General features: G+C 32.9%; 2 protein-coding genes across 4 annotated transcripts; one reads left to right on the top strand and one right to left on the bottom strand.

Annotated features, from left to right (window-relative positions):
- The first annotated feature begins 1,421 nt into the window (after positions 1 to 1,421).
- LOC126890634 (transcriptional repressor CTCF-like) lies at positions 1,422 to 99,324 on the top strand. Of its 3 annotated transcripts, none has more exons than XM_050659720.1 (12): positions 1,422 to 1,576; positions 16,493 to 16,647; positions 31,130 to 31,326; positions 49,524 to 49,701; positions 55,591 to 55,908; positions 58,727 to 59,014; positions 65,891 to 65,929; positions 76,547 to 76,701; positions 82,977 to 83,357; positions 85,133 to 85,319; positions 90,529 to 90,653; positions 98,759 to 99,324. In XM_050659720.1, the coding sequence occupies exons 2-12, from the start codon at positions 16,515 to 16,517 to the stop codon at positions 98,834 to 98,836; spliced, it is 2,079 nt and encodes a 692-aa protein (XP_050515677.1). In that variant the 5' UTR covers positions 1,422 to 1,576; positions 16,493 to 16,514; the 3' UTR covers positions 98,837 to 99,324. The 3 variants fall into 3 exon arrangements, with proteins under 3 accessions (XP_050515677.1, XP_050515679.1, XP_050515678.1); XM_050659721.1 differs by lacking the exon at positions 1,422 to 1,576 and adding an exon at positions 1,853 to 2,406; XM_050659722.1 differs by lacking the exon at positions 65,891 to 65,929.
- A 19,248-nt stretch (positions 99,325 to 118,572) lies between these two features.
- On the bottom strand, positions 118,573 to 120,827 carry LOC126889710 (protein asteroid-like). The gene is made up of 2 exons (XM_050658247.1): positions 120,733 to 120,827; positions 118,573 to 120,678 (listed from the first exon to the last, which is right to left on the bottom strand). The coding sequence occupies exon 2, from the start codon at positions 120,622 to 120,624 to the stop codon at positions 118,642 to 118,644; it is 1,983 nt and encodes a 660-aa protein (XP_050514204.1). The 5' UTR covers positions 120,625 to 120,678; positions 120,733 to 120,827; the 3' UTR covers positions 118,573 to 118,641.
- Between the last annotated feature and the right edge of the window lie 1,069 nt (positions 120,828 to 121,896).

Below are 121,896 nucleotides of genomic sequence, written 5' to 3'. Positions count from 1 at the left end.
CTTGTCAAGATGCAGTTGTATAAAGAACAACCAAGTGAACAAGCATCAGTGGAGAAGAATGAAATAGGGACGCAGGCCAGTTAAAGGGATATCGAAAAAGATATAGACTTAACCCTTTCAGCTTCGGTGATACATACGCGCGTCCACATATGACTACAGATCAGTGTCATGGACGCGTAATGGTCATTGGGGGCGCCTTCAGTGGCGGATCTAGACATTTGCCTTGGGAGGGGAAATTTGCCTTAGGGGGGACTTCCAACGAAACATAAACCAAACGACATAAAAAAGATAAACCAAAACTACATAAAATACATAAATAATAACCTATAGGTATACAGTCGGAAAAATGAAAGAATACACGTGAACGGTCACATCAATCACTTATTTTGTATTTGCTGTCTTTTTCTATAAATAACAAACGTTTGTTATAGAAAAAGACAGCAAATGCAAAATAAGTGATTGACGATCATCGGTATTCTTTCATTTTTCCGACTGTATTATGCATTTACTTCCCTTAATTTTCCTAACTAGCGTGTTTATTTGGTTGAATTTGTCTCTCTGTGGTTTGTTTCATGTTAGCTAATATATATTTTTTATGTTTCAACAATACTTCTCTCAGGAGCGTCATTTGAAATTTTGCTAGGGGGGGAAAACATTATATTTATATACAATACATTATATATGCAAACATAATACAAAATTGATCTATTTTTTGTAAATTTCAGTCATTTTCAGGGTTCCCTATCAAATGACGCCCCTGATTTCTCTTTATTTTTGAATCTTGTTACGGGAGAAATTTATCCATTTTCCCTCCCCGTAGATCCGCCACTGGGCGCCTCGATTATCTCGGTAACGGCTTGCACGATTTTTATTGTATACTGATAAAATTATCAGTATTTCTTAAGGACTTCATAGTGCAAAAAATATACATAGTGTTCCATTTGAAATAAGAAAGTCCATTAGATTTCCAGAAAAACAGAGGATCTGACAACAATGTAAATACCTCCATAAATCGGCCTTCACGATACACTCAACCAGATCGGCCTTATTACAAGACCATTTTTCACTCTTCAAAACCAAAACCAAAAATAGTGCAAGCCGTTTCCGAGATAATTGAGGCGTTCAGTATATAAAACATTCTGTATATTATTAAAAAAAAATGTATTAGTTAACACTCCTTTTATATTAAATTTTCAGTAAAATTGAAAGAAACGTTTTAGGGAACATTTTACGCAAACTGATATCGATGTATTTACCATCTCAAATTAATTTCATATTAATTTTAAATTCTTTTATATATATGTTTCACTCTGTTACGAAGGGTACGTTCGTCGAATAGTTTTTTGCTTAGAAGACAGTCAAACGAACGCAGCTCAGAATACTCTCCTAACATAACTGTAACGACAGACACTTTTTGCTGATTGGGTAAGTTCTATGTTGTTGACGTTGTATGCATATGCGCGCAAGGATCGTTTTTGACAACCATTTACGTTTACGCCAGCCTCGCCATCTCTGATTCGAGAAAAAAGACGCAGCCATTACAACACGCCCTCACAGGACATTCTTGGAGTTAAGGGTAAGAACTTTGGTAATTTTCCGATAATGCATGTTTAAAGCATTTTATTCACATGTAGGATGTATATTATGATAGATTTTGGTAAATAGTTGTGGTAATGGGGCGAAAGTCCTTTAAATCAATGTATTTCCTTCAAAAACTCAGTTTTGTTAGACCACCATTTTTCGTCCGTTAGCCCAATTGATGGCAGCGCCAGCGTGCTAAATTGTAGAAATTTTTGTCGAAATGCCCCCTACATCCAGCGCGCTTAACTTGCCGATTTGATAAGTTTTCAAATAATCACCAATTAACTAAAAATTGATATGCGATTATTGGAAAAAATTAAATTGCAAACTTGAAAATGGCGTCTGTCCAAATTGTTCTGCTTTCATTTAAAGAAGGTGACCTGGTGATGGTGAATTGAGGGTTAAGTTAATCCTTTATTTCTGTGTTTTCAAAATTCCCTTATTGTAAACTAAAAGTATTGTTAAAAATCTATTGTCCAGATTATGAATATTCGAAAATTAGGTTGGCAAATATATACTTCTTGTAAAAATAGAACAAGTTCTTCAATGCATATTCAAGGAGCTCCATAATGCAGTTTAATCTGTGCAGAATTACTAGCAAATATTTTATTTTATCTTTAATCACTTACCACTCAAAATTTCTATTCATCAGCACATCAGCTTGAGAATCATTAATTATTAGTGAACTGTGGATGAGATCAAATAAATTTGCCTATCTGAAGAATCGGGCTACTAAACAATTTTCAAATGATATTAATGGTTAACAACTATAAAGCCAAAATACAGTCACCAGCGAGAAATGTATGTTGAATAAATCAAGAAAAGGTATGCTTAAGTTTTTGCTCATTTATAATATAGGATAATATGTGGTAATTACAAACTACTTAGAACTAGAAAGTTATTCAAAAATCAATAAATTAAAAATTCCAGATTGTCACTTGAATAAAAATGTTTATTTAAAAATTTTCTATTCAACTAATGTGAGTACGGTTTTGTTATTTTTGTAAAATTTGAATATTTGCTAATTATTAAGCAATATATTATAGTCCCTATTAGGATACATCCGCTGACATAAATGTTCCACTATTATTTCAGAATATTCCGTACTCCAGCAGATGGGCGAAATAAAATTACGTTTTTATTCTCATGAGTGAGGCCTAATAGGCCTCACCCGCAGTTCCGGTGCTAGGGTATAAGGTGCCTGCCTGCAAAACTTGTATAGGCTCCCTTAGGTTTTTTAAATCAGCAGAAAAAAACCGGATTTTGGCACCCCTAAACAGGGGCGCATACCTATAATACATCCCTTGCAGTTCTGTTATCACGGCTCTGTTCACCTGTCTGCTGGAGGGTTAAATCTAATTGTAAATAAGTATACAGTAGAACCTTAATTATCCGTCTCTCCAATAACCATCACCTCTGTTAACCATCAGGGTACATACAGAAGTTGTATTGACTACATAAGCAAAAATTTTAATGTAAACAAAAAAAAAAAAAGTTAATTTGATTTGTGATGAGGACACAAACAGTTATTTATTACTGACAGATAAAAAAATCGTTGAAATGGCAACAAAGGCGGACCAAATAGATTCAGAAGCTGATACAGACTTGGAATTTGACTGTAGCTATGTTGATGAACCTATTGTAACTGACAAAGATTTGCGTAAATAATCTAGAGAAGCTGCATCGCGTATGCCATGCAATAATTCATCGAGTGGTATTCTCAATAAACAGTAAAACAAACACAGATTTCAGAATATTTTAAATTGATTCAATTGTACGAACACAAATTCCTCTTATATTGTCAAACAAACCATACAAAAAACATACTACCTGGACCCAAAAGAAAACTTTCTAGAAACCATTAATGGAAGATGGCCTGAACACCAATACATATATACTGACGGATCCAAGTTGAATGAAAAAGTAGGCTGTGCTTTTTATGACGCAAACTCACCGCTTTCAAGCTACCAGATGAGTGTTCCATATATACCGCTGAAACAATTGCCATAGCAAAAGCATTTAGATACGTCCAGTCCAGAAACACACAGAATCATGCTATATTCACTGACAGTAAAAGTGCAGTTGACTGAATAACAAACCTGAAATCATCGAAAAACCTTACTAACATAGAGGCAGAAATGTTAAAACTGCCCTTTGAAGCAACAAAACAAAAGAAAACAATAACTGTAGTGTGGATTAAAGGACACTCAGAAATAAAAGGTAATGATGTAGTCGATACACTAGCCAAATCAGCCACTGACACAGGATACGATCTAACCACTAATATTGTTCCATCTACAGATCTTACCTCCAGGTTTACTTCACATTTAAAACAATTGTGTCAGCAAGAATATAATTCATCAGTCACAGGGCTTAACTATGTCGGCCACCAAAATAACATACCGTCGAAAAGCTGGTTTCATGGATTAACAAAACGAAACTTCATTGTTACAATAACCAGAATAAGATCTAATCATGCTATGACTCCTTTGTACAAATATAAAATAGGACCGGATGAAAACCCATATTGTCTATGCGGAGAAGTTGGTGGTATAAACCATGTAATCCTAGAATGTTCAAGAAATAAGAAGAGCATTGAATCATTTTTCAAAGATATTGTAAATCTCAAATTCTGTTTGCCAACCAGTCTAAATTGTATAATTTTTAGTAATAATACATATTAACTTATATCAATGTTTGTATAATCATTTAATTCGTTGCAAAATGAAATTGTAAAAAACTAACACCATTGTAAGCAATTCTGCGATACAAAATATTATTGTAAGTGTGTTCACGAAAAAATCATAAAAAAAATAAAAAAAAAAGTAAAAATAAAAAGTAAAATAATGATAAATAAAAAAACAAAAAAAAAATGGAAAAAAGGAATTAAAGCTAAACAAAAGACTACATAAATAAAGCATTAAAAAAAAACAAAAAATATAATTAAAAAGAAATAAAAAATATACATATAAAAAAATGCACTAAACAGAAAAACACACATTTTACTAACATAATAACATTTATCCTAGGGCGTGAGAATTTGAACAATTAATTTATTTATATTGGATAAAAAAATGATCCTTTTATATGTCATAAATAAAAAATAAGTCTGGCTAATTGGTTTATGCCAAAGCCAATTATAAATTAAAAAAACCATACAAATGAAATTTGAGAGCTGTACTATGAATTTTTAATTTTTTTTAATGTTTTGTTAACTGTCTTTTCGATTATCCGTCATACCCTTGATCCAGTGCCCTGACGGATAATCGAGGTTCTACTGTAAAAGTAAATAAAAAAGTACTTATACATAAAAGTAAATATTCATATTTATTGGTTTCTGCCAAAACAAGCTAGGTCTAATTTTTAAATGCTTAAAATGACTGTCTTAACCCGGTAGTGGTCGCTATATGAGATTTTCTCTCACAGTTTCAGAAAATTGCGCACAACTTTTTTTCTAGGAAATTCTACGAGCTGAGGTTCCTTCTAGTCTCCTATCTATCCTTTCTCAATCTAATAGACTCGTCCGCTCAGATAGTGACTCAGTTGACGTAGTATCACCAGATTGCTGAGTCAATGCGCTTCATGTGAGAGATTCTCTCATCGAGTGACCACCGGCGCCACCAACTGTGTATAAAAATTAATTTTATTTTCTCACTTAAAACCTGAAATAATGTAAAAAAAATTATAAATGTAATTATTGTCATCAACCTATTTGTCCAGAGGATTCTTGTTATAGAGTCCTTTTCATGAGCATTTTTCAGTGCGTCACAAATGATAGAAAAAAAGGTAAGTCTGTGATAATACACACTTATGACATTTATTCTAACATGACATTTTAGTTAAATCTGACAGTTGTCACATTTTATTTGCAATTTGGCATAAAAACAAATCAATTGTGTTTATCGCATTTATAAAATGGTATTTTCTTTGATTTGCATAGTCTTATAAATTGTACAGATTATATTCGTAGATATATTAAATAATTCGTTAATAGTTTTTTCTTCGATTATAGCCCCATCTATCGACAACTAGAATAAATGTTATAAATGTCTGTAATCACAGACGTGCCTTTTTTTCTGTCACATACAATTTAATGCGTTAGAAAGAAATCGAAAAACTGTGACGCACTGAAAAATGCTCATGAAAAGGACTTTACTTGTGTGCTGTGCCGTAAATTGTGAAGATATGGAGATTGATTAATATTGGTTTAATTCCGATTATTTTTTGTATTTTATCATATTATTATTTATATTATGTTATATTATTATATTCTTATTATTAGTTAATAAAAAAAAGTTTAAAACCTGTTTCAAAAATTTTATTTTGTAAAAAAAGGCAAAATTTGGATATGAGAGAAAATCTCACGCGCGACCATTCGCGTAATAATCTACCTAGCGACCAATGCCGGGTTAAAGTACAATTTAAAATGAAAAATCATGTAAATTTAAAAATTATTTATTGACTGAAAAATATAAAATAAATATTACAAACGTAAATTTCGTATGAATAAACACTGTCAAACTTAAATAGTAAACGAAAAACAAAAATGTTTCTGATACTTCTGATAGTTTTGGCAGTACATTAGATATGTTCTAATCCACTTTGAACATCATTGTGCTCAATACCAGGCTCAGGTATAATAACACCAATGATATTCAAGGTTAGCAATAACCAGTGCTGTTTTTGTAACAATATAGGTTCCGGTATGTAATGCTCTTGGGGGTCTGGGAAGTGTTCATAAGGGGGGTCCGCCCTCGGGAAACTTTTTAAATTTAGGCCCAATAAGGGCGTTTTGGGAGCAAGGAAAAAATTCAGGAAGTTGTCTATAATTGTGTTTTTTTTTTATTTTTGTCCCAAGAGGTACCGGTACAGCGTACCGGCACGTACCGTCACAAAAACAGCACTGGCAATTACTTACTATATGTTTTTTCCAACGCGCCACTTTTGTATGGTTTTAAAACAGTCATGAAACTGGAATCGGTTTTATGTGCAAGTTTTGACTTGGCACCATTCACTTACAATGCGAAGAGGAGACTTGTTGACACTGTCCTTCGAACTGGGTATGTGTTTGAATTCTGGCCATTTGTTTGTTTGCCACTTGTCTCTTTTTCTGTATTTTAACCAGAGATAAATATGATTTATTTTTCTTGAATTATTCGAAAATGTATTTTTGTTAGTTGAAACAATATTGTGCATCTGAAATTACAGTTTTATAACAATACATAATTTTTTATACATCCATGCCAGAACCATCTTCACAAAACACAAATATCAATTCATATGATTATTCATGCGATTATAAATGAAATGAAAACAATTCCAAATTATTATTAGATTTGTCTATAAAATACAAATGCAAACTTGGTACCTACTTTAGAAATCAAAAACACCAAAGTACTGATTCTAAAAATAGCCCAATATTTAAATGATAGGTAATGAAACAGAACAAAAGAAATTCCATGTACATTAACACCAAAATTAATACACCTATCAAAAGACATCTGAAAAAAAATATCTGAACTGAATTAGAAAAAATTAGAATATTGTGAATTATTTTAATGGACAATTGATCAAGAAAGAGAAAAACAAATTAAAAGAAGAAATTATCTAAATGAAAGAAGAAAAAAAAACAAATTTTAAATCAGGCAACAAAACTTTCATTTTCACTGCTGTAATTCTTTTTCTTCTTTTTTAGCCTTTGGGAACTGCGCCAATTTAGCCAGCAACTCTTCTTAAAATCAAATCCAATCGAACAATCAAGGGTAGGGAAGGGGAAAAAAAAACTTTTCGCATCCATGTCGTTCAGGGTGACTAACTACAGACTAAGTAGGGATACGGGGTATTATTAATTTACACGACTAATTTTATGATCTAAAGTTTCAATTTACACGACTTATAAATAATCATTATTTATAATTTATAATAAGACATTAACATAATCTAGAAGAATCCTAATGCTGTAAATTTAATGTGTGTAATGTTATAGCATAAGAGCTGTGAGACATTTTTGAGTAGGTATTTTAGGCAACCTGAAATTTTTTCAGGTGACTCCTCCATGATAGCCTAATACAAAAATGCCGGTCTGGATGGAGGGTAGCGGTTATTTTCCCCAAAAATCCCCCAAAGTTAAAAGAAGGGTAAACATTGTTATTACAAAAAATATCATTGACGTGACTTTAAAGTAAATTTAAATATTCAAATATAAAGAAAATAAACAGGCCAGGCGATTTGAGGGCGATTTTAACTCTGCAAGATACTTGCATGGGCGCCCCAGGATTATTTTCAGGGGGTGCATCTGGACTTTTCATCTGAATCTGTACATACTATTAACGAGTATAAAATGTACATTCCTTCCGGACAGGGAGGTGCAATTGTTATTTTGACAGGGTATTTTTAATATTAAAAATAAATATTCTAAAAAAGACAGGTTTTTTTTGGTGAAATTTTCCAACTGCCAGGTGATTAAAGAAATTACGCATGCATGTAAATGAAAAGCGCTATAGGTAAGCAGCAGTGTGAGAAAGAGCGTATACCGATAGCTGTTTGCGACCTATATTGTAGCTGAGCGAGTCCGTTCGCTCGAGAAAAATCACGTGACCTGGCGATACCCCTGTTGTGCATCGAAACGTTAGAGTAATTATTATATATTATAGTTTCTTAAGTAACTTTTTATTAATTAAAGGAACATAATACGTACTATACAATAGATTTTGCAAATATGATAGAAAAAGACAAATTTATTATTATAAATAATATATAGGTGGAAAAATATAAAACTATAAACTAAATTAATTATGTGTCCGAATCTTGTACTTCTTCTTCAAACTCCTCTTCTACATGATCTTAGTTGTAATATATATTTAGAATTAATTAAAAATTAATTAGTGATTAATTAATTGAGTTGCTACGTATTCTCTGTCCTTTTATACGGAGTCGAAATCTGGACAATCACGAACGCATCTCAAAAAAGACCCATTGTTGAGATGTGGTGTTATCGAATAATGTAAAAAATATCATGGACACAACACGTAACAAACACGGAAACATTAAGAAAGATGAAAAAGGAAAAAGAAATATTCAACACTACGAAGGAAAGAAAAATGAGCTACTTTGGTCATATACTAAGAAATAGAAAAATGTGATGTGATTGGTTATATAAGGAAAAGTGCAAGTAAAAAGAGAACCGGGAAGACGATGCATATCCTGGTTGAAAAATTTAAAGTAGTGGAGTGATAAAAACAACAATAGAACTCTTCAGAATCGCTGCAGCCAGAATAAAATGGGCCGTGATGATCGCCATTGTCATGAAAGGATGAGGTACACGAAGAAGCAGGAAATTGAGTTAACTAAAAAAAGATTTCAGTTATAAAAAGAACATGTATGTAAGGTTACCTTCAGTAATATATCTGAAATTCTCTTGGGTTCGCTGATGAACTATAACATCATAAACTGATTGAGGCAAACAATCTCCCTCAAACCAATTAAAATCTAATTTATCCATATTTAGTATCCATCCATTTCCGTTAGTTGTTAAAGAAGTGGGGACTAAAGACTGCAAATATGCGATTCGCCAAATTCTCGTGATATACTGAGTTCTTAGCAGATGTTGTCTCAATTCGGCTTTTCACGGAGGCAAAGTAGATGGATCACACTTTTTCAATATTTTCTTAAAAGGCTCGTTTTTCTTATTAGACTTATAATTTCGGCAGAATGTTTGAAATCGTGCTGTGTTGATATTTGATAAATTTTTTGTATCATAAATTTCGCACACAAATTCTTCCAAACTTTCGAAAATTTCATCGCGCGTACCGGCAACGTGGGCAACTCCAAGATCCGTTAATGCTTTCTAATAAATTAATTTTTTTTTAATATTATAAACGATCTTATCTTGCCCTTTTGGAAAAAAAGACAAATTATAATCACATCTTGTTAATGCGTGGAAAGCAGGCAAACTCGTACATAAAGATGGCCATATGTAGCTTCGTTATATTTATGTACCCTTAGAATTTCCAGTACCATACTCCATAAAAATCTCCAGATCGTCACTTTGGAGATGATCCATGTTTTCAAGCATAATTATTAAAACATCTGTATCAGAAGTTTTAATAAGAACATTGGTCTTTGCTAATGTATTAAATTAAGCTTACATACGTGATGAACTATCCTCGTGTCGGCTTTTTCGTGATTTTCGCAGGTCATGTTATCGTCGATCGACATTTCTATACCATTATTATTTACAACATACGAATAACATAAATCATAATTTAAATTTATTAATAAATTACCAATAAAAGGTACCATCTCATCTGTAGACCAAAAAAATCATTCTAATACCAACTGTTTGCTGACGATTTCTGACTAGTTTGACTGTTGGTTGGAACAGAGCTTATATAGGAAGTACCAAAAAAAACACACCACAAAGAAACTAAAACAATTAAGTACAGAAATTGTTATTTTCATAGTAGGAGTTGTTAGAAATAAGTTCTATATTACTAAAATCAAGATTACTATGGAGGTATGTTTCACAAATTCACAATTCAATTTTGAATTAAATTGTTTTGAAATTGTCTTGAATTTTAATCGTTTTACAACAATTAACAATGAATTTTGAAAGATAACTGGTATGGATAAAAAGTGTATATAATAAGAACTGTTTATTAGCTGCACAAATCTATCAGCAACCAAATAAGAAAGCATTTTAAAATACATTGAATAAATTCAATCACAAGGGTTCAGTGTTATTTGAGAATAAAGAAAAACCAAAATTAGTTACAACGGAAGAGACTGAATTAAATGTTTTACTGGTCATTACTGAGCATCCTCATACAAGTATCCTAAATACTTCAAAAGAGCAAGACTTCTATGAATCTATTTAGAAAATTCTTTCGAGACGCCACATGCATCCATAATATATCTAGAGACACCAAGAATGTACAGCGATTGATTTTGAAAGTAGAGTAGCTTATGTGAATGAGCACAACAAAAAATAATTGTACAAAGAAATTTTTCCATTTTGTTTTATTCAGAGAAATGACGTTTTACAAAAACGGATGTGTCAGTCAGTATAACTTCTACTCTTACTCCAAAACAAATCTGTATCACATAATTGCAAAGAGGCAAACTAGAACTACACTTGTGAGCAGAGGTGTAACCAGGATGATCCTAAGGGGAGGGCGGTTACAACTACTTGATCGTCTCAGGGGAGTATGGAATAGTAATGGTGTTAAGCGTATAGAGCTCAAAGTACATCTAAATGGGGAGGGGGTTATAAACCCCAAACCCCCCTGGTTACGCCTGTGCTTGCGAGCAAAAAAAAAACAGAATGTGTGTGTACTTTGTACGCACGTAAGAAGTTATACTTCTATTATATGATTTAAACGAAATTAATATACTTTTTATTTATATTTTATTTAAATATTAAACTAATTTATACTTACTACTTCTCAAACATTTTTATTAAAACAGTGCCAAAAATTAAAATAATAAAAGAATAAAACACACACAAACACATTAAAAATGCCACAAATGATTTCTGAACATTAATTGTCGGAAATTTTTTTAACTAAATACGTATTTTCTGAAAACAAAATTATATAATAAATATACTTACAATCATAAAATGTATAAAAAAATAAAACTTTTTATTGGGATTCGAACCAGCTATCAGCGCGGTTGGTATATTGGGGTTCATTCGCCTTAAACGCTTCGCCACGGAGGCAATGTGTCATTATGTGCGAAGATCGACTAACTAAACGGATTAAGCTTTTGACATTTTTGAATTAAATTAAATTATTTTGATTTTGAATTGAAATGATTTAGAATTGAAAAAATACAACAAAACATAGAGTAAGAAAACAATATATTAGGTGAACATTGATAGAAATCTTGATGGTAATCAAATTATGTAAATAAAAGTATTACATACTATGTATGTTGGTAGGTTCAAATAGGTTGGTACCTATGATACATTTACAATTATTACGTACCTGTTGCTTTTAAAAACTATTTAAATGTCACTACAATTATAAACTTTTTTGTTTCTGTCCTCACAACAATAAAACTAATATATTATACATTTGTTTACCTTCATATTGAACAATTATTTATTATTGACAGATCATTTCAACACCCAATCAGAGCCCGTATAACGACTAATACCATACTGTCGGAGTGCGCATGCGCGCAGATCAAAATAAATTCACCCTCAATCTCAATCGCGCCTAAAGAAGAATAACTTCAAAAATCGACTCACTCAATGAATTGTAGTTAATGTTTAGTACTTTCATGTTGCGTTCTTTGAATTAAAACAACTAATACAAAAAATATTGTCTATTATAGAGCTTTTAAAAAATAATTGTTTTGTGCAAATTAGCAATGTGTTGTAAAATTTGCCTACTTCTGTATGGCTAAGACCCTAAGCCTTAGAGAATGCAGCAAACATTGTAACGGGCATGTTCTGCACGCAATGCAGACCTCTATGAATTTGCCAGTGGTCGTCTCAGTCACTTTTCAAACGTTGATCCGTATGTGCACTTCGAAGTGGAGTGAGTGAATATTTTACAAATGGATACTTCACCAGTGACGGCGGCCCAGGTAATTACATAATTACGAGAGGGTGATAGCCAGAGAGCTGCCCTTCACTTCCTCATGGCGCAGTCTGCAGTCTCAAGGGCTTACCGTCGATACCAGGAGACCGGCAGCTACAGTCGACAACCAGGTTCGGGTCGGCGACGTCTAATGACAGATAGATGATAGATTCATTGTCCTTGAATGTCTTGCGGAATCGGCACGCGACAGGAGTTGAGCTTCAACAATCCTTGAGGAATGTTCGAGGTGTCACCGTAGCTCAGTGAATAGTTAGAAGACTTTAGGCTGCCACTTTGACTCCCAAAGCTAACACAGGGCCCAAATTGAACGCACCTCAGAAACAAGCTCGACTTCAGTTTGCCCGAGAACACGTCAAATGGGACCTTGTGACAGATGGGTAGGAAGATAAGGACCAATTCCTTGGCCAGTTAGATCACCAGAAATTCATGATTCATTAAATACCTACCCCTTTTCCCACCACAATTTAAAATATCTGTAAAACTATTAAGTACAAGCCTAAGAAATACTTGGGACAGATACATTGACTTAGTGTATGATAGTGATATAAACTACAGAGTTCGACAAACTGGGGGTAAAATTCCCAATTTGTTATTAATTAAAATAAGGTCCCAATAACCTTTGTGCACTGTATTTATTTACCAACGCTTTCGTTCAAAATCACACCTCATAAAGAGGTGGTAAAAAGTTTTATCTAATCCTTTAAGTAAGACTAAAATAATAAGTAGAGTTGATACAGGTTTTGTTATTATCCCAAAGCAAAAACGTAACACAATTAAAACAATTAAATTAAAAAGAAGAACCTATTTAAAAGTATTGATTATGGAATAAATTAACTATCTATGGATGTAAATTTCTTTGAAAACGTTTATTAAAAAGTTCTTTATAGCTACCAGTCCTATTGTACTCCACGGTGGCTGGTTTCAACGATTATTCCTCGAACTTCTCTATAACTCGAACTCGAAGCAATCTGCTGGCCTCGAACTAAGCTCGAACTTAAGTTCCACGGCTCACTAGCAAAAACCTCACAAATCTGTTAATTACGCACTGATATTAGCGGTGAAATCACTACATAAATATGAGTAGACCCCAATGATCTATGGCGTGGCCAAACTGTGGCTCGCGAGCCACATGTGGCTCTTTGAAGGATTATTTGAGGCTCTCAATAAATGTACCCGAATTTCTTTTGATTTTTGTGGTTCAAAATGTCTTAAATTACTGACAACAAATATAAAAGACTGGGTAACATCAGGACTTAGACAAGGAGACCTCTTATCACCGTTGCTATTCAATTTGGCCTTAGAATATGTAAGAAGTAAAATATCATTTGAGCCGACAGGGGGATTTGCAAATTTGCAAATCGCGGATCAAAACTATTTTTGGCCTTTGCTGATGATCTAGGTACAGTCACTCATTTTACAAGAGACGTGAGAGAGGTGTTCTCACAGGTAGTCTAAGCCTTCGAATAAATGAAGAGAAGCCGAAATGCATGCTAGTAACCAAAAATCCAAGACCAAGAGTTAGGCAGAACATAGCTATGTACGACCACAACTTCGAAGTAGTAAAAGAGTTTAAATTTAAAGGGGCGGTAATCATAGGTGACAGCCACATATAAAAGGGTCTCCGCAAGAATAGCTGCGTGGAATAGGGAATAATACTCCCTATCATCATTATTAAGATCTAAGCTGCTAAAAAGACTATCTAAATTAAGACTATGTCAATTATTCGCCCAATTGTTACATATGGAAGTTAAACATTGACTCTACATCAGCGGGAAATAAATAGGCTGCAGGTGTTTGAAAGGAAAGTTCTCAGAATGATATTTGGCCTTCAAAGAGATGAATTTGATAGAACAGTGGAGAAGGCGCCGCAAAGCTGAATTGGCGACTGTGTATGATAATGCAAACAAACATGTGTAAGAGATATAAAAGCTAAGATAAGATGGGCATGTCATATGATAAGATGAGAGTAAGACATAGTGTTAAAGACAGTGTTTTTGAGAGACGGTAGAAGATCAGTAGACCGTCCCAGAAAAAGATGGAACGATGATGAAGAATTGAAGTATCCTGAATTAGTAAAGAGTGGTTGTAGAATTATTTGCATATTTGAAACAACGACGTAAATCATTTTATTTCACTTTAAAATTCGTGTAGTTCAAACAGTGAGAGAAAAATTTAGTACCTTTTTTACACTTTTTAAATAATTATTTAATTGCGGCTCGCGACAGATTTCAAATTTTGAAAAATGGAAAAAAACTAAGTTTTCATTCCATTGAAAATGGTTATTCATTTTTGAAAAATGGCTCGATTATCAAGGAGCTTGGCCACCCCTGAATCTATGATAAACTAAACATTTGGGAGACAATCTTCTACTTATTCCTGTATAAAACTAAAGGAGTAACGCTTTGGCCACACGGGCGATTTTTTACGGCGCTCATTGGTTTGACTACCTCCTCCACCAATTTTAGATGAAATCATTTCATCTAAAATTGGTGGAGGAGGTAGTCAAACCAATGGGCGCCGTAAAAAATCGCCGGTGTGGCCAAAGCCTTAAGATACAATTATTCCAACACTTATTCAAAACAAAATACAATTTTTACATGTCGTTGACAAATTTTCAAAACACACGTGTGTACAATCTAATTGAGCCAGGGTACTGCCTTTTTTAACGAGGCGACGAGACGAAGACAATTTCTCGCGCGTCATGCTAATAAAAATGGACATAATGAATCGGCAATTTCTTTATCTGGAGCGCTAATATTTGATTTCAATTTTAATTTTCTGAGGACCATTTCCGGAGTGGAAATCGAAAAGTCTACAATAGTTTCATTTAAGAAATGTAAATTTCTTTACACCAACAATTGAGGCGGTCTACGTGAGAAGGGCACATACGACAAAAGTGGGTTTTGAGAAAAACCACTTTGAACTTGTTGCTATAGATACTAATTTGTAGTTTAAAAATTTAGAATGCTTACTATACATTAAAAATATTATTCTAAAAAGCCATTTTCTAAGTATGAAATCAATAAAAATGACGCTTATGTTTAAAAATAAGGAAATACAAAAAGCTGTTATAAGCCATTTTTAGATAGAACAGGGGATTTTTGATTGAAATTAATTTGCATGTGAAGAACAAGAAGCATTATAGAATTAAATACTTTTTTAATATATTACATAATACAATTTTTATACATTATTAAACTATTCATTCAAAATTTGTTGTTTAATGAAGTTTACATCATCTTCATTTAAGAATCTGAAGAGGTTTGTAACATCCTTAACTCTCTTTTGGTTCACCTCTGGTCTGGGACATTTAAATAGTTGCAGTGATGAAACTGTTGTACTCCTTATTTCCAAAATCTGTACAGTTCAACGTGTTCTGTATAATTTTGGGAACATTTAACGTCACCGCTACGATCATACTTTATAACAACGTACTTTTGTGGCAATTTTCGTCTTGGTAAGGCGCGTAGAACAATATATTGCTTGTACTATTTCAGTGACTTTAAAACATTACTTCCGGTTGCAACTCTACAACCGAAAGTCCGAGCTCAAATGTCTCATCTTTAATACCATCCTTGGGTTATAAGCTTTCATTCGACACCTCACTTGTCATTCTATCTGTTTTAACAACGAAGGAGTTATATTCCGGGTTAGATGTACAGACAGGCATGAAACCGGAATTATATATTTGTTCTCGTCTTGCTGATGCGCGTCAAATAATATATCGCTTGTACTATTTCGGCCACTTAAAACAGTACTTCCAGTTACAACTCTAAAACTGGAAGTCCGAGGTCAAATTTCTCACTTTCAATATCATCCTTGGGTTATAAGCTTTTATTCGACACCTCTTTTGTCATTCTACCTGGTATAATGACGGAGGCGTTGTGTTTACATACGGACGGACAGACGGACGTGGATAATTAAACGTTTTCATATTTTTTCAAAATGGGTGAAAACAATAAAATCCGAAGATAATAACAACACCGGTGCGTTAACCTCACTCAAATACAAAACACCTGCAGAAGCCATATCTATAAACAATCACATGGGTGAAAAAACAGCCTCTGCACACTAATATTTAAACAGTTCTACCAACCTCATTTTTAAAGATAAATACATAAAAGTTACACCATTGTAAAGGGGAAAACATGGCGGACCTAAATAGCCATTCTGCCTAAAAAGGGCACGTGAGCCGATGTGCCCTTCTCACTTCGACCGCCTCAATTGTGGCTCAATCGTTCAAAAATACTATACTAATGTATGAGTGTAGAAAAATATTATTCAATATATCATTATTTTTACAGCATGTATAATAGTTAAGTCACCATGAGCGCAACATTTTCGGAACCTCCAACCATAAAATTGGAGGAGACAAGCGAAAACGTTACAGAAATTCAGTCCTATTTAGAAGGGTTCCAGAAGGAGATCGTTGGAGATTCTGTTGTTCAACCTAGTTCAGGTAGGTTCATTACTTTTCAGTATTGAAGTAATCGAATACGAGGGCTATCCAGAAATTTCGTTACGTTTCCATCTGTAGCCGATAGGGGCGGGGCTAGCGCGGCCACCTTAGCATCGTGGTTTTCCTTTTTACTCCGTTCAACGTTCAATAGCTGCCCAGCCGTGCAAGCGCGAAGTCACTGTCTCTTTTCGTTATTTTACAACAGCTGTTGTAACAGCAGTAAGGTGCGTTAATACATTTGTTGTTTGCTAAAAACAACAAACCAATCGAAATTTATCGCGAAATTTGTGCTGTTTATGGGAACAATGAGATCACTGAAGGTGGAGTGCGTCATAGGGGAGTGCATATAGATTTTCACTTCGGAAAAAACCAAACAAGATAGGAGTTTTTGTAATTTCATTAAGAAATGTTTAATAAACATAAACATAAATATCAAAAAGTTCTACTCGGGAAGTGGGTGCTTCATTTTTTATTAAACAAATGAACTACGAAATTAGATGTTTTTTTAAATAACTCCGAAAATATAAATTTTAGAGAAAAACTGTCTTGACCATTGAAAAATTCAGAAAATTTTACAAAAAGAACCTTATATATAGTATTTTTACTACAAAAGCGATATTACGTAGGTCAAAATTTTTGACGTAAGAGAACTGTCAAAACATTAGAATGTGACTTTTGATTATTGCCATGTTTATAATAAACATGGCAATAATGAAAAGTCACATTCTCATGTTTTGACAGTTCTCTTACGTCAAAAATTTTGACCTACGTAATATCGCTTTTGTAGTAAAAATACTATAAACAATTTTCTAAAATTAAATCTGTATCTTCTATAATTTTTTATTTATAACGCTAAGGTCACCCTTCTCACAAACATTGGCGCACTGTAAACTAGCGTACGGCGAAGTGCACGGTTGAGTTATTTTAATGTAATTCTTTAACTAATGGATCAAATGAAATTTTACAAATCGACCATGAAAGAAGAATAATTAAGCTATCTTATGGTTATAATAAAAATAAATAAAATGTATGGGCATAAGTACGGTGTGGGCGGAAAGTGAGCCTTACATGAATTTTGTTTAAAAATGATTTAAACATGTGTAACTAATACAATTTTTCTTGTAAAACTCAATTTTGCACAACTTACCTTTCAAGCATCTTGCTAAATGATGTTTTATTCAAAAAAAATCTCAAAAATTTAATTCAAATGATATGACGTCGCAAAAAATGTAATTTTTGAAATCTTCGTAGTTTTATAGAATTACCACCATTTTAAGACGGTATTACTCAAGTTTGAACAGATCTATTAAAGTTTTATAAGTACTTTTTTAAAGCTTAGGATTTTACTTTAGAAATGAAATAAACTATTTCTTTTTGAGAAAATTAAGAAGGATAACAAAAATGTAATACAAAAACCGAAAATTTCCAGCTAAAAAAATGTTTATACAAAGTGATCAACACTTTTTTCTGTAAAACTTACCTAAAATACATTTAATAATAAGCTTCAACAATAATAAATGTTCAGCAAAAAAAAATTTTTTTAGCTCTTATACAGTATGTCTGCGTAACTTGGAACCTATTGATAACTTTTTTATTAGCAGTTTTACGAAAAAAAGTTATCCTTTATAAAATAATCTGCATCGTATATAATCTAAGATGCAGTCATCAAATTAATATCAATTTTAATTAATTTTATACGAGGTATGTCAAAAAATATGAATTTCACTCAAGAGTAAAGTACCTTTACATTTCACAATATCGAAAATTGTTATTAAGAAAAGTTGTTTGGAATTAAAAAATTTTTTTTAGTGTTCAATTACATCCTTCTAATTAAAATATTGTGAATAATAAAGGCACTTAACTCTTAAGAAAAATTCATATTTTTTACATACCTCGTATAAAATTAAAAAAGTTTGATATCTGATGGTTGTATCTTAGATTTTAAACCAGGGAGATTATTTTATGAAGAATAACTTTTTTTCGTAAAAGTGATAATAAAATAGTTATCATAATTGTAATAAAATGATGATTAGTATCCGTAATCAATTACTTTTAATGGGAAATAAGCCACAATTTTACTAAAAAAATGATTTTATTAACGTTTCGAAATTTTATTATCCGTAATTTGAGAAAAAATTGATTTTTTTTTTTCGATTAGAACAGTCATGTCAAAGATACGGCCCGCGGGCCGCATCCGGCCCCCGGGCCATACCAATACGGCCCGCGATCGCAATGTGTCACAGAAAGAAGAATCATGTTTTTTAGAGCTTTTAGACTTCACTCGATTGCTCTACGGAAGTTTTAAAATGCGTACACTACACTACATTTATAAGTCATTTCAAAGGCAGCGCGTGCCTAGACAAGCGAGAGAGATAGACAGTAACACCATCTCTTAGCGGAAACACCCTATTATTTTTGTTGAGAACAATAGAATCTTCCATGCGCTTCGAGTCTAGACTAGAACCTTCCTTATCGATATAAAAGAAGTGCGTCGACGTGTCACGTGACACGTCAAAAACTATCTCAACCATCCCATCTGTTGGTCAACAATCACATAGTCAATTCCCCAGAAGGGAAAGCCGAAGCATTCAGAAATTCGCTTCAAAACAATTTTCAAACTCCAGATAACCCGAACTTTGATCGCATATTTAAATTCAACACAGAATACATTGTAAATGTTACTCTCAACCACTACATTCCAGTCTATGATCCTATCATGGACCCCCTCACAGACAGGGAAACGGAGAGCTTTTGCCAAATCGGCAAAAACAGCGCTCCCGGACCTGATGGCATCAACCGAAGGTGCCTCAAAAAACTTCCAGAGAGTATCATTCCTCTTCTAACTAAAATATTCAATGCATGTCTCAAAAACAGCCACTTTCCTACTCCTTGGAAGGTGGCCAACACCATCATGCTTTTGAAAAAAGGCAAACCCCCAACCGACGTGGAATCCTATAGACCAATTTCATTAATCAATACTCTGGGTAAAGTTCTTGAGCTAATCCTAAAAGAGAGGCTCAATGACTTTCTCGAAAACCACAATATCATACCAAAATTCCAATACGGATTCCAGTCAGGTAAATCTACTAAACATGCATTATTAGATTTCACTACCAAAGTTACTCAAACCATCAACGATGGTTCATTCGCCATAGCCACATTTCTGGATGTGCAGAAGGCTTTCGACCAGGTCTGGCACGACGGGCTTGTTCGGAAACTTCTGGACATCGGGCTACCATTGCAATTTACCAAAATTGTACACTCCTACCTCCACAACCGTACTGTCAGAGTTAAAATAGGCGATCAAAGGTCCACCCCCTTCACTCCACAAGCTGGAGTTCCCCAGGGTTCAGTCCTAGCACCGCTGTTGTACATCATCTACAACAGCGACATCACTAACCAAAATATTCCAGGTACTCGGCTGTTTCTCTATGCAGACGACACGACTCTGCTCTCAACAACCTCTCGATATAACCCAAGACTCCTCTTCAGAAGAGCCCAGGCTCTGTTGGACGGCGTCGGCGAATGGTGTTGTAAGTGGAGAGTCACGCTGAACGCGAACAAAACAACAACAATTGTGTTTCGCGCCCCTTCTGTGTCAAATAGAATCATACGCAATGAAGACGACCAATATCCACTGAGACTGTTGGGAGAAAGGCTTGTTGTTAGCCCGACTGCGAACTATTTGGGAGTACTGTTTACCAGGACTCTCAACTGGGACGCAGATCTAAAGCCAACTTTAGATAGGGTAAGGAACAGGGCCAGACTTCTCAACGCTCTCTCGGGAAAAATTGGCAAGACACACAAGAAGACTCTCATCCACACTTACAAGACCTTTATTCGACCCGTCATGGAGTACAAATCATGTATCTACTCTCTTTGCTCAAGACAAAAACAAGAGAGGTTGTTGAGGACAGAACGAAGAATCTTGCGTAGATGCAACTATGAGCACTGGCGATATCCCTCAAACGAAATCCATAACATCTCGAACACCCCCAAAATCACCGAGAGAATAAACTCTCTGAACAGGAACTTCACAATCAAAGTAATCAACGGCCCCCCTTCCGACACACAAGAATCTCTCAAATGTTCCTGTTCATCTCCCGGCCACGTACTCCACCGAAAGCCCAAACGCAAAAAGATTCATGTACCGTCCGCTCTAATGCAAACATGCATTGACGAACTCCCGGTGGAGTACGAAAACATCCTTGAGGCTACCCCGTTAGCCTACCGTACCCACCTCTAACACTTCCTCTTCCCTACCCCGAACAGGGAGAAGTTGGTTTTTTGCGGTTTCCCAACTTCATTGCACAATTATACCTGTTCGTCCCAAGAAAATAGCCGCAACTATTTTCTCCACTCGAACGCACACTGTCCACGCTGCACTCAAAGCCACCTCCTGACCGCCGACGAGGGACGCAGGCTCGCCTGTCGTTGTACAATGGTTTCTAGGGAGATTGGTCGAGAGCAAAGCACGGACAGTACACGTAAATGTCTATGGAACCAACAACAATCCATCAAACTTTCTTCTCTGTTGACTTCTTAGCCTTCTGGACACCACCGTCCGGCATAACCCAGGATCCAAGAACACCAGGATACGGCGCTCACCCCAGTGTGTTTTTCGGACTGTTTGCTTTTGCTGCCAACACAATACATTCACCTCAAACCCTGAAGAGGACAAAATCCTAAACGGGGAAGCACATTGTACGCATTTCTTCTTAACATTATCAAGACAAGCAAATCAAACAATGTAGTAGTAGTGTCACGTGAGTCAGTTGCGAAGTAGTGGTTGAGAAGATATTGTACATTTGTTTGTGTCGTGCGTGTGCGATATCCATAATTGTGTCGAGTTCCATATTTGTTACGATTTCGGCATAATGTCACAAAAACGTAAAGTTGATAGTGAACGTAGAGTTTTTCAGTCTAAATGGGAAAATGCATATTTTTTCATAGAATGGAAAGGTAAACCACTGTTATTGATTTGCAATCAAACAGTTGCTGTTTGTAAGGAGTTTAACTTGAAGAGACACTATGATACGAATCATAAATCAAAATTCGATTGTTACACTGAAAAAATAAGAATGGACAGATTGTCATCTTTAAAATCTAAACTTCAAGGTCAACAATCGATGTTTACTAAAGCTAATACTGAGAGCGAAGATGCCCTGAAATCAAGTTTTATTATTGCATTAGAAATCGCGAAGAGATCAAAACCTTTCACTGATGGTGATTTTATTAAAGACTGTATGTTGAAAGTTGCCGATGTTTCATTTCCATTTCAAAAGTCAATAATTCAAAATATTTCGCTGTCAAGAAACACTGTTGCTTCAAGAATAAATGATTTATCTCAAAATTTGGTTCTTCAACTGAAGGAGAAAATTAAGGAATTTACAAACTTTTCACTGGCTGTTGATGAGAGCACTGATACTGTTGATACAGCTCAACTTGCTGTTTTTATACGAGGTATTAACAGTAACTTTCAAATAACTGAAGAACTATTAAAGTGCGTTCCATTGACAGGTACTACAACAGCAAATGATATTTATTCTGCATTGGAGCATTTGATGGCAGAATATGGACTCGATTGGAATATACTTAGCAGCACAACTACGGATGGCGCTCCTGCCATGGTTGGCCAACATTCGGGCGTTGTAACTAAATTAAAACAGAAAACATCAGGAAATTTTGTGGGATTTCACTGTATAATTCACCAGGAATCATTGGCATCCAAACATTTAAAAATGGACCATGTCATGCAACCTATAATTAAAATAGTAAATTTTATAAGGAGCAGAGGACTAAATCACCGACAGTTCAGGCAGTTTTTACAAGATTTGGACGAAAAGTTTTCTGATGTCCCTTATTTCACCGAAGTTCGTTGGCTCAGTCGAGGAGTAGTTTTAGAAAGATTTTTTGCATTACGTGACCCTATTCAAGCTTTCATGTTAGAAAAAGGCAACCCAATTGATTATGACAATGACTGGTGGGTTGATTGTGCCTTTTTGGTAGATATGAATAAACACTTGACTGATCTGAATGTAAAGTTACAGGGTAAAAATCTGATTGTCACTCAAATGTACTCATGTATTCAAGCCTTTGAAACAAAGTAGAGGCTGTGGGAAAATCAGGTAAAAAATCAAACTTTGGATCATTTCCCTCATTTAAAATCATTTGGCACAGTGGATCAAAAAAAATTGGATCAATATTCTCAACTTCTGCAAAATCTTATCACGGAATTCAACAATCGTTTTGAAGACTTCCACAAAATGAATGAAATGGAATTCCCAATTTTCAACAATCCATTCAATTTTGAAGCTTCACAGGCACCAGTTCATTTGCAAATGGAGTTGATAGATCTTCAATCGGACAGTATTTTGAAAGAAAAATTTAAAGAGGTTAACGCACTTACATTTTATACACAATATTTCAAGAGTTTGGATAACTACCCGGAATTAAAAAAGCATGCAGCACGCATTCTGTGCATGTTTGGTAGCACCTATTTATGTGAGCAGATGTTTTCCGTCATGAAAATGAATAAGAACAAACATCGCACAAGACTTACAAATGAACATCTCCAATCAATTCTTAAAATAAATACAACGAATATGATACCTGACATCAATGAGCTTGTCAAAAACAAGAGAAGTCAGGTATCTGGATCCTCGAGCTCAAAATAATTACCCTCTTTTATAACTTTGATATGATTTTTAACAACCGTATATTATAAGTATACTATTAAATAAAATGTTATAATAATTCAGTACATTTTTTTTTATTTGAATCTGGCCCGCCGACACATTCTGAATTTAATATATGGCCCTCTGCAAAATCGAGTTTGACACCCCTGGATTAGAATGATGTATTTGTATATTTAAACATAGTTTTTAATTTCAAACAACTTTTCATAATATCATTTTTTGATATTCTGGAATATAAAGGTACTTTACTCTTTAACGAAATTCATATTTTTGACATAACTCGTATAAAATTGATAAAATTTGATATCTGATGGTTGAGTTTTAGATTTTTGACTATCCTGAGCATTTTATGAAGAATAACTTTTTTTCGGAAAATTGATAATAAGAAAGTTGTTATGTGGTTCCTAACTACGCAGACATATTGTATAAGAGCTTCTGTATAAGAATTTTCAAATTGCAATGCCATATTCGGATTCAGCAATATCAAAAACAAAATAGAAACATATTTGATCAAAGTTAAATGATGAATTTAACGATATTTTTAAAATTATTTATACAAAACAATTGTTATTGTTTAAACAATTAATAAACAATTAGCGGCCAAATCTGCGAGTAGAACTTTTTACTTTAACATGTATATAAACTAACAAAAAAAGTTTTAGAAAATAATAAGCTTGTTTGAATTTTTCCGAAACAATGCATGTTTTCGTTCTAATTGCACTCCCCTATCAATGATGCATTAAATTCAAAAATGACCGAACCAATATGCACGATGAAGAACGAAGTGGACGGCCAAGCATTGTGACTGATGAACTTGTCTATTCAATTCAAGTGGGAGGTGTTTCCTCATCCGCCGTATAGTCCGGATCTTGCACCTAGCGACTACCACCTGTTTCGAGCAATGAAGACCTTGCTTGCAACGCAGCGCTGTGACGCCGATTCGGAGCTACGAGACGGCGTTGAACACCTGATTGAAGTCTCAGACGACAGAATTTTATGACAATGGTATTTCAAAGCTAGTTCACCGCTGTGATAAGTGCCTGAATTTGTTGGGAGATTATATAGAATGTAGAGAAATAATGTGTCTTTTAAATGTAGGTATATGTATAATAGAATCTTTTTCTTGTACTTGTTTTTTTTTTATTCCAAAACGTAACGTACTTTCTGGATAGCCTGCGTATATCGATGGCTAAAAGGACAAATATTGTATGTCCAAAATTGATGTTTTCGGTAAAATCACTTTAAAAGTTTGCGTTATCCGTGACAAACCGTACATACTTTAAAAGTAACTAAATTACAGTTAAGTTCGTGTTACACCTTTCTTTTATATCTTATTCACTTCTATTTCTGTTAGGGTTAAATGTTAACCACAGTTAACAAGCTAAAAGTAACCCCCTGTATGGACATACAATAAATGTGAAGTAAAACATGGACATACAATATATTATTTCCATACTGCAATTGTGAAAATATCATAAAATCAGGTTTAAAATAGTATTAGTAGTACAAGTAGTATGTACATACGCAGATGCGTGCAACACATACTATAGGTTGACCACCTCCAATAATATGGACAAAATATTGTATCTTTGGACATACAATAAAAGAGTCGTTTGGTTTGAATTTTGTGAACAGCATTTTGTGTGACAAGTATTGTATTATTGGACATGCAACATTTGTGCTCTAAGTTTATGGTGTTGGTTATGGACATGTCTTTAATGCTACTTTAGTAACTAGCAAACCGTTCTAAGAGGATATACAATATTTGAGCACAATAAAGATTTCATCTCGACTGGTGTAGACCAGGGACTATCTCATTTTAAACAAAAATTGACATACAATATTTGTCCTCTTAGCCATCGATATGTAGAAATACTATTACTACTTTATTACTTCTCAAGAATGTTAAAATCAAAAATACGAGGAAAAAAAAGAAAATGGCTGAATATACACTGACCGGCACAAAAAACGGCCACCCCACAAAATGGGGTAATTTTTGATGTCTTGAATTTCTTAAAGATGTTGTCCGATTTAAGTGATTTTTTTAATATTTTATAGCCTTATCTTTTAACAATATTGCTGTAATAAAATTGTTGCTAGACAGGTAAATTATATCATTGTATACCGGGTGTACCAATCAAACTGTGTTTTATTCTCAAAGTTCACCACACCCTGTGGAATATTCTAGCATTTATAAAATATTGGAATTAAAACCCAACTATAGCCTCAGGTTTTCTTGACATTCTGTTTTTTGATTCATTCGCTTATGTTGAATAATAAAAAAGTTAGGTACTTTAACAACTAGCCATGTTCTTCATTAATACAGGGTGTTTCTAAATAAGTGCGACAAATTTTAAGGAATAATTCTGCATAAAAAAATATTTACCGTTTGCTTATAAACATATTCCCGCAAATGCTTCGTTTCCGATATACGGGATGTTGAATTTTTTCTTACAAACTGACGATTTATTAATTGCTCTAAAAACCAGTTGAGATATGCAAATAAAATTTGGCAGGTTATAAGAGGTTGTTATTGCGCATTTTTTGACATACAATTAAGAATTTTATATTCACCATTGGCGTGCATGCGGGTAATATTACCCGTCATATTACCCGTATGCGCGCTAATGGAGAATATAAAATTCTTAATTGCATGTAAAAAAATATGCAATAACTGTATCTTAAATCCTACCAAATTTCATTTTCATATCTCAACCGGTTTTAGAGCAATAAATAAATCGTCAGTTTGTAAGAAAATAATTCAACATCCAGTATCTCGGAAACGAAGCATTTGCGGACATGTGTTTATAAAGCAAACGGCCATTATTTTTTCATGCAGATTTACCCCTTAAAGTTTGCCGCACTTATTTAGAAACACCCTGTATTAATTAAGAACATGGCTAGTTGTTAAAGTACCTAAATTTTTTATTATCCAACATAAACGAATGAATCAAAAAACAAAATGTTATTAAAACCTGAGGCTATAGTTCAGTTTTAATTTCAGTATTTTATAAATGCTAGAATATTCCATAAAGTGTGGTGAACTTTGAGAATAAAACACAGTTTGATTGGTACACCCGGTATACAATGATAGTTTACCTGTCCAGCAAGAATATTATTACAGAAATTTTGTTCAAGAATCAGGCTATAACATATTAAAAAAATCACTTAAATCGGACAACATGTTTAGGAAATTCAAGACATCAAATATTACCCATTTTTTGGGGTGGCCGTTTTTTGTGCCGGTCAGTGTATATTACTGCTCAAAGTATTTAAGGATATGTAAAATAAAGACACATCAATGCACAATCAAGCAAACTAAAGATTTTTAAAGATATGTAGAACTTATTCAAGATATTCAAAGAGATATGTATAGCTTCAATTAACAGGATTATTTGAATCACTATAAAAAGCAAAAAAATATAGTTACTGAAGAGAAAGATTGAGAAACAACACACATACACAGGATGAGTCATAACTATTTTGACATAAATTAGGGTTAGGTTATTTGGACCAAAATATATGTACCCATTCGACCAAAAACGCCCTAATATAATGTTGCGCTGGAAAAAGATACAGTGAATTAATGTTTCAGGTTTTCATTTAAAATTATACTACTTATCAACAGTGGGCCCTGGAAATAATTCATAGGTCCTATCGTCTTCGATTATCCCATCCCATCCAATGGCACTACAGCTCAAATCGAGCCTTGGCCTCCTTCAACAAGCTTCTCCAATCATTTCGATTTACCGCTGTTCTTTTCCATGAACGCGTTCCTGGCATCCTCATCGACTTCGTTTTCTTATCTCTTTTTAGGTCTTCCAACAGGTCTTTTTCCCTGCATTCTTGCATTTAGCAATTTTCTGGGGATTCTATTCTCATGCATGCGGACCACGTGCCCTGCCCACCGTAATCTCTGCAGTTTAGTGTATTGTGCTAGAGTTGGTTCGCTATATTGCTCGTATATTTCTCTATTATACCTAATTCGCCAGTTGTTATTTTCACTTACTGGGCCCAGTATCCTACGTAATATTTTTCTTTCAAACACATCTAATGCATTGGCAGATTTCTGTGTCACCACCCATGTTTCACAGCCATAACTTACTATGGACCTGATTATTGTTTTATAGACCCGGAGTTTTGTTTTCCGGTGTACATCTCGCGATTTGAATATGTGGCCCATCGCGAAATAGGCTTTATTTGCCAGCACAAGCCTTCTATTTATTTCCGGTTCTTCTTCATTGCTTGCGACCAGATCCATTCCTAGATACGTGAATCTATTCACATGTTCTATATCGTCAATAAAGTGTTGTTGCGCCGGTCTATTTGATCTGGTTTGTATGAGTAGTTTTGTTTTATTTGTATTTATTGCTAGCCCTACTGCTTCTGCACTCTGTTTCAACTCAACGTAGGTTTCTTCCGCTGCATTCATTGTTCTGCTCATTATGTTTATATCATCTGCGTATGCTGCTAATTGGGTAGATTTGTTTGTAAATATGATATTTCCGATCACCGTCAACCGTCTAACTACATATTCAAGAACAAGATTAAAAAGCGTTGGAGCCAGTCCGTCGCCTTGTTTCAGTCCTTGCGTTATCGTAAACGCATCGTCTTCGATTATGAGAGTATAATATACAGCTCTATGTATATTCGCAAATTTAATTTACCATGACTTCTTAAATTATTCCATAATTCTCCCCCTAAAAAATTCCCCAACCATTTCTGCTTAGAAAAATTCCCCTAGACGCTTTCAAATTACTCCAAAATTGTGGGAAAATACCCCAATCTGGCAACCCTGACTATAGACAGTAAGGATCTGTGAAAAAACTTCTATTTTTGGATGTGAAAGGTGGCATTCGGATTTTTGCAGATAAAGTTAGGTGACACCTTCAGTAATAATAATTGACTTATGCTCCTTCTCAAATATGCCCGGAACATTAATAAAAAAATTAAAATATTTAAAAATTTCGACAAACGTCGATTTTTTTCTGATTTCTTTGCTTATAACTTTAAAACTATTCGTTTTGGAACAAAGTCCTACAGAAATAAAATAAAGATAATTGAATTTTGTATGCTATACGACTGGTCAAAAATGTCTTAACATATTACCTTTTCTGCAATATAGCAATAAATACAAAATAAGGGGTCAAAATACCCCTGTTTTTATTCAATGTTTTTAACCACTTTGGTGACACTTAGAACCTTAGTAATTCGCTTAGTAAATTCTTTGTAACATACTTAAACCGTGTACCAAATTTCATTAAAATCGACCTAATAGATTTTGCATAATAAATTTGCAATCTAAATGTTTTTAAAAAAGTTCACATTTTTAAAAATCTTTCTGAACAAAAAGTAGACCATTTAGAAGTTGTCTAATTTTTTTACATACAGTGCTAGTCAAAAGTCCGTACCCCCCCTCTTATCTTTTGAACGGTTATACCTATAATAGTGAAATTTGGAGGGAGGAAATAAACGGACATAATTATGACAGGTGACGTAATAGTGACAGATGACGTTACAGAGCCACTCTGACCGATAATTGTAAATGGGACCTTATGGCAAGTGATACCTCGTTTGAAAGGTATTCAAAATACCTATTCAGTCATATTAATTTTTTTTGAGTTTCAGTTGATTTTAATTTTGGTGAAAAAATAAATAAATATAATATTGTAGTTTCGCATTTAATTGATAAAAATTCAAATGTCCGCCTATGGTTTTTTTGTCAAAAAAGTTGACGTCTTTCAATTCTCTAATAGTTTTTACGTCAACGTCAAACTTTTTGACAAGTAATCATACGCGGAATTTTGAATTTTTATTAATTAAATGCGAAACTACAATTTTATATTTATTTCATTTATTCGTCAAAATTAGCTTAAACCCAAACAAAATTAGTATGACTGAATAGGTATTTTCAATACCTTTCAAACGAGGTATCACTTGCCATAAGGTCCCATTTAAAATTATCGGTCACAGTGGCTCTGTAATGTCATCTGTCACTATTACGTCACCTGTCATGACTAGTTAAGAAGCTTACATCCGTTTATTTCCTCCCTCCAAATTTCACTATCATTGTTATAACCGTTCAAAAGATAAAAGGGGGGGTACGGACTTTTGACTAGCACTGTATAAAGAGGTGCTCTACCTATCTAATACACTTTACAGAATTAAAATCGGATTATTTAAGAGGCCTCAGCAATGTTTTAAACTTATAAACAATTTTTTGGCTTATAAAAAAATAGCTTTGTTTAATAATAAACAAATTAATTTTTAGCAATGCAAATAATTAAAACCGGTATAATTTGACTTAAACTTTCAAATGCTGTCAGCAGAATTGCTATTTTATTTTTTAATCAAAAGTTATTCGCGTTCAAAAATTGCAATTTTTCGAATTTTTGAAAAGTTCCACTGCGTTTATCTTGAAAACTATGCCTCCTACGAAAAAACTTGTAAGAACATTTTTTGCTTAGAATTACCCAGCAAATACAAAAAAATGTTTTATTTTGCGAAAAATCGATGTTATGTAATTCCTCAAGTTCTTTGTTTATAACAATCTTATCGACATCCGGATCAACTGTTACCCAAAAAAATCGTTTTCCACGGGTCAAAAAATACATAAAAATCTTGGGTAAGTCCATCTAAATAAAGGAGCCCGTAGCACCCCCCTCCTGGCCACAGGACTAATTTGTTTATAAGTCAAAAAATTGTTTATAACTTTAAAACATTGCTGAGACTGCTTAAATAATCCGATTTTAATTCTGTAAAGTGCATTAGATAGGCGGAGTGCTTCTTTATAGGTAAAAAAATTGACAAATCTTTGTATTTTCTAGTTTCTGTTGTGCAAGATTTAATTTTTTAAAAAAAGTTTAGGTTTTAAAATTATTATTTAAAATCTAGTAAGTCAATTTTAATGAAATTTGGTGTACGGTTTTACCACATTACAAAAATTTTCTATGCGAATTAGGAAGGTTCCAAGTGTAACCTAAGTGATGGAAAATCATTGAATAAAGACAGGCTTGTTTTGCCCCCTTATTTTATATTTATTGCTATTTTGCAGCAAGGGTGATAAGACATTTTTAACCAATCTCATCTGATCGAAAATTTAATTATCTTTGTTTTATTCCTATATGACTTTGTTCCAAAATGAATCGTTTTAAAGTTATAAGCAAAAAAATTGGAAAAAAAAACGAAATTTTTTGAAATTTTAAGTATTTGATTTTTTTTTATTAATGTTCCGGCCATATTTGAGAAGGAGCATAAATCAATTATTATTTACGAAGTTCTCACCTAACTTCATCCGCAAAAATCTGAATGCCACCTCTCACATCCACCTAAAAACAGATCCTTCCTGGTCTACTACCACTATCAATTTTTTTTGTTTACGAAAGATGACGATTAACTTCCATCCTTCCCTGACTACGCTATCTCATCCTGGCCGCATTAAATTCGCTTCATGCCCATTCCATCAGTATTGACAGTTCGTTGATTTGAACTGATACGTAACTAAAAGATAGCAACATAGCAACTAACTTCAGACTGTCATTTTTATCTTGTCGGTGTGCGCGTACTTCAGACTGGTTTTTATAAAAATTCGCTCTCAATGCATTTTTCCCAATCGCGCCTAACGAACTATAACTTCAATAAAGAAATTAAAAAATTAATTTCATTTTCTTGTATTGAATGGGTATCACATTCATATAAAAATATCAATATCACAAATTTAATTGTATTCTTCGTCATTATAGTATTTAGTTAGTCTATGGTCTGTAATAGCAATTTTTATTTAGGGAGTGAAGAACAAGAAGTGGAAAATGAACAGGAAGAAGGAACTTATTTTGTTGACCAAGCTGGGCACTACTATTATCAGGCTAAGGGTTCAACCCAACCCGTCATGACAGTAGTGCCAACAATTGCAACAAGTGGAGATACTGATGAATACGTTATTAATCAGGAGAATGATGAAGAGGGTGAGGACGGAGAAGAGGTAAGATATTTTAAATACATACTTACATATATACAGGGTGTAACAAAAATACAGGTCATAAATTAAATCACAAATTCTGGGACCAAAAATAGTTCCATTGAACCTAACTTACCTTAGTACAAATGTGCACATACAAAAAGTTACAGCCCTTTGAAGTTACAAAGTGAAAATCGATTTTTTCCAATATATCGAAAGCTATTAGAGATATTTTATTGAAAATGGACATGTAGCATTATTATGGCAGTAGTATCTTAAGAAAAAATTATAGTGAAATTTAGACACCCCATAAAAATCTTATGGGGGTTTTGTTCCTTTAAACCCCCCCCCCCCAAACTTTTGTGTATATTCCAATTTAATTACTATTGTAGTACCATTAGTTGAACACAATGTTTTAAAAACTTTTTTGCCTCTTAGTACTTTTTCGAAAAGTCGAGTTTTTATCGAGATATTTTGAATATTTGTCAAATCCACCACATATTTGTATATGGTTAAGTACGATTATGTAGACTTGGTAATAATATGAAAATTTATTTATGATTTACATTTTTAGGGATATTTTGAACCATATTAAAAAAGAAGCAAAATCTCGATAAAAGGTGCCTTTTCGAAAAAATACAATGAGGCAAAAAAGTTTTAAAAACACTGTGTTTAACTAATGGTACCGCAGTAATAGTTTCATTGGAACGTGCACAAACATTTGGGGGGGTTTAAAAGAACAAAACCCCCATAAAATTTTTATGTAAACATATTAAAAAAGAAGCCGCAACTCGATAAAAACTGCCTTATCAAAAAAATACGGAGAGCCAAAAAAGTTTTAAAAATATTGAATTTAACTAATGGTACCACAACAATAATTTAATTGGAACGTACACAAAAGTTTGGGGGGGTTTAAGGGAACAAAACCCCCATAAAATTTTTATGGGGTGAACAAATTTCACTATAATTTTTCTTTAAGATGTTCCTGTCATAAGAATGCCACATCTTCATTTTCAATAAAAAATCTCTAATAGTTTTCGATATATTCAAAAAAATCGATTTTCATTTTGTAACTTCAAAGGGCTGTAACTTTTTTTATGTGCATATTTGTACTAAGGTAAGTTAGGTTCATTCGAACTATTTTTGGTCCCAGAATATGTGATTTAATTTATGACCCGTATTTTTGTTACACCCTGTATACAGTGAAACCTGAGTAATCTGAAGCTTATCTAACACGAAATCGTATTATATGGCAGAAATTTATTACATGCATGGAAAATTTGTTCACTTTACCCAAATTTCACTGTTATATTAATTTATTGTAGTACTTCTTGTTATGCTTTATTTATTTACAACTGGCAACTCGTTACAAATGCAAATCTTCACTAATTAGCCTGATCAAAGAACATCTGACCTCAAAAAAATAAAGGAAAGATGAAAATTTGGGAATAGGTAGTTGAAATTGTCTATTATTATTTAAGAAAAATATCTTTCGTTGCAATCCGTGACTGCACGCCGGGGTTTGTCCTAGTTGGGTCAGAGAGAGCAGCATATGTGCCTCCTGATGAGAGACTAATAAGTTTCGAAACCGGTAGAGGTGCTTGCTGCACTATCTGATGGAACTGGAATAATGATGCGGCCGTAGTTTCGTGTTGCAACGAAATTGAAAATGGGTATTCATTTTTGATATATAAGAAAAAGTTAACAATTCTACATCCCCTCCATTTTACAAAAATTTGGAAAAACCCCCTTCTCGGGGGTTAAAAAATATACATTCAAAATATGTCTGGAATTGGATAAAATTACTAATTCTAAGCAACTTTTTTCTGAAGAGTTTTTTCGCTAAGTCAATACTATTTGAGTTATTTGCGAGTGAATATGTTCATTTTTAACAAAACCAAAATATGTTTTTGGACGGTTTTTCCCAAATAACTCAAAAAGTAAGTATTTTATCGAAAAAAATATTTTTAGCAAAAATATAACCTATAAAAAATTGAAAAAAAATGGTGTATGTATGAAGCCTGTAGACCCAGTAAAAGCAGTGTTGTAGCTAATAGTAGTAGGTTTTTATTCATCAAATTCTAAATAGAATATTTCAACGTGAAATAACCAAAAAACGGAGCGCACTTTTCGGGGAAAACTCATTACAACTTTTTTAAAGCGTTTAAAAAATCTTTATTTTTTTTATGTTTTTTAAAAAAACTTTTTCATTTTTAACAAAAAAAAAACATGTTTTTGGACGGTTTTTCGCAAATAACTCAAAAAGTAAGTATTTTATCGAAAAAAATATAGTGAAAAAAGTAAGTGAGTTACGTTCAAAATATTGTTGGTCGCTTTTATTTTTTGGTAAAAAGAATCGCGAAAATCATCCCCTAATTGGCATCCCAAATAAAATTAACTTAGGTTATATGTATTTTTTATAATATGATCTGTAAGTTCAAAGTGCCTATTTTTGAAAAAGCTGTAGTTAAAATGAGTGTCATGAGTGTCTTGAACGAGTCATTAATCACGAGTGTATGCAAATTTTAAACAGCCATAGCATAACCAATTTTTGTCTAACAGGAAAACAAAAAATGCAAAATATTCAGAAAAGCAAAACGTACATTTTATTACTCTTTGAGATTTTTGGTATTACTAATAATTTTTATTGAAAAAAAAATGAATTTTTTTCAAAATTTAAAAAAAGCTCTACTTTAAAACCAAATTTTGTCAAAAATGGGCACTTTGAACCAATGAAACTTATAGATCATAGAAACAATACATAAGTAAAGTAAGTTGTGAAGCTTACATGGGCGAATGGACCCCAAGGTCCGCAGTCATATGTACAAACCCTAGGAGAAAAAAAAAATGTGAAGCGGTAACGATTAATTTTATTGGGATCCTAATTGGGGGTGATTTTCGCCATTTTTTTTTTACCAAAAAATAAAAGAGACCAACAATATTTTGAGCGTAACTCACTTACTTTTAATGTTACACTGTTACTAATAAAACACTAGTATTCTAAGGTTATTCCGTATTTATATCTAGAATAGTTATCCTAAGTATACGGTAGATATAGAACAAAAATAATTTGTTACTAATAAACACGGAATAAGTTAGATATAAGTATTCCCACTTTATTCCGAAATAGTAGTTCGGCAACGTCGAAATCTTCTGCACAAATACATAGAACAACGATATATTGTGTCAAATATGTCAATTTTGATTTTTCTCTGTAACTGATAAACCAAATTAACCTAGCCGAAAAGTTTTTTTTTGAAAATTCGTTTATATAAAAATACCAGCTTTTCAAATCCCAAAGTAGATTTAAGTCTACAGTCAATATTAACAGAGTTATTCAAATTGTATATAAGCCAAAATTGACTCTACTTTTGCAAAATGTTTTCGTAATGATAAAAATGAGTTTTTATTGCAGTATTATTTTTTCATATGGTTTCCACAGAATTTCTGTATCATTATTATTTTCTGAACTCTTGGGATAAACAAATTGAATAAAATTTAAACTAATTGACGAATAATCTTGAATATTTCTGGGCATTATAATATGGACTATTTGACTTAACTTTTCATGCAATATCAAAGTTGTAAATTCATTTTTGCAAAAGTTATAGCAAATTTTTAATTTTCGAAATTTTAGTCTTACTTTGCAATTTTCGAAGCAACAAATAATCGGACCAAAATTAAAAAACTGCCATTTTAAACCTTTGCTCATCTGCTAAAAGATGAATACCCCAAATAAGATATTTAATTACCCCATTTTTGCCTGTAGCGATTTAAACGAAAAAACTGCCATTTTTGACCCTTATTTGTTAATAACTAAAATTCTCGTCCCAATTGTGACTGGCATTTTTGTATTTATATTGTATTAGGTATATAGTACCCAAAAAACCCATTTGCAACCTGGCTGCTAAAATTTCCCGACAAAAACCTTATTCCTCTGGACTTAAAAACCTTACACCCTCTTTAGAAAAACGATATTTAATTCTGAATTCCTTATCGGTGTATTGTGAAAAGGGATTTATTCTATCTTTGAAAAGTTTCCTTTTTCGTGTATTTTCTATCATGTTAATTAAATTATCAACTTCTTCGACAGTCGCAGTACCTTTTAACACATTTTTTTTATTATATAATTACTCAGAAAACAAATCAAAAGATAATATATTTTTGCCTTTGATGACATTGACAGTCATAAAATAGGTTATACCAGACTTAAACAAGGGTGTGGGTCGGTATAAATTTGGACTAAATTCTTATACCAAGTATAACCTATATCTAAGTTATTCCATGTTTATTGGTAGTGATTTTGCCTATACCTGATTTATTCTCAGTATAACTTTTATACTTGGTTTATTAGTAACAGTGTTAGAATTTTTTTTAAAAACAAAAGTAAAAATTTTTTTAAACACTTTTTTATAAGCTATATTTTTTTCGATAAAATACTTACTTTTTGAGTTATTTGCGAAAAACCGTCTAAAAACATGTTTTTTTGTTAAAAATGAACATATTCAGTCGCCAATAACTAGAAAAGTATTGAGTTAGTGAGAAAACTCTATAGAACAAAAGTTGTTTAGAATGTCATTTTATCCAATTCCGGACTTATTTTGAATGTATATTTTTTCACCCCCGAGAAGGGGTATTTCCAAATTTTTGTAAAATGGGGGGGATGTAGAAGTGTAAACTTTTTCTTATATAATAAAATAGATACCTACTTTCAACTACGTATCCGCAAATTTTCATTCCTCCTTTATTTTTTTTTGAGGTTTTCATAAAGTTTGGTGTTCTTTGATCGGGCTAAATCTGCAAATAGCAGATTAAGTGGTCAAACTGAAATCACTTAAAATAATACCCTCTCCTGTTGAAATGTAGTTTTAACCTTTAACTACCCGCGCATCAAGTTATAACATAACTACACACGTGGCGTACTTAATACGCCACAAGAAAATACACTTAAAAACACCGGATTTGTTTATTTTTTTTTTGAAAAAATACACTTAGTTATTTGTTATAAACCTTATTCGGCATCAGTGAATACTTGGAGTTCCTTCTCAGTAAGCCAATTGGGATTTATAACTGGAATCCTGGAATAACTGGATTCCATGTTAAATAAAATTTCTAATAAAATTTTTTTTGAAATGTGATTTTTTACAGGAGAAAAAATATTGTTTATAAAGAAAAATATATTTTGTGCCATAATGACTAAAAAACAATTGAAATATTTACTTATATTACTACTTATATTAATATAATCGTGGCGTATATTGTCCACCACCGGAAACAACAAATAATAAACTGTAAATTACGATCTTCCCAGAACGCCGATTATAACGAAACTAAAACCAAATTGTAAAGCACATTCCAGTGATAGGTTAGAGAGATAAATAAGGTCAAAAATTAAATTTTTAAATATATTTGCAGTAGAATTCTTTTATCTGGCGTACAAAATACGCCAGCGCGTGTAGTTAAAGGTTAATATTATTTTTCAAAGAGTCCACCCTGTTCACATAGAAAAAATAATACGAACCCACGGATTATATTTAATGCCGCATTTATACTCAGCTATTGCCTCTGCTGCTGCTGTTGACGGAAATATTGCCCGAAATACGATATCAATGCGAGTGAGGTATTCACATCAGTTCCTCCCCATGTCCCCACAACTCATTACCGAACGACTCACAAGAAAGGAATGTGACAACAACATCGTCTTGCTCCCTTACTCACTTGCCGCTTTGCCGGCTGCCAACCCGCCTTTGACTTCTCTCCTTTGACTTCCGCCACTAGAACCGACTCTTTGGGTATGTAGGTGCAATGGCAGTAGCATGACGAGTAACAGCGCGAGTGAGCTATTTACACATTCACGCTGCCCACTTCCCTGTCCAATTCCCTGTCGAACAGGGCTGAGTATAAATCCGGTATAACATGTATGAATATCATGGGTCAGTGTGGGAGAATCAAGAAGGGCCAGATTTAAATGTTAAATAAAATTAATGTTAAATCGGATACCTACATCGTATTGATATAATATATGTAATCTATAGCAATGTGGATAAATTAAAACTTCTGATTTACTTATAAATTATGGATTTCCATCTTTTATGCCAGTCAATTATATATACTTTTTTCCATTGACCGACGCCGACGGTAACTTTTCCACTAATTTTGAGTGATAGCTGGCTGCTATCAATGAGAGCATGCTTTGGTAGAAAATTCAATACCTGAGAAAAGTAAGTGTCAAAAACATTTGAGTTCATTTCTTCGTGATAATCTTTAGTGGATTTTGAAACTGTACCTCTTTGTAGTGTTCTTGTAACATGTAATGTGAGCGTGAGTCCCTTGTCCATGGTGACCCCGTAGTACTTTGCTTCATTTAACTATTCGATGGGAGTGTCGAACATCTCTAATTGTTCGGTTGGTATGCCGCGTCTCTTCTTAAACATCACAGTTTGGGGTTTTTCCTGATTTACTACAATTTTCCACTGTATGCACTATTCTTCTAGGGCGTCTAGTGCTGTCTGAAGGTTTCCAGATCAAATGTCTTGGTTTATGTGTTTTACCACTGTTGACGTGTCGTCTGCATAAAGGCTAAGCATGGTGCCTGATGTTCTGGGGGCATCAGCTGTGTATATGTTATACAGCAGCTAAGACAGAACAGCTCCCTGAGGTACTCCTCCTTCAGACTTCCGACTTCGGATAGGACTTGTCCTATGCGAATCCTGCGTTTTCAGTTTGTGGGGTACGAGGAGAGTAGTTCTGTTATGGCATTGCTATATCCATAGTTCTTCATTTTGTAGATTAGTCCTTTGTGCCAAACTCTGTCAAATTCTTTGCTTAAAAGACTGCTCGGGTGTAATTGTTCTCTTGAATGTCTGGCTCTAAATCCAAATTACTCTGCTTGTAAAACCTGTAGTGTTTTTGTTTCCTCTTGAAGCCTTGAGAGTCTCACTCTTTCAGCAATTTTGCTTACTGTTAGTAGTAAGCTTATTGGCCTGTAATTCTGTGGAAAAATTCTGTTTTTTCCTGGTGTGTGGATTGTGATTACATGGGCTTCCTTCAATCGATTAGGGAGTCTTCTAAATCTCATCGGAGCATTTATTATGTTGGTCAGATAAACGACTGCTTACGCTGGGATTAGTGATGCCGTCGAGACCGAGACTAGTCTCGTCTCGTCTCGTCTCGACTTTTCGAGACGAGACCGTGGTTCAGTCTCGTCTCGCCTAGTCTCGACGAGACGAGACCCAACGAAAGTCTCGTCTCGGCGAGACGAGACCAAATGAGAGTCTCGACGAGACCAAACGAGAGTCTCGACGAGACCAAACGAAAGGCTCGACGAGACCAAACGAGAGTCTCGACGAGACCAAACGAGAGTCTCGACGAGACCAAACGAGAGTCTCGACGAGACTCTCAATTTAGTCTTGAAGTTTTCAATAAATACGTGTATCTCTTCAACTCAATCAAGATCTGCACTGTAACAACAATTGAATGTAGCATTATGATTGAAAAATCAAGTGTGGCGTGGCGGATAAATAAAATTCAACTAAGGTGAACTGTAAATATGCAAAATAGATAAAAATTTTATAAAGCACACCTTGAATAAGGAGTCATTTTGGCGCACTAGTCCTTCGGGAAAGTCGAGGAAAACGCATCGTTTTCCAAACATGGATTCGTACGTCAAAATGACTCCTTGCTCAAGGTCAAGGTGTGCTTCAGTACATAATGCTGCACTTACCTATACGAAGCACTTTTCTGCACGTTTGCGCGTTGCGCCTATTTCTTTATTGCGTTGATATTGCACAGCCTATAATTTCTGATTTATTAGCAACCACGGAATGAGTGATTTATCATACTGATCGCAGAAAAAATTATTTTTCCGGTTAAAGTTTATTTGCGCTGCAAGAAAAAATCCTCCGCAGAGGCTTGCATTTACAGTTGTCACACATTCTTTTATTTGTGTTAGGTATGGCTTTGTACTTAAAACGAAACAATACAATAAAGACGAAAATTTTATTTTGTACAAAATGGCCGATGAAACAACAGAATCACACATTCTAAAAAAAGTAACATTAATCTCAAAAAAATAAATTTATAAGTAGTATAATGAGTAATTAACATAATTAAGTACTTATTAATAATGCCTACATCTACCTATAAAAGGAACAATTCTGGTTATAAAAAGTTATTCATTTTCTTTAATAGACTTGTACAACTTATTGTTGCACCATGAATTAATACATAAAAGGCATCTAGCCGAGTCCGCACTCAATCTATTTCTATGTTTTCGAATAGTTAATCCGGCTCGCGAAAAAAGTCTCTCCGCTGGCACACTTGTAGCAGTAATACTAAAATAATCTCGAGCCATTTTCGACAACGTTGGATATGTAGAAGCATTTTGATTCCACCATTGCAAAATGTTCGCATCTCTGGGGGCTCTCGGGCTATTGAAATACGCATCTATTTCGTTACGCCATGTGCTCTCCGCAGATTTTTGATTTTTCATTTCAAAAAGACAACATAAATCAAAATCTTCATCCTCTTCTCTAGTGGAATGTTCGGTAGTCTGAGTGGAATTACTTTTAAACTCTGGTGCATAATATTCATTCTTATAAATTTCTTCAAATTTCTGCATCGACGAATTAAGTAATTCCTTGCCCCAATCTGTCAAATAGAAAGTTTCTTTTTTGTGTCGAGGATCTAACAGTAATACCACGCAATATATCCAATTGGCTTTGGTATAGTGCTTAATTAATTTATTACGAGCTGCCTGGAAAGCGAGCAGTATCATTTCATCCACTGATGTTCTATTTTCTTTGGAGTCTAGAGCGAAAATTTCTTCTTCTAGTTTGTCAAGTAACATATTGAAACCAATTACCACCAACGGCAGCGTGACATATTCTTCTGCACTCAGTAACACAGACAGTGATTTAAAATATTTCAATATTTTCTGGATTTGGGAAAATATTGCCCAGTCATCCTCACGTATTTTTAACGAACTTAATTCGGCATTGTTCTCGCATAGGGCATTTAATGCCGGTTTCAGTTTAATTGCAACAGCCAACATGTCATTGGTGGAATTCCACCTAGTGGAAACATCCACATTTGTTGCTAAACATTTAATGTTCGTTACGTCGCAACAACTTTTAAATTTGTTTTGCCACTGTTCACTTCGTTTTATTTTTAGGAATAATGTTCGCAACTTACTCAACGGTTTTTGTTTTTCACCCGCATCTTCTTCTTGATCAGACTCAGATCCACCATCTTCCCCATAATCGTCATAATCATTTTTGGGCTCGTCTCGTATTAACTTCAGTATGTCTTGGACAGCAAGATTTAATATGTGAGCGAAACATCTGAAATGTTGATCAACAGGATCAAATTTCACATTAACATCGTCGGCCATTATTTGAGATAATTCGTGCATAAATCGGGTATTAGAGGCGGCGTTATCGACTGTAATGCCTTGAAGCTTTTCAACAATGTTGTACTTTTTTAAAGTTGAATAAAAGAACTGAGCTATATCCCGTCCTGTGTGGTGTCCGTGTGATGGTACAAAGTCAATCACCAGAGACTGGAGCGTATAATTATCGTCTACATAGTGAGCGGTTATCCCGTAGAACGATTTATTGGCTACAGATGTCCATCCGTCTATTGTGAAAGAGACTTTTGAACTATTGGCATTCATAATCCTTATTACACTCTCTTGCATTTTATTAAATCGATCCATAGCTTTTATCTTAAGGCTCGTACGTTTGGGATACACCAGTTGTTTATTTAAGTAGCCAAAAAGCTTTTGGGAGAAATCGTCTTCAAAAAAATTAAAAGGAAGGTATTTGACAGCTATCCACTCTACAACCAGCTCATCAAATTCAGGTTGACTGATGGGTGCGCACGCGCTACCAAACTGTAAACAATAAACCAAATAAATATGTTAAAGACCAATTTTTTGGAGTTCAAACATGACAAACATACAGGTTGGGGCACTTAAGACGGATCGTGCTAAAACTGCGTTCCCGTAAAAAAATTAAAAAAGCTTCAAACGAAAGTTACACCGAATCAAATTGTTCATATTTTAAAGAATAGATATACAGGGTGTCCCTGAAATAAGCGGCATAAATTTAACCACAGATTCTATGGACCAAAATAAGTCGATTGAAGCCAATTTATCTATATACAAAGTTGCTTCGTTTGGCCGTGAGAGGGCGCCAAAGTTTATTTTTATTTTTAGTTTTTCTGTAATAATTCATACGCGGATCGTTAGATTTAGATGAAACTAGGTACCTGGATACTGCTTAAGATGCTCTAATATCTGATATGCATATCAAGGTCATTTCGATGCGATAAGGATATAAACCACCCCCACCGTAACAGAAACCGTGGTGTAACTTTTTTATGGATTGGACATTCCAGTCATTATTTTTTCTGGTAAAATACCAACCTATTCCGCATGTTTTTTGTCTCTTACAAAAAATGAATATCTGCAGCCGTTTTCGAGATAAAAAATATTTTAGTAATCGCAACCCCGAATTTGGCAGTACCTAAAATTTTTTTTTTGGCTCATTTCGAAATAGGAAAACGCAGACACAAATTCCTTGGACTAAAATAAGTTGATTTCATTCAATAAATTTTTGTCGAAAAATGCTTGGTTTTTCTGTGAGACCTATTGGAATTTATAACGAAAATTTCTAAGTTTTGTGCCCTCTCACGGACAAACGAAGCATTTTAAGACAAAATTCTTATAAGTAAAATGTACTTATTTTGGTCCAAGGAATCTAAACCTGCGTTTCCCTTTTTTCAAATGAGCAAAAAAAAATTTTTGATACTACAAAATTTGGGGTTGCGATTACTAAAATATTTTTTATCTCGAAAACGGCTGCAGATATTAATTTTTTGTAGGAGACAAAAAACATGCAGAATAGGTTGCTATTTTACCAGAAAAAATATTGACTGGAATGTCCAATCCATAAAAAAGTTATACCACGGTTTCTGTTAGGGTGGGGGTGGTTTATACCCTTATCGCATCGAAATGACCTTGATATGCATATCAGATGTTAGAGCATCTTAAGCAGTATCCAGGTATCTAGTTTCATTTTCATCTAAATCTAACGATCCGCGTATGAATTATTACAGAAAAACTAAAAACAAAAATAAACTTTGGCGCCCTCTCACGGCCAAACGAAGCAACTTTGTATACAGATAAATTGGCTTCAATCGACTTATTTTGGTCCATAGAATCTGTGGTTAAATTTATGCCGCTTATTTCAGGGACACCCTGTATTTTTGACTGTACAGAATTTCGGGTTGGGGCTGTGCACCCTACATGTTATTTCAGTTTTCAGTTGCTCGTTGAATTTTATTCAGGCTCTGATAAGCATACGTGGAAGATAGGGTCTACTAACTTTTACCGTTTTACCGGTTTTTTTGGGAAAAATTACGCTTACAGACCCTTCCTAATTGTAACATCGAAACACCTTGGAAATGAATGAAGAAACGTTAAAAAGTGAGCACATCAGCGTTGCACAGAGCATAAATGTTGCTTTCATTTTACAGTCATACAGTTGGGTATTGCAAATTAAGAATTATTATTAAAACTACACGGAAAAAAATGTGTGAGAAATTTGTGGCGCAAATTTGTAGCAAGCAAATTGTAATTTGTTTCTACTGTTTTTGTATAAAAACTGCCTTCCTATTAAAGTGGTGGAGTGGAATATACAATAATTTAGGAAGTTTCGTGTATTACAGAATGAAATACCAAAGAAGAGAAGGTACTACATTACTTCAGTGCATTACGTTGCAGTAAATGATGCTAATTGCTTGTTGTTGTGAGCGCAATTTGGATAGTACTGGTTAGGATCTATTGTAGTAATAGTTACCAACATAATTACTATTGCAAATTAGTCATAGCAACGGTTATAAATATTTGAATGAAAAATTCCTATGAATAACAGCAGTGATGTTTGTTATAGCGGCCAACTTTTAGAGTGATAAGGAACTTTAAAGCGTTTGACAATGGTTCTGTTTCCATTTATAAAATCCAAACTAATTGAAAAGTGAATACAGGTGTGCGAATAAGGGTTTGCGAACGCATTTGCTACTATAACGTACATCTATTAATTGCCATTTACTAGTAAATGGGTAGGTACCTCTAACTTAGGTGGGTACCTAGGTTATTACTTGTACAAAAAATGTAAATAATGCACCGTTGTCATCGGAAGCCTTCGGGCTACAATTTTGTAAGGGACGAAGTTTTTCATTTGAGTCCTCGTTTTCGAGATATCGAGTGATAAGTGACAAAATCCGGCAGACCGAATTAATTTTCGCCGCACTTCAAACGGAGTTACGACCTGACAAAGATCGAATGGCCCATATAGGCGCCAATGCATTTCGTTAGGTTCTCGATTTTTTTCCGACGAAACGGCTACATGCAGTTTGATGAAACTAGAATCAAAAAATTGCGTCATGTATAGTGTACCTTGAACAATAATTAAGGAAGCTTCGTGTATGAAATATGCAAGAAGAGTAGTTACTACATTACTTGTAAAAATAAATAGAAGTTTCTACTTTGCCTTTGAACTAGAATTTTTTGGTTTAAACTAAACTAGGTATTGCCATTTTAAAACAACTAGCAATGTTTACATTTAAACTTAAACTACACACTTCATTTCTAAACATCTGATAATGACTTTTTAAAGTTAACTAAAATACAAATTTCTGTTTTTAAACAACTAGTATTTCCTGTCATTAAACTCAATTAGAAATTTCAGTTTTAAAGACGAAATTTCTACTTTTAAAGTCGGAACTTTTAATAACTTTTCAACAACTAAACTATTATACACTTTTAAACTAAACTGGAAATTTATACTTCAAAATTATAAATTTTTACTTGTTAAACTTCTATCAAATTTCTGTTTTTAAGGTAAACTAGAAATTTTTGCTTTAGATTCTTACGTGCTTAAGTTAAGTTAAGGTTAAGTCTTAAATTTGCTTTATTTCTTGAATTTTTTTTGTTACGTTACACTGCGTACACAATCATATTAGTTTGGATATAAAATGTCAGATATTTATCAAAAATATTCTTTAAGTATGTATAATGTTATATCGATGTTTATATAAATATCATTATATTTGCCAACCCTTGTAAAAATATTATCATTGAGTCAGGGAAAAGTTGAAAAATCGTCTGGAAGAGAGAGTCTGGAAAAGTCAGGGAAAATTATTTTGAGAAAAAAGTGTCTACCCTGTTTTACCAAAAACTGTTTGGGGTCCGTCTCACCCTAGGTGGTCCAACTAGACCGTATATGGTGGTTCATGTAACCCTTAACGGTTGGGTTAGTTGGACCATTAGAACGTTTTGTTTATGTTTTTTTATTGAATACTATGTGTTGTTTTTTAGAATTCTGATTTTGTTTATGAAATGTGCAATAAAGTTTGCGTAGTTTGCTATTTTATAACTTAATTAATTAAGCGTATTAAAGAAAATATTGGCACTTTTGAAAATGTGGTCATCTCCCCCGGAATTACCCAATATATGTAAGTACATGGTGTTCTTTTTAAAATAACGAAGTTGCCAAGTGCCTAAACCGAACATTCTGAATAATCGATAAACGTAAAATAAAATAATAAAATTTGTTGACTTTTTGAATTTACAGACTTACGTGGCAATTGATATTATGTATTTTTAATAATTTTTGAATTTTTATGCAGAGACGATGAGGCCGTGACTAGTTACCGTTAATTAGAAAATCAAATAGTAAGGATACGAAAAAAAAAAGAAAGGCAACATTGGCTTACCTGATGCTGAGAACTCCGAAACATATTGGAGATTGTTTGCTGTTTGATAGCCGATGTCGATGCTGCTGCATTTATGCCTCTTCCATGTGTGTTGTCGGCAGGATATAGTTGAGAAAATTCCTTCTTGTGTCGAGCTCGTAAATGCTTCTTTAATCCACTCGTGTTTGATTGTTTCATTTTTAACTGAACATTTTTGCCCTGCAGTTTACATAATTTACACTCTGCATATTTTTGGTTCAAATTGTTGTGCAAATAGGCGAAGAGATTTTTAAATTTTTCTGATTGCGAGTTGGCATTAACACGTGATGTAGAAGCACTGGAGTAAGATTCATCTTCCGGAAAAACTGATGACTGAGAACTGGACGACATGCTCGTGGTTTCACATTCCTCTGGGACAAAATCTTTGTCTTTGTCACTGTCATCACTAGCACAATATGGATCTTGTTCTTCGAGAATCTCGTCTGCAGCTTCGTCTCCAACTAGTGGTTTTGCACGTTTTACAGTGGTTGATTCAATCCTGGCACTTCGTTTCATTGTTGTAATTCACTCTACACAATACAATATATATACCGTAGTTGTAAAACACATTAAAAATGCTTACAATCAATATGTAACACGCGTATTCGACGTATTCGCACTCGCATTCGCTGATTGAAAAATTGTTGCGATTGCAAGAGCTAAAAACAGACTGAGACTTGAACCCAAAAGATAAGAAGTAGCTAAGAGAGAAGGACCCATGCGGTTAGTCATCGAATTATCAGGTAGACGAAACACAGGAAACAGAAACATAAACTATCCTGGGAAATTCCCATCTGCAACATCTGCAAGCTGGTGTGGTTTATGACCTACCGCCAAAGGGCCAGACCAGTGAGTAATTGCAAGTACAGGCCAGTCGCATTAGGAAGGTTGAGAAGAATTTACAATATACTTTGCATTATTGATGCAATTTAAGACGGTCTCTAGCGGGTGCTTCCGCCATAAAGCATAGAAACAGATTGTGCGGGTTTTCGGAGAATATGACAATTTGTACTTCATACGTGGAAATGTGGGAATGAAATAAAAATCATTAGTCGAGACTGGGCGAGACTAGACGAGACTAGACGAGACCATACGAGACGAGACGAGACGAGACGAGACTGCATTAGGTCGAGACGAGACTTTAACTTAGTCTCGTCTCGAGTTAACGAGACGAGACGAGACTAAGTGAAAGTCTCGTCTCGTCTCGTCTCGTGGCAACACTAGCTGGGATGTATTTTAGGCTCCTGTTGGTTATTTCGTCCAGTCCAGGTGATCTCTTAAGTAAGGTTTTCCTGATTAGGTCGCTTACTTCTTTTGAGGATAAGTGTTTCACATCGTATTCTTAGTAGTGGTAATATTCTTAGATTTTCTCTTCAAAGTCAGAGTCTTTTTCTTGGTGGTAGGGTAGCTCATGGAACGCTGTCTTTCTAGAGCTGTTTTAATGACTTCGGCCTTGTCTTTGGTGGTGTATACTATGCCGTTTTCTTCATGTAAAGGTACCATTGGTTTCCTGTAATTTCTTAGGATTTTCTGTAGTTTCCACACATGGTCCATGGTTTTACTTTTGTTACTTCGCATTTTTGTCCCATTTCTCGCTCAGGCGTTTTTGGAGCTCGCCTTTGATCTGCCTATTTAGTCTGTTTGCTCTGTTCTTGACTCCTTGGACTCTTTTCTTTTTGCTCTGATGTTTTCTGTCATGCCATCTATCATATTATTATTATTACGTACATTACTTTATAGTGTTTACTATAAATAATATCACAAGGAAAAAATTCCTGTATTGGCTGTATACCATAAATCACAAAAAATAAAAACCTTCTCTTGTAAAAGGTATATTTAAAATCCCTAAAAAGGGCTGTATCACAACAAAAAGTTTTCGGAATCAATATTCCATCATCAGTGTTATCACAGGTTTACATGCTTTAAGCCACCAAAATGTACGGGTAAAAACCCTTAAATTGATATTAAACAGTTGGGGTTACATTATATTATACAGGGTGTCCAGAAACTCTACCGACAAACGAAAACAGGAGATTCCTCAGATGATTTTAAGACAATTTAACCCAATTCACCTAGTCCGAAAATGTTTCCTAAGGGAGCTAGAGCTCTTTGAAGATGGCGTCTTTTAATTAGTTTTTCTTAAATACCTGCAAAACGCTTGCATTTATAAAAACGAAAAATGGTACGTATATTTATCTTCCAAAGATACATCGATTCCATCCATTGTGAATTTCCAGTACCGGTCATAGGCGTCCGTGTTGGGTAGGGCAACGGTTATTTTATCGCATAACTTTTTTATCTTTAATTTTTCAACATTTTTGACACTGGATTATTAAATTATGAGGTATTCTAGTACTAAAAGGTACTCTTGTTTTAAGTCGATAGAATACACCGGTTTCTAGAAAAATCGATTTGAAAATTTTTCGTGTTTTGAATTTCAAAAAAAAAAAATTCAATAAGAAACTATTTAGAAAAACGAAAACTGGTACGTTTATTTATATTCCAGAGATGAATCGATTTCATTAATTGCGAATTTCTAGTACCAGTCTTATGCGTCCGTGTTGGGTAGGTCAATGGTTATTTTATCGCATAACATTTTGTCTTTAGTTTTTAAGCATTTTTGACACTAGATTATTAAATTATGAGGTATTCTAGTACTTAAAGTTACTCTTGCCTTAAGTTGGTAAAATACACCGTTTTTTCTTTAAAAATTTTTTTAAATACTTTTTGAAATTCAAAAACGAAAAATTTTCAAATTGATTTTTCAAGAAAACGGTGTGTCCTAAGGACTTAAGACAAGAGTACCTTTTAGTACTACAATATTTCACAATTTAATAATCCAGTGTCAAAAATGTTGAAAAGTTAAAGGCAAAAAAATTATGCGATAAAATAACCGTTAACCTAGCCAAAACGGACGCCTATGACCGGTACTAGGAATTCGCAATGGATGGAATCGATTTATCTTTGGAAGATAAATACGCATACCAATTTTAATTTTTTTAAATATAAGCCTTTTGGAGGTATTTAAGAAAAACTAATTACAAGACGCCATATTCAAACAGCTCTAGCTCGCTTAGGAAGCATTTTCGGACTAGGTGAATTGGGTTAAATTGTCTTAAAATTATCCGAGGAATCTCCTGTCTTCGTTTGTCGGTAGAGTTTCTGGACACCCTGTATATATCAATCGGGTTTAAAACGTCTTGCGACGTTGTCCGATGCCTAATTTCCATGACACTCTATCATCCCATTGGCCGTCTCTAAGATCTTTTGCGCTCATCGCCTTCGTTACTCCCTCTCTCCAAGATTTCTTGGGTCTTTCTCTCTTTCTGCGGTTTGGTGGTACCCATTGCATAATTATTTTAGGGAGTCTTGAGTTATCCATCCTCTGGACGTGTCCGTACCATATCAGCTGTTTTCTTTCTATGTCTGTTGTTAAAGAGCCGTCAACCCCCATTCGCTGTCTTATCTCATCATTACGTATTCTCTCTCTGCGTGACACTACTACTGATCTTCTAAAAGCGTCCATTTCTACTGCCTCCAGTTTTCTTCTGTTGTTTTCGGTTATCCGCCAAGTTTCTGCTCCGTACAATAGACTGCTTTTAATAAGAGATTCGTAGATATTGTGTTTTCTTCTTTTTCCTATTTCATGACTCCACAGTACGCTGTTTAGACAACCTATTGTTTTTCTGGATTGTGTTATTCTTCTCTTTATTTCTTCATCATCTTTCCCCGTTGTGTCAAAAATGATTTTATATAATACATTATATTATCTGATTTTAAAGGATGTTAAAAATATTTCCAGATTAACCCCTGGCACCACATGACATCAACCATATTGGTTGGAAAATTGTAGATAGAACCTTACATGGCAGAGTTTAGGTGACAACTAGCAATATGGTTGATGTCATGTGATGCCAGGGGTGAATCTGGAAGTATTTGTAACATCCTTTTAAGGGTTTTTACACATTTTGGTGGCTTAAAGCATGTAAACCTGTGATAACACTGATGATGGAATATTGGAACGTTTTGTTGTGATACAGCCCTTTTTAGGAATTTTAAATATACCTTTTACAAGATAAGCTTTTTATTTTTTGTTTACTACTTTTTGTTGTATTTTTCTGTTAAATATTTTTGCTGAAAGAGTTGTTTCAGTAAGATTTTCGATTATTTTAATTATATTAATACTTTTTTTTATATATATTTTTGTTCTGAAGCTATTTTCTTGTGGTATTTTTGTAATTAACTATTTTTAATGGGAAATAAGCCACAATTTTACTAAAAAAATTATTATACTAACGTTTCGACGTCCAAATCGGATGCCGTTATCAAAATACAAAAAATATTAATAAAATCATTTTTTTTAGTAAAATTGTGCCTTATTTCGTATTAAAAATAGTTAATTAAAATTATATTTATTTTTGTAGCAAATTATCCAACAAAGTGAAGATAACCAGTTTGTGATTAGTTCCGGCAATGCATACCAAAGAGTGACAGTAGTACCATCTGATAATAATTCCGGCGAACTTAGCTATGTGCTTATCGTTCAAGATCCCTTGGATATTAAAGAAGGAGATCAGACTGACGGAGAACAAGATATGACTGGTAAGTGAATTTTTTCATTCAAATAATAATTCTTAAAATTGTCACAGTATCAAATAATCACCATATAAAAGAATTTGGAGCCATCCCATTTGTATTGTATATGCGCATATAGATTATTACATTAAAAGATCATCATCATCAGGGCTCTTCATTCCGGATGGAATGTTTGCCGCTCTTACTTAGAGCTCTCTGATTCGCTTATTGCGGTGAATCACTACACACTCCACTTGTGTGTTGTCAAAGTATGACTTGGCTTTCGTTACAATTTTCTTCCACTCATTTCGATATGTGCATAGTTCCCTCCAGTTTCTCACTTCCACAATTGTGATATCTCTCATGACCTGGTACTCCCATCTCTCTCTGGGTCTTCCCCATGGTCTTTCAGTTTCTGGTTTCCATCTGGTGATCTTAATCAGTAGGTCGTTTTTCCTTCTCTCTATGTGTCCCAGCCATCTCAGCCTCTGCGCGTTAATAAATCTAATTATATCTTCTTCCTTTATTATGTCTCTCAGTTCATGGTTCATTCTTCTTCTTATTTCTCAGTTGTTCATTCTTATCGGGCCCATAATCCGTCTGAGGATTTTCCTTTCGAATATTCTCAATTTTTCTTTATCTGTATCGGTGAGGCACATTGTCTCAGCTGCGTACGTAACTACTGGTCTGATTGCAACTCTGTATATTTTCAGTTTTGTATTTCTGGATAAGTTCTTGTCCTTCATTAGCCTATGATATCTCCAGTATGTTTTGTTACCTGCTAGTATTCGCTCTGTCACTTCTTCACTTCTCTTATTTTGGCCATTCACTATTACTCCCAAATATTTAAATTGTTGAACTCTTTCGAAAGTGTAGTTTTCTATTTTGATTTCTCTCGTCCTGTAATCTTCTCTTCTAGAGCAGAGTAGATATTTTGTTTTTCGTTCGTTAATTTCTAGACCTCTTTTCCGTGCTTCCTTTGCCAGGATTGTTACTGCTTCTTTTAATCTTTCCTTCTCTCTTCCCATAAGGACTATATCATCTGCATATGCAACTATTTGTGATGAGGAGTGGGCTGTAGTTCCTTTAATTTTGGTTGCCTTGGCTGTTTCTTCTACTGCTATGTTGAATAATAACATTAAAAGATATAAATAGTAAATGCATGTGTACCTGAAGGAATATGAAACAAATACTTTAAAAATCTTTAAATTATCTTGGAAAAATATTAATTGGCGTGAAGAGCCACTGTAACAAATTCCTTACTTCTGCGACTGAAACCTTTCTGGTAAAGTCTATAGTCCCGAAAGCCACTGCGCATCCGCTAGGAAAAATATTCCGATTGGGATTTTTTGCACAGTCTTACTAAAAAAGGACCCCTTTTAACAAATTTGCATGTTGCCAGGACCAAAAGTGGGTCAAAAATTTTTTAAATGTTTTTTTTTTGTTTTTTTCCTAAAATTATTTTTTTTTGTTTGGAACAAAGTTTTTTTAGGTTTTTTGGAGCATTCCAAACAGAAAAGGTCTTTAGTGACTTTTCTCTAAAGTTGATAGTTTTTGACATATAAGCGATTAAAAATTGAAAAATTGCGAAATCGGCCATTTTTAACCTTCAAAAACTATGTGAAAAACTTAAAATTTGAATGTTGCCAGGGTAGGTAGATATTCTTTAAACATCGATTGATGAAATCCCGAAGAGTTTTTTGCAATACAGTATTCAAAACTCCTTTGTTTTTAATTTCTAATCACGCGTGCGCGACACTATTTTCCACCGTTGCATGTGTATACAGTATGATGCAAATGAAAGGAATAAATTCGTTATTTCGTAAACCGGCGACTTTAAGGAAAAAACCCGAAACAGGTCGATTTTTATTTTAAAGTTATGATATTGTGGCATATATGGTATAATAGTGACGTCATCCGTCTGGGCGTTATGACGTAATCGATCATTTTTTTAAATGAGAATAGGGGTCTTGTGGTAGCTCATTTGGAAGGTTCTTCAATTCTCTATTCAGTAATGTAAACAATTACATAATTATTTATACAGGGGTTCCAAAAATTTTTTATTAACCCTTAACTTGACAATGTGTATCTTAATACTCACCTATTTTAGATTTTTTTTACAAAGTTTAAACCTCCAAATCTGCGTAGATATTGTAATGTGTATTTCGATACACCCCTGTTCTTTGTACAGGTAACTACACTGTTGCAATTTTTATATTTGGCGGGAATAAATTTGTCAACTTTGTATAGGTTAGTTCTGTGACGACCGTTGGCCGGGTTCAATTTACCAACTTTTCCCAAGATAATGGTAGTTTTTGTGGCGATTTGTAAAGTTATTTTAATTCTGTGAATAAAATCGAATAAGGTAAGCATTGTCCTTTAGTAATATGTCAATAGTTTCGTAATTTAGATGTTTGATAAAATGTGAGGTTCGTCTAAAAAACATGTGTATTTAAATTTACATCGCCAATAACACGAACAACGATAAATGTAAATTTAAATACACACTGCCCATTTTAGACCATTTAAATAAGAACGAGGAGTAATAGGTGTCCAGGGTAGTACTCGTTGAATTGTTAACTGTATAAAATTAATATATTTTATGATTTTATTTAAATGTATTCCAATAAGTTTTAGTAATGGGCGCTGGGTATTAGTTTCAAGGTCGTCTTTGTTTCAGATTATGGCTTCCAACAGAACAAAGAGAATATACAATTAGCAACTCAACAAATAAATGATGAGGAGGTTTGTGAGTATAATATTTTAGTTCCCAATAGAAATATTGACTCCGATATTGAAAGTGATAATGAAGAATATATTATGTTACCGTCCGCCCCTTTAGCATATTAGAAAATTCATTTAAGTTTACTATTTTATCGAATATATTGCTCGAAAACGAGGAGATCTTGGAAAACGAAGCAAACAATGAAAAGGTAGAAAATGCAGAAGTTGCTAAAAACAACGAGCTAGATGAGCGTATTGCGTATGTTGTAGATGAAACCTTAGCAGATGAGCTTGATCATAAACCTCTCAATTTAAAAAAGAACAAACAACAACAAAAATGGCAAAAGAAAAACAAAACCAAGAAAGCGAAAATATACAGATGGACAGAGGAACCTTTTAGCTACCCAGTAGATATTGAAGAGGATAATTTTCAAGTTTCAGACGAGATTTTATCTCCAATTGATTACTTTAAAATGTTTTTTGATGATATAAATTTTGATGATATAAAAGAACAAAAAACTTTAAAACAATTTCTTTTTTCCATAATCGACAGCTTGCTCCGTAAAAATAAAAAAACTTGGAAGACCTTCAAATGAGGACATCGCTGTTCCAAAAAAAAGAATAAGAACCATATTTCAACCCCGGCCAGAAGGTGATATAAGATTTGATAATTTCGGACACCTTCCACAATTTTCCACAAAGGGCCGATGTCGCAATTGTGTAAATATCCAAACACATATAAAATGTACGAAATGTGACGTACGTCTTTGTTTTGTGTCAAAACGAAATTGTTTTTACGATTTTCATATAAGCAAGTAATCATTGTAATATTTGTGTTAGTAAAATAAATCAGTACAACCCTGGGTGTTCTTTCATTTTTCCACCTAATTTTAATTTCGAAAACAAGTACTTAAATTGGTAATGTGTATTGTAATACACACATATTGTTTTAGGGTTTCTTGGCGTTGTGCATTCAGATACTCACGTACAAATCAAAGTCAAAATTTGTTAAAAAAAAGTTTATTAGTGAAACTGTATTAATTGACGACCCACTTCAACAAATAATGTCAGAAATAATTTTTATTTTGCGTATTTCTTGTTTTGCCAAGTTAAGGGTTAAATTAAATTATTTGACAAAAAAAGAAGTAGAAGGACACCCTGTATAAATAATTATATAAATGTTTATATTACTGAATAGAGAATTGAAGAACCTTTCAAATGAGCTAGCACACGACCCCTACTTTCACGCCCAGATGGATGACGTCACTAGTATACCATATATGCCACAATGTCATAACTTAAAATAAAAATCGACCTGTTTCGGGATTTTTCCGTAAAGTCGCCGGTTTACGAAATAACGAATTTATTCCTTTCATTTGCACCATACTGTCATGTAGGTGGAAAATAGGGTCGCGCACGCTTGATTAGCAATTAAAAAACAAAGGAGTTTTGAATATTATATTGCAAAAAACTCTTCGGGATTTCATCAATCGATGTTTAAAGAATATCTACCTACCTTGGCAACATTCAAATTTTTAGTTTTTCGCATAGTTTTTAAGGTTTAAAAATGGCCAATTTCGCAACTTTTCAATTTTTAATCGCTTATATGTCAAAAACTATCAAATTTAGAGAAATGTCACTAAAGACCTTTTCCGTTTGGAATGATCCAAAAAACCTAAAAAAACTTTGTTCCATGCAAAAAAAAATAATTTTAGGAAAAAACAAAAAAAAAAACAAGTTAAAAAATTTTTGACCCACTTTTGGTCTTGGCAACATGCAAATTTGTTAAAAGGGTCCTTTTTGAGTAAGATTGTGCAAAAAATCCGAAGTAGAATATTTTTCCTACTAAGTCCAGAAAGCCACTGCGCATCCGCTAGGATAAATATAGAGCGTTATCACTGCGTGATAAAGTGTTTACAAAAAGCTTTATTTTTATGTTTTATAAAAGTTATATACGGGTAGGAAAGACAAAAGAACGAATTTTCGAACGTGGAAACAGACGACACTCCAGATTTACCATTATCTGGACAATTGATCCAAAGGCTGGATTCTAAGAACGAAACAGTTGTGGATGTTCAAGTTTTCAATGAGAGTCAGAATGAAAAAAAAACATTAGTGACCTCGAGTATCATGGTTTGGAGAACTTTGCTGGCTATATCTGCCATAAATTGAAAGACTCCAGTATTCAATCCGAAGATTCTTCAACGTACACGTGGGTTGATCATTTGAGTGAGGGTTGATGTGAAGTTTATGTAAACCATCAGACACTTTTTTGTCATATTGAGCTACTGGAGACAATTTTTCGTTCCACAAATGGTGATTCCATTTTGGTAACTAAACATTATTTATAAAACCTTATGTCCAAAAGTGTAACTGTAGACTGTTCTAATAAAGTGAAGAAGTTATTTTTTAGGTCTCGGATGTACTTCCGAATTAAATAATTAAACAAGTCTCTTGACAACCTGACATTGCGTAAACGAAAAATTATAAAAACTGCTACATAGTTACTGTATGTACGTTTGTTTCACAATCACACAATTTGAATAAAGTGCATGGCATGAAAATTTGTAAAACTTATTTTTGTCTTTTCCGAGCCTGTCACTTACATCTGATGAAATACATTATTTAAAAAGTAAACATTTTGTTTTTTTTAACAATCCATTAAATTTATGGTTTCAATTTTTGGGGATTCTCTTCCCCTTGGTAAAGATTATATTATTGTCTTATGTGTAGGCCAATAATCAATTTTTGCCAACTAACGTAATATAATAATTTTATTAGATATCGATTATATGAATAATTTTATTTTCCGTATCCCAATATAATCGAGACTGGGAACTTTACAATTAACTGAAAATCTATTTAAATGAAAGGAAATAGTTTAATAATTTTCCTCTAAACCATAAAAATCACTTAGTTTCTTCTAATCATAATTCATTCATTTTTACTATTCTCAAATTTCATTCGCGTTCATATTGCGAACGCATAGACGGGAGTATTCTTTACTCTGTTGCTGACGTCATGCGCCAATCGGACGAGTTTCCGTAAGTAGAATATCAGGGCCAATTGACCCCGTATAATTGAAAATAATTTAAAATTGTAGTGTAGACGTCTTTGATACACATTAGTTTTGTTAACTTAATTGTTAACCTACGTTTTATAATTTTAACGCTAACTGTAAATTCTTTGTAGTGTATGATTTCGATGATGCTGAAGATGGAGGAGTAGTAGATTCAGACGAAGACGACAAAAGTAAAATAGTTAAACTTTTACCTAGAAAATCCCAAGTTGTTGCACAAGCTCACATGTGCAACTATTGCAACTATACCAGCCCCAAACGGTATCTTCTTTCCAGGCACATGAAATCGCATTCTGAAGAACGTCCCCATAAATGTAGTGTATGCGAGAGGGGCTTTAAGACCCTAGCTTCCCTTCAGAATCACGTGAACACCCATACTGGAACAAAACCACACGCTTGTAGGTACTGTGATGCAGCTTTCACTACTTCAGGTAAGCAAAATTATATTTAAAAAAATAAAATTATATTTATATATAAAATAAGTTTTCTATAGCCATGTTTGCACTACATTAATTAACTACTATATGACAACACAACATTTTGAAACTTATAAAACATAATATCAACTTGACTAAAAATAAGAGAGCCACAGGACAATATAATACATATGAATAAGCTTTTCAATGGAGGGATGGAGATCATGGCGAGAAAAAATAAGCTTAGGAAGACATCAACAAAGATGGTACGATAACTTAACAGCGGGACTAAATTGGTACCGGCAAGATCAGAACAGATAAAAGGGAGAATAGTGGGAGAGGCCTATAACCCAATGATAGAAAACGGCTGAAGAAGAACAAGAAGAAACCTTTCAATATTTTTTCGGTGTCGTGTTATTTTCTTCTCACTTGTCAAACATCTGTGGATCTTTTGTTTCAATATTATAGATTTTATTTTCGGGTAAACAGTTAACTGATGTAGAGACAACAGCTATGTTAGGCATTCTATGATGAATATTTATCTTCCTGTGTAAGTATTATGGTATGGTGCCATTATCCAACACTATTTGGTTGCAAGTTACACTAAAGTTTTTCTTCCGACCATTTTTTAAAATTTGTAACGTTCATGCAATCATAATAGTCTCTAGATTTTTACGTCGACTTCCAGCTCAAATAAGATCTATGAATAAAACCTTTTTCATTTCCTGTCATAACAATAATTAAACATTGTCCTTTTGACAGGGGGTTTCTAAGTCCATTATTACTCGTATCACACAAGTTGTTTTTTGAAATATGACTAGGGATGGCAACGATGTATCGATAAATTAAATATTGATATATTTTAAAATTTTATCGATATTTTTATATCGATATTGAAATTTCTATTGTATTGGAAAATATATCGATATTTGAGATTCAATGTATCGTCCACACAGGATTAATATACCATATTGGCAAGATATAAAATTATAATAAAATCTTCTATAAATTAAATCCTTACTTTTTTGAGACGCTTAGTTATACTATTCGCACCGTGCGTCTCCCCTCTATTTACAGCAATTTTCAGTCAGGTGACACGCTGTCAGATTTGTAAGGACGTTTTAACATTGAGTCTTTTGGGATTATTTTGTTAAACTTGAATATTTTATTTTCTAGTGATAATAAACGAATACAAATTGTCAGAATTCATTAGTTATTCTTTTATAGTGTCATTTATAGTTCAACAAAAATATTTTTTGTCGTTAATAAAGATTTATTTAGGACAGATTTATATAGGACATACCGTATCCGTACTTTTTGGAGTCAATTCGAATTTATCAGAGCTAAAAAGTTTATGTAATGTGTACAAAACTTATAAAAACGTAAATAATATTATATCGTGTGTATACTGCCACATCCTTTGTATATATAGAAAAAGTTAACGTCACTTCATCCTTCTAAGGCCGATGCCACATTATGCGTTTTGACCGGATGCGTTTCCGCCGCATCCGGTGAAAACGCATAGTGTGACAGATCGGTCCGGTTGCGTTGGAAACGGATGCGTTTTGAGTCATCAGTACGCGCTTACAAACTGCACCAGACTAAACGCATAGTGTGACAGGTCGGTCCGGTTGAGTTGGAAACGGATGCGTTTTCACCGCATCCGGTCAAAACGCATAATGTGGCATCGACCTAACAGCGTTAATCAATTTTATTCTTTGATCTATTTTTTTGGGAACGAGGAAAATAAAAGTATTTCACATCACTATTACTCCATGTATTTTTACAGTGACCAACACAACAAATAACGTGATATGGCATTTTTTTTAAAATGTCCCATTTAAACACACACTAGAGCGTCCTTACAAAGATTCAAGCAACCGCCACCATGAGCAGGTCGGTCGATTTTGCTTTGACACTGTGTTAACGCTCGGAGCGAATAGGTCATAGGTACTAAAAAAATATTCAATATTCTACTACTCTAAAGAAATATCATAATCACGATTTTCGACCAGTATTATTTAATTTCAATCTCCTATACCCTTAACTTGTTTTCCAAGTTTCAGGTAGTATCATATAATATTTTTTAACTTTTAACAATGTTTTTCAAGAGGACACGCTATGTAAACCCTAATAAAACGATTTCAAATTTAACATTTGCCATGTTCACCTAGTACGTTCTATAAAGTTTTATAATAATTTTATTGTATTTACTAAAACCCTAAAACTCAAGATGGTCAGTGTTACTGGTGTTGTAAACAATGCCAAGGAAAGCTCAAGTATTGTCCTTTTCATGATCATTTTTCAGTGCGTAACAAATGATAGGAAAAAGGGTAAGTCCGTGATAATACACATTTATGACATTTATTCTAACATGACATTTTAGTTAAATCTGACAGTTGTCACATTTTATTTTCAATTTGGAATAAAAACAAATCAAATGTGATTCTTGCATTTATAAAATGGTATTTTCTTTGATTTGTATAGTCTTATAAATTATACAGATTATATTTGTAATATTATTATCTAATTAAAAAAAAATATTTTTTAATATGGCGCCATCTATCGACAACTAGAATAACTAGAATAAATGTTATAAAAATGTCACCGACGAAATGTAATCACCGACGTGCCTTTTCTTCTGTCACATACAATTTAATGCGTTAGAAAGAAATCGAAAAACTGTGACGCACTGAAAGATGATCATGAGAAATACTGTACTTATAAGTTCTCTATCCATTCTACACTGCTATTCATTGTTATAACACTTCTTATTTATTTAATATAATGTTTGCTTTTGTAAACCATATAATGTTATTGTTTTATTTTACAGGAGAATTAGTGCGTCACGTAAGATACCGCCACACCCACGAAAAACCTCATAAATGCACAGAATGTGATTATGCTAGCGTCGAACTCTCCAAATTGAAGCGCCACATTCGTTGCCACACGGGGGAAAGGCCTTATCAATGTCCACATTGCACGTATGCAAGTCCTGATACTTTTAAACTTAAGAGGCACTTAAGAATCCATACTGGGGAGAAACCTTATGAATGTGATATTTGTCATACACGATTCACGCAGTCAAACAGTCTCAAGGCCCACAAACTTACGCATAATAGTAAGCAAATATTTTATTGATTCATAATGGGTGTTTTTTCAGAGGTATAGAAATATAAATTAACAACACTTTTTAACTGGCGACTATGTTGACAGCTGTCAAGTGATTTGTTTTTTTTTTGTTTCGCATTTCAGCATGAATAATAGACTGACGTCTGAACAACGCTTCCAAATTGGGCAAAGTTATTTTGAAAATTATGGTTCTGTTCGAAATATATATCGAGCACTACGTCCTTTATGATCAACATAATCATTCACCAGAGCAATTAATTCGATTAACCATGGAACGTTGTTGCACCACTTTTACTCTAAATGATAATACGCATCCAAAGAGACGTCGTATAGTGCGTACAGAATTTGTTGCTAGTGTAGCGTAGCATATAGAGGAAGACCCGCATTAGTATATCCGCCATTGTGCACAGCAGTTGGATATGTCTCTATCCACATGGAATATTTCCGAAAATAACTTGGTTTGCTTGCTTACAAAATCCAACTCGTGCAAGAATTAAAGCTACACAATCACATAGCAAGTAGTGATGTTGATTATAGTTACTTTCGAGTATTCGTTACAAATCGTTACTTTTGTTTAAAGTAATAATTTACAGTATTCGTTACTTTGATTACTATGATTACTTTTGTTACTTTTGTATTTGAGTATCGGTAATCATATCTAGAATCGTATTTCTCAGTAGGTAGCTATTTTGTATAGGTATTCCGATATAACGACGACCTTCACCAATCTGTTTAAGGGATAAAAATTATTTGATTACTATGATTACTTTTGTTACTTTTGTATTTGAGTACCGGTAATCATATCGAGAATCGTATTTCTCTGAAGAGGAAGGTTTGTATAGGTATTCCGATATAACAACGACCCTCACCAATCTGTTTAAGGGATAAAAATGATTTGATTACTATGATTACTTTTGTTACTTTTGCATTTGAGTACCGGTAATCATATCGAGAATCGTATTTCTCAGTAGGTAGGTATTTTGTATAGGTATTCCGATATAATATCGACCTTCACGAAGTACGAAGTAATCAGAGTAATCAAAGTAATCAAAGTAGATATAATAGTCGTTACTCGCTCTTTTACGATTGGTACGAAGTAATCAGAGTAATCAGAGTAGATATAATAGTCTTTACTAGCTCTGATACGATTGGTACGAAGTAACGAAGTAATCAGAGTAATCAAAGTAACGATTTGCCTCTCTGTATACTAATCGTTACTTTCGGTATTCATAAGTAACGAGTACTTTATAACGAATAGTTACTTTTTCAACATCACTAATAGCAAGGCGCAGATTCGGTGAATTGGCCCAAAACGAGATTGCCGTTGATCCTGATTTTCATAAGCGAATTTTGTGTTTTCATAAACAAAACTGCTGTATTTGGAGTGAAGATAATCCTCAAGTATATGTCGAGACACCATTACATACGGAAAAACTGAGTGTTTGGTATGTTTTATGGGCTGGTGGAATCATTGGTCCATACTTCTTCAAAAACGAAGCTGGCCATAACGTTACAATCAATGGTGACCGCTATACAGCCATGATTACTGACTTTTTCATTCCTCAATTGATGTGCACGAGATTTGGTTTCAAGAAGACGGCCCAACATGTAGTTAGTGTCACAATTGATTTATTGAAGGTAACGTTTGACATCCGCATTGTTTCACGGTTAGGACCTGTGAATTGGCCTCCAAGATGGTGCAATTTAACACCGCTAGACTATTCTCTGTGGGGATATAATAAGTCGGTAGTCTACGCTGATAAGCTTAAAACGATTGACCACTTGGAGGACAACGTTCGCCGTGTTATTGCCAATATACAGCCACAAATGTTGGAAAAAATCATCCTATGTCAGAAATCATATTTAAATTATAATTCCAAAAGATTATCTTTTGAATAAAGTCAATTTCATGTCAATTAAAAAAAAAAGAATGTGTGTGTACGCACGTAAGAAGTTTGTACGCACGTAAGAAGTTATACTTCTATTATTTAATTTCAACGAAATAAATATACTTAACAGTTACAATACCAAAAATTAACAATAATTACCAAAAATTAACCAAAACAACAATACCAAAAATAAAAAAAAAATGAATATGAATCGTCCGGGATTTGAACCCGCGATCTCTCGATCTCTGGTCCGATGCTATACCAACCGAGCTATCAAGCCCCGTGCTATTGACGTGTCGGATATAATTACACATCACGGTGACAAATAGATCAAAATGAAGTCATTGATTATAAACTTACCCATAGATAGCTCACCTCCTGGTAACCGAAAGACGTATCGGCAACTAGATGGCGCTACTCGAAAACCGTATCGAGATTTCTCAGTCGCTGTCTGACTTGCGAGTAGTTAACAGTGGCGTCAGAGCCGAACTTACCCTATAGGTGTATTACCTTCTATTAGCTGCGTATTGTGCTGTGATAAGTTAAAGCGGAATTTAAGACAACAACCACAAATTTAGAAACGTGTGCTGTTACATGTGCATGTTACTGGTTATATTTACTATAAGATTATAAAGAATTTGAATTGGATTAAATGCCATGAAGATTTGCAAGACACTAAAACTCTATTAAAGAAATACGAATTAATGTTACTTCTTAGAGAATATGGTGCACATGAATAAAGATTCTTCAGAGATAATCAGATTTATTTGTTACTATTACTAAAATAATGTTAGAAAAAGTTTCACGAGGCCTTTAATTCATTTAAAGTAGGTAATGCAGTTTTTGACAATATTGAAACCTATTTGGCTAAGCATATTTTATTAACTAAAAATTGGCTTGAAAACTGTAAAGACCATAAAAGAAAAAATATAAAAATCTTGGTGAAAATCAAACTTTTAAAAATTTGTCAGTGGTGTAACATTCATGAAAGCAGACAAAAAACAGAAAATTACGTATTTTCGATAAAAGTAAAGTTAAACAAACATGAATATAATACAATAACTAGTCAATTTAACAAGATCTGGATTTATGCAATTTTTGAGTTTTGTTACTTTTCTTCCGGGTGAGCGATTATTGAAAACTTTTTATAAAGTTTAGGGAAAAAATGCATTCTTGATAAAAACCTGCATATTTTAAAACTCAAAATGAAAGAATTAGATGTCCTCGGCTATTTATATTTTGGAAATTCCCTGTCATTTTATCAATATTATTCATTTAAACGTTGACAACTTGTAGTGTTTTGTCAAAGAAAAATATAATCAATTGTATTTGGTACAGATCACTATCTGCTTTTAATAACCTCTTTGAAGTAATTCCATCAGAAAGGTCCTCAGAAATTGTTAAATGAAATAATAATAATATCGTAGGGCATTTTTGCTGGAGAGATCCTTTCGGATTGTTCCGGCGCCATTTACATCTTTAACCTGTTTCAAGTAACTATTGTCGATGTACACTAGCCCGGGGGGACCGACGGCTTAACGTGCAATTGATTGTCATTTGCAGGGCTTGAACCCGCGTGGTCTGGCGTATGATGCCAGTGATCATGCCGTTCACCGGCCGTATAGGTCTGGATCCCACGTATGAAAAAAAGTTGAATAATAGCAAGCTGAAAATTTGTTAATAGCTTAAGGGTGTCTAGTCGGACACACTTTGATATATGGGAACACTGGAACAAGGGAAGTTTTAATTGTGGAACAGGTTAAAAATTTGGAACGGTCAGACCACGAAAACGGCACATGTATTTTGTCCGACAGAACAGACTTAAACTCTCCGAACAGAGATTAAACTCTCATGCAAAAATCAGACTGCTATTTATCACCAAATGGGCGTTTTAATGAGTGGAACATGTAGAATTTGTCAAATGACAGGAATTATGACAGGTGATAAATAGCAGTCTGATTTTTGCATGAGAGTTTAATCTCTATTCGGAGAGTTTAAGTCTGTTCTGTCGGACAAAATAAATGTGCCGTTTTCGTTGTCTGACCGTTCCAAATTTTTAACCCCACAATTAAAACTGCCCATGTTCCAGTGTTCCCATATATCAAAGTTTATCCGACTAGACACCCTTAAGCTATTAACAAATTTTCAGCTTGCTATTAATCAACTTTTTTTTCATACGCGGTATCCAGACCTAGTAGCTCTGTTCTGTTAAATGTAAAAAGTATGCGATCGAACAGTAGATCCTATCGATTTTATTTCACCTCTATACTATTTCTTATTTTGTACAGAATATAATTGACTTCTATTTTACCATTTCTAGACAAATTGTCAATTTTTTGTAATACAATGTTAGGTACTCTCAGAAAAAAATATATAGCTAATTTTTATTTCCGGTAAATTAAAAATGCAATTATTTGAGTACATATCTCTAATATACCTAGTACATATTCTAGTATTATTGTTTAGTTTTATAACATAACTGAACTTTTTTCTGAACGATGACGTTACTTTTATGTGACATTTCGAGCCATCACAAAATATGAAGGAGTAACTATTCCATTTACTCACGGGTTTTGCCCCTAATTTATATACGTTCAAAATAAGTCCGGTATTAAAATGAGTAATTCTAAGCAACTTTTGTTCTATAGAGTTTTTTCACTAAGTCAAGATTTTTCGAGTAATTTGCAAGTGAACATATTCACTTTTCAACAAAAAAAAAACACCTTTTTACACGGTTTTCGCAAATAACTCAAAATGTAGGTAAGTATTTGATCAAAAAAATAAATATTCTTAAAAAAAATATACCTATCTTATAAAAAAAAGTGCAGAATGGTATGGTATGAAGTTAGTAGACCCAGTAGAAACAGAGTTTTAGTTTAGGGAGAGTGGGTTCTAATTCGTTAAATTCCAAATCGAATATTTAAACGTGGAATAATTAAAAAATTAAGCACTTTTGGAGAAAACTCAGTAACTTTTTTAAAATGTTTAAAAAAAGCTTTATTTTTGTTTCTTTTTTAAGTTACTATCATCAAAAGTAAGTAAGTTACGCTCAGAATAAAATGGTTCCTTTTTTTTGTAAAAAAGATCGTAAAAATCACCCCCTAATTAACGTCTAAAATTAAATTAATCGTCAACGCTTGATAAATTACTTTACGTATGTAGTGTTTATAAATATGATCTGTAAGTTTTGGAAAATTTTTAACAGCCATGTTTTTTAACCTATTTAAAAAAAAAAAAACAAAAAATATAAAATATTCAGAAAAGCAAAACCCTTTTTATAGTCTAAAAAATGCTTTTTCAGAATTTCAAAAAATTGTTTTTTTACTTGAAAACCAATTTTTTCAAAAATAGGCGCTTTGAATAGATGGAACTTACAGACAATATAAAAAATAAACAAGTTAAGTAAATTGTAAGGCCGTTTCGATTCATTTAATTTCGGATGCTAATTAGGGGGTGATTTTCACGACTTTTGTACCAAAAATAAAAATAGGGGCCAAATTTATTTTGACCATACCTTGCTTACTTCGATGCTAGAAACTTAAACAAAAATAAAGATAAACATTTTTTTAACAGTAAAAAAGTTGTAGTTTTTCCCAAAAAGTTCTTCATTTTTTGGTTATTTCACGTTGAAATATTCGATTTGGAATTTGACGAATAAGGACCCACTTTTCATTACCTACTACTCTGTTTCTGCTGGATCTACAGACTTCATACGTATACCACTTTTTTACCTTTTTAAAAACTATAGGTATTTCTGCTACATATACCTTTTTTTTCGATTAAATACTTACTTATTGAGTAATTTGCGAAAATCATATTTACCCGAAAATAACTCGAAAAGTATTGACTTATTTAAAAAACTCTATGGACCTAAAGTTGTTAGTATAAATCAGTTTATCCAATTCTGCACTTATCTTGAACGTATATTTTTTCACTCCCGAGAAGGAGTGATACTTAACCCCAGTGAAAAAGCACACAGTGGCACAATATCACTTTTTCTTTGATATTTTAGCTATGTGTATACCAAATTTCATGCCAATAAAATGGATTCTTTAAAATTCGGAGGTTTTGCAATATTTTACCTTGAGTGAATGGGTTAGATCTGGAAAGAAATTCTGTATATCAACTTCAAATATTATTTCGCATTAGTTCTGATAACTAATTTCTTTTACAAATTGCAAAAAATAATTTACGTGTGAATTATCACTGCTAATTTTATTATGTATTTTCTATTTTGTTGTTTTTTTGTAGTGTATTAATAATTAAATAATTTTTATGAAACCTCTTCACTATTTTTATTTATCAATTTTTAGCGTTTTATCTGAAGTAAAATCGGAATTCCAAAATAGAGATTACAAGCGCGTTAAAATTATTTGTGAAAATGCTGAATACTACCCTTATATCTTTGTCTATTACGCCAGCCAAGCCGCTCAAATTTATTTTTCGATCTTGGCAAATATTTCAATAAATGTCGCCACCGTCCAGTCAGGTAGTACTTAGACTTGAGGGGCAAAGAGGTGTAGTGGGCGGAATTTAACACTGAATTCGGTTTTACCTTCAGGTGAGGTATCTATGTGTTTATTAATCAATGATGAAGTATAAAAATAGATATTTTATTATCTTACGCCCGAGGAAGACAAATCCAAAGACACAAAAATTATAATAAATAATACATTTACTAAGAACACTAATATATTCTTTTAATGACTTATTTGCGCTGATACATACATAATTTGAAAGATTAGCAACGAACTACATACTGTCTGTCTGCGCATGCGCCAGGGAATTATAAAATTTCACCCTCGATCGTAAAGATGCATAAAATCAAAAACTCATCCTTTTCTAATTCCATTTCAAAATTGTATACCTCTAAAAAACGCTCTTTATAAACACAATATTTAATTTTATTGAGTTGTTATTGATGTTTTGGAAGTTTAAAAGTCTAAACACTGAAAACATTGTTTCTTATTTTTCAGAAAGAAATTTCAATGAAGTGGCAAATTTATCTATGTCAGGTAGCTGTCCACGATAAATTCGCGAAGCAATACCAGTTCTTATTCTTTGCTAGTACATTCATTAATAATATCTGCAAATTATTACTTTAAATAAAACAGAACTGTTACTAATAGAAAAATTAGTTGACAGAACAACAATTTTCGAAGCACTTGATTAAATCATCATCATCAGTGGTGCTACAGCCTTAGTTGAGCCTCATCCTTCTCCAGTATATTTCGCCAGTCGTTTCTGTTCATTGCCAACCTTTCGGCTGATCACGAAATCCTTCCAAACCCCAATTTTGAGTCCAGGTAGCTCTCGAATTCCTTCCAGCGGATTAAAGTATTAACCCTGGAGAAATCTTACGACTAGGTCGAAGCGCGTGAAGCGACATTCTGAGTGAAATAAAAAAATGTAACAGAAAAAGATAAAAACTGAAGACGCGATTCAACCCTACGTGAACTACAGTAAACGCAATTTGAAATAGAGAAATTCCTCTCAAAATTTTGTGTTTACGATCCTTGAACAAATAAATATGGTTATTTATGGTGAGCGTTGAGTGACATGGGTTGGTGGTACAGGTATACATTTCAAAAACCCTTTCAGCTGGGCAAACCAGGGAATACATCAGTGTCGTCGTAATTTTGTGGTCTAATTACGTTGGGTTTTAATTTTTATCATTGTGTGAATTAACCAACTACTAATATTTTTAACGGCCCCACTGGCGCGGTGTAATAAATATTCTTGAAGGTAGGATATCCAACCATGTGTCTGACCCATCTTATCACAAAGTAAATATTACTAATTTTACAGCCCTGTGGAGTTGTACTGTGCTCTCTGTCGTTCTCACTATTATATATATTATTATCTCTCTTTGCCGACGTCTAAATTTTTAAATACCTGAAGCTCGTATCAACACGCGCTTCGACCTAGTCGTCAGATTTCTCCATTACCTTGTGTATTTATAAAATCAATTACCTGTGGTCAATAAAAGTGAAAGTTGTTTGTTTACCAAATTTTGTTGTTTTGTTTTTTTAAATTAATTTTACTTTGAGATTTCGTCTTGTGTGTTTGGTTAATTTGATCTCGTTTGGTTACGTGTTGTGAGTATTTTTACTTGAAATCTTCACAAACATGGAAATTATAATTGGAGAGAAAGGTAACAATGTTTTATTTCTTGGACGGAAAAATTTATTTTCACAAAAATCTTAACGGTGGGCATGTCAAAATCTTCTTAAAAAAATCTTGTAAGTCTTTTGTAAAAGTAAATGATAGAAATGAAATCGTGGATAGGCAACTTGCTCATGAGCATGATGAATCGAATAGAAAGTTCAAAATGGATAGAAACTTAGCAATGAGGTAAAAAGGAAGTTAAAATTTTTCATTTAGAGTTAAGGAAAGGTGATATCGATGCTTTAATCACTTCCGATGTTGTTTTAATTCGTAATAATATTAGTTATGCAAGAAGATAAAATTTTTCGAAATTTCCAAAAAGTCTCTCTGATATTCACGACGTGCTAGATAATATGGAAATTAAAACAAACGGGATGAATATTTTCTTATAGCCAACTATCTGTATTAATCTTTAGAATCTTTAAATATTGTCATGTTTTATATCTTCAATTTTTGTCTTCACTTACAACACTATTCACGGACGGAACATTTAATAGTTGCCCAAAACTTTTCTCACAAGTTTTTACGATTCATGAACTGTTAAATAATATTTATATTTCTTTGGTTTTCTTTTTGCTTCCAGGGAAATCTTCTAATAGACGGAGAGGCAGCGCCGAAAAATCTCTCTTAATTTACTAAACCTAGTTTTTTCACAGTTGATTACCGTGATTGTGTAGAGAAACATACTGCGGTCGGTCAAGCGAAACGTAGAATAGGTGGTACTGACAGCTTGTCAAAGTTGCTTACCTACGGAGGTAATTAAATCCATTTACTAAAGCTGAAAATCAGTACACACATTCTAAATTGAATATAAATAAAAGTTATTATAGTCGGTCAGATGTATGACGGGACAGAGCCGGTCGGTCGGCCCCAATGAATGTACAGGGTTATTCACTATATTTTGACCCCCTTGTAAACTGCTTTATTTACAGAATTAGAAAAAATGTAAAATACAAAATTTATTCGATTTTTTAATTATAATTTTTCGACATATATATTGTATTAGTGACGTCATCCATCTGGGCATTATGACGTAATCGACTATTTTTTTAAATTAGAATAGGGGTCGTGTGCTAGTTCATTTGAAAGGTTATTCAATTCTCTATGCAGTAATATAAACATTAAGATCATTATTTATAAAGGGTGTCCAAACAATTTTTTTGAATTATTAATTAAACAATTAATTTAATTTAAAAAAATTTTTTTGGACACCCTGTATAAACAATCATGTCAATAATAAAATAAAAATTTTATCATGTTAATGTTTATATTACTGAATAGGGAATTGAATAACCTTTCCAATGAGCTAGCACACGACCCCTATTCTCATTTAAAAAAATAGTCGATTACGTCATCACGCCCAGATGGATGACGTTAATAGTACGATATGCAGTATGTCCCTGTAAGTTGTATCCATATGGAAAACTTTTTTATTATTAATTTTACGAAAAAAAGTTATTCTTCATAAAAAGCTCTGCATGGTCCAAAACCTAAGATTTAATCATCAAATATCAAATTTTTGAATATTATATGAGGTATGTCAAAAAGTTTGAATTTAACTCGAGAGTAAAGTAGCTTTATTTTTCACAATATTGAGAATTGCCATTATGAAAAGTTGTTTGGAATTAAAAACTGTATTCTAGTATGCAATTATATCCTTCTAATTGAAAAAAAAAATTGATAAATTTAGGATAACTAACATTACTTTCAGTTATTTCAATTCAGATAACTCTTTTATTATTAATTTTACGAAAAAAATTGATTCTTAATAAAAAGTTCTGCATGGTCTAAAACCTAAAATACAACCATCTTATGTCAAATTTTATCAATTTTATACGAGGTATGTCAAAAAATATGAATTTCGCTCAAGAGTAACATACGTTTATTTTTCACAATATCGAACAATTGTTATTATGAAAAGTTATTTAGAATGAAAAACTATGTTTCAGTATGTAATTACATCCTTTTAATTGAAATATTCTGAACTATAAAGGTACTTTACTTTTGATCTAATTTTATGTTTTTTGACATAAGATGGTTGTATTTTAGGTTTTAGAACATCCAGAACTTTTTATTAAGAATCACCTTTTTTTCATAAAATTAATAATAAGAGTTATCAGAATTGAAATAACTGAAAATAATGTTAGTAATCCATAATTAAAAAAAGAAAAATTAATTAGAAGGATGTAATTACATATAAGAATATAGTTTTTAATTCCAAACAACTTTTCATAATAGCAATTTTCAATATTGTGAAAAATAAAGCTACTTTACTCTTGAGTGAAATTTAAACTTTTTGACATACCTCGTATAACATTCATAAAATTTGATATCTGATAGTTGAATCTTGGGTTTTGGACCGTGCAGAACTTTGTATAAAGAATAACTTTTTTTCGTAAAATTAATAATAAAAAATTTTTCCATATGGATACAGCTTACAGGGACATACTGTATATGTCAATAAATCATAATTTAAAAATTGAATAAGTTTTTTATTTTACATTTTTTTCTAATTCTGTAAATAAAGCAGTTTAGAGGGGGGTCAAAATATAGTGAATAACCCTGTACTTTCATTGGGGCCGACCGACCGGCTCTGTTCCGTCATACAGCTGACCGACTATAATAACTTTTATTTATATTCAATTTAGAATGTGTGTACTGATTTTCAGTTTTAGTAAATGGATTTAATTACCTCCGCAGGTAAGCAACTTTGACAAGCTGTCAGTACCACCTGTTCTACGTTTCGCTTGACCGACCGCAGTATGTTTCTCTACACAATCACAGTAACCAACTGTTAAATAACTAGGTTTAGTAAATTCAGAGAAATTTTTCAGCGCTGCCTCTTGGACTATAATGTTTATTCTAAAGGGTCGTTTTCACGCTACGTCTTATTGTACGTTTTGTGTGTCATGCAAAACGTAAGACAAAACGTACGTTTTGTCAAGTGTATAGATACATATTAACGTTTTTCCAACAATGTGTTCAATCTTCGCTACAAAACAATCGCGTGACTACAAATCGCAAGTGGGGTCCGGCGCTTATGCTTTTCCCATCATATCTTCGATCTGACTTTGGATTTCATTTCGATTCATTTCATTTCTTGTTATACACTGGACAAAACGTACGTTTTGTCGTACGTTTTGCATGACACACAAAACGTACAATAAGACGTAGCGTGAAAACGACGCTTAACGCTTTCAGGCTTTTACAGTCAGAATGCAATAAACTTAATTTCTTATTTTCATCCAAAATTATGTTTGTTGGTTTCGAAATTGCAATACATTTAGCAATTAAAAGAGTATTTCCGGAAGTTGTCATTAAAGGATGTCGTTTCCATTTAGGTCAATTTTGGTCGAGAAAAATTCAAGAAATAGGTTCGACTTTGGAACATAAAAATAGCGATTCTGAGGTTAGAAACTTTTTAAAAAAATTCTTTCCTTGAACTCTTCTTATTCTCTGCCCTTTCTTTACCTGCTCCTATCTTGACTACCTACCTGACCCCTGACCGTGACCCTGCCGCGGGAGTGATTAGGGATTAAATTGGGTAGGCGGGAAGGAATTCGAGTGTTTTTTTGACGGCGGGAAGGAATTCGAGTACATCGAACCTTTCTCCAGTTCTCTTCGACATCGTCCATCCATCTCAGTATTGGTGTACCTCCACTCCTATTTCCCACTGATAACGCTAATAGGGTTCGTTTGGGTGGGTAATTTTCATTTGCTCTTGACACGTTTTATTATTTATTTCTACTTCTTGTATAATTCAAAGTCATAACGCCTTCTGCAAATACGATCCTCACAGAATGTCCGTATTACTCTTCTTATTATCTTCTTTTCGAAGACGATCTGCATCTGTTTTGGAGAATGTCACATGTTTCTGACCCATATGTCAGCGCTGGTAGGATGAGTGTTCTATTAATATTATTAGTTTGGTTTTATCGCTTAAATTTCTGTATTTTAGAGGCTTGTTTAGTTTAAAATAAAATTTGTTCACTAGAGTATCCTTCGTTTCTAGCTCTATCTCTATTATTTGGAATCGATGCCAACATTTGGATTTTTTCCTCAATTTTTTTTAAGGCCCATATTTTTTAAGGCCGCTAAGTGCCGGCGCAAATTGAACCTAAGCGAACACAACCTGGCACTGGCGGGACGGGTGACCTGTCTGTGTAGTTATTTTTCTAGCGCATCGCATATTGTTCACAACAAAACCCAACCGTTGGCTGTCACTGCAACGAATAGAGGGACGGGCAAAATCAGTGCGGACGTGTAACGGTTACTTTTGATACTGGGTCTCAGTGGTAGATACTGATTATAAAATACTGATGTATCTGTATCTGATGTGTTTCATAGATTATAACAAGGCCTTTGATAAAGTGCGGCATGATCATTTAATCAGACTCCTGGCAGAAAAGAATTTAGATAAACGAGATATTCGACTAATAGCAAATATGTACTATAATCAGAAAGCAGTAGTGAGAGTAGAGAATAATACCACTGAAGAAATTGAAATAAAGCGAGGTGTGTGACAAGGGTGTATACTGTCACCAACCCTGTTTAATCTCTATTTCGAAGACGTAATGAATAGAACACTCTCTGAGCAATCCATAGGTATTAAAATAAATGGTGTTAGATTAAACAATCTGAGATTTGCCGACGACACCGTTCTGATCGCAGAAACACTTAAAGAGCTACAGACATTGGTGAATAAGATAGCAGACTGCAGCGAAGAATATGGACTATCTTTGAACATAAAGATCCAGAACATCCAGTTGATTTGTTACCCTTTCATTAAACTCTCTTGCAAAAATCAGACTGCTATTACTAACCAACATAATTCCTGTCATTTGGCATGTTCTTCGTGTTCCACTCATTAAAATGCCCAGTTGGTAAAAAACACCAGTCTAGTTTTTGCATGAGAGTTTAATGAAATGGTAACAAATCAATTGGAAGTTCTGTCCGATAAAATACATGGGAAGTTTTTGTAGTCTGACGTTCCAAATCTTTAACCTGTTCCACAATTAAAACTAGCCCTGTTCTAGTGTTCCCATACTTTAAAGTTTGTCCGACTAAACATCGTTACGCTATTAACATATTTTCAGCTTGCTATTAATCAACTTTTTTTGTTACGCGGGATCCGGGCCTATTCGTTTTAAGTAACCTTTTTTTTTTCTAATAATGTATTCTTGTAAAGGCATATCTGTTATCGCCGTTTATTTTGTCTACGAGTAGGTACCTAATAAAGGAATTAGAATTTTAATGACAAAGCGGTGTTGGGTTTTGATTATATTGTACTAATATTTATTTATCACAGTAAATTGTACTTACCATTCGTATGAAGTTCATTTCCGATTTTCTCCCATACTTCGTCTTTAAGTTTCGTCCTCATGTAATCCTTATTACTGGTATCATATACACAGGGATAATTCCGAACGAGTTCTATTAGCTTCTCTACGTCCATCTCTAAACCAAAACCACATCAAAAGAATTGAGTCACGCGTCCCACGACACCAGAAAACTGTGTTTCGATGACAAACGTTCGCATGTGTAGACCTGGCACTGTATTCACTGATATAGGATGCGCAGAACTCTCTACGCACCTCTCCGGTGCCAGCTTGTGTTCGCTTAGGTTCAATTTGCGCCGGCACTAAGGCCCATATTTTTTAAGGCCGCTAAGAAGATGGAAATCATCTTTTTAAGTCCTCATGTGGTGCTTGCGATCAAATCCAAATCATCAGCGTAAGCCATAATCTTCGTTGACTTATTAAAAATTATTCCCCTATTATGTAACTCTGCATCTCTTATAGTCTTTTTTAAAGCTATATTAAAGAAAAGAGTCATGCCGCAGAAATTTGGGCCATAAACAAAAAAAAAACAAAGCAGCATTGTGACGACTGAAATGGGATACTGGAGAAGATGTTGTGGTCTGACCAGAAGAAACAATAATAAATGAAGAGATAAGGAGAAGAATGCAAGTGGAAAAAGATACTCTGCAATATATAGACGAGAGAAGACTAAAATGGTACGGCCACGTACGCGGAGCAGACAACACATGGATAAACAAGGTTGCAGAATGGGGCCCAAGAGGAAAAAGAAGGAAAGGACGACCGAGAAGATCTTGGAAAAATGAAGTCGACGAAGCTATGTTAAAGAAAGCATTGGAAGATAGAGACTGGGATGATCGAAAAAAAAATGGATGTCCTGGCTGACGGAAGAGAAACGGCACTAGCTATAGACAACCTTTTATACAGGGTGTAACAAAAATACAGGTCATAAATTAAATCATATATTCTGAGACCAAAAATAGTTCGAATGGACCTAACTTACCTTAGTACAAATATGCACATAAAAAAAGTTACAGCCCTTTGAAGTTACAAAATGAAAATCGATTTTTTCGAATATATCGAAAACTATTAGAGATTTTTTATTGAAAATGGACATGTGGCATTCTTATGGCAGCAACATCTTGAAGAAAAATTATAGTGAAATTTGTGCACCCCATAAACATTTTATGGGGGTTTTGTTCCCTTAAACCCTCCCAAACTTTTGTGTACGTTCCAATTAAATTATTATTGTGGTGCCATTAGTTAAATTCAATATTTTTAAAACTTTTTTGCCTCCTGGTATTTTTTAGATAAAGCAGTTTTTATCGAGTTGCGACTTCTTTTTTAATATGTTTTTGTAATATGCATCAAAATTGTATGGGGGTTTTGTTCCTTTAAACCCCCCAAATGTTTCTGTACGTTCCAATTAAACTATTACTGCAGTACCGTTAGTTAAACACAGTGTTTTTAAAACTTTTTTGCCTCTCTATATTTTTTCGATAAGGCACCTTTTATCGAGATGTGGCTTCTTTTTTAATATGATTCAAAATATACCTAAAAATGTACATCATAAATAAATTTTCATATTATTACCAAGTCTCCATAATCGTACTTAACCATAACCAAATATTTGGTGGATTTAACAAATATTCAAAATAACTCGATAAAAACTGACTTTTCGAAAAAGTACTAAGAGGCAAAAAAGTTTTTAAAACATTGTGTTTAACTAATCTTCTTCTACGGCACTACAGCCCAAATTGAGCCTTGGCCTCCTTTATTTTTTGCCTCCACCCTTGCCTGTCTGTGGCTGCTCTTCTCCATACACGGACTCCTAAAAGGGCTTGTGCGTCGCTGTTTACTGTGTCTTCTCAGCGCTTTCGTGGCTTCCCAACCGGTCTCTTTCCTTGCATTCTAGCATTCAGTGCTCGTTTTGGTAGCCTATCCTCTCCCATTCTTATCACATGTCCGGCCCATTGCAATCTTTGTAATCTAATGAAGTCTGACAGGGGCGTTTCCTTATAAAGTTGATAAAGCTCGTTGTTATATCGACTTCTGAAGATTCCGTTTTCCCTCACAGGTCCTAGTATTCTCCTAAGTACTTTCCTTTCGAATGTGTCGAGTTTGTTTTTGGATGTTTCTTTCAGCACCCTGACTTCACTGCCATAGCATGTTATTGGTCGAATTAAGGTTTTATAGATTCTCATCTTTGTATTTCGGTGGACACTTTTTGACCGAACTAATGTTTAACTAATGGTACTACAATAATAATTAAATTGGAACGTACACAAAAGTTTGGGGGGGTTTAAAGGAATAAAACCCTCATATATTTTTTTATGGGGTGCACAAATTTCACTGTAATTTTTTTCTAAGATTTTCCTGCCATAATAATGCTACACGTCTATTTTCAATAAAAAATCTCTAATAGTTTTCGATATATTGAAAAAAATCGATTATTATTTTGTAACTTCAAAGGGCTGTAACTTTTTATATGTGCACATTTGTACCGAGGTAAGTTAGGTCAAATCGAACTATTTTTGGTCCTAGAATATGTGATTTAATTTATGACCTGTATTTTTGTTACACCCTGTATATTACATATAATATTATAATATACAAGTCAGTGCGTCTTCTTGCCATAACCCTGTATACATATATGTTTTAAAGACTTGTAACGGATTGCCTTGTATTTGCTATCTGCGGACTATGTTTCCAGTGCACTATTCCTGTGGCATTTGTTCTTCTTCAGGACTTTGACTAATATGCTGTGAATTTGGTGCATAGTGCTGTTACCTCCATGTTTGATGAGCTCTACAGGGGTACAATCCACTCCTGGGATTTGTTATTTTTGAGGTGTTTGATTGAACCTCTCACTTCCAATATTGAAATTGGTTCTACGTAGGTGTTATTTTTTGGTCTTTGATGTTACGCAACCCATCTGCTCTGTACTGTAGTTGCAAGTTCACAGTGTCACGGGGTAAAATTACAATTGTCATTCTAGGCGCAGTATAATGCTAAAGAATAAGTAGGTCACTCCTTGGAAAATCCTTTGTTCTCTATGTTCCATTTTGGTGACAATGTCGCCAAATTTATCAAAAATTTGAGTCCTTCGCGTAAATGAACAACAGCTAACGGTCAAAATTCGAGAGTGAACTAAGCGATTATTTAGCATTAAACGGTGTTCCAGGTATTTCGACATTTTATGGCTCGTTTGTTGATCGTGGATCTCGTTTTCCTTATATATTGTTGTAATATATTTTTGCATATACAGTGATGAGTGCTGTAATAACTGGCAAAATAACGGAAAAGACAGAAAACAATACGTTGTGAAATAAAAAGAGATGAAACTAGAAGGGATGGAAAATTATCAATAGAAACCTATAGATTTACATTGTATTGACAGTTTCCAACCTTTAGACGTATTGGAGTCAAACTCTCACATAACTTAATAAGATTCTTCTGTCACAGTGGCAGTTGCCAAACTCCTCCGATACGTCTAAAGGTGGAAAACTATCAATATAATGTTGATAATATCCCACCTCTACTAGTTTCATATCTTTTTATTTCACAACGCATTATGTTTTCAATCTTTAGCGATATTCTGCCGGTTATTAGCGAACTCATCACTGTATTGTTGCATATTATAATATTGTTGTTTGTCAGCCTTACGTCTCCCTTTTATTTTTTTGTTGAGGTTTCTCATATACATAGCTTTTTACTTTCTGTGTGTAAAGATGTCTCCTATTCTCAATTATTTGAAATGTGTCATCTGTTATCCAGTGTTTTCTCTTTATAGAATTATTTGTCTTTGCACGATTCATTGGTGTTATTACAAAGTGTTTGACAGCTTCCCATATTTCTGTATAATATATGTATATAATTAGGATTCGTTTTGCTATACATATTCTAATCCCTATAATTGTGGTAACGTCAGTCAATTAAAATAAATCTAATAATTATGTTTAAAAAGAAGTGATAAATCGAATATCAATGGCAGTATCTAGAACTTTCTTTTGAGACAGTTTTGTTTTTTTTTGTTACTTGTGGATCTACCTGAAATAGTAATAATATAGTTTTGCCGTTATATCTGAAATGAAACTGGTTAACGTTCAGTCAAACCACAGTTTATAATACATTATTTTCTTTTAGTTGGAGACAAGCCCATCTTTCAGTGCGACTTGTGTCCTACGACTTGTGGACGCAAGACTGATTTAAGAATTCATGTACAAAAACTTCATACCTCAGATAAACCTCTTAAATGTAAGAGATGTGGGAAATCATTTCCGGATAGGTATAGTTACAAAGTAAGTATGTTGTAAAATAATAAATTTTTAATTTGTACAAGTTTATGTTATCTAACTGCCTTCTGGTGAGTAACTTCCTCTTCTGTGTTCGTAATCACATTAAGAGGCAACAGTATGCCGTTTTTTACTTGTTTGTAAATCTGACGATACCCTAAGATTAAGGCACAAATAATATAATAGGGAGCGTTCAAGTATTACGTAACGCGATTTTTGAAGATTTTTAACGCCCCCCCCCTACGTAACGCACTCTTATGGGAGTTTAACTATTGCATAACGCAATTTTTGACCCCCCCCCCAAACCTGCGTTACGTAATACTTGAACGGTCCCATATTTGTTTACTTAATAGCGAAGGCGCAATTATTTTACGGCTATCCCTACTTTTTCTTTCTTTACACGGCAAATTACGTGTAGTAAAATTCTCACTGGTATATGGATATGTTCATAAACATTACTTGATAATGACATTGTCACCATTAACTTAGAGATGACTTTTGAATGATCTTGGATAACTATTACTTGTATAATCGCTTAAATTATTAATTCAGTTAATATGATAATTTTTTCAGTAACTATGTATTCAGTGATTATAATAATTTATTTACTATGCAATAAAAACTAATATTTAATCGAGAAAACAGGAAAAGTGATTTTTTAATAATATATTGGTATTGTTACTATGGAACGCTCAGATAAATCAACATCTTTAACAACAAAATACTTGGATCACAGAATACATCTTGGTCTATTCTCTGTTTGGGATATTCCTTAAATAACAAACAATAAATTTTAAACAATAACTTTTTATTAATTTCACGTCTTAAATCAATTATTATTTATCAAGTACACTATCAATATTATTTTAAACAACTCAAAATATTCCTGAAGATGTGTCATATATCTAAAACTCTCACTGTCTTGTCAGCACATTCTGTTTGACTGAGTGCGTTGTATGACAAAGACAGCGAATGTTCGATTTGGAAAATATTACCACGGACATGGTGTTCATTTTTGTCGAATACTGAAAAAACTAATAAATATTTTTGAAAAATTTAAACGCAGAATGAAAGAATAAATTATTACCGAGGGCCGAAAGTCCCTTAGAATAAATAAAAAGTTTCTTTTGAATGAGATATTTGAAATTAAAATTCACACTAAATTATCTCTTAGTTTTTCAACCCTGTAACTTATTAAAATAAACATTATAGAAGTTTTCAGGGACTTTCAGTCCTCGGTAATAACGTAATATTTTATTCAGCGTTTAAATTTTTCAAAAATACTTATTAGTTTTCTCAGAATTCGAAAAAAATGAATCCTATTTAAATAGCATTGGAGCCGAAAGTTTGCGCCTATCCTCTTAAATTAAAGACAAAACTTCAAACTACTGCGCTTTGAATTTAAATAAGAAAGTAATTATTGTCTTTTTGAAAAAAAAAACGAGCATTTGAGCGCCAAATTTAATCATTTCCTCTTCCCAAATGTCAAAATTGAACTTACACTAAGGGTAAAAACATGCCGAAGATACATGGATGAGCGCGATGTGGGTCGCGATCGCGGTCGCTACATCGATATCAAAACAAACCTCCATTTTCTTATGAGATCGCACATACCAAGGATGTGTCACCCGTTCACCCTCGCGACCTTGCTTTGCGGTTTACAGCGATGTCGATTCCAAAGCAGGATACGGAAAGTATCTTCGGTATGTTCTGCCAGTCATCGATGTAAACCTCGACCGCGATCGCGACCTACACCGCGCTCATCCATGTATCTTCGGCATGTTGTTACCCTTAGTTAACTATGTAAAACTTTAAGATATGAGGAGTACAAACAAAAGTATAACTGATATCAGCCGCTGACCTCTTCAGATCTCTTAAATAATGTGTATTCTCAAGAAAAGTTGAAGTAGTGTTTTGGATAGTGCGATAAATACTTAATGTAGAGCGAAGCCAATCTGTTGGAATCTTGTCTTGTTACTGCTTAATAGTTTGATAGCGTGTACAACGTCAGCTTTCAAAATGGTTGGGCCATTCAAATGGTCCCCCAGTTGTAGTGGCTTTTGTGTTCTGTGATCATCAGCTGAAATGGCTACGTTGTTCCATAATTTCTAATATATCTTACGCCATCCACTCATTCTTCATCTTGGTCATTATGTATACTAGTAACTTCTTTTTTGTTGAAGATCTCAGCAATTTAGATACCCTACTTGGTCATGCATGATTTGACATGTCTACGTTGTTCCATAATTTCTAATATATCTTATGTCATTCACTCATTCTTAGTAGTTGTTTTGTTTTGGAGAAGGTGGTATGATCTTTTATGGCGGTCCATGAATTTTTAGCACATCAAAAGCGTGACCCGTCAAAATAGCCCGGTCAAAACAGCCCCGTCAAAAAAGCCCCGTCAAAATAGCCCGAACACAAAATAGCCCGAACACAAAATAGCCTCGACAAAATAGCCCGCAAACAAAATAGCCCCGACAAAATAGATCGCACACAAAATAGCCCCGGTCAAAACAGCCCCGGCTAAAATAGCCCCGGCTAAAACAGCTTCTTATAAACAATTACATAATTATTTATACAAGGTGTCCAAAAACTTTTTTTTTTAATTTAAATTATTTGACAAAAAGGAAGAACGTATTCAATTTATTTAATTTAAAATGCATTTTACTGTTGCCCGATAACAGAAAAAAAAATGTTTATATATCATAAATTAACATTGATTTTCGCTTAACTTAAATGTTCAAACTTCCAAGAGGCAGGAAAGACAGGACTCGAGTTCTGAAAAGACAATTTTTATTTAATGTGATTAAGATAAACATCTGAATAGAGGATAATTACCATTTCCGAAAAAATGTATTTTTAAGGAATTATTTCATGATGAATTCTGAAGGGAGCTTTTTTTTCGGGGCTATTTTGTCGGCGGGCTATTATTCCGCGGCTATTTTGTATGCAGGCTATTTTGTCGGAGCTATTTTGTGTGCGGGATATTATTCGGGGCTATTTTGTCGGAGCTTTTTTGACGGGGTACCCATCAAAAGTTGCCACATCAGAGAACCTATTATTTATTTTTTCTGTATATGCTTCGTTTATATTGTTTTCTAATGTTTAATGATACCTTTTGGATCTTTCTTTTGACTGTAGTAAGTCTCAGTTAAATATTTGCAGAGCCTATATCTGCTTTAGGTAATACAGAAACATTAGTAATAGCATTACTTTACCTTCTATTAACTTCCAACTTTATTTTAATTGAAAACACTTAATTGATTAGTCTTTATTTTTAATTTATTTACACACCCTATTATTGGACATATAATTTGTCTATACATACAACTATTTATTTACAATTTATATTTGACAGTTTGTAACACGCGACATTATATCGACTGAGCATAAAGCAACTGAAAAACTGCAACTTCAATATACTCAGACCCTGCTGTTATGAGTATTCTAGGCTCGGTCTGAATTAAATAGAATTGGACAGACATGCATAGGTACACACATAAAATTATTCGAGTCTTTTCTCCAAATAGGTAGTATTTTCGAGTATTTTCGTCTGGTAGAACTTCTGGTTTTTTTCAGTTGCGAAAATAATACGGAATTAGTAGACCCTAACTGCCAGAAAACAGGTACCGTTGACGATGTGTATTTAGGGTCTCATCTAGTGGCGTAGCTGACAGGCCCGTAGGGCCCGCAAGGCGGGGGGAGCGACGTTAGGAGGGGCCCCTTAAAGCCTTCAAGCGTAATACTTCTACTTTCTTTAAATTGGGGACCAAAACATATTTTCCTAATAAACATCAAAATAGGGAATTTGGAAGGAAGTAATGAAGCGGGTAATTGACGTAACTCTTACTCTTTCCGGGTGCAATTTAGGGTTTCGTAGACATGTTGGTAGTTTAGACAAAAGTGAATCACAAAAATGTAATGTTTTGTCGGTGGTTCTTTTACTAAAGAGGGCACTAGAGGGCACTATAGTTAAGGATATTGAAAGAAAACAGCTCATATGGTATGGGCATGTGAGCCGAATGGGGGACGAAAGATTGCCTAAAAAAACTATGATGTGGCAACCCCCAGAGAAGAAAAAACGAGGACGACCACCACAGAGCTGGAATCTGGGAGTTAGGAAAGCGATTAGCGCTCGAAATCTAAATGAAGACCTAACTCAGGACAGAATACAGTGGCGTTTGGGAGTCGGACAACGTCGTAAGACGTTATAAAACCGAATATATATATATATATATATATATATATATATATATATATATATAAATAAATAAGCAAAATCATTGGCTAATACTCGTAAAGTGAATGTGAATTTAGTTGGAAATATATAAAATGATGAAGGGTCATCATTCCATACATTTCTGTGCAACTATATACAATATTATACAACTATATCTTTTACAAGTTAACAAACAACTTTTTTAACTTGCTACACTATACTGACGAAGCCCAAATAGGCCGAAACACCGGTGTATATAGTTGCACAGAAATGTATGGAATGATGACCCTTCATCATTTTATATATTTCCAACTAAATTCACATTCACTTTACGAGTATTAGCCAATGATTTTGCTTATTTATTTTTATATTTGTACTCGATTATCCAACATCATTTTATATATATATATATATATATATATATATATATATATATATATATATATATATATATATATATATATATATATATATATCTTTTACTAACTAAATATGATCCTGTTTTAGCTAAATTAATCGATAAAAACAATAACTTAAAAACAAATTACTTGGGCCCCCAAATACAAAACGAAGTTATAAATTTGCTGGCTCAATAAACTGAAATCAAATTGATTAATTTAATTAAAAAAAGTTATTTTTATTCAATAATTCTTGATACCACTCTGCACTCAAGATATTTCAAAGCACGATCAGTTTAGTTTTATTTTCCGGTATGTAAAAATAACTTACAATGAAAATAATAATTTACTTTCCAAAGAAGAAGTTGTTGAAAGTTTTTTGGGATTTATTCGCATATTAGACCAAAGTGCAGAAGGTCTTGTAAATAAAATTTTAAAATTTTATACAATCAAAGCACCTTTCCGTACACAACTGCAGAGGAAAGGGGTATGATGGGGAAGCGTTATGAGTGGTACAAATACAGGCGTACAAAGGTGCATAACTGACATTGAAAAAACATCTTCCTATATTCATTGTGCATCCCATAATCTGAACTCTGAACCCAGTGTTGAATGATGCCGTTGCTGGTGTACATAAAAGATCATGTTTTTTTAGTGCGAGTATTAAAAGATGTGATGTACTATGTACTATTATGACTTTGGACTCATCGCGTTTGCCAACACTAGAAAGGTTATGTGAAACCAGGTGGTCATCCAGACATGATGCTGTTGTGGCTTTGCGTCGAGCTTTCCTACAAGTAATGAAATCTTTAACGACAATTTCATTGCTATCTAAAAAACGGTGAAAATTTAGAAGCTAATGCATTATTAGAGCATATGGATAATTTTGAATTTGTCGTTAACATTAGTATTCAACCAAAAATACTTAAATTTGTTAATCTAATATCAAAATTTTACAATCTGAAACGGCAGAGTTAACGGTCGCCCTTCAGCTTTTTGAAAAAAATCGTGACAATCTTCGAGAAATGAGAAATTCGTTTTCCGAAACTTAGAAAAAGCAGCAGGAATAGCAGAATAGTGGGGTATTATACCGAAATTTAAAAATAAATGGATAAAACGTATAAAATAAAATTTTACGATGAGCTCAGCTGAGACGAAAAGATAACTTGTGGCAAAAAAGTTTTGAAGTTATTGTTTTCAAACAACTTACTAATAGGTTTGTCGGATTAAGATACATGTAGGTATAATAGGTTTCCATGTCTATTCCCAAAAAATCTACTGATGAATCTACTAAACACTAGCTGATGAAGACTTTAAAGAAATGCCAAATATTGTCATTTACACATATTTTAGTAATTATACTGTTATTAGTTGTCGTTATGCTTATAATACGGGGCCCACAAAAAGTGTCGCGGGGGGGGGGGGCAATCTTCAGCTACGCCACTGGTCTCATCGGGTCATTGGCAGCTATTTTCATAACATTATAATATGTGTGGAAGTAACTAATCTTAAAATAGACGGATTTTAGCATACTGCATCCTGCTTTTATTACGATTTTTCGCTAGCTCGACATAAACTAAATGGAATATAATTTAGATGTAGTATGTGCTGATTGTTGGACGTTATGAAGTAGATATTAATGCATGTTTTTCTTCTTGTAGCTTCACAATAAATCACATGAAGGAGAAAAATGTTATAAATGCGAACTCTGTCCATACGCTTCAATATCGGCCCGTCACCTTGAATCTCACATGCTTATTCACACTGACCAGAAACCATTCCAGTGTGACCAATGTGACCAATCGTTTCGTCAGAAGCAACTCCTCAAGAGACACCAAAATCTTTACCATAATCCACACTATGTTCCACCGGAACCTAAAGAAAAGACTCACGAATGTCCAGAATGTACCCGAGCATTTAGACACAAAGGAAATCTGATTAGGCACATGGCTTTCCACGATCCAGATCCCACTATACAGAAGAAGCAGCTGGAATTAAAGTTGGGCCGACAGAAGAAGATTCGGATAATAGATGGCCAACCAGTAAGTACATTTTTGTTGTAAGTTTCCTGGAATCAAGCAATAGGAAACTTGCACATTTTTGTTGTATTACATAATAATGTTTAGTTTCGTTTAAAAATAAGATTTCCAAAATGTAACGCCTCAAAACCTCATAATAACTTACAAGTTAGTACAAATTTAAAATCTTCTGTGTATTTAAATCATTGCAAACAATCGAAAAAGCGCGCGAACCCTTGTGACGTCATATCATAATATTTTGTAATGACATTTCTCCTGTCTCATATAAAATTATATACAATTTTGTTTATGTACTTTGATGATGTTTAATACAGTTTGAATTGATAGTATTTGAAGAGATAGTATTGAATTGTGTGTGTCTGCTATGGAAAATAAAAGTAAATGATATAAGCGCTGTTTAGTGCCATTGTGTTAAAGTACAACCATTAAAACCCCCAATAAAATATTTATTAGATTACCAGACGATACGAAACGGCGTTTAGTAAAGTGGTTAGATGCATGTTGAAAGGACATTAAAGACATTTTAGCTCATTCTCAAGGTCTTATGTATGTGAAAATATTTTTAATGTATGTATTTAATGTCTGTTGTATTCTTAATAATCTTTTTTATAAATCAAGTGTATTTTGAACCAAAAAAATAAAACTTGGTGGTAGATGTACATTACAGATTAAATGATGTTTACCTTTACAATATTTTCTGGAACTGTTTTTCCTATAAAATTAAAATAAACTAATCCTAATAATAAAGATTTATGTTATAATGGGTATGTTATCATACTGCCCTTTAGAAAACCCCTCTACGGCCTTAACAAAAATTGTAAAAAAATTTTCTTGACAAAAACATCAAATATTATGAAATTTATTACACAGCAACTATCTAAAGTTTTATAAAACTGAGACACACTATAAAATGATTACAAGTAAACGAATATCAAACGTAACGAATTAATAGCGCGTACCTCAAACAATATAATGGTATGGCATCACGAACAATGAGGCTTTTAGGCTGGCTGCTATAATTTGAATTTTTTCTCGGATTTAATCGTCTTTATGGGCCAAACGAAAGACAAAAACAACTTTTCTTTGATATATATTTTAAATAATGTTCTGTTGTGCTTTATAGTTTAACATTTTTTTAGAATTTAAAATTTTATTGTTGTTCTGAAGATATTTTCTTCTGACATTTTTATAATCAACTATTTTCCATGGGAAATTAGCCACAATTACCAAAATTACGACTAAGAAGACAGTGGACAATTATTACTATTCATAACAGATATTATTTACTTTTATAATGTTTATTTAGAATTTTACTCAACGTTTTTTAAACTCGGTCAGTTCGTTCTTTGTTGGTCAATCGGTCAGTTAGTATCATAGAAATACTGTTCTAAAATTGTATTAAGAACTTCTAAATAGAAACGAAGTTACAGTTATATTTTTAACGGTGCCTACTTGAGCTAAAACTCGTTTGTGTACAACAACGCGCGCGATGCCTGACCTGTTCAGGCTCGTGGTACTCGACAGTTGGGTTCTAAAATTTATAGAGCGAGCACGTGTTTTAAATTATTGAAATTAATCGAAAATGATTGTTTTGAAATTCGGAAAAAATGTCTGGATCTGGCGGTCATTTAAATGACAGTCAAAGTAAGGTGAAATAGTTTTTAATTACCAAATAATTAGGGAATTAGTAAAACCAAATTGTTTTTGATACTTTATAACGACTACTAAAGAAACCTCACTAAAAAAGTTATATTTATTAAATTAACATCTACTTTTAGGTTGAGGTCATGCAGGGATTGGGTTCAGAAGATGAAGAAGAGCTCGATTTGATGTCGGTAGAAGGATCTGACGGACAACAGTATGTAGTTTTAGAGGTAATTCATCTGGCTGATGGAGAGGAACAAGCTGTGGTTGTAGGTGACAGTACTGGTGAATTGTTGAGCGAAACAATATTACCGAACCATGGTAAGTACTTAAATGTTAATCCATTACTCCTTACGTGTTTACATGCATGTTGTAATGGATTCTAAAGACGGATACACATATGCGAACTATTTGTGCACCTTCTCGCATACAGTTCGTTGAAAATACACTAAGCATCAAAATTAACGCACCACCTTAAAAATGGGACATTTTTATGTCTCATATTTCCTAAACCTGTTGTCCGATTTTAGTGATTTTTTTTAGTATATTATAGCTTTATTTTTTAAGAATATCGATGTAATAATATTTTTGCTAAACATTTTTTGCTAAAATCATATTTAATAATAAACAGCAATAAAATATTTGAAAATATTACATATTTATATTTTTTTTTTATATTTTGTTCAACTTCTGACCTAAATCAGATGGAAAATATTTGAGAGCTTTTAAAACGAGAAATTTTTGATGAAAAGGTCACTAACGAAATTGTTTTGATTAAAGGACTAATATATCGTTAAAACCACAATGACAAATTGAAACAAAAGAAAATTTAACTGCATTCAAAGTATGCCAAGACGGGTACTAGCGGTAATCAAAGTTAAAGGGGACTCAGCAAAATATTGAAAAAATAAAATATGTGATATTTTTAAATGTTTTATTGGTGTTTATTATTAAATATAATACATTTAGTAATAAACAGCAATAAACCATTTGAAAATATCACATATTTGTATTTATTTAATATATTGTTGAGTCCCCCCTAACTTTGATTATCGTTAGTACCCGTCTTGGCATATTTTGAATGCAGTTAAATTTTTTTTGCTTTAATTTGTCATTGTGGTTTCATCGATATATTAGTTCTTTAATCAAAACAATTTCGTTAGTGATCTTTTCATCGGAAACTTCTCGTTTTAAAAGCTCCCAAATATTTTCCATCTGATAAAGGTCAGAAGTTTAACAAAATACACTCCTGGCCAAAAAAACCTGGACACCTTAAAAATAGGTCATTTTTGATGTCACTTATCTCCTAAACCTGTGGACAGATTTTAGTGATTTTTAATATGTTATAGCCTTATTCTTTAACAATATCGCTGTAATAATATTGTTACTAGACAGGTAAATTGTCATTGTATATCGGGTGTATCAATCAAACTATGTTTTTTTCTCAAAGTTCGCCACACCCTGTAGAATATTCTAGCATTTATAAAATACTAAAATTAAAACCCAGCTATAGCCTCATGTTTTCTTAACATTCTGTTTTTTGATTCATTCTCTTATGTTGGATAATAAAAAAGTTAGGTACTTTAACAACTAGCCATGTTTTTCATCAATATAGGGAGATTTTAAATAAGTATAACAAACTTTAAGGGGTAATTTGAATGAAAAAATAATGACAGTTTGCTTTATAAACGTATGTTCGCAAATGCTTCGTTTCTGAGATACAGGGTGTTGAAATTTTTCTTACAAACTGACGGTTTATGTATTGCTCTAAAACCGGTTGAGATATGAAAATTAAATTTGGTGGGTTTTAAGAGGTAGCTATTGCGCATTTGTTGACATACGATTAAAAATTTAATATTCATTATTGGCGCGCATCCGGGTAATATGACCCGAACGGGTAATGGTCTGAATTTACAAAAAAAAAAATAGTACGCCACTGAGATATTTCAAATTAAAAATAATTTTTGAATTTCTCGTTCAATTTACAACAAAAAATTTTTCTTGCCTTTTTTCCACATGAGGCACCGTGTTTATGCAAAACAATAAAACATCTTAACGCATAAAAGTATTCCAGGTAGTATCCATATGCATGAAACTTATTTCATTAATTTTTATGGAACATGGAACTCTGACAGCAGATAGATATATACGACAGTGTCTAGAGGAGAATGTTGTCCCCTACGCCCCTTTCGTTGGGGATAATTTCTTATTTATGCAGGATAATGCGCGTCTACATACTGCGCGAATCGTCATGGACTACCTAAATACTGTCGAAATTCCAGTTTTGGATTGGCCCGCTGTAGTCCTGACATGAATCCAATAGAACATTTATGGGACGTTTTAGGGAAAAAGATTAGAAAGAGGCAACCATTGCCAGTATCAATTCAAGAGCTGAAAATAGCGTTGAATCAAAAATGGGAGCATATACCGCAAGCACAAATTCAGCAACTTATTGCAAGTATGCCTAGGCGGATTGAAAGCCTCCGCAGATGAAGAGGAGGCAATACCCGGTACTAAACCAAAAGAATAGTCAACTGTGGGCAATTAAAATGTTATTTTTTCTTTTCTTTAATTTTTCCAACAATGTTAATTTTTTTGCGTTGCTTATTACTTTCTTGTGGGTTACTTATTTTCCCTATTATTACTTTTTAGTGTTTTAAATAAATTATTTTTATTATTTATATTTATTTTCCCCCATTTAAACCCCTTAACAGATAGAGAATTTTAAAAAATGTACAAAATTCAAGTGTCCGGAATTTTTTGACCAGGAGGGTACTGTGTAAACGTTAAGATATTTTAATTTTTTGTTGCAAATTTAACGAGGAATAGAAAAATAATTTTTAATTTAAAATATCTCAATAGTTTACTAATTTTTTCTATAAAAAGTTCAGACCATTACACGTACGGGTCATATTACCCGTATGCGCGCCTTTGGTGAATACAAAATTCTTAGTTATATGTCAAAAAATGCGAAATAGCTACCTCTTAAAACCCACCAAATTTAATTTTCATATCTCAACCGGTTTTAGAGCAATACATAAACCGTCAGTTTGTAAGAAAAATTTCAACACCCTGTATCTCAGAAACAAAGCATTTGCGAACATACGTTTATAAAGCAAACTGTCATTATTTTTTCATGCAAATTACCCCTTAAAGTCTGTTATACTTATTTAAAATCTCCCTGTATTGATGAAAAACATAGCTAGTTGTTAAAGTACCTAACTTTTTTATTATCCAACATAAGAGAATGAATCAAACAACAAAATGTTAAGAAAACATGAGGCTATAGTTGGGTTTTAATTTTAGTATTTTGTAATTGCTAGAATATTTTACAGGGTGTGGCGAACTTTGAGAAAAAAACACAGTTTGATTGATACACCCGGTATGCAATGACAATTTACCGGTCTAGCAACAATATTATCACAGCGATATTGTTAAAGAATAAGGCTATAACATATTAAAAAAATCACTAAAATCGGACCACAGGTTTAGGAGATACGTGGCATCAAAAATGACCTATTTTTAAGGTGTCCAGGTTTTTTTGGCCAGGAGTGTATATAGATATGTAATATTTTCAAATATTTTATTGATGTTTATTATTAAATATATTATAATTAATAAATAACATTAACATTGCATTACAAAATTAAATTTAAAAATCATATTTTAAACAAAACGTACTTAGTGGAATAGTTGATTTTTGTAAAAATTCATAGGTGGTCATAATAATATGGCCAGGGACTGTATGTTTATAAAGCAAACGGTCATTCTTTTTTCATGCAGAATTACCCCTTAGAGTTTGTCGCACTTATTTAGAAACACCCTGTACTGATGAATAACATAAATAGTTGTTAAAGTACCTAACTTTTTTATTATCCAACATAAGCGAATGCATCATAAAAAAAGTGAGAAAGCCTAAGGCCACAATTGAGTTTTAATTTCAATATTTTATATACTCTAGACTCGAGAATATTTCAGAGGGTGTTCCAAACTTTGAGGAAAAACACACTATCATTGTTACACTCGGTATACAATGACACTTTCCTGTTTAGCAATAATATTATTACATCGATATTCTTGAAGAATAAAGCTATAATATACTAAAAAAATTACTCAAATCGGACAACAGGTTTAGGAAATACGAGCCATAAAAAATGTCTCATTTTTAAGGTGGTACGTTAGTTTTGATGCTTAGTGTATATTTAAAGTGAACTCATTACAAACTCATCACGATCCATGGAAAGCGACGAACCAACTTGTGCGAAGTTTGATGTAAATGATTCATTTAATTTGTAATTTTATGTCAAAGTCACGTTCTACATGTAAATAAAGACAGCAATTATTTGTTTATCAACTACATATTAAAAATATCAACTGTATAAAGTAAAAATTTATTACATTGCACTTCATGAACACTTCATTCATACAATCTTGATTCGACGAGACGATATCGCTGCGTACGTCGTTCAAATTGAACTGCGAATATCCTTTGTGTTCGTCCCAAAAACCGACAGGCCGTGGTTCGTCCTGCCGTACAAATTATACGAATATAGCGTTCGCATACAGTTTGGCTCGCATATATGTACCCGGCTTAAGCGTACCAAAACTGTGAGACATCCCTTAGCATCATACACAAATTTTTTTAAATGCAGAGTTTTTGAAAAATTTTAACATTTTCAGATTCAAATTGGTGAACTTATATGTTTGCTTTTAGGGACCACAATAAAATTGCAGTTACTGTATAGATCTCTTAGACTTGGACCAATAAGTCTGTGGAAACATCTGCACTAGGGACGGTTTTTGCACTTATATTGCTATTTCGGTATCTTTGCTTAATCGTTATGACATGTAGTCTATCTGATATCTGATGCAATTTTCTTTATTGTTTTGTGGCGATTTCCGCGTGTATAATCTGCGAGCTGGTAGTTCATAACAATCATGTTCTGGTCTTGACAGAACTGAAGTACTCTGTCGTCTCTTTCATTCCATAGTCCTAGTCCATTTTCGGACCGCGATATGAAATGCTAAGACTGATAATACAGGGAAAGATAAGAGGCGGAAGGAGTATAGGAAGAAGGAGAGTGGCATTGTTAAAGAATTTAAGGGACTGGTTTAGATGCAGTTCTATAGAACTCTTTAGAGCAGCGGTGGATAGAGTAAAGATAGTGATGATGATATCCAACCTCCGATTAGTAGACGGCACTTCAAGAAGAAGAAGTCCATTTTCACCATGTTTTACACTTTGCCTTTTGACATGGTTTTTGCATATTAGTTTTTCTATAGGAACCAAATTATAGAGGGTGGTTCCTTTTCAAATTGACACACTGTATATGTTCCCCTTGTAATCAGCCGTTACTTTCTGTTGCATATAATTGTATCGATTTTTATAGATTTATTTCTAAATTCAGCAATAATATCGAATCATGGCAATTTTATTCAGTTACGTTTGGATTACTAATACCTTCAAAATCAGATTATAACCATGTTTTCTATTATGATGTGCATACCTAACTTTTTTACGTTCTTTTAGAATTAAATGATGAAGTAGTAAAAGTATTACAGTCGGCACGACGAGCAGCAAAGGAAGAACTCCAAGAGGATCCAGACGACAAGAAAATGGTAGATACTGATATGCAGAACTGTTTTGGATTTGATGTAAGTAATTTGATTTGTATTATAACAGTGGTTCCCAACCTTTTATGTCTGGCGACCCACGTTCTGATGTTTTTTCATATTCGCGACCCATCCCTCACCCATGATGATATATATGTACGTTATTCATCTACTGTAAGAGCCACGCCGCGACCCACCGGTTGGGAAACGCTTTATTATAATAATAATTGTAATAGTAGTAATATTTCCAGTATATTTAGCAGGGCATCGCCACCATTTTTGTAGAGCTCACTGCCAGTTTGATCAGTTCCTGGTGATTTGTTACTTTAGCTTTTTAATGGTTTGGGCAACCTCCTCAATAAACGCGAATTATTATGATATATGGCGTTTACTTACTTAAGTTTAAAATTTCTATTGACATCTCTACGTTGCACTAGCTATTTACTTCGATTCATATAATTTTGTAAAAATTAATAGAAGATATACGCCGGCACAGCGAGGTAGCGCCATCAACCAACTTCGTGTCGTAGGTAGGGCTTTCTCAGCACAGCGTTGCCAAAGTAGATTTAAAAAAGAAAATAACAAAGTAGAAAAAATTATAATATTTAACTTTTTGTAAACGAATATAATAAACAAATTATTTAAAAGAAAAAAACTTAAGTAAAAAAATATTGTTTTTACCCATTTTAAAAAAAGTGGGTGAAAAAGGTTGAATTATATTTCAACGTTTTCACATTTTTTTAAAATGGATGAAAACAATATTTTTTATTTAAGTTGTTTTCTTTTAAATACTTTGTTTATTATATTCGTTTACAAAAAGTTAAATATTATAATTTTTTCTACTTTGTTATTTTCTTTTTTAAATCTACTTTGGCAACGCTGTGCTGAGAAAGCCCTACCTACGACACGAAGTGGGTTGATGGCGCTACCTCGCTTTGCCGGCGTATATCTTCTAGTCCGTTTTAAATGTATAATAAAAATAAATACATGTCTCTTTGTCGCTCTCATTAAAGGCCCATACCAATCATGAGAAATTGCTCAATCGGTATATTATACATTTTAAAGCAAAAGACTTTAAAATTATATTGTCAATACAGTCGAACCCGCTTATTGGAATAGCCTTCGTGCCAAGCAAAAGTATTCTTATAACAGGGATATTCTAATAACCGATCATTGGTGACTAGTAGAAACGTCCTGGGACCGCAAATTTCTATTCCTTAAAGCGGGATATTCCTTTAACAGGTATTCTAATAAGGGGGTTCGACTGTATTTATGAGTTGCGTTTCTGGGCGACTTTACTGATAGTCCTTTCGATTACATGAAATCAACCCCAACCCAAGAATATCCGTCACAAAAAAATTATAGCATGTATCTGTCTTTAAAAAGACAACCACATCCAACGCTGACAGTAAAATTCTCGTGTTAGAGATTCCATAGTAAATCACGAGGAAAAACCAGGAAAAAACCTCGTGACACTATCCCGACATCGTAAGTATTTGGTCTTACATTTAGTTTACTCTTAAAACTAATAGTAAATTCTGACTTTAATATATGTTATTTTAAATTATAAATAATATTAATAATACATAGATATATAAATAATACTAAAATATGAAATATGTACTAATCTCGAAATGTTATTGACTTATTAATCATGGCATTTTCTCTCTATTGACTTCCTCTTTTTGTATGGGTGACCACATCTTACTGCATTCCACCGAGGAATTTGCGACCCAATTGGTTTCATTTAGTATAATTAGAGCCGCTTCTTTGATTTTTCTCTTTTTACTATCTGTTTCTTTCAGGACTATACTTTAATCTCTCCACTAAACTCTATGTTCATTATCCCATGTGTGCTGACATATGCATATTTGAGATCTATCAAATTCTCTATTTTTGATATAAGACTGATAGATGTTCACTTATTTATTCTAACGATTAATGGTCTTGATGTGTCACCTAAATAAAATTGTTCGCATTCACAAGGTATTTTATAAATACAATTCTTTGTTCTGTCTTGTTCATTGTTGGTTTAGTTTTAGATAAAATAGATCTCAATGTGTTTGTTGTTTTGAATGTTGTTGAAATGTTAAATTTATTTCCTATTGTTTTAAGCTTCTCGGATAGTTCTTTTATACTATATGGTATTGATATTTTCCTCGTATTATTTCTTGTGAATGTTATAGGATCCCGTTTTAAGTTGTTCTGTTCCATTCGATTCAATCTTGACAATTCCTTATTTATAAACGATAGAGGATAATATAGAAGGGATAAAAGAAAAAGGGATAATTATTATAAGAAGGAATAAAAGTCAATAGAAAAATCGTGAACAACATCAGGTACGCCGATGATACAGTACTGATTGCTGGCAGTGAAGAAGAACTACAAATTGTGTTAACCAAAGTAGTGCGAGAAGAAGAACTATATGGCCTTAAGGTTTAAAAAAAACTAAAACAATGGTAATTTCAAAAAAGCATACACCAGTTATAAACATCCTAGTCAACAACAATCTCGTTGAACAAGTGAAAAAGGTACCTAAGGATGTTGGATACATGGAACCTTAGACCAAGAACAAGAGATTAAGTGTAGAATAGAACAGGCAAGAAACACCTTCTTAAAGATGCGACAGTTACTCACTGCCCACAACCTTGATCTGTCCCTACGATACCGCATGATAAAGTTTTATGTATACAGGGTGAGGCAGACAAAGGGCCTATTAGAAATATCTCAAGAACTACAGGGAAGAGAATCATGAAAATTGGAATACAGGGGTTTTGAGATATAAACTATTTAATGAAAATATTTTGGTCTCTTGGCTACTTCCAGTTATACCGGAAGTTGATTGAAACTTCGTTTTTTTAAATGGGACACCCTGTATATTTTTACATTTTTGGATTCTGCTCGATGTCTTTTTTCTTAAAATATGAGGTTTTCTAATATTATATAGGGTAGTTTAAAAGATAATTACGGTTTTTTATAAATTTTGTAACAAACTTCACACCCTGTAGAATTGTACTAATTTGATATTAAAAACTCCATTTATGTTCAAGTGATTTCTAATATAGTCTATTATTATTATAAAATTAATAATATAGCGAAATGTTTAATTTTAGGATACAGGGTTGGTCGAAACTCGGAATGAGTATTTTCTGAGTTTTCTTAAATGGAAAACCCTCTATTTTTGTACTGTAATGAAATGATATTTTATAGTACTTTTTTATTTCTTAAGCATTCCCTATAACTAATTGCTTTAATTTGTAAGTGATTCGTAGTTCTTAAATATGCTTAAACATTTGCTTTGCTTAAATATTCTACTATCTCTGAAGTTCCAATTGCTGTGATATCATTAATAATATGAATTTTTCGAATGAGGAACTGATTCAGATGTTTTTTGTTCTAGGAGAGTATAACAAATAAAAATGTGCTACTAGCAATAAGAATATATCATCAACAATTCAATATCAGAAACTTTTCAAAATTTACTAGAGCGGTTTCAACGAACTGGACATTTAGATTATGAGAAATCTGATCGAACAAAACTTATTGTAAATGATTAAAATGAATTAAATGTTAGTGTCACTGAGAGTCTGCATATTAGTATGAACGTTCTCGTAATCTAAGTGTGTAGTACGTCGAAACTATTCTAGTAAATTTTGAAAAGTTTCTCTTCTTGGCTGTTGTGTATCAGGGAGTTGCAGATGATAAATTCGTATTGCTAGTATGTAGTACATTTTTGTTATACTCTTCTAGGAACAAAAACGTTACTAGTCAGTTTCCTATTACAAAAATGTATATTAGTAATGGTAACAAAGCAACTGGAACTATAAAAATAATATAATGTTTAATGTTTAATCAAATTTAGTGTCGAAGCCATAGCCAACTAGGTAGAATATGGTTTGTTTTTATTGATATTTTATGCACCAACGATCCTAACAACGTAGGCATTTTGTTATCTCATCCAATATTATTAAATTAGGATCATTCTAGATTAACATGTATTTATTTTCAAAAAATTATTTATGATTGAATATTTTCACGGCAAACCTAATAAAATTTCACGCAATTTTTGTTGCTATTAATGTTTGGCTTAAAAAACTACGAATAACTTACAAATTAAAGCAGTTAGGTATAGGGAATGCATAAGAAATAAAAAAGTACTATAAGATATCATTTCATTACAATACTAAAATACAGAGTGTTCCATTTAAGAAAACTGAGAAAATACTCATTTCGAGTTTCGGCCAACCCTGTATACTATACATTTCGCTATATTAATAATTTTTAATAATAATTGACTATATTAAAAATCACCTCACCATAAATGGAGTTTGTGATATCAAATCAATACAATTCTACAGGGTATGAAGTTTGCATTACAATATTACAAAACTTCATATTTTAAGAAAGAAGACATCGAGCAGAATCCAAAAATGTAAAAATATATAGGGTGTCCCATTAAAAAAAAACGAAGTTACAATCAACTTCCGGTATAATCGGAAGCAGCAAAGAGACCAAAATATTTTCATTAAATAGTTCATACCTCAAAACCCCTGTATTCAAATTTTCATGATTCTCTTACCTTTAGTTCTCGAGATATTTCTAATATGCCCTTTATCTGCCTCACCCTATATGTATATAGTGTACTACTACACGGCGTGGAAGCTTGGACGTTAACAGTCAGCTCGTTACGACGTTTAGAGAGCTTTGAGATGTGGGTATTTCGTCGTATGCTGAAAATTCCATGGACCGACCGCATTAGAAATGAAGAAGTTTTAAGGCGTATGAATAGAGAACGTGAACTCACAGAAATTGTCAAGAAATGGAAAACATCTTATATTGGACATGTATTAAGACTCAACAAATGACTTGGCTGCACAACATCAAAGAATGGATAGGATTAGACTTTCAAAGTCTAATAATAAAAGCACAAAATAGAGAATACTTTGCAGAAGTCATCGGCCAACCTTCGCTAAGAAGATGGCACCCAAAGAAGAAGAAGAAGTGGATAATCATTTTTTAATAAAACAGATGTTAACAGTTATTGTTTTTCTTCTAAAAATGAATTTTTGTTAGAGCAAGTAATTTTGGCTCTATCATATAAGGATTTAATGATTCCCTTTTTAACGTTGATGTTGTGATTTGATTTGTAATTGAGATATCTGTCGGTGTGTGTTGGTTTTCTATACACTTGAGTCTCATCACGAAGTACAGGACAACATATCTAAAACTTGTCAAATCAGCTAAAAAAGCCTATAATCAAAATCGTCTGGGAAGCTCTAAAAGTGTTGCAAAAGAAACCTGGTCTATAATAAACGATCTTCGAAATAAAACTCATACAGCTCAATCATTTTCCCTTCCAAATCCTGAAAGTCTAAACGATTACTTCGTTAATGTGAGTAAAAATATAACATCAACTATTTTGCCGCAACAAGATCCCACCCTAATTCAAGAAAGGTCTCGAATTCATTATTTTTAAAACCAGTCGATAACTCTGAACTGACCCAAACAATCAATAGTATCAAAAGCAAATCATCTTGTAGTACTGATGGACTATCTATAAAAATTTTCTCTAATCTCACAGAAAATGTGTTGGAAATCCTCGTCTCACTAATTAATGATTCCTTCGAAAAAGGTAAATTTCCAGAGTGCCTAAAGACAGCCATTATTATTCCTCTTCATAAGAGTGGTGAAAAATCGAATGCCTGCAACTATAAAACTCGACTTATGTCCTTTATCGTTGATAACAACATTTTATCTCAAAATCAGTTCGGCTTTTTAACTAATAAATGTACCACTGATGCCATGTTTTCTGTACTACATGAGGTTTATCAAGCACTACACAATAATCTTTATACTGCCACTGTTTTCTGTGACTATGCCAAAGCTTTTGATTGTGTAAATCACGACATCTTGATTAAAAAACTAAACTTCTATGGAATTAGAGGTATTTCTTTGAATTGGTTCCAATCCTACTTGAATAATAGGAAACAACTAGTTAGAGCAAATGATACTAACTCTAGTCTCAAAAAAATTGTATGTGGAGTACCGCAAGGTTCCGTATTGGGTCCTCTTCTGTTCCTTATCTTTATAAATGACATCACTAATTTAAAAATCGATGGAAAAAATTTTCTTTTTGCTGATGATACCAGTATCACTTGGAGCAACTCAACTATTGCATCTCTTCATAAAGCTATAACTTAGGATCTATTGACGATAAAGACCTGGTCTGACTCTAATTTACTCTCTTTTAATATAGACAAAACAGTAGCATTATCCTATAAAGGAGCTCTTCAACCTTTGCCTCTTAATAACAGCCAGATCAGTACCGTTAATTCTGTAAAATTTCTTGGTATTTTTTTAGACAGCAACCTCAAATGGTCCCTTCATATCGATTCGTTAAGTAAGAAACTCGCCTCAGCTTGCTATGCAATAAGATCTGTCTCAAGGGAACTCAATTTAGCATCTTCTAGAATAACATATTTTTCGTTGTTCGAGTCTCCTCTTCGATATGGTCTTCCTTTTTGGGGTTCTAGTACAGCTGCTCAATTTGATGTTATTTTTAAATTGCAAAAAAGAGCAATACGATATCTGTTTGGCCTCAGAAGATCTACACATTGCAGAAGTTACTTTAGAAATCACGAAATTCTAACACTTCCATCTTTATATATTCTAGAAACGGTTTGTTTAATTCGTAAACACCTTCATGTCTTTCCAGCAAGGCCCAATCATATTTACTCCACCAGAAATTCAATCTTTGATATTTATTTACCGATCCCATCCACTGAGTTAGTAAAGAAATCTATATTATATTCCGCAAAAAACTTTACAACCATCTCCCTTTACAACTTAAATCTGCAACATCTTTCCCAAAGTTCCGTAAAATGACCAAAGCCTAAAAGACCATATTATTCAATAGAAGAATTTCTTAATGAATAACTAAGAAAATTGGGTTTCATACGCAGTAGCTTAAACTGTCAATTCCTAATGTTGTATTTTATTTGTTGTAAGTATGTTCAGTTTGCAATTTATATAAATTTTGCAATTAATTGTTTTTTGTCTTTGGTTTTATATCATATTTACTGTATATTGACGATTGATCTAATTTTAGTAAATTGTAGTTGTTATTTGTTGTTGATATTATTTTTCTTTTGACTGTAAGTAAGCTTTGTCCATAAAATTGTAAAAATTTTCAGTGACAATAAAGTATATTTCTATTCTATTCTATATCCAGTATCCTTCTTCGAGACTAAAACATCGAGGAAAGGCAGGGCGTTATTATATTCCTTTTCCATTGTAAATTTTATTGTCTCTTCTTGACCGTTTATAATATTTAGGAATGTATCCAACAATTCTGATCTATGAGGCCATATTGCGAACAAATCATCTACATGTCTCCACCATACTGTGGGTTTTAAATTTTGTTTAGGAATTATATTAGAAAATGCCACAATTAGTAAGTTAATAACATATCGAGGATAGTACATATTTTATATTTTAGTAGTATGTATTTATAATTTAAAATAACATATATATTACAGTCAGCATTTGGTATTAGTTTTGAGAGTAAACTAAATGTAAGACCAAATACTTACGATGTCGGAATAGATCACTAGGTTTTTGCCTGGTTTTTCCTCGTGATTTACTATGGAATCTCTAGCTAGAATCCTCGAGAATTTTACTGTCACCGTTGCATGTGGTTGTCTTTTTAAAGACAGATATGATTTTTTTGCTACGGATATTCTTGGGTTGAGGTTGATTTCAACCAATCGGATGAACTATCTTTCAGTAAAGTCGTCCCAGGAACGCAACTCATAAATATTGACAATATCATTTTAAAGTCTTCTACTTTAAAATGTATAATATATGTGTGAATTGCCGATATAAATGAGTCAGATAAAATTAAATTATTAGAAGAATTTTTTACTAAGCAGCAACATTTTTGTTTAATTTATTAATATTTTGTATTTTGACGACATTCGATTTTACTTAAATTGTTGCTTATTTCCCATTTAGAATAGTTGATGTGAATAAGAATTTTAAACTTAATATAGAATATTAGAATATTTGATTACAAAAATGCCACAAGGAAATAGATTCAGAACAACATTAATATTGTCGCCTTTTAATGTATATTATTTATTTTTCAGGACGATGAAGAAGACGAGGATGACGAAGATGCAGGGGAAAAAGAAGGCATTACGCTTATTGGTGTTGATATGCATTAGAATGGTTTTTATTACAATTGTTATACATTCATTGATGAATATAGAAAATATATTATTCTTTATATTATAAAAAATATAAACAGACAAAATCACTTTATTGTACTATCAATTTATTGATTGTTTGGCATTTTATTAATTTTTTAAGGGAATGAATTAAACAAATTTTACATTTTTCTTTTTAAGTTCAAAATATTTGCAAAATTGCAAATCCACCATGATTGTTTAGTTTTTACTTTGCATGCCGGGAATTATTGTCTATTGTAATTTATTATCTCTTGCATGGTAACTATTTCCAGTGAAAGAAATGACGATACCCTGAAATTTTATCAATGATTGTATAAACATTTTTTATATATAATATGAATGATCACATGTAAATTTTTGTATAAATAATGCACACTTATTTTAGTTGGTATGTACATATTCTAACACTCGATAGTTAGATCGATATGTTGAGGTATTTAATTAAATAAAAGTGATAAATACTTCATTGTTGTTTAAATTAAAGAAAAAAAAATAAGAAACTACAATATCCAGGAAGAAAATTTCATAAACTTCAATAGCTCTAGTATAGCGATAGTTTTTTTATTTAATTACTATTTTTGCTAAATGTTTAATAACTTTTCTCAAAACGAAATAACATTAGTCATTTAAAATTCACATTACCAGAGAACTGCAGTTCTCGCCAGTGGCGCGCATCTACACCCCCCTACACGCGACACTATATATACACGAAATTTTCGATTTTCTAAATCTGACAATTGAAAATTGGGCCAACTCCCATCCTAAAGTTCAGGAAAAGACTCACCCATTCATATGTCAACCATCCATTTTGGTCCAAGGGTGTGGTTTTTGCGGCCCTTCCTATTTAAGGTTTGTTTTTTGTTCTCGTCCCCAAAACTCCCAAAAAACTCGAAAATTTAAGTCCGACCTTTGCGGTTTCTAATAGTACTGATCATTACCTTTCCAACGCATGTCTAATTTTGAAAATCGGTTATATCATTCAAAAGTTACCGAGCTCAGAAATATGACTCAATTTCTATTTAAAAAAGGGAAAATGTTTGTGGATATTTATGTATCTATGTATCTACGTGTGTGGAAAAGTTAAACCGATCTGAATTTTTTTTTGTGTTTGAAGAGGGGGTCAGGGCCGATTCAGAACCGTTGTAGTTTGTGACTTTTGACCACCCATAAGCCAGCTATAGGACTTGGTAGGTACAAAACGACATATTTTTTGGGGGTATATATCTTCGGTTCAAGAAGAGACAGGACAACCGCAAATACACCAAATGAATAGTGTTGAGTTAAGCTTTCAAAAGGTGTATAAGCCGTCAGGATCACACATACACAATTACACACGGCTCAGTATAGCCGAAAAACTGAAAACTAAACTTTGTAAAGTTTGGTTTTTCGACAATTATTCAAAATTTCAACCTACAAATTGCGCCAATAACTGGGCGTTTGTAGAAGGACTCTAGACGAATCTAACAGTGTATACCTCATATCCGGGAAAATTCGAATTTTTAAGTTATAGGCTTCATAAGTATGATCAAATCTATTATCTATGGGAAAAAAACGGGCTTTCAAGCTCAATAATTCCTGTAATACGTTCAGTTATCATACTTGACCTTAGATGCATCAGATACTACTTATCAATACGTTTCAAATTCATGTTTAGTGATCAAAATCGGTTAAGCCGTTTAGAAGTTATTAAGCTACAAAAGTATAATCCAATTAACGATTATTCCCGAAATGGTTTATGCAGTTACAGTGGTTACGACGCTAAATTTGATCTGGCAACGGATAATCCGAGTTTATTTACCGGCCATCCCAATATTTTTTTTCAATCTATTTCGAATAGACAAAAAATCTAGTGTACATTCGATTGACACTAGATCATTTGGGAGGTAATGCGACAAAGGCGACCATTTATAAAGCTTAACGTGTAATCGAGAAACATTGCATTAAATTTCATACATTTAATTTATCAATAACTTTGAAAAACTCCTGATACAAGAATAAAAAACAGCTAAACGCCGTAAAAATGAGTGGCGCATACAATATTCCAGCTACAAAAGATCTGATATGAATATTATGTGGCGCGAAAATGTATTTTCATTTTGATGCAAAACAAAATTCTAGTTTTATTTTAAAAGGTTTTTCCATAATATTTGCTAAATTTGAAGTAAACGCGCCACAAGAGTTTCAAAATTCAAACTGTATCAAAGTTACTCTTTTGTGGCGCGTTTTACTTCAAATTAAGCAAATGTTATGGAAAAATCTTTTAAAATAAAACTAGAATTTTCTTTTGCATCAAAATGAAAATACATTTTTGCGCCACGTAATATTCATATCAGATCTTTTGTAGCTGGAATATTGTATGCGCCACTCATTTTTACGGCGTTTAGCGGTTTTTTATTCTTGTTTAATATACAAACCATATGCTAACAAGGGCCGTTGAGTTTAAGAAACGAAATGTATCCCTAAGCAGATTGTATAAAATTAATGTTTTTTTCAAGGAAACACTAATAGATTTAGAGGCCAGATTGCCACGCTCTTTATGTAAACTTCTTAAAATACAGAAAGATTCTCATCTTTTAAAACGCAGATGTAGTAATTTATTGCCTTTCTCTCACAATAAAACACTGAAAACTTTTGTTTTCTATACTTTCACAAAATTTATTATTTACAACTATGTGACTACAGCTGTTTCAACAACGCCTATAAAGAACAAACAGTTAACAAAATTTTAAATCAAAAACTCCATAAGAAAGCCCTGAAATTAGTGTATCCACCACCATAGAAAGAACCCAGTACTTTCTGCTCTCTCACATATACTGGCAAGATAACAACAAAAATAGCCAGATACATAAAAAAGAAAGGAATAATACCAGCTTTCAGAACTAACAACAACTTAAGCAAATATATTAAGAACAATAAAAGCCGAAAGAGAAAGCAACTACAGAGTGGTGTGTACAAACTAACTTGTGGTGACTGACCGAAAACGTACATCGGTCAAACTGGCAGAACTTTTGACAAATGGATAGCAGAACACAAAAGGGCTTTCAACAATAGAAAAACAGACACTTCTACATACGCACTTCACCTTCTAGATCATAATCATTCTTTCAATGAAGAGTTTCAAATTCTGCATATCCAAAATAAAGGCCTTAAGCTATCTTTTTTAGAATCTATGGAAATTAATAAACTGAAAAATACAGATATAATTCTGATTGACCAACTCGAGACAAACAGCTCCCCACTCCTCGACCTCTTCAGTTAGAGACTTAAAAAGGCAAACACATTGTAAATTATATCACTTGAGAAAGGCACTCTGGCGAAACAGCTGTAGTCACATAGTTGTAAATAATAAATTTTGTGGAAGTATAGAAAACAAAAGTTTTCAGTGTTATACTGTGAGATAAAATGAACTTCCATCAAGTAATGGTCAAATCCATCAATTATTGCCTTTCTAGCCATATTGTAAAACCGCAAGCATGGTGACATAATAGAGAGATATTGCAAATTTAACACAGCCTACGTTGCGCTATTTACACCGCGCTATTTTGACAGAATTGACATTTCTCAGACGTTTCATAAATGCAGATATTGCTCAACATTTTGGTTGCGGTATTTTACGGCTCAATTAAGATTAGTTATTTATCTAATTTGTCCTCAAAATCCAGAATTTAATTTAGATGGAAGAATGGTTTGTATTTTCTTCCAAATATCGAGTAAGAGAAACAAATGATCCTTGAATGTTCTTATAAATAAAAGATTTTCCTGTTGCACTCTTCATGTTTTCCTGAACTAACGTCAAATTTTCTGTAGAAGTCAATGGATTTTGACATAAAACTTGTTTTAATAAACACAAATCGTCATCAGACGTAAATCTAATTCGTTTGCTACTGTCTGAGGTACCCATTTTAGCAAATTATTACGAATAAATTTGGTTTAAATGAAAGATAAACAACAAACATAACCTGAAAACGAAATAGCGCAACGAATACCGCACAGCGTAACGACTCCTGTAATAACGGCAGGCCGTATTTTCAATAACGCAGCGTAAGCCAGATATCACATCTGCGCATGCTCTACTGTCAAAATAACGCGTGCTGTAATACAGCAAGTGCAAAAAAGACTCAGCAATATCTCTCTAATAAGAGTGTGGTGGTCTCGCAGTATCGTGACAGCAAGTGCGCGGTTCAGACACACCCTCGCTAAAACAACAACAAAACCCTTACGAGATAATAAACGAAGCACGCTTGTTTACCCAAAAATAAATAAGTATATTATTGACAATTGTTTGCGTTTTAATTAATATTATTTTATATAATTGTTTCCGTCAACACACCCACCAACGGAATACTAGTAATGATAAAATTTAACGAAAAAGAGCAGAATAGGGTTAATCCAACATTATTGCATTTCATTAGGGGAGAGGCGCAAAGCTGTCGGCTACAATGCTATTTATATGCATTAATTTTTTTCGAATCCTGGGAAAACTAATAAATATTTTTGAAAAATTTAAACGCAGAATGAAAGATTACGTTATTACCGAGGGCCGAAAGTCCCTGAAAACTTCTATAATGTTTATTTTAATAAGTTACAGGGGTGAAAAAAAAATGAGAAAATTTAGTGCGATTTTTAATTTCAAATATCTCATTCAAAAGAAACTTTATTTACTCCAAGGAACTTTGGGCCCTCGGTAATAATTTAGTCTTTCATTCTGCGTTTAAATTTCTCAAAAAATATTTATTAGTTTTTTCAGGATTCAAAAAAAATTAAAAACGAGCCCGTAGTGATATTTTCCAAATCGAACATTTGCTATCTTTGTCATACAACGCACTCAGTCGAACAGAATGTGGTGATGACAAGACAGTTACAAACAAGGCTACTAAATATTTGACAGGCTTCAGTAATATTTTGAGTTGTTTATTAAATAATATTGATAGTGTATTTGATAATTGATTTAAGACATGAAATTAATAAAAAGTTATTATTTATTGTCTATTATTTTTTATGGAAGATCCAAGCAGGGAATACACCAGGATATATTCTGCGATCAAAGTAGGTATTTTGTTGCTGAAGATGTTCTCAAAATTTACCTAAGCGTTTCATACTAACAGTATACAGTAGAACCCCGATTATCCGGGCTGCGGATTATCCATGCTATGATTTCTTATTACTCAAATTGCATTTTTGAGCTTTTATCAAAATAGCATCACTGTAAATCACTCGACCAAAACTCTATACGCCGAGAATAAGACTCATAATGAAAGATTTATTTTTCTGTTTTCTTTTTACGGTAGGTGCATATGTATGTATATACGTACATATGTATTATATATAAGAAATACATGTTCGGATTAACCGTGCTTTTCAATTATCCGTGCCACCGTCCGGTCCCAAGGAGCACGGATAATCGGGGTTCTACTGTATTATTAATAAAAAATAACTTTTTCTCTTTTCTCGAATATTAGTATAGTATATAAATTGTAATCACTGAATACCTATTTAGTGAAAAACAAAAAATAATAATATTAATTAACTGAATTAATAATTTAAGCGATTAAACAAGTAACGGTTATCCAAGAACATTCAAAAGCCATCTCTAAGTTAATGATGACAATGTCATTGTCAACTAATCTACATACCAGTGAGAATTTTACTACACGTAATTTGCTGTGTAAAAAAGAAAAAGTAGGTATAGCCGTAAAATATTTGCGCGTACGCTCTTAACAGAGAATAATACAAATTAAAACGCGCCATATTGTCATATACTTCGCAAAGGAGAGCTTTAGGTCAGCGTTTCTCAACTTTTCAGTATCCTGGGCCCAATTTTTAATTACAATTTTTATGGCGCCCCCTCTTTTGCATATTGTTGTGAGTCACATACCCCTGATTGCGACCCTGTGGGTTAGAGACATTCGAGAAGCCGAACTCACCTCTTTATTGAGAATTTCGAACTTTCCGATGGTTCCACCGTTACTCCGCTAGCTGTTTCGAGAACATTTAGTTCGTAGTATATAAGTCCGATGAGGAGCCTTTGATGATTTTTATTCTTTAAATGCCGTCTCCCTATCGGAGGTTGGATATCATCATCACTATCTGTACTCTATCTACCGCTGCGCTGAAGTGTTCTATGAAACTGAATTTAAACCAATCCATTACATTTTTCAACCATGACACTCTCCTTCGTCTTGGACTCCTTCCTCCTATCTTTCTCTGTATCATCAGCCTTAGCATTTCATATCGCTGTCCCCTCATTACGTATCCTAGATATTGTAACTTTCTTATTATTGTGTATATTATTTATTATTAGCCATGTTCGTTTTCTTCTGTGTACCCGTTATTTTAAGCATCCTTCTGTAACACCACATTTCAAATAACTAACTTATATATTATGTGTTATTGCTTCAGTGTCTAGCTTGCAAGTACATATTTTGGTATCGAAAACACGTAAAATCTGAGAGCTCTTACTCTCAGTTCTAATTTTCATTTTCAACTGTTTTCATTTTTATAAACGCATTTCTTGCTATGTCTATCCCGGTCCTTCTTTCTGTTGTTTGATAATTATTTTCTCTAATACAAGTTCTCAGGGATTTGCATTTATCAACACTTTCTATCGGTACATCTTCCAAACGTGTATGTTTCTTTGTTATTATCATATATTTAGTCTTTTTAATACTCATTTTTTGTCATTTTTCACAGAAATTGCTTGTTTAGCAGTAGTTGGAGTTGTTCAGCAGATCTTGCCATATAGTGATACAATTGATCCAAAAGCCAGACATCCAAAGTGAAAGTTATCCTCCAACACCAAATTGTTCTACACTCACCGGCACGAAAAACGGGCACCCCAAAAATGGACCTAAACCGATTTAAGTGATTTTTTTAATATGTTATAGCCTTATTCTTGAACAGTATCACTGTAATAATATTGTTGCTAGACAGGAAATTGTCATTGTATACCGGGTGTACCAATCAATCTGTGTTTTTTTTCTAAAAGTTCGGAACACCCTGTGGAATATCCTAGCATTTATAAAATACTGAAATTAAAACCCAACTATAGCCACAGGTTGTCTTAACATTCTGTTTTTTGATTCATTCGCATTTGTGGGATAATAAAAAAGTTATTTACTTTAACAACTAGCCCTGTACTTCATCAATTCAGGGTGTTTCTAAATAAGTGCGACAAACTTTAAGGGGTAATTCTGCATGAAAAATAATGACCGATTGCTTTATAAACTTCTTCTTCTTTACGTGCCATCTCCGCGACGAAGGTTGGCAATCATCATTGCTATTCTCACTTTCGACACTACAGTCCGAAAGAGTTCAGTTGAGCTGCATCCAAACCATTCTCTGAGATTTTTCAGCCAGGACATTTTTCTCCTACCTATGCTGCGCCTTCCTTGAATCTTTCCCTGCATAATTAATTTTAGGAGTTCATATCTGTCACCACGTGTTATATGACCCAAGTATTGAAGTTTTCTTATTTTGATGGAATCCAGTATCTCCCTGCTGTTCTGTATTCTCCTTAGTACTTCCTCATTGGTTATTCTGTCTGTCCAGGATATTCTCAGCATTCTTCGATACGTCCACATTTCAAATGCTTCCAATCTATTGAGGCATTGTTTATTGAGAGTCCATGTCTCCACACCATACAAAAGAACAGAAAATACATAACATTTTAGTACTCGCTTTCTAAGATCTAGGCTGAGGTCTCTACTACACAATATTTGTTTCATATTAGTGAATGCACTTCTAGCCTTTTCTATTCTAATTCGGATTTCTTTGGTATAATCGTTTGTTTCACTAAATGTTCGTCGCTAAATAGTTATAATTTTGAACTCGTTCTATCGTCTTATTATTTACGTGTAGATTGATGTTTCTAATAATTTTCTTTGATATAACCATGAATTTCGTTTAGTGACAGACCAAATTCTTCACTTGTTGCAACAACCTTATTTAAAATTCTTTGTAGACCTGTAATAATTTCTGCTATTAGTATTGTGTCATCGGCGTATCTAATTTCACATATGGGTAGGCCATTTATTTTTATGCCTGCTACTTCGTCTTCTAATGCTTTTTTGAATATTTCTTCGGAGTATGCATTAAACAGTGATGGCGACAAGACACAGCCCTGTCTAACGCCTCTTTTGATTTTTATTTTATTGGTGTTTAAATTATTTATTCTTATGACAGCTTCTTGTTCATAATACAGATTATTTATTATTCTTATATCCCGAGTGTCGATGTTCTTTGTTCTCAGTAGTTTTATTAACGGATTATGTTTCACCGTATCGAATGCCTTGTTATAATCTAGGAAGCAGACATAGATGTCCTGGTTTATATCTAAACATCTCTGTATTAGCACATTTACTGCAAATAATGCTTCTCTGGTTCCTTGAGCATTTCTAAATCCGAACTGAGTTTGTCCAATGTCTTGTTCTAACTTTTTGTATATTCTACGATGAATAATCTTTAGAAATACTTTGAGTATGTGGCACATTAGACTGATGGTACGGTGTTCGCAACATTGTCTGGCGTTTCTCTTTTTCGGTATAGTCACGAATGTTGATAGAAGCCATTCTTTAGGTAATATACCTGTTCTGTATATATTAAATAATTCGACAATTACATGTATATTGCAGTCGGCTATAAGTTGCAATATTTCTGTCGGTATTTCGTCCGGTCCTACAGTTTTCAGTTCTTTAATGGTGTGTTTTACTTCACTTTCCGTTATGTCTGGTCCAGTCTCTTCAACGAAATATTCGTTATCTATTGTGCCTCGGTTGTCGTTAAACAGTTGCTCTATATAGTTTGTCCAAACCAACAATTTGTTTTCTGTATCCATTACTATGTCTCCCTTTTCATCAACTAGTATATTTTGTTTGTATTCTGGTTTTCTAGTTAATTCTTTTATTTTCCTGTGTACATTAAAGCTGTCATGTTCATGTTGTAGCGTTTCTATTTCATCACATTTTTCTTTTAAAAAATTTTCTTTTGCTATGCAAATTTGTCGCCGTATTTCGTTTTGTGTTTGCTGGTATATCGATTTATTTTTGTCCTTATATGCTCTTCTTTTGTTCATTAAGTTTAGTATTTCGTCTGTCATCCAATCTTTTTTCTTTTCTTTGGGTTTGCGTAGATACTTTTTTGAAGGTTCTATTAAGTCAGCCTTTATTTTTTCCCAGTTTTTGTTGATATTTTCTTCACTGTATTCCCCCTCAATCTTTATAAATCTTTTATAAGCTTTATAAACAAATGTACGCAAATCTTTCGATTCCTAGATACGGGATGTTGAAGTTTTTCTTACAAATTGGCGATTTATTTATTGCTCTAAAACCGGTTGAGGTATGCAAATGAAATTTGATAGGTTTTAAGCGAAAGTCATTGCGCATTTTTTTACGGACAATTATATCGTACAATGACGTATGACGTACGTCATACGTCGTCATATGTACGTCAAAAAATGCGCAATAACTACCTCTTAAACCTACCAAATTTCGTTTGCAAATCTCAACCGGTTTTAGAGCAATAAATAAATCGTCAGTTTGTTAGAAAAAGTTCAACAACCCGTATCTTGGAAACGAATCATTTGCGGACATTTGTTTACAAATCAAACGGTAGTTATTTTTACATGTAGAATTGCGCCTTTAAGTTTGTCACACTTATTTAGAAACACCCTGTATTGATGAAGTACGTGGCTAGTTGTTAAAGTACCTAACTTTTTTATCATTCCACATAAGCGAATGAAACAAAAAGCAGAATTTTAAGAAAACCTGGCGCTATAGTTGGGTTTTAATTCCAGAATTTTATAAATGCTACAATATTCCACAGGGTGTTCCAAACTTTGAGAAAAAAACAGAGTTTGATTGGTACACCCGGTATACAATGAAAATTTACCTGTCTAGCAACAATATTATGACAGCGATATTGTTAAAGAACAAGGCTATAACATATTGAAAAAATCACTTAAATCGGACAAGTTTGGGAAATACGAGCCATCAAAAATGCCCCATTTTGTGGGGTGCCCGTTTTTCGTACCGGTGAGTGTATATTATGGTCCACATAATGTTCATAGTCACATCACTTTGAGCGTCGGGTTTGCGGGGGAGAGGGGGGAGAAATCTGTAAATTCGTAGTTTTTTATGTTTTTCTTCAATATTTCTAAAACTATGCGGTTTAGCATGAACAACCTTCTATACAAATATGTTCTACATTAGATTGGAAATAAAAAAGGCCCTATGCCTAATCCTTCTAAAATGAACGGTTCCAAAGTTACGGAGGTACTACAATTTAATTGGTCCTTTACCGGTCTAAAACAAATGAGGTCCTATACATAATTGTTATAAAATCAACGGTTCCAGAGTTACGGAGGGTGAAAAGTGGAGGTTTTCGATACTTTTTATATTCTTTGGGCAATTGATAATGATTTTGGGTGGTGAGGTTGACGTTTCTTCAAGGGCTTATCACTAACATACCATCGGCAACTGAAATAACAAATTTTATTTACAAAACACAATCCTGTTTAAGAAAATTTCTTTCGTCAGTAATAATATTATCAATTGCCCGAAGAATATAAAAAGTATCGAAAACCCCCACTTTTCACCCTCCGTAACTCTGGAACCGTTGATTTTATAACAATTATGTATAGGAATTTTTTGTTTTAAATTTTATGTAGAACATTTTTGTATAGAACATTATTTACGCTAAAGCATGGCTTTATAAATATTGACGAAAAACGTAAAAAAACTACTAATTTACCGACTTCTCCCTCCCAAACCGGATGGTGTAACTTTTTACTGAATAATATGTGGACTATGTTTATAGAACAATTTCGTGTTAAAGGCAAAATTTTGATTTAAATGTTTGGGTTAGGCCATTTTTGGACCAATAATTATACTATACTACCTCCGTAACTTTGGAACCGTTCATTTTAGAAGGATTAAGCATAGAGCCTTTTTTATTTCAAATTTAATGTAGAACATTTTTGTATAAAAGATTGTTCATGGATAACCACATAGTTTTAGAAATATTGACGAAAAACGTAAAAAACTTCAAATTTACCGATTTTTCCCCCAGCCCCCCCAAATCCGACGCTCAAAATGGTGTGACTTTTTTCTGAACATTATGTGGAACAATTTGGTGTTGGAGGATAAATTTTACTTTGGATGTCTGGGTTTGGGTCTAGTTATTATACCATACTAATAATCACGGTGTTATCTGTATATCTTATCTGGTTAATAGTTTTTCCTTTATTATTCTTTCACTTTCAGATGGTAATGCTTCTTCAAAAATGAAATAACTATATACCTTGAATTGTAGTGGAGACAGAATACATCCATGCTTAACTCCTCTTCTTATTTCAATTTTTGAACTCGGTTCGTTGTCTATTAGAATTTGTGCTCTTGGATTCCGGTAAACATTCGTTATTATTTTTAAGGCCCATTTGTGTATGTGTCTTGTCTTTAGAATTTGGACTAATTTTTCATGTCCTACTTTGTCAAATGCTTTTTGAAGTTATACTTCTTTAGACACGAGGGTGAATTTTTATTTTGCCGGGCTCATGCGCACACCGACAGTATGGCTTTAGTCGCTCAAACGTTATAAGGGATCTGATTGGGTGTTGAAATCATCTGTCAATATTTGTTCAAATGGATATTATGCATAAACAAATGTTGTGTATGTTAGTTTTTATTGTTGTGAGGACAGAGACAAAAAGCAAGTTTATAATTATTGTAGTGATTTTTTAAATAGTTTTTAAAAGCAACAGGTACGTACCTTATTGTAAATGTTTCAGTATTGTAATAAAAAATTACAAATAAAATACCTATTTGGAAAATGTACCTACTTAGCTAACCTAGCTACTTACCTACCTAGGTAATGCTTTGATTTACCAACAAAAATCTCCATCTAATATATTGCTTTTTTAGTCTATATCTTGTTGTATTTTAATTTCACAAGAATCAAACTTATTTGATTAAGAGTAAACAGTAGCGATCAACAGGTAGCAATAAAATATAACTTCGGGAGATAGTATCATAAACTTTGGCAACAGTGGTAATCTTTGACATTTATCTAAGATTAATATTATTGACAATTTAACTCATAGGCGCGCTAAATGGAAGTAACCGAAAACAATTTTGTTATTAGTAAATAAATATTTATAAAAATAAACCCAAATGGGTGAAAATTTTATGTTAACATAGGTATTTGTACGAAAAAATAATAATAAATACTAATTTCATTGTGAAGCGAAACGAGAGCAGTCTTATTTTATTTAGTTCATAGAGCGCCAAAGGCACTCTAGAACACCCTTTAACCCTTCTTAGGGTCCCATCAGAGGTGCATATTTCATTCTCTTTGAACTACTAAAATTCGGGCTACCGTTATCGGTTCACAACGAAATGATGGCATGAATGCCGTGGCGGTATCTGCTAAAGACGAACGAAAGTTTTACTTCTAATATTAACAATATCAAAAATAAAATAAAACTTAGAACTAGTCTTCTGGTTAAACCAATCGTGGCTTGTGGCTTCTAAAATTTGCAAGCCAACGAATTGCCGGAGCTAAGAAGGCCGAGGGAAATCTACCAGGTTAAGTCGTACTTCATGGAATGATTATTTATTATTTTGATTAGTTCTACTCGTAATCTGAGTATTCGGAACTAAGCTTTGTTGGAATTTTACCGTGCTGGACAGGCGGGAAGTGAGATGCAGCCTGATAGATCTTCCTCGGCATTGTTAGCTCCTGCACTTTTTATAAAAATACACTTTCTTCAATTTTTTTATCCGATGCCTAGATTTTGTGTCATTTTGGAACTACTAATGAAATAAAAAATTTTAGTAGTTCCAAAATTACACAAAATCTAGGCATTGGATAAAAAAGTTTATTTGAAGAAATTGTATTTTTTTGTTCTTCTTAATGGTGGTACAGGCTCGTTTTTTTAATATTGTATTTAATTACAGAGTAATTTCCACATATTAATATATTTTTAAAATTGGGCCCTGTACCGCCATTTTTTATTTTATTACGAATACGTGTGCCAAATATCTCGAAAAAATATTCAAAATTACAGCCGCAATCTTGGAACGCGTTTTTGCTACCTGTTGATCGCTACTGTATCACCTTTAGCAAAAATAAATTTTTTCGGGTTCAAAAATTGCAATTTTTCGATTTTAAGTTCAACCGCGTTTATCTCGAAAACTATGCATCCTACGAAAAAACTTGTCAGAAGAGTTTTTGCTTAGAATGACCCAAAAAATACAAAAAAAAATGTTTTGTTTTGCGAGAAATCGCTGTTATGTAATTCCTCAAGTTCTTTGTTTATAACAATCGTATCGACATCCGAATCAACTGTTACCCAACAAATTCGTGTTCTACGGGTCAAGATACATAAAAAAATCTTGGGTAAGACCATCTGAATAAAGGAGGCCGTTGTACCCCCTTGGCGACAGGACTATGAATATCTACCTAAAAAAAAATTGGCATTTGTACTGTAGTCAGGATTTCTGTACCTAAACATAGATTTATTACGAATTTCATTTTCATGGGAAACAACTTTTCACACTTTTTTTATGTATGACAACAGTAGATTACTTCTCATAGGTACTTACATTGTTAAAATTTGTGGTGGCTCCAATTTCGATGTTCTCATAATTTTGGCACGGATTCTCATAATTTTATTCTTATTTTATTGAATTCTCATAATTTTAATGGACTTTTTCTTGGAATTATTCGCTTTATTTGTCGTTTGATTAACTTTTCCCATTTCGTTAAACTATTGATAATATGTTAAAAATAAAATATCCTCCTAAATCTTTATACTCGCATTAGAATTCGAAATGTTTTTACGTAAAATATACTTACCTACCTACATAGAACTGAACTAAAACACAATTAACAACAATCTATTATTTCAAACAGGCCAACAACTTATACAACAACAACAAAAATATAATAAATAACTATCAATAAACACTATTTTCCTATGAAACAACTATAACGAATTCTTAAATTAACACACTACTGCACTGGACTGATATCAATAAAGATGACAGAACAAATTAGAGAAAATCTGACGCAGGTTTGTCAAAATGACACTGATAATTTCTCTATGTTGCCTAAGTAGTTATTTAGTTATAATATGTTCGATTTCTTGTTAGAAATAAAAAATTTTAGTAGTTCCAAGATTACACAAAATCTAGGCATGCGATAAAAAAGTTTATTTGAAGAAAGTTTATTATTTTTTTCTTCTTAATGGCGGTACAGGCTCCTTTTTTCAATATTTTATTTAGTTATAGAGTAATTTCCACGTACTAACATATTTCTAAAATTGGGCTCTGTACCGCCATTCTTTATTATATTACGAATATGTGTGCCAAATATCTCGACAAAATATTCAAAATTAGAGCCGCAATATTGGAACGCGTTTGCTGCTACCTGTTGCTCGCTACTGTAGCCTCTTAAACTAAGACAATAAGCAACTGTCAAAAATTTTTAAAACGTTTAGATGCTATATCTTCACACTTCATTCACGTGTCTCGGTAGTTAAATTCTGCGTGGGGTGAGTTCAAAATAATCTAACAACCTGATAGACGCACTGATCTACACACAGACGGTGTGTAGTTCGTTGCTAATCTTTCAAGATATGTATGTATCAGCGCAAATAAGCCATTAAAAGGATATATTAGTGTTTTTAGTAAATGTATTATTTATTATAATTTTTTTGTCTTTGGATTTGTCTTCCTCGGGAATAAGATATTTTATAATCGAGACCGGAGATCGAGAGGTCCCGGACAATTCATATTTTTTTATGTGGTAGGTGAGAAAGTTAGTTTAATATTTAAATAAAATACAAATCACCTGTTAAGTATATTTATTTCTTTATCTTATCACCTATGTTAAGTACACACATTCTTTTTTTTTTTAGAAAATACGTATTTAGTTAAAATTTTCTCAACAATTGTTCAGAAATCATTTCTTTGTTTCATGTTTCAATGTGCTTGCGTGTGTTTTATTCTTTTATTTTTTTAATTTTTGGTAGGTATTGTTTTAATAAACATTTTTGGAAAGTAGTAAGTATTAAAATTAGTTTAATATTTAAATAAAATGTAAATAAACTGTTTAAAGTATATTGATTTCGTTGAGATCATATAATAGAAGTATAACTTCTTACGTGCGTACAAAGTACACACACATTCTTTTTTAAAAATCAATGTCACATACATGCACGTCCACATTCATATCCATGCATCTTTGAGCTATCACATTAAAATCAAATAACACTTCTCTGGTTCCTAGTCTCGTTCTGAACCCTAAGTGACTATCATCTATTACATTTTACAGTTTTTTATTTATACGACCATGGATTATTTTCAAGAATAATTTGAGATCATGACATTAATGATATTTTTCTGTATTCACTGCAATCTTTTTATTTTTTTAAGGATAGCGTTTTTATTTTTAAGGATAGCGCAAAAGTTGAGAGTGTAACCCTTGTTTCGGTATAAGCCCTGTTTTGTATTGTATTGTCCAGTATAAATATATTATATCCTGTTCCTGTATTGTTTTAAGCAAGTCTACTATAACGTCTAAGGTTTCATCAATTATGCATTTTAAGCTCGAAAAAACGATCCACATAAAATAATACAACAATAATATAAGAATAATAAACGAGACGGTGAGGTCCTCAGAGTTCCATAACAAACTTTTTTTCTTCCGCAGCTCTCTACGCGCTTGTTGTGAGTTAATTATTTAATTTTTGGTGTGTGTTAATGTCTTTTCTGGCATTTTTTTAAAAAATTTAGAAAGAGAAAGAAGACGGGTTAAAAGAACATTGCGCAGTAATGAAATAATGTTAGAAAAGACATGATCGTTTTAACACAAAAAATTAAATATTTAACTCAAAACAATAAAAACAGAAAGCCAGGACTAGTGTCCTAATAAAACTTTTGTTCTACAGCGTTTTTTTCACTAAGTCAATACTTTTCGAGTTATTTGCGAGTGAATATGTTCATTTTTCATAAAAAAACCACGTCTTCAGACGGTTTTCGCAAATAACTCAAAACGTAAGTATTTTACAGAAAAAAACATTCTCAGCAAAAATATAGCTTAGGTATAAAAAGTGAAAAAAAAAATGGTTATGTATGAGGTCTCTAGACCCAGTAGAAGAAGAGTTGTAGCTAATTAAAAATAGGTTAATATTCGTCAAATTCCAAATCGAATATTTCAACGTGAAATAACCCAAAAAATGAATAGGTTTGTTTTTTAAAAAGTTTCTAGCAACAAAAGTACCTAAGCAAGTTAAGCTCTAAATAATATTGGTCCCTTTTTTTGGTAAAAAAAATCGTGAAAAGTTGCTCTAATTACCTACACATTGTTTATATGATCTGTAAGTTTAATCGCTTCGAAGTGCTAATTTCTGAAAAAAATTGGTATGAAAAGTAATTTTTTTTGAATTTTTGAAAAAAATGGTTTTAGTTCTTTAAAATTAGAAGGGTTTGCAATATTTTACCGTGAGTGAAAGAACTAAATAGGTATCTGGAATATGTGAACTCTGTTTCAAAGGAAAACAATCACTATTATCATTTTACAGTATTGATAATGAAAGAAAAGCAAAAATAACTTTAGAATTTGTGCCAACTGATTATGTATGTGGTCCTATAAATCCAGCAACTCATGATAATTACATGCATAGAATCGGCTTGGCAGATACTCCCAATTGTACTTGTGGCAAAATCGGAGATCTAACACATGTCATTTAAACATAAATAACATAAACGACCTTTATAAGGAATTAAAAGATTTAAAATGTTTTTTTCCAATAAACCTAAATACTTTAATATTTACAAATGATATGGAAATTCTTCATCTCATTTATAAACATGTTAAATTATGTAAATACAAGTTGTAAACGTAATATGTAATAAATAGGCATAATTTGTTAATGTGGTTTGAAAAAATTAAAAAAAAATAATATTAAAAAAAACACAAAATAAAATAATAACAAAAAAAAAGAAAAAAAAGGAACAAAAATAAAAAAGAATAGAAAGTAAGGAAGTAAAAAAAGTGTTTCGCACAAATTAAAATATATATGTATAAAAAAAAACACAGTAAAATAATTAAAAAAAAAACAAGATAAAAAAAGCTACACAATGTACTAATGTATCTATAAAAATAAAATTGTAGAATTTACTTATGTTATAAGAAATTTATGACTATGAATCTGCAATCAATCAGAAACAAGTCTGGCTAATTGGCTCTGCCAAAGCCATTTTTCAAAAAAAAACTCATGATAATATCAATATTGTATTTTGTTACATTTATCGACCAATATCTAAAGTAATAGATAAATTTACAGAATATATTGAATGGATAAGATGTAATAATAGAGGTGGATGCTCCTCAAAAGCTGTTAACAGAATTTATTCAAATATTGGGCTTAAAATTCAGTGTACGGTACATAGAAATATATTCTTAATAGAACAAAATGGTGCTTCTGAACGTTTAAACATAACTATTATAGAAAATATGTATAATCTTTTATTCAAATTTAGATAAAGGCATGTGGGGAGAAGCTGTTTTGTGCATGTGTGTTTCATAGAACTGAAACTCGAACTGTATGTGATAAAAAAAACACCTGCTGAAATTTGGTATGGCGAAAGGTCAAATACGGAAAAGAATCTTATTTGCTTATAATTTAATTCCTTAAGAGAACAGGAAATCGGAGCTTGGTGCTTGTAGTGAAAAGCTAATTATATTGGGTTATTCAGTTAACGGTTACAGACTATTGAATCCAGAAGAAAGAGAACTAATCCATGCACAGACTATAATTTTTTATGTAAACTAGGTACAATACAATAACCAATCACATATTAAGATGGCTTTTACACTGGAATCAAAAATAACCAAACATATTGGTGTAAGCCATCATCTTATTAGAGATTGTTTGGAAAAAGAACTAATTTCTTTAACTTATGTACCTACCTTCGGACCAGCAATAAGCTAACATTTTTACAGTAATTGTATATATACTAAGGAGTTCCAGTTTTCACTGTATTCCTTCACTTAACCGTTCTCTCCAACTCTTTCTGTTTGCCAGTCTCCTTCCTGTAGATTTCTTCTCTCCATTGCTTCGTCCGCTTTGAAGGATCTTCGGGGTCTGCCTTTCTTCCTGTCGTGCTCCACTCTGTTATTCTATTTATCTAACGATTTTGGTCTGCTCTTCTGACATGTCCGTACCATTAACGTACCCGTTAATCTCATCTGTTCGATGTCGTCTATTATATCTTAGTTCACTCCCATTCTTCTCTTAATCTCGTATGTTATTTATTCTATCTCTTCTTATTACTCTGCAACTTCTCCTTATTAATTCCATATCTGTTACTCTTGTTTTTGGTTTTCTTCTTTATTGTCAAATTTTCTCACCCATAAGTGAGGGTACTTCGTGTCATGGTTTATGTTCTTCTTTTCTTTTTTTAATTAAAATAAATTATATTATGAGATTATTTTAGGTTCTTTGAATGATTGTAAACAAAAAAGGTCCTTTGTAATTTTTCTCTGAAGTTGATGGTTTTTGAGTTATCAACAATTTAATACTGAAAAAAAACGAAAAATTTCGATTTTCAAAGCTCAAAAACACAAGTAAAAAATATTATTTTTCAAATTGCAAAGTACCTAAATTCAAGTTAAAACCTCATTTTATCAGTTCCCGATAAGTAATATGGGAATATTTCATTTTAACAGATTGTTTTTTAATTGTCAATGCAATACGATCGCCCGTCCTCTCATTTACAATTTTATTTGTGTTTTTGAGCCTTGACATTCGTAATTTCTCGTATTTTCAATTGTTTTTTGATTGTTTATAACTCGAACACGATCAACTTAAGAAAAATTATAAAAAATGTTTTTTGTTTACATAATGATCCAAAAAACATAAAATAATGTCTGCCCTGGGCAAAAAAATAGATTTTAATAATTTGTTTTAACTTTTTTTTTAAATAAATTTAGCAATGACTCCGAAATTACGGCATTTAGGTATAGGGAATAGTACATTAGTACATAAAAAATAATCAGTATTTCTTCAAAACGCAAAGAATATATAAGATAAATTGATGATTTGAAATAAGAAAGCTCATTAGATTTTCAGAAAAAGGGAAGATATGACAACAATGCAAATAACACCATAATATATCGGCCGTATCACAAGACCCTTACACACCAAAACTTTTAAAAATCGTGCAAGCCGGTTCCGCGATAATTGAGGCGTTCCATACACAAAAATCACTCTGTATTTCATAAAATAATAAATCCATCTTCAAAATAAGTAGTTTTCAGTCAAAGAAAATTTCACTCAGATAGTCACAGTTTTGCCATGTTTGATTTTCTCTTTCTTTTGGAACACATTAGGAAATACTGAATGTATTGGGTCATGTTTAGATCCAAGATGGTTTTATTGAAATAAACTGGTCGACAGTATAATTCATAAGAGCATTCTGATACTGCATCAATCAGAGTAAACAATTCTGTTCAATTTGCTCATAAGTTCTTTAATAAACCTTTATACAAAACTAAAATATTTAGACTTGTTTTACTTAAATACTTCTTGATTCTGTGAAATTTTTGGCAATTAGTGAATTAGTTGGCAAATATATAATTTATTATTTTATAATTGAAAGTAGGTACTACCTTCCTCTGAAATTTCTTTATTTTCTATAAAAATACAAAAATGGTTTTCTAAAAAATAACAATTTTATTCTTAAAAAATAACATAAACATGCTATTTAGTTTAATTTTATTTAACTGCTTTCATCACATTCTTTGATTAGGTGAATAATGATTTCAAAAGTATTTAATATTGATGGTGCATCACGAAATAAATCTTTAACTTCATCTAGATTGTCTCTCCTGAGCATGCTATAACTTAAATTATAAACAAAAGTACCATTAAAACATTCTGTTATCAGGAAATCCTCAAAAGGCATATTAAGTAACTCATTAAGGTTCTTTATATGAAGAAAACAACTTTGAAATTGTGACAGTGAATGCATTAATTTTCTATCAAACATTTTTACATTCCTCTCTAATTGTCTATTAAACTCAAAATACACTTGAATTCTGTTCATAAAAATGACTGCATCTTCAAAAGTTATATCATCTAAGGCATCTTTTAATTGTTTTGAATTTTTTAATTGCAATGGTTTTTTGTTTGACATTATATCTTTTATTTTACTAGAAAATTCCTCATTAAATAGGGCCTCAGATCGGAAAAAACCAATCTTAGAATCTATATAATCAATTACTATTTTGCAAATAATAATTGAATATAAAATATACCAAGACATAACAGACTTATTTCTCATATATTTTAAAGTAAGGATAAATAAATGCCAAGATTCTGGAAAATGGTGTAAACACTTTATGGAAAAGTTTACATCTATATTTAAAATAAGAAATACCAATGACTGTCTCTCTCTCAGTTTGGTTGTTTGAATTTCTGTTAAATTCGGGAGGTCAATATGGCATATAGGTAGTTTCATCTCCTTTATATCACTTTGATTTCTTACAACACAAATCAAATTTTCTGTAGAACTTGTTAATATTTTATGAATAGCAGACATAATTTCATAACTTATTGCATGAGCATCTTCATATTCTTTTACTTCAATTTGTGCTTTAAACTTATAGTACTTGTTATGTGTCAAAATATCCATAAATCTGGTAGGATACAAACTTTTCCTAAATTTCTCTAAGAAAAGTTTAGGAAAAGTATGTAATAACTTTTCAAAATCATTGAATTTATTTTCTTCATAATCATTTTCCAATTCATCAGTTTTTGTCCCATCATCAAAATACTTTAAATATTGACTGTTTTTAAATGTGTAACCAATAATAGCATCTTCAATTTTTTTATTTATGAAATCACGTTCATCTTGTTTGTAAGTATGTAATACTTTTTCAATTGCACTATTTTTTGTTTCTCTCTGTAACCATTCAATTATGGCTTCAATTCTTTCATGGAGGTTATTATTATTATATTTCAAGTGCATATTAAGCTTTAATATGTTAATACCATCTATAAAATCATTACCCACTAAAGCAGCAAACAATGGCAAAATTTCCTTGCTCATTCCACCTGCACATTCTAAAAATTTGTCTGTTCTATAAATTTCACAGCGAAGATATTTATACTGGATGAATTCTTTTGTATCCGTATTTAATGATGAAACTGACTGAACACTAAATTTAATTGTTGAAAATGGTATATAAGGCACATCAAAAATATAAAAATCTGAGTCATTACTGATTACAGGGCATTTTAAAGCCTTTGCAATGTTAGCAGTTTCTTTATCACCTTCAAAATAACATCTTATTAACTTAATTCCTAACTTACGAGCTATACCAACAAACGCTTCTTCAAGAAAAATAGGGTTGGGTTCATGCCTTCCATCAGTTGTAGGAATTAAATTTTCGGCTGTAACTATTCTCTTTTCAAGCATTCGTAATGTGTAATCTATTTTTCGACTTTCATAACCTCCATCTAGTATTATATATGGAGTTATTTTACATTGGAACAGCATGTTAAAGAATTTGTAAACTGCATTACCATATTTATCATAATCTCCACCAAAACAACCATTTTTTGAAATAGTATGATTGTAATATAATTGGCATAAAACGGAACTACCATCCAATATAACCTTTGTATCATGTAATTTATAAGACTCCATACTTTTTTTAGATCTTCTATTGATAAAAGTTGCTAAACCCTTGACACCCATCTGGTATCTATATTAATAATATGCTTATCCACAGGTATAATTATATCTTGATAACTAAAAAGCTATGTGTTATTATTTAAGTATATTACATTTAAGTATAATACATACCTACAAATTAATTAAACTATTATGAGACTTAAAATATTGTTCATAAAAATATACATAAACTACAATTACAATGGACAGATGACAGATATATCGCGGTGTGAAGCACAAAAAACTAATGTGAAGTTAAGCACAGAAGTTAGGAATTATTTGTTTTGTGGATTTGTGCCATGCAGGGTTGCCAGGTGTTTTTATCTTTTCAGTAAATTTGCTTTCAAAAACAGTTGAAATTATATTGTGCAATTTTGCACATTAGCACATAAACTTTAACCGCTTTGTAATAAGGTTTGTACCAGCAAAAATTATGTTCATTTTAAAAGTTGGTTTTTTCATGAACGGATTAACGGATTTCGCCAATTTTTTTTATTATTTTAAAATTTTCTTTGGAATTTACACTGTTGGGCAAAAGTTTACTCAAACTTCGGACAACATTAAGTTTTGGGGTTCGAGAAATTAGCTGCAAGATGTCTAGACGTGATTTTCACAAAATATAAAAATTTGGCAGTGTTGCCATGTAATTATAATGTAATAATATGTTGTAGGCTTCAAATATACAGAGAAAACTCGCGTCTAGAAATTATAAAATATTTTGGCTCCTTGGCTTCCACAAGGTCAAAGTTGTGACAGTTCTAAGCGAATGTAAAATAAAATGCCGCGAAATTCAAATATGTTTAACAAGGTTATGTTTCAACTATTGACAATATTTTTACAGTAGGAAAAATGAAACAATACCCATGAACGAACATATAAAACACACTGTATTTTCCTGTTACTGTGTCACACAAAAAATTGGCCAGCGCAAGTGCATGTAATCATTATTGTAACATGTACTTGCACTGGACAATTTTCTTTGTGACACGGTGACAGGAAAATACTGTTTTATTTATTGTTATGGTTAAAAGAATACTATTTTATGTTTAATTGTATTTTATTATTTTTTATCTACTTGTTACATTTTACTACATATGTGGCTTCTTCTGCCGCCATCTGCCCTCTTCCCGCCCAGTCATCACCATGACAAGACACTTGACAGGAAGCATGAAGTCACAAAACATAGAACAACATAATGTATAACCTGTGGTATAACTAACTACACAACACGCTTTTTCTTCTTCTAAAATAAATGATAGTTCTCTAAATATTTTGGGGGTTTAACAACACGAGGGA

Source organism: Diabrotica virgifera, chromosome 8 (genome assembly GCF_917563875.1).
Source record: "Diabrotica virgifera virgifera chromosome 8, PGI_DIABVI_V3a".
NCBI lineage: Eukaryota > Metazoa > Arthropoda > Insecta > Coleoptera > Chrysomelidae > Diabrotica > Diabrotica virgifera.
The sequence above is the reverse complement of the archived record's forward strand: the minus strand, read 5'-3'. Positions and strand labels throughout refer to the sequence as shown.

Excerpts from the sequence above, each read along its gene's own strand:
- LOC126890634 (XM_050659720.1), top strand. The coding sequence starts at position 16,515 with ATGAGCGCAACATTTTCGGAACCTCCAACCATAAAATTGGAGGAGACA. Across the intron at positions 76,702-82,976 it reads CGGATAGGTATAGTTACAAA|CTTCACAATAAATCACATGA; the intron begins GTAAGTATGTTG and ends TTCTTCTTGTAG. Across the intron at positions 83,358-85,132 it reads GGATAATAGATGGCCAACCA|GTTGAGGTCATGCAGGGATT; the intron begins GTAAGTACATTT and ends ATCTACTTTTAG.
- LOC126889710 (XM_050658247.1), bottom strand. The coding sequence starts at position 120,624 with ATGGGTGTCAAGGGTTTAGCAACTTTTATCAATAGAAGATCTAAAAAA.